We start from the raw sequence: 144,179 nt of genomic DNA, 5'->3' as shown, positions 1-144,179 counted from the left end.
GGATAAATGTAGGACATGGGAAATATCTCGGCTGTAAGGACTTACTTTGAAAGAGAATTCCTAAAAGTATCTTATTAATGTAGGATTTAGTGCTTGGACAGAATCAGTAAGAAATGTAGCTCCATTATGAATTTTATGCAGTCATGCAGTGCACATACGCAGTGCCATGCCATTAATGGTTTGGGTAGGTCTTGCTCTTGCTCGTTTGGTTGCCTTTTTTCCCCACCTTTTGGAAACTATTCTCTTTTTGTCAAGCAGGGTTATATTCTACGTGTACCACCTCTGTCAACATATGAAAGGAAGACGTAGCTATGAAAGTGGTTGGATTAAATGACAGATTCAACTTTTTTCGACATAAAATTTCTGTGGCACCAATTGTATCTACTGTATCTGGGACAGATAGCCTGCCTTAAAACTCACAACTAGAAAAATCAGAATAATTAGTATCATCTGGTAAGCATGTGCAAACTTTTATCTGGAAGTAAAAGGAGAACAAGAAGACCATTTTGGGGATTATGATAACTGAACACGGAAGGATATTCAAGTCTGTAGGGACCCTATCAGTCTTCATGCCTTCTCCTAAAGCTGAAGGTCCACCAGTCTTCCAGTTATCCCCTGATCTAATTTCTCCTGTAGATTAGCCCTTCCCATGCTCAGATTGTTACCCAAGAATTGTTTCAAGGCTGCGCTTTTGCACAGGTGAATTCACTAATGTGGTTTGCCAGATGAATCACAGAAACAGAGAATCACAGAATCGTAGAATGGTTTGGGTTGGAAGGAACCTTAAAGATCACCTAGTTCCAACCCCCTGCCATGGGCAGGGACACCTTCCACTAGACCAGGTTGCTCCAAGCCCCATCCAACCTGGCCTTGAACACTGCCAGGGATGGGGCAGCCACAGCCTCTCTGGGCAACCTGTCCCAGTGCCTCACCACCCTCACAGGGAAGAACTTCTTCCTTACACCTAATCTAAATCTACCCTCTTTCAGTTTAAAGCCATTACCCCTTGTCGTATCACTACATGCCCGTGTAACAAGTCCCTCTCCAGCTTTCTTGTAGCCCCCCTTTAGGTACTGGCAGGCTGCTGGAATGTCTCCCCGGAGCCTTCTCTCCTCCAGGCTGAACAACCCCAACTCTCCCACCTGCCCTCACAGGAGAGGTGCTCCAGCCCCCTGATCATCTTCATGGCTCTCCTCTGGACCCACTCAAGCAGGTCCACGTCTTCCTTATGTTGCCCCCCCCCGAGCTGAAGGCAGCACTGCAGGGGGGGTCTCACCCGAGCGGAGCAGAGGGGCAGAATCCCCTCCCTCGACCTGCTGGTCACGCTGCTCTGGACGCAGCCCAGGGTACAGTTGCCATATGACATTGCTGGGTCACGTTGAGCTTCTCGTCAACCAACATCTCCAAGTCCTTCTCCTTGGGGCTGCTCTCAGTCCACTCATTGCCCAGCCTGTATTTGGGCTTGGGATTGCCCCAACCCCTGTGCAGGACCTTGCACTTGGCTGTGTTGAACTTCATGAGGTTTGCACGGGCCCACCTCTCAAGCCCATCAGGGTCCCTCTGGATGGCATCCCTTCCCTCCAGCGTGTCGACCGCATCACACAGCTTGGTGACATCACCAAACTTGCTGAGGGTGCGCTCAATCCCACTGCCCATGTCACTGACAAACACGTTAAACAGATCATCAACAGATTCATATCTCATTCCCATATCTTAATACCAATAGCTTAAAATGAAAACTTTTTCACTTTCTGAGACCAATTGTAAGTAAACCTCATTTTTGTGGAGACAGGGATTTTCCTAGCAGTGATTCTCTATGTGATTCTAGGAGCTGGTTGCGTTACGCCCAACTTTTCCCCCAGCTGTAAACACAAATAGAGGCATATGATTTCCTCTCAGATGATTTCCAAAATAACTCAGCTATTGAAGGATTAACCTTCAATTTCTATTCCTGTTGTTCTTCCCTCCAAAGCATAATTTGCCAAAAGGTAAGACTGTTGAATTTTCTTTCTGCCTTGAACTGGGGCATGAGAAGACAGCTGGCTTACACATGTGCTTCACTTTGGAGTTTAATTACTAAAATTCTGAAGATCGCTATATATTTGAATTTGCTGAATTATTAAGTAACGCTGCAGGGTAATGCAGTTGTTCATGGTGTGCCCATTTTAAAACGTGATGGCAATTTTATCAACGTTTTTAATAGAAATTCATACCGAGACCCAAGTAGCCAGCTATTAATCTGAACAATTTCTGTCATACTGGGGCAAGAATATCGATGGCTGTGCATTTGTCAGAATGCAGAATAAAATCATATGAAACCATTTTAATAAAAGGCAGTTTGCCCTTCAGCAGGATTTTAGTTGAAGTTTACTTCCATTATTTACCTGAATTGTTTAATAATCTGTTGCAGTCCAATTAAAAAGACAGATTGAACTGAACCCATATTTGGAAGAACAGGGCATATCACTTTCTCCTGATGTCAAAATCGTTTAATTAGCACTGAAATTTGCAGGACCTACCTTTCCACCTAAATTACTGTAGCCAGCTAAAACGCAGTATGTATCCATACCCGTAAAATGTTCAAGACAATTAGGAAGAAGCAAGTTGTGCCTTTTTTTTTCAGATTCTCCTACATACCTGGCTGAATGCACTCACAAATAAAAGCTTTACCAGTATCAAAGAAGCAGATCACAGACCTGGCAATACATTCAGATTTGTTCCAAGACAATGAAGCTATTCAATAATTAAGGCGAGTTGAATCCATTACTATACTGTTCTGAAAGCAAATCTGTTATTTGAATGTTCAGGGTGTTCAGTAGAGCCGGGCCGTGGGATGTGCGTGTATACGTTAAGGAAAAGGAAGCGGAAGAAGCGCTAACTACAGAAACATGAAGGCCCATATGTTCCCGACAGCTGCACAAGCTGGGAAATTGCCAGAAGCTGGGCAATATCGGTCTAACAATGTCACCTGCCTGAGCGCGCAGGGTGCACGGGCTTAATGTCACCGTCAAATTGCTGCATATGCTGCTGTCTCAGTGATAGTTGTGGAGACATAGCCTACTCCACAGGTACTCTTCATCTTCCAGATGATTTTAGTGAAATGAATAGCATCTTTTTGCCCGGGAACTCCTACGGAGTTTCAGTGGGATGACTTCTAGGGCAAGAGCCTGCTCTGCTGAGAAAGGTTGGCAGATGTTGGTATGGAGAAAGAATCAGGAGCAAAAAGGTGAGAAAAACCGAGGGATAAGTTAATCTTCATTTACAAATAATAGCTTGTCTTTTTTGATAATTTGCCATCAGCAGGAGTTAGAATTTCTATCTGGGCACCAGGAATTTTAGTAAGGGGGAGCTGCACTGAAGCAGTTTGCCACCCCAGCACTACGATTTTATATCGGAGACACCCGTCTCCTTGTCTGACCCATCTAGCCACCACCAACTCTCCCTGTTGACCCTACCTCTTCTGAGGTGGCAGCTGCAGGGCATGGGTTTATTTTTCTGGAATACTGCTTGTGGACCGCCCTTGACACAGCTCAGGGACCTCACTGCAAGCAGTACGGTGCCCAGTTTTCAAACACCAGTCTCACGTTGGTCCATAGTAACGGTCAAATTTACATAAGTACAATACGGAACAATATTAATTCCTAATTTGTTGCTAGAATATTATAAAATTGTTTCCATTGAAACACCTAAAGCTTTTGCCCAGGTTTGTCCTTGAGAGGATTGAACTAAGTGTTATGTTTCCACTACGAAACTCCCACCATTTTGATGTGCATTGAAGCGGAGCTCTTCCTGGAGCTGGGTAAAGAGTTCTTCAAGGTGAGTTGAACTGTGCAGCTTTGAAATATGCTTTTGTATTAGGAACCTGACAAGTATCACATTTCTACCTTGTGCATTCATTCTTTGAAATATAACTACAGTCAGATTCTAATATGCCAAACACCTATGCTTCTTTTTCCTGTCATCTATGAAGGAGTATTTTCTTGATATAGAAAACTAGCTGTCTATTTATTTTTTTTTTTTTTGGCCTCCCTGGAAAACAAAAACTATGGATTCTAATTTGAGTGATAACATCACTTCAAAATGATGAATTGTCACCTTACCCGGGAAAATTCAATATTGCTAAGAATAACAGACTCCAATAGAGATGTAACTTGGAGGAAAAAACTTCCATGACAGCAGGTTTCTTCTGTGCTAGAAAGCACGTTAAATAAGACACTGCTAAGGTTAAATTGATCCTCCCATCAGAAATCATAAGCCCTTGTATTTTATTTAAAACATAAAGAAAAGGACTTGATTGTCTTTAATTTTCATTTGTTTAACTTCTGTGTTCACAGCTCTGATCCTGCACTGTAATACATTTCTGCATGAAGTGCCTCAAAGTTAAGGGGGCTGAGCATGCTGGTGAAAAGCAAATAGACCGAACTAACATGTTAGACTTAAATGACAGGTACTGTTTCATACACAGGATGTAGGAGCCTAAACAGGAATTAAGTAGATGTTAAGGAGGAAATCCAGTTGCATGAACTGCACATGGTGAAACTGCCTATATTTACAGGTGGCTAGGGCCATTTGGTGCGCTTAGGATATCTGTGGGACAGGGAGAAAATCATAGAAATAGAGATGCTCAGCTCTCTGGCAAGACTTGCCTTTAAGTTCACCTTAAGTTAGTTCCTCTTAAGGCCACCTTCAATTTAAGCTCACCTGAAAGAAACGGAGGGTTTGATTCAGTGGACTAAACCAGGCATCTAGTGCCATTTAAGATGCCCTGGGGCATTTGACACATGCACATGTGTCTGGCAGATGTGACACAGGACAAAGAGGATGCCTACCCTGTTCTGGAGCAGCCGGATACCACACACTGTGCCCGAGGACATCTCAAACAACACTAAATGCCATTTTTAGACAACTGAATTTGCTGCTTATTGCCCCCCAAAACTTTCAAAACCATTAGCCACAATAGTGCATTGTAATATACCAAAAGAAGGCCACACGTAACCAGGGCATTTTCATGTGAAGTGCTCCAGAGTGAAAACTGGATTTTGTTAACAGATGGATTATTTTCCCGTTGTTATCTTAACGTTGTTCCAAAGCACGTTCAGTACATCCGCAGGGTACTTTACGGTCCTCATCGCCAACGACAACTCGCAAATACCAAGCAAGATGGTTTTGCGTTGCCCAGTTCTGCACAGCAGCGTGTTTCGCGTAGCCAACAGAGTAACACTTGCCCATATGCTACCACTAAGAGCCCAGGTAGGGCTGGAAACAATTTTAGGAGATTCCTTTGAGTTCACTAAACAGAATGTTTTCATTAATTGTTAATTGTATTTTCATTCTCAGCACTGATGTTGTGGAAACTAATGACCCAGATGCAGACAGAGCTGAAGCAAAGGCTAGTGATTGCTGCAAGAGCCTCTGAGCACTTGTGCACTCCTGTCGCAGACAGTCTGTCAGGGGAAAGGGCTAAGCAGTTACATACCAAAAGAGGTCTAGCAGAAAAACCGTTTAACGTGAAGCCTATGAGTCCATGTCTTAACATGGACCACACCCTAGGTAATTCAGTTTGTGTTTTCTTTTGGCTCCTGGTTACGTGATTCATACTTATGGGGATTTTGAAAGTTTATTTCAGACAGATTCTCCCATCAGTTACAATATTATAAATTAAGGATGACTTCCAATGGACTAACTTACTAGTGTAAAATAAGCAAAAACAAGGAAAGAAATCAAATAATTTTAGATTGCCTACGTGCATTCTATCCATTTACCAGTGGGCCACTAACCCCCTTCTGAATCTGTTTTGTTTATTCTTCTAGATAGCATCTTCTCAATTAAAGAATGTAATTTTGCCTTGTTTGTTATTCTTAGACCCCTAGAATCATCTAAAAGAGCTGACTTCAGTATTTTATAAACTAGCTGGTTTATACTCCACTTCCACTGAGCAGTTTTCATTAATGTAAATACTTTAAAGAAATTAAGTGTTCTACCTTGATCGGGTTTGAGGTTTACAGTTCTAAAAGTATTCAGATTTACCCAGCAGGATACTTAATAGTAATACAAGAAGGATGCAAATCAGTGAGTTTACAGAGTTAAAACACGTAAACTAAAGAATCTTGAAGGCTGAGAAAGTCATAGCAAAATATTAAACTGAAAAAGCTCAATAGCTGTGGTGTGACACTTTTGAAGAGAGGTGCTAAACATATGCAAACATTTAAAGGGTAAAATACCCGCTATAGAGAAAGCTGTTTTATAGCAGTGCCAAGCTGAAAAGCACAGGACAAAGCCTGTGAGAGTATGGGGACAAAGCGTTCCTCACGGAAGGGATCCAGTTATGGTAAAAGAAAACAAATTAGAAAATATTATAATCTGAATTACTTTAGGAAACACAGCAAAACCTTAAACAGAAGAGACTCTCCGCTCCACCTAAGAACCATGCTGCTTTGTACCGAGAAACATTAATACTCCCTGCCTCCAACCTGAATTGCAGGAATCTGAAGAAAAAAATCAGTAAACCAAATTATTAGAATCTCAGAAGTTAAAAATCACACAGCCTAAGCAAAGACCTACACTGAAAAAGAAAAATGCCAGAGAAAAGAAAAGGCCAGGGACTCTCTGAATTCCTTTAGGAACTTCTTTGTTGTTATCATTTAGCACAAAAGATGATCAGATACTATGATAATGAATTGGAGTCTAAAACTATATTGGGAATTATTTGCAAGATAGCAGCAGGGAGACTGGGTAAACAAAATGTAAATCTGGTTGTCTGAACTGTCCCAAAGGTTGTTGTTTCTGCCACATCAAAAAGAAAAAAACAAGACAAGCATGCACTAGGAAAGCCTCCTGGAATATCTTGTAGGGGAAAAATCCTTGACAGACTTGAGGACAGAGGGTATGACCTTAAGGGCCAACTTTCAAAGGGCTTTCAGCTTCGGCTGTAAATTGAGTATGCTGCCTGCAGGCACAAACAGGATCTACGCTTGCAGATAAGATTTTACAATGTTCTCAGATCACTGCTGGGTCAGTCACTTACTTGCATGCAGTAGATCTGCAAGAGGCCATTAAGGACTCTTGTAAAGTTGGTATGACAGGTCATTTCCTTCTCTAATTCAAGTGTTTCTGTGACAGCATATGCTAATCTATGAACGGTTTATAGCATTAACATACTCAGGAACGTTCCACGCTCTACATCCAGCAAAACACAGTTTCCATCAGCAAGTGCAGATGCCACTAAGCAAGGGGTTTACTCCATCAGCAGGCTCGTAGCTTTGCGCTACCAGGAAAATGATGCCGTTATTTATTAATAATGCCAACTTTAATTTCATTGTGGCCCTGTCTTCAACTTACCTCTTTCTTTGTAGCTCCCCCAGATCTTTTCCTCTTTTTCTCCTGGTCTATCATGCTGGTCTTCCTCTCTCTTTCTGCCCTCTTACTCCAGCCAAAAGCATCTGTTCTGCAAGAGGCTGCAGGTTTTACTGTGCTTTCTGGCATCCTTAAACCGTGGCTTGATTTTCAAAAATAGTTAAACTGAAAGAATGCAAACTCTTTATTCAGCTTCCTTAAATAGAAATTTCAGCTTTCCATTTCCTGCTGTTATGGACAAGCACCACAGGATATACTGGCACACTCACAGAACAGATGCCATTAGTTGGAGAGGAAGGGTGTACAAACAGAAGTCGGAGTGTTTTGTTCGCGAAGCATGGTTTTTCTCGTGATGCTGCAATGGCTCTTTTAATTAGTTTTGGGAGGCTTCTCTCATCACCTAGAATTGATGCAAGTAGATGGCCTGAGGGTTTCAGCAGTAGGTGGCAGCTGTGTGTGCAAGAGAGACGTGCAGGGAGCTGCAGGGCATGGATACACAGCGCTTCCTAAAAAACAGAGCCCACCGAAGCCTCCTGAAAAACACTTCAGCACCCCAAAAGTCAACTATCTTTTTGGAAAACCCTGGTCTTAGCATTTTATCGTCCTCACACTGTGTCGCTCTGAGGGAGCACTCGGAGGGAGCTCTGAAGGACCATCCCCTTTCTCCTGCTAGTGGAAGCTTCTCCCCTACACGCTGAAGTTAGTCAAGTCACTTGTAAGGTGATCAAAACGAACAGGAGAACCACGGTGAGGCTTGTTGCATTAAAGAAGCCACCGCTGCCACTTTAAATAACCAATTTCAGGTGGTGTTTTATTTCAAGCCACCTGTTTCCTCCAGCAACCACTGCAAAATCCACGTGGCAGAAATGACCTCGCCGTTCACATACGAGCCCAGCCTCCCCGCCTTTCCTCCGTCCTGGATGCAACCACCGCTGTCGTGTCACTCAGGCCATAGATTGTGCTTTCTTTGTATCCGGTCTTGCCATTAAAATGTATTGAGAAATCACTGGGTAGCCATAATTCATTTTTTGTTCTCCCTGTCCTCCAAAGACATTCTTAGCGCGCAGTGAGGGCTGGCTGTTCCTTAAGGGTTACAACTGCACTAAACAATGCCAAAACCCCAAAATCAAGAGGAAATCTTAGCTAGAAGCAAGTGTAGAAAAGACCAACCCATAACTACAGTATCTGCATAGCTTTTTTTTAATTAGCAAAGAAAAAGTAGTTTCTCACATTTCATTTTATTATACATATCTGTATTACACTAGTGCTTTTTAAAAGTGAACACAGAGTCTCATCAATTTTTCATGCTTCCCATTTTTTTATATTATTCCAATGGAAGTTGTACTACAGGACAGAAAAGCATCCCCAACAGACAGAGGAGAGGATGCTGCGGCTTTTGACTAAATTGACTACAGAGACACAGCGCACACAGCAAGGTGTACAGCCAGTGGTTAACAGGCAGCGGTATGCAGCACAGCCGCCTGCTTGTCTTCTTCAACGGACCGTGGTTTTCTATTCTTCATACCAGCTAGGCGCAAGCTGAGTATTTCATGGCAGGGAAGGTTATGCTATTATACATTAATGGTGGAAGCATTATTTCTGATACACATGATGGGAAATTAAAATGTTTGCAGTACACTTGCATAGCGTGTGACTAGGGCTATTGGGCAGTACGGTGCCGTGCTGAAGGAAAAGCAATGGAAACACCTATTTCTTCCTAAGTATTTCTGCCACCATCACGTCATTACACCACTAGACAGAGAAGCTGCTGTTGCTCTCACTGGTAATCTCCTACTCAGCACATCCATAATCAGCGTCGGTCTAACGACTACTGTTTGCACCCAGATCGGCAGCCACAGGCGTTGGCATCAGTATAGATGACTGTATGATGTGTGCTATACTGTGCACATCGTTAGGCAGAGCTCATCGTTACCAAGGGAGAAGGCAGGAATCCTGTCCTGGGTTCCTGGGACCCACTTTCCATTGCAGGCACCTTGTGCCTCGAGAGCACAGTCAGGATTTAGCTTGTGAACGGCTTCATTTCTGTGAATATCCTTCTTTATCCTTTGGGTAAATAATAAAGCTTAGCAGCTCAAGATAGGCTCACATTGCTGACTCTTTGGGTTTTTCTCCACAGAAAAAAAATAGCAAGGAAAGGAAGCTGCAGTGCTCAGAGCTGTCGACTCTACTGAAAGGCAGCTCAGCGATGGCTGCAGCACCATCTCCCCAGGCCCATTAGACTTGCTAAGTGCCACCTGCAGGTCTGCTCAGGAGCACCGAGAGTGGAAGCTTTTGTTACTATCTGGTGCCACTGAAAATAACCGAAAAAGATTTTGCAGCCTAGAAAAAAATTGTAGGAATATGAATGAAATTAACTCTGTCTTGTCCAGTAATCATTTAGTAATTTTTAAGAATAACAATTTCTCTCAGGATTCTCTTTCGCTGTCCCCCCCAAATCTTAATCAAATATTCATTACTGGTTTAGATTTACTGTTTGTCCTGAAAGTCTAGGCAAATTTAGGCTTTGTTGTTCCCACACACACACACTTTGTCCAGCCTGATTCAGTTCCTATGGGGACAATAATACCACCAACCTTATCTTCAAAATATATTAAATGACTGTTAATTCACCACACAGTAAGTTATATTTTCATGTAAAATTAGTTTCATTTTCCTTACTGTTAATGACGCCATTTAAAGCATCCTTCAGTAACACAGTGAAAACAGGTCTATAGAATGACTCTTCCCATAACACAAGTTATCTATTGTCACAGATGCGGAGAGGAAAAAACAATGCAGCAAAGCAAACTGCCTGTTCAGGAGGAGTACATCTATGATTCAACAAGCAGGGAATCACTTTTTGTAAAAGCATGCCCATGCATAATTCTTTAAATGCCTGTAAAGAATTAATAAACTCTTTTTTTTTTTTCTTTTCTGTGCAGTTTCAGCTTTTTAAGAAAGAGTTACAGTCAGTGAGGCACCTTGCCACTATTCTGCAACCCTTTTGCTGCTCAGTGCCTGCAGACACATCTGTCTGGCTGATTTCATGCTTCTCTCTTCTCCCTCACTTCAGCAGACCACCAGACCACAACCACAGGCACAGTGGGGAAATGTTCCTGTGATGCGGTTTCTGAAATTTGGCTCAGTTTTTCTTCGCTTGGCAAAGGTTTATTCATTTCCATGCTCTGAGCCAATCCTGTTCCCAGTCAATGATAGCTGTGTGAATGCATTTGAATGCTGAATTTGGCTTTTTGTGTTCAGCTGGTTTCACAATGACTTTTTCTGACTCAGCACTCATTCTGGCAAATAAATTCAATTTTTAGTAAGCTGAGTTGCCACTTAGCAGGTTTATTTATTAGTAAGTAGATCTATTCCTACTCCACTTTGATTTTGGTTTCTTTTCCTCTTCAATTAAAAATCAAACCCTCATTTCTAAGAACTGTTTAGAGTCCACATTAGATTAAATTTTCAGGTGTATGTAACATATTGTTCAGCCTTCATAGCTCTCAGTGATGCCTGGTGCAGTTTAAAAGTTACTTACGTTCTAAGAACAGGCTTTCAGAAGCAAAAACCTAGCGTCGTTTCTAAACAGGTGCTTTCCAGAATGCAGGCATTGACAGTTGTACAAAGGCTACACCACAAAAATGCTTGGGAGGTCCCTGGTCCAGCTCCTCCGCAGCAGGCTCAGGGCTGACTGAGGGCAGAGCGGGCTGCTCCGGTGATGTTACACAGAACGGGTCCCACGGCACAACCCTGGGGTACTCCACCGTCACCAGCCTTCAGGTAAATAAAATCCATTCATCACTGTCCTTTGAACCCAACCATCCAACCGCTTCTCAACCAACTCGCTGACCAGCCGTCCACGCTGTAACGTCCAGCTTAGTTACAAGAATATTGTAGGAGACGCTGTTGGCAGCCTTGCTAAAGTCAAGGTAAATGAGATCCGCTGCTCTCCCCGGTCCACAAAACCAGTCATTTTAACATAAAAGTCAGGCAGGTTGGTCAGGCATGATTACTCCCTGGAAAATCCATGCCGGCTGTTGCCAATCACTTCCTTCTCCTTCACGTGCCCAGAAACGTCTACCAAGAAGACTTGCTCCATGGTTTTCCCAGGGATTGGAGAGTCCTGGAGACTACTCTGTTGCTAGAAATTGTTCCAACTTCCATGTAAAATAAATTGTATCACATTTCATTCTATGCTACTAGACAGATTTGAAGTCTTCAGAGTGGATACAACATTTGCTTAATTGCTCAACTTCATTTTAAGTTGGTGTCTTCAGGAACCCCATTCATTAAATTCCACTTCTTTCACGAGATCTTTTGTCCATTGCTTGGCAGTGGAATTTGAGGCTTGGGCTGTAAAAATCCCACCAAAGCTGCTGAAATCTGTGAATATAGCTGAGGGCAGCTTTTTTCCCCAGAAAACAAATGGTGACCATAATTCATTAATTCATTACCAAAACAATGCGTTTAGTTTCATTTATTATTAGAATTGTATCTATACATTTATTTGCATATTTTAAACTATGTTGAACAAACCTGAGCTATGGTTTGAAATGTTAAACATGAAAAAGTTAGGAAATACTACCTTTTACATTGCTTTGTGTATTAAACTTGTGTTTGGGGTATATGCCCAATCCTAGTATACATAAGTGCCTACTGAGGTGTTTGAAAGACAGTTTTGCAGGAGAACTTCACCTGACATTTCCAAATTTCAACTCAGAAAATGCATAAATTTTTGTTTTAAGCATATGGCTTCTTGCTTGCTCCTGTTATTTTTATGCTGTGATTGTAAACTGTGACAGGGACTGTCCTTCTGTTCTGTGTTTATTTAGCACCTGGGGCAACGCAGCCCTGGTGACCGACTGAGGCTCCTAGCAATAGTGAAAGGGAAGGATAAGAAACGGCTAAACACAGCTGCTAAGTTCTGAGACACTTCTAGGTTATGTGTCACTGCCCAACATCCCGCCATAACTTCCTTTTCTTCCTTCCCTTCTCCATGCCCACTTACCTTCATATGAGGAAATGGGGATTGTAATTACCCAGTCTGCTCGTACAAGGGCCTGGGAGATAGTTAAGAAGAACGTGGATTTTCTTCTCTCCTTCTCCCTCTCTATATCATACTGCAGGGAAATACTTGGATTTGGGAGGGGGTCCTGCAGCAGACGGGGAGGTAGATCTCACTCCACTGTTTTAACAGTGTATTTTGGCATCACACATGGATTGCGTTAGAAAGAAAACTTTTCTGCTTTGGCTTCTGAATCAGCCCAGCCACAGAGTTTCACGGTTTGTGAATATTTCAGCTTGCTGTCATAGTTTTTTCTTGTGGTGCATGGGTGAAAGAAGGGAAATGGCAATATCAAGAATTTACATCTCAGCAGCAGTTCACCAGAATTTAACAGAACATAGAAATACTTCATTAACTGTAAGTCCTCCTCACAATCCTCCTGCAAACAGCATGAAAAGAAAAATATCTTATAGCAAATCTTAAATCTTTAATTCTGAAGGCTATCCGCAACTGTGCCATTAGCCAACACAAATAAGGATGTGCTTCAGCAATATTCAACATTGCATTCATTAAAGAACAGCCTTTATTTGGCTTAAATTACCACAGGAATTTGATAAAACAGAGTTTATGAGCCAACAGGTTAAATTGAATGCCTGGAATAATCTTATTGAATCAAATTCAATGGTGTGGTCTCCAAAGATGCATTTGCTCAAACACTTTTGAAACAAAATGGACAAAACTGCAAAAGATGCTGTTTTACAGAGTTTTATTTAAAATCAATAGTGACTTCTATGAACACAGCCTCTGGAGCACCAAGTAAGGAGTTCAACCAACAAACATCTCCACAGAAAATATTTATTTTTTTAACTCCAGACAATAATGTTTTTATTTTCCATTCAGTTCATATCTCCATCCCTCCATTTTTTTCCCCATATAATCTGTTCATTATTTTTCAAGAAGATGGTTTTAAACAGGACACAGACAAAAAATCCTGCATATCCCTTTACCTTCTGCCTATGGGTAACTTCCTGGTCTGATCATTCAGGTTATTTAGCTTTTTAATATTTCCTGGCTTTCATAGCCTTGAAAAATTTTTTATCATCTGCCTTGCATATTTCAGTGGTGTCACCTTTTCTCCCTTATAAAAACTGCTGCAGGCCACTACACACATATTGTCAGAACACTTGGACTCCCAGAAGATGGCAATTTAGCTTCCCAGCTTTAAAGCCTTATGTTTAGTAAGGACCTTTTCTCCAAATGTTGGTTCTCAGAGCCATGTCCAAACCCAAGGCAACTACTGAAAAGATATCCGGCAGGGATCTTGATAAGTAGATTAAACAAACAAACAAATAAAACTCCTCACTAAAGTAACGAGAGACTGCTAAGTAGGCTCCTTACTCTCCAACGAATTTCATAAATGAAGGTGCCCTAAGATAAGGAAAGCAAATTGTTGACGAGGAAAAGACAGAAGGAACCTTCCTCCACGTTCTTAAGGCAAGATCTAGCATTTTGTGTTCTACCCACTGTTCTTATGAAGCTATCACAGAAAGCTTGGGGACACAGCAAAAAGATATATCAAAGAAAAATCAGAGGTGTTAATTGCTAAAAATTTTAAACCAGTAATAGGGTAGAGTGACAGAGAAAGATTTTAGGGAATCTGTTCTTACCCTGATAATCTGATGATCGATGAATCATTTGGTGATCAACCGTTTTTACTCAGGCTGGCAGCCTGTCAGAAGTGGTGTCCCCCAGGGATCAATACTGGGTCTCACGCTGTTCAACACCTTCATAAATGGGATTGAAAACACCCTCACCAAGTTTTCTGATGACACTAAACAGAGTGGAGAGGTGAACATTTCAGAAGGGCGAGCCATCTTACAGAGAGAGCTGGACAGGCTGGAAGAGTGGACAAGCAAGAACAGTATGGAGTTTAACAAAGACAAGTGCAAGGTCCTGCACCCGGGACAAAATAACCCAAGAGCCCAGTACAGGTTAGGATCCCTGTGGCTGGGGAGCAGCCCTGCTGAAAGGGACCTGGGGGTCCTGCGGGACGACAAGCTGGACATAAGTCAGCAGTACGTTGCTGCAACAACAAAGGCAAATCGGATCCGGGGCTGCATCCACAAGGACGTTACTAGCAGAGATAAAGGTGTGAGCATCCCACTCTACTCAGCACTTGCCAGGCCACACCTGGAGTACTGTGTCCAGTTTTGCTCTCCATAATTCAAAAAAGACACGCACAGACTGGAGAGGGTCCAAAGGAAGGCCACGAAGATGATTAAGGGCTGGAGAACCTGCCCTATGAGGAAAGACTGAAGGAGTTAGGTCTTTTCTCCCTGGAGAAGAGAAGGCTCAGATATGAACTCATCACAGTTTTCCAGTACTTAAAGGGTGGCTACAAAGAGGATGGAGGCTCTTTTCACCAGGGGCCACATGGAGAGATCAAGGGGCAACAGGTACAAGTTGTACTGGGAAAGGTTTCATCTTTGTATAAGAAAGACATTTTTTACAGTAAGAACAATCCTTCACTGGAACAACCTCCCCAGGGAACTGGTGGAGTACCCACCACTGGAGGTTTTCAAGACGTGACTGGAGAGGGTGCTAGATAACCTCATCTAAGCTCCCTTTTCTATGAAAGGTTGGACCAGACGATCTTTGGGGGTGTCTTCCAACTTGGGCTGATCTATTATTCTATGATCCAAACTACACTAAGGTTTTTGCCAACATTTGGACATGCATTTTTGATTAAGAAAATGTCCACACAATCTTGCTGTTAACACACAGCATCCTCCAGAGAGCATCACACTAGCAGCTTCTCCTCATGAGAATAAGAAAAGAGGTCAAATTCATCCCCAGACAACCCAAGATGGAATTGGTGGGCCAAGTGTTCCCCTTTCTATTAGGCTCCATAGTGTCGCTTTCTTACCCAGTGTAAGGCAAAAATGGCAGAGGTTGGTTGGTGTCATTTCTCAACTTCCAATGATACAGGTCTCAGCATGTCTTAAAGAAAGATAGGTGGGGGTTTTTTTGTTTGTGCTTTTGTGGTTTGTTTTTTTTTTTAAATGTAAGACCTACAGGAATCCCATCCAAGCCTGAAACTGAGAAGCAGACGGTACAGTTCACCATTTCCTTGCCTGAATGAGATAACATCAGAGATCTCTCCAAAATGTTTGATTATCTCCTTTGTCTCATCCTCTTTACAATTCTCTTGGACTCTAAATCAGATATGATAAATTATTTGAGGATTTGGGTTTGACATGAATGATTGTGTCTTCTGTCCTGGCTCCAATTCACAGTCAGTGCTGAACAAATGGCTTATCTGCCACACATTGCCATTCTTTGACTGTGTGACTTCTGGCTGTCTAAAATAGCAAAATTACCATTGTTGCAGCCACGCCTTTTCTCCTTGATGAAAGATCATGCTGATTTTTTTGCTAAACTAAATTACTTTGAACATATAAGTTAGCAGAGATACAGAACAAGAAAAATTCCACAGTTGAGAAATCATAATAAAATGAGAGGAAAGGATTATAAATATCAACCAACAAAACACAATTTGTGGGTCGACTTGCATAGATTTTGCACTATTTTCATTAGACATAACTTTAAAGCACAGATCCAGCACATGCCACACAAGTATTTAAAACCATACAAGATTCTAGTTATTAGGAAGAAATAAAAGACCCCAGAGGATACTCTAATTTAGTCTTAAAGGATGGAAAAAAATTGCAAAATTGCATCTTGAGCTCAGAAGTAACTGGCAAAAAACTTTTACATAGGAAAGATCTTGTTGTGAAAGTTAAGCCAGGAACTCATGAATACCCACATGTGCATAGTTAGGAGGTATATGCCAAGAAGAAAATTAAGAGCTCCAAGCTTTGCAAAGTCAATTCTTCAATAGTTCATTAAAAACGTTAATGTAAGATGCCCACCTTGTTGCACCAATTTACCAGTCAAATGTTGAAATTTGAATGGGACAACTTAGCTAACAGGTTGAGAGTTTAAAAATTAATTTCAATAAGCAGAAAAACATTACTAAATGAAGAAGAGGTTCAGTGAGAGTAACAGAAATGGTCAGAACACTGGGACTAATTATAAGCTACAAATAAAACTGCTAAATACATCAAACTTAGCAAAGGGTTGACTGAGGGATAATGTAACCATAGTCACAGATATTTTTTTACAAATGTTAACCTCAATATGGTATGGAAAAAATAATGCTGGAAAAATTTGGCTAAATATCAGCAAAAAGTGAGAATGAGTGTTTTCTGGTTTTCTCGATGAAAAATAAAGGAAGTTGCACAGCCTGGGAATATTTGGTACATGAGGCATCATTGTAAAAGTGCAGATGGGTTGCATGAATCAGTTGGCCACTGCCTTTATGAAAAAAAAAAAAAAAAAGGGTGGTGGTGGTGAAAAGGGAGCAAAAATTCTTAATATTACCATCACAGAGAAGTAATTACATTTCAGATAGCTCAAGACACAGGTCAAGAAAGAGCTCCTTACTGTTGCTGTAGTTACCGCTGACTATAAGAGCAAGCAAGTGTTCTGGGGAATTAGGGTGAGCCATGGCATTCCTCTGGCTTGCTGGGTAGGACTGCTACAGAAAGAAATTCTGTCGAACACAACCCATCCTGTGGTCTCACAGCCATTACCCAAACCTCTCCGAAATCATCAGGAGTCTTTCCACTGACTTAAATAGACTCTGACGTTCTCTCATAGTGAAATGAACTTATGGCTAGCGCCCAAAGTTCAGGAAAGCTCAGAGGACAAGGGCCTGACCTTTCTAAGCCTAACAAGGGGAAAAAAAAATTAAATAAAATAGTAAGAGAGGAGGCCAGGCAGGCCTTGTAAAGAAGAATAGCAACTTTGGGGCTTTCTAGCCTGGGGCATGTCTAAGGTCATGATACATGATGGGGGTCTGCTCCAAACTGATAGGGAAGGGAAGAGGGACTGTAGGAAGCTGGACTGAAGAAAAGGGAGGAAGAAGAGCCTGGCACAGCAGAGGGGAATGAAGAGTGCAGCTGGCAGCCCTTCCACAGAGCTCTGAGAAGAGCTGCGGGGATTTGAGATCCTCCAAGTACCTTAGGAATCTGTCCCAGTTTCCTATTTCCATTACAAATTCAAGCAAAACAGAAAGCAAAAAAGCAGAGGAGACAAAGAGGAAAGGCTTTGCTTTGGTGGCAAGAGAAAGGAAGTAGGCTGATGATAAGGAAAAAAAATAAAGCAAATCCCAGACATATAAATGCAATGTCTTTTATCCTGCTACTATAGTGGCGTATACTATAATACTGTGAACTTCAATGCTGGTAGGACCCCAAAGCTTCTCTGAGCTACATAGAGACTGGAAAGATTGGGAAGTGTATATGACATAAGAAATGAGGGGGAGGAAAGATATGTTCTCATGTTTGATCTTTTTCAATAGATAATGACATTTGGTTCTTTTTCTCATCCAAGCACTGAAAGCAGTAACCGCTTGGTGTCAGAGAGAGATGTAGTCCTAAATCTGATGTAATCAGACGTAATACTGCATCAGAAGGTGGAGAATGAGAGATGGTGTGGTGGCAAGCGGTGTGTCAAAAGGAGGACAGTCCCTTCCCTCCCTTTGCCGCTCTCTCGGCTGACACGCGCTCAGCAGCGCACAGCCAGCCCACCCAGGAGGGTCCCACCTCAGACCGGCCGCTTTGTTTGCCCCCAACACACACCACCGACTTCAGGTGGTGGAAATGAAAATTTGGAGCACGTCACACATTCTGTCCTGCTCTTCAGTTGTAGGGATTTTAACGTCGTTCCCTGTCACAGGGCTTGTGCCTCACAGAGGTGGGGATACAAACCTGCAACCGATTCTGCCGCTGAAAAATCACGTATGACATGCCACAGGCACAGAGCAAACCGCAGACTACAAGCATTCCAGTTAGTTCAGTAAAATTTATTCTTCCTCTTCAGTGGGATACAGATGCTTAAGTTAAATTTCTTACTCCCAGATGTAACTACCTACCTATCTATTATATTTGATGAGTGACAAAGCTAAACAGAGGGACCTTTTCCACTCATAAAACAAGCAAATAAATCAAAGAAAGTGAAAAGCAAAAAGTGACCTGAGTTATTAATAAAGGCCAATTTTGTTAATTTGATGAAGTCAGGGAATATTGATATAATTATGAATAGCTATTCGACACAGCCATAAGTACACCTGTATATATTGATAAGTTAATACCAAAGAGAAGGTTTTTGCCCAGAAAAAATCTTTCTGGTTGAAGTGAAGGATCCATAATCAGAAAAGATGATTAAACGTGGGCATGAAATAAATGGCCCTATTTTACTGAGGAGATTCCACCTGCACGGATGAAGCAGAATGGGTGGCCTTAAAAAGGCATTATGAGAAGAGAAGGGAAGAAACAGAACATCCACATCAGAAAGCTGGTGACTTCCATAATAATAATAAGCTTGCACTAACAATGTTTTAACCCAAGACTGCACAGAGGAGAGCCTTAATATTTGTCTTCCCGGGCGGTGGCGAGCCTCGGCAGTCACAGACCAACTCTGTGACTACCGCCGAGGGGACAGTCCCTCACCTGGGCACGTGCCATGTTCCACGTGGCAGGTGCTGCTCAGGGCTTTCGCCATCAGTTGACGTCAGTGGAAGGGTTTTGCCTGCCTCCCTCCCCCTGTCCGCCAGTCCAAGCACAAATATTTATTCAAATGGGATAAACAGCAGAAACAGTCTTTGGAAGAAGTAGAAATTCAGTTTATCAGGACTGTGGAAACAGAGTGCTAGACATTTAAAAGTATAATCAAGCCACTTACGACCAGCCATAACATTTAGAATCTATTTAATCCTAATATATTTTTGTAACTGATTTTTGATGAATCGGTCTTTTAAAAATCTTTACATAAACTGTTCTTTGGATTTATATGCAAATACTACTCTTTGTAAACCTAAATGTTGGCATATATTCTTACCGCAGTTTACAACTATGTACCTTTCAGATTATTCCTAGAGCTTTTGATGGTAAATAGCATCCAAAGAAAGGAAAGTGCTACCTTTTGGTACATCACTAAAATAAACAAGCTTGGGGACCACAAAAGTCCCTTCGCTAACATGCTGGCAAGAAGGCTAATCTGAACAAGATGGGTTAGCTCGATTTTGTTCAGATTATTTGCTTAGCATATGCAATAAGAACAGTTTGGAAAATTATCTGCATTATAAATGAGCTACTTCAAAGACTGCTAGAGTGTGTCAAAAGTCATTTCACCTTTTGATGTACCTAGTTGACTAAAATGGTACTCCTGACTGGAGCAGAAGTGAGATACCTGAATAGCACCAAATTCAGAACAAGCAACAAAAGCAATCTTGTAAAGACCTGCTAAGCTTCCCTACCATGTCAAGTACATTCAGGAAGAGGTAAGAGTGGGAAGGGCACTGCAGACACCCTTCTGCTTAGGAGAGAAGCATTTCCTATTCCCTTCTATGAAAAGGGAAGGGACCTTTCATCTTCTTATGTGCCATGTGTTGCTCCTACAGTAATGGATGCTTCTTAAACTTCTTAAGAGAAGTTTTGCTTCTACTCACTCTCATGGAAGTTTCTACACTTACACATAATTTCCCTTGTGCTATAGATATCTTCATCCCTGTCCAGTATCCTGGAATGGTCAAAAAAGTCAGTAAGACTACAGAATACAAAAAACCCAGTCTGAGTTAACAGAATGAGCACTAAGACAAAGATAGGTATAGCCTTACACATAGTAAAGGGCCCAGAGATGGCCAGTTAGAACGAAAAGTCCTTGACTTCAGCTTTTAAGAGGAACAGAGAGATTCAAACTTCATCTCATGTCACCTCAGATTTCCAAGAGAATTTCTTATACCCTATATTGCAGCTGACAGACAAAGCTATCATTTCACTGAAATGTCTGTAATATTCATGCTGCATTTATGGTGCAGTCTATAATTAAGTGCTCCTACAGAGGCTGTGAGGTCCACTCAACCTCATTTATGTATTTCTCATTGTAAAGATTCACAAAACACTCTGAGTAAAACCTGCTTAACGTACAGAAACATTTAAGATCCCTCTAACAGCACGCTGCTACATTATACTGCAGCCTTAACATCAACTCACACCATTTTCAGTTAGTACATCCTATATAAACAATGCATTTGAAATGCAAACATACAGGACAAGACAAAATGAAATAATATACTATATATCTATATAGTATAATATAACATAAAGACAAAGCACTTGTTTCTCTTTCTCATCAGCTAATTAAGTCTTGTTTAAACAGGCACTAAAAATATTTAGGATTTAAGGAGTCAGACATCTTGAAGAGTTAAGAGAAAGCTCTATACGAGACTAAAAAAGCTATCAAATGTAACAAGGTTTACCTGGGGAGACTTCTAGCTCATTCCCACATATGTTCTTTAAATCTACTTTGTCCCTTGGTGGTGCAGAAGCAAATTAGCAACACGGGAAAAGTACTAGGGAAAACAGAAGGTGTACATTAATTTCACACCTAATTATTAATTAATTTTCTCAGGCTCTGCTGGAATAATCAGCACTTGAACAGCTTCACTTGTTCCCAATGAGCCGCTGCAGTGTCTCTGTTTAAAATTCCAGGGGGGTCGCAGTTGCTGCAGGCTGAATAGTGATGACTGCAGAGAGCCGGAGCCTCCAGCCTCTTTCCATGGGACCTGCACCACATGCTTTTACTGCACCAAGCATGACTAGGTCACTAATGCTAGGGTAGATAGGTGTGATTTCTTTCTGATAGTTGAGTTACACCAGTACAAAAGTGAAGAGAAGGAGGATTCAGGTGAATTAGCTCCACTGATCTTGTGTTGCTGTGTGAGAGACGAGATGGAGTTAATGCCTCAAACACCCATCCTGATGGACAGAGACCAGGGCCTGGCTTTTCGGTTGAGGGAAGGAATGGAACTTGCTTGCAAGGCTGCAGAGCAACACCGTGTGTGAGGGACCGAAAGAGTGACCGGCTCAAACATTGTACGCAGGCTTAACAACGAACCTCCATAACAATGAATTGCAGGTGAAGAAGCTGGTCAGCAACAGGAGGTCGTGCCGGAGGATTCGCAGTTCCCTGTTCGTGTACGTGGAGCAGGGCAGCTCACCACGCATGGCGAAAGATCAAACAATGGTCATGCCTGCAGGGAGGGAGAAGTTACTCCCCAAACAGCCCCCAAGCCCACCGACCCATTTCCCGAAGGTTCTGGAAGAACAAACCAGGCATGACACCTAATTAGCCCAATGAGTTTGAGTGCCCACCTGAAGAAGGGGCAAGGAGATGATAAAAGGACAGGACTTGAAGCCCCATGTGTGCGCACCCTCCAGAACTGGACCCCTCGGCTGGCTGGACCAACGCTGGACCCAGGGCTGGTGAAATCTTTCTCTTTTTTCTCTCTCTCTTTTTGCCCATAATCCCTACACCTCATCCCTTTAGACATAAACTGTTGACCAAGTCTGGGACTAGGACTGGATCCAGCCATCCCTAGGCTGTTCTCCGAGGAGGAGTCTGGAAAGCAAGGGGGTCTGCTCTGAACCTCCTGACCCAACAGGAGGGCTCGCCTTATTTTCTTCCCTGAATTGATATATATGTGGTTACGGTTTACTGAGGTAGTTTCATGCCAATTCTTGTTGTGAGAAACCACACCACCTACTGCTACCCATTCCAAGTTCAAGTTGCTTCTGCCATAAACAAAATGTTGAACTGATCGTTTGGTTGCTGCTTCACCTTAATTTAGCCTGAGGGAATTCCGAACTCACCACGATCCCTTCCTGGTCTGTCCAGCGCGGGTTGTGACATGCTGTTAAATAGTTCAGAGTGTTAAGACAGAGCTAGTGTTACTGACATTGGAAAAATTATCCAGGACAAATTTATCTGCATAACGTATTATGACTCAAGGCTTTGGTGCTCTGATACAAGCAATATGTAGTGTTGGGAGATGACAGGTTCTGCTAACTTATTAAATAACACACAAATCATCTTTGACAGACAGATGATGTGACAGGCTGGCTGAAATTTTCCTACAGGTTGCCTCTCTTTTAGATAAACTTCTGAATACAGTATTTATAAGCAGTTCCTTGTACATTTGATCGAAATTGCCTTTCACTCCCTTCTGTAGCCATGTAGGTTGTAATTTGCTATAACATCTGTCTGATAAAAAGCCTTTCATTTATACAAAATAAGTGACAATTTGAAAAAGAGCATTATGCTTATACAATGATATGAGACATCTTCTACATCCTATCCATATTATTTTACCCTAGGTATCAGAATTTGGAATAAGAACTGTCATTGACCCAGAGAGAATTGAGTAGAGAAAGAGGCCCATGTGAAAAATGGAAAATATTTAGGACCAGATTCAGAAGGAACTCTGGTATAAACAGGACTTGGTAAACTTTATACCCCAAACCGAAAATTAGGATGCAACCTCCTGTTTGGCTCTGAAGATCCCCAATGCCTGCACACCTCTTCCCGCTTCAGTCTCACAGTGCCCACTGATGCTATCTAGCTCAGCTGTAGAAACTGGGAATTCAACACAAACCCGCTCCGAGGAGAGTTTTATCGTTGGTGAGGAGTAGGCTATGCTGAGTAGGACCGTCCTCTTCTCCTGCTTGGGACTGGTGAAGGAGGTCAGGATCTGCCAAAGAGGGAGGGAAAGCCAAGGAGGGGGAGGTTGGCTCTGCAGAGCCACTGGGACACTTAAGTAGGAGTGAAACGATGAGCCCGTCTCTACTGTCAGGACTGATCATGCATTCTATATTAAACAGTCACTGGACTTGAGCAATAAAAGGAAAAGTACCGACACACATCGGTACTTAACCACAATGCTACAGTCAAGCTCCATCCCTGTATGTGCTTTTCAGCTACAGGAATTTAGGATTGCTTTGGGAACCTTCCTTCCCCTCCCTGCGGCTCTCATGTTCCAGACTGCTGATAGGGACTGATAAGGAAGGTTTGGGGTCCCTCAGCTGGAGGATGCCTAATATGCAGATCCACCACTGCTAATCTCTCCTCAGACAGAGTGAGGGCACGCTCGGAAAAGACACCAGGAGCTTTGCCTAGATTATTCAAGTCGTTTTGATGGGCACTTACCCTCTGGAGAGAGTATGGACTCTGGATACCAAAAGTAAAGGGGCATTTACCTGCAGCCCTGAATAAGGCACCTAAGCTCCAGAGCAGGATTTGAGGGACAGTCCCTCATTTTGTATTTTCTGCCCGCATCTTCCTTGTTCAGTATGTTGGGGGAAGGCAAAAAAAAAAACCCAAAACAGTAAGAATGAGCTGAGGGCCTTGGGCCACTGAACTTTCCCACGTACTGCCTAAAATATGCTATTTCAACAGTCCCTTTTGGATATCGGGTCCCATTCTGGAAACAAGACCACAAAATGAGAGCCATGCAGTATATATCTGTAAGTAATTACTGTCATCTGCAGAGGACAGCTCATCGCAGTAAGCTTAGCTAAGTATTTCAGTCTCTGATGGATAGGAATTGGAGTGTCCTGGTTAAAATGCAAAAAATTCTCCATATGGGTAAATAACAGAAAGAATAAATGGTTCAGTTCTGCAAAGTGTGATTCTTGGCATCCGTTGCCTTCAGAAACAACTGAGAATGTGCAATAACCCTCAGGACTGATCTTCAAGTAACCTCTGAGGCAAAGCATTACAAACATAAGCTAATTTTAAAAATCAGGTGTAAAACCCATAAAATTCTAGCAGAGCTTATTTACTGTTTTACACCAAGATCTATGTTTGTATAAAATTTCATGAAAATTGCACCTAATTTAGCATGGGTTATTTCTTGAATAAAAAGTAGGAAGAAAGGGAACAATAATTTCCCTATATTTTTATATTATTTTCATCACAGTAGGTAACCTACCTGTAATAAAAAAAAAATGCAGCAACTCTTTTTTGTAATGCTATGTTTATTGTATTGAGTTATATGCAATATAATACACATCAATACCATATGGTGCATAAGCAGTAAAATAAAGAATATAAAAACACAATGGCATTACAGTTATTTAGTGCTATAAACACCATAAAGCATCAGAGTAGCTAGCAAAATTATGCTGAAAACTAAGCAGGAATGTATTTTTAAAGTTTTTTGAGAACTTTGCCAAGAACTACTCAGCTGTGAGTAGTTCAACCCCTTAAAACTGGGGTTGAATCCTCCACTGCTGTAATTTAAGAAAGATCCATCAACATAAATCAAGTTAATCAATATACACCAGCTTAGAGTCTACACCCACAAGGATTCTTCCCTTCAGCTATTGCATTATTCTTCAGTGCAAGCCCAGGAACCTAGTTAAGCAGAAAGAGTGCGCCAAAAGGGAAACAGACTTTAAAATAGCAATTATCACATTATTAGCATACTTTGCATTGCTATGGGAGTGCTTCAAGGATTCCAAGCAGAATAATCAGTCTTCAATCAAGTCATTACAAGTTCACAAAACCCATTTTACAGATGAGATATTCATGTGAAAGGACTGAAGATGACACTATGCCTTATCAAAACAGGATATGCTCACATTTTCTTTGACCGTAAAGCCAGGTTATGAAGTTCCAACCCCCAGCAGTAGCTGACTTCTCCCACCCCAGAACCACAGCTCTCTGCCCGCTCAGCAGCACGGACTTGTACGCTGTAGGTCTGGTGCAGTAAACAAGACTATTCACAAGTCTGGAAAAAAGGTTCCTCCTGAATCAAGGACCCGAGTCCACCTTGTGGATTTAAATAAACTGCTGACTCGGGAGAACAGGGACTCGATGTATGGTTTTTTCCGGTAGTTGCCCCAAATGGGTATGTGTAAGTACAATTGCCTGGAGGGAGGAGGTGGTTCCCCTAAAAAAGAATTGAAGAGATGAGTTTTCTGAACTGAAGAAGAGGGGGGATAGACTTTTTTGCAGGCTGTTCAATTTTTTTCTGAGTTTACAGATGGAGATTAAAAAACACCAGGACATTTCCCGTCAAACAGACTGTAACATTCAAAGTCCTGATCCGTGGGAGGCAAGACCTGTCCAGCTGAATGTAGCTTTGCACTTTTGCATCCTAAAGCACTGGCAGAGAGCCCTAGTAATTTCTGTTATGCCTGCTCTGTGGATAGATTTCTTCATTTTGCTGCAAGCCATATGGCTTTCATGAAATTACTTTTTTTTCTCAAAATACTGAAATAAAGTAATATATGGCTAATATTTTATTTACTTGCCAATATATTTTGGGGACAATGATTTAGTCTGGGATAAAATATGCATTACAAAATTTGTAACAGTTACTGCAGAGGTGTGTCAAGATAAAGAAGTATTTGTCTTACTCCTCACTGAAATGAGTTTGACTGATAAAACCATGTCTCTATTGGAATTTTACTCACGCCATGAGAGCACTAAAATAAATATCAATGAAAATATTCGGTATTCAGGTTGTTACTTTGAGGTTATTATTCATGTCAGAGAAATGTATTTGCAGACTTACTGAATCAAATTCATCCTTACCACTAAAATTCACTGGAATTATACCAGTGATGAGGGTGGCATATTGACTTCAATAATACAAAACTACAACACATTTTTTCACTTTTCCAAAGAAATGAGATTCATTATCTTAAGGGATTTCTGTGTGTTACCAGTGAGATTCCATTGCATAACAGATTCTGTTACACAACAATCTTAAAATCAGTTTTCAAGAAAACATCATTTTTTTGTGTGTGAAGACATTTGGGACTGGTGTTTTTCTTCACCCATCTTTTTTTACTTCAGACATGCTATTTGCTTAGAGGAGCTCCAAAAACTTTTCTCAGATGTAAAATTATGTTAGGATCCCAGACATTATCTAAGTGAAATAAAAGAAAAAAGTAAAAAAAGTGATTTCTGGAATTTAAATAAACAGCATTGTTACCAAGCAATGCTCTTACTATTTCCTTAAAACATCACTTTGATGTTTGAGGAGGTCACAGTTTGCTAGGACACAAAATATTTGACAAACAAAGCATACAGCTCATGTTGCTGTAAGTACACAGAGGAATAAAGCATGGCAAAGCACAGGCCAAATTCTGTCCTCCTGGGCAAGTCTTACAAAAGAGTATAGCTTCAAATGAACAGCAAAGAGCATGATTTGCTTACTTTTCAAGCATTTTATAGCATTCCAAAAATGAAGAGAACAAAGTTTTCTGTGCGTCACATCTGGCTAGGTTAATTTGTACTTCTAGAAGAAACTGTTAAAAACAAGACTATAACTTATATTAACAAAAGAATATAAAACAACAGCTTACGTAGCAAATGTTTCAAGTACTTGACTCCCTGCAAATATTAGGATTACAGAAAGCACTTGATGTGACGGTGCAGGAAGGAAATTGTATTGTGCCTGATAGTGGGATTCAGAACTAGAGAAGGATAAGCCATTGGGTAAGGAGAGCTATAGTTTATCCGGACGAATATGATTTTCAGCATACAGATGGAAAAAGAGGATAGAGAAGGTGCAGTGGCTCAACAGAAAAACACTTATGCAGGCTTTATAGTACAGATGGTGTAATAAAGGAAGTGATAGCAATGACACGTTTTAGGGAAATCTAAGACAGATAGAAATCCAAAAGGAATAGCAGTCGGTGTCTGCAACAGAATACCACATCAGCAGCTCAGAAGAGCTGATGAATGGATTCTGAAATGCCAGTGTGACGGGTGCAGGAACTAATGCTAATCTTGGGAGGAAATCTGAAGGAAGTTACTTCAGCAATACTGTACAAAAGATGAGCATAAAACCAAGCAATTATAAAAATATTCAGCTTCAGGATATCAAAGTAGTGGTTTGCGAGTTAGCACAGACAGTAATTGGGGAGGATAAGAAGAAAGACTGGCAATTCTAAGGCACAGGAATATTCATGTACCACTACAGAAAAGGCCACCAGGTTTGCTGAGCAGACTCCTTAGGAAGCACATTACACTAAACTCCGTTAGCATAATTTAAAACTGTAGCTTTTGTGTTCCGTGCACATTTAGGAGGGGAGATTACATTTAAAACAAAGGCAGTTTCCTCCTTCCTTTTCTCTCAGAATGAGGCATTCAGCTCCGAAAGCATGAGAGGATTTGGGAAGTCCATTTGAACCAGTGAAGACCCGCAGGGAAGCTTCTGCCTCCGTTTTGCACCTCCTTTGGCAGCACGGCCATCAGCAGCCATGCAATTCCTTTCCTCAAAAGGGGCCTTTCTGGGACAGCAGTACCAGAACTTGGGCCCCTGTCCTGGATGGGTTGTGAGAGCAGACCTGGAGCGAAGAGAAGACTTGCAGGCATGAGAATCACCTAACATTATGCAGTCCTGGGGTGAAAGATGAAGGGGAGGAGAGCCCTGCAGAAGAGATGTCTTTGCTGGCTTCCATGATTCTCCATTCGGACCGCAGCTGGGATCTGCAAGTCCCTGACCAGGCAACTGCTAGCAAAATGAAAGGAGAAGAGAGTTCTCTAAATTGTTTCCTATTTCTAATGGTGATGTAATTGCCTCGCCTCGGTAGCAAAACCATTTCACAGTAATGCAAAGTGTATTGAGTCTAGGGCAAAAGGAGAAGTGTTAAAGATTCTTTTTGAATTAAAACCCTGGTGTGAAATACAGTTGGCCTGAGTAGCTCCAGCAGCGACTATAAACGATTAAGATCAAATGGAGGAATGGAACTGAAAGGAACCCTGTAGACAGGCTGTAATCTTCCTTCAGTGATCACAGATAATATTTGTAGTGTTTTGAAGTGCTAATGTAGTGCCCACAAATGAACTGAGAGTTCCCTTCAGAAATGTACATGATCCAGACTTCACTGAAGCCAATGAAATAGATAACTTTAACTACAAGGAACAGTAAAATGTTAATTAAATATATTTAATACTTTAGGAATATTCCTTTAGCTTCTGAATTTTTACCAGAGGAAAGAGTAAGCAATCACCATCACCCCAGGTCAACATATTTTCTTCATATTCTGTGGTGATATTGTACATCATATGTCCACAACTACAATATCTATGCCATCAAAGTTTGATTTTAGCATATTATAAGTAGCCACAAATACAAATAAATTTACATTGAAAGAAATGCTGTATTACAGGTCAATAGGTTCAAAAGTCAGACATCCACGCAACTCTTGAATATTGCTGCCACCTTCAGGAAACACATGATAAAAAAAGACCAAAATACTAATTAGAAAAGAAATGGCAAATAAATCAGAGATTTATGGTGCCACTTGGTTATTATATTGTACTTCTGTGACATTAATTTTCATAATGGCATATAAAGATAATTTTATTATCCTCAATTTCCAATAAAGACGTAAGTCCAATGTTAAGAGATTTGCCTAAGGCCAATCAGAACCAGTGACACATATATCCTCAGCTCCTTGAAGTTTCACCAAGAAAGATTTGTGGATCAGAAAATCATTTTATTGGCATTTGGATATTTATATTATCATTGAAGCTTATTTTATCTTTAATTCATTGAGGCAGTTACTTAGCATTGCAGTGTAGATTTTATCACCTGGAACTTCAGTTCCAGTAGTTATTTTTACAACCACATGCAGAGTATCTATTGAAAACTGCTTCATAAAATACAGATGGAAAAATCAGTGTCTATATATTCACTAAGTTAAATTTTTAATCAATAACATTCCTGATTGTTATTGGGCAGGATGGTTCTGTGTTGGTGCTTTACAATGTTATGTGAGAGTCCTATCGATCCCCTGCCAGTTTCTCACTTCTTTTTGTCATACAAAAGAAATTAGGAATAGCAATATTAGTTCTCCAGTCTTTATGAAATGTCAGCATAACTGAAGTTTAATTACCAAATAAGTAAACTGACCCAACTTTATTTTTTGATTCCTGTAAGAGCTTACATGCATCTCATATCGGCTTAGCTCTCAGTGGTAAGGTACAAACTCATCTGATGTAACTTTAGCCTAAAGTCATGATACTTTATGGTTTTTTGTAATGGAACCAATGTAAATTCTGTATGGATGTGTTTTAACACAAGCCTTCCAAGTGCAGCTGATTGATAGTATGAAGTGATCCAGCCTGTGACCCTCATGCCCATTTACCCACCAATTCCTTATTGTTTGTTTTAATGGAAACATCTAGTAAGGGGTTAGTATTTCCCCCGAGTGCGCAGGGAGGAAAGGACAGATGGTCTCCAAAATAGAAAATTTCCTTTGGAGATTATTTAAAAAGACTTTCCCATCAGCAGTAATATTTTAAGCAGTTTCCTTTTTGATATTTATGATTAGATTATGATCTAATGAAGTTTCAAAACATGCTCATTGTTCCTCCAAATTTGGGAAACTCCCATGAATAGGGATGCAAGAGGGCAACAAATACCACAGTGGTCATAAAAGGGTGGATGAAGTGTCTTCATCTTTTATTTGGTGGCTCCAGAACTGCTTAGAGGGATGTCAGGGTACTCAGAAAGCTGGGGTAGGCTTCTTGTGTTATCTCCAGAGCCAGATTTCACACTCTACTTCTCCTAGTCTGACATCTCTCTTAGTCCTAGTTTGGGAAACTCTAAAATGGGGTTATCCTGGCTCCTCCGGGCCTTGATTTAGCTCTGGAATGGAGTATAGAAAGTTGGTTTTCTTTTGGTTTTTTTTGTCAAGTGTAGTTTGCCCTCCCCTTAAGTTCTTCTTTGGTATATACTCCTTTGAAAACCATATCAGCCAAGGAAAAGCATAGAGTGGGATTTCAATACATACTGCTTTGGGTAACTTATTCTATCAGATACTAAAAACCTATCCCTTTTAGTTTGCTAAATTAAAGGTCCTACTGAGTTGCTGAAAGTCTTAAACATTCTTGGAGACACTAACGGCTGTGCATCAACTACATAAAATCACAATCTCTGTAGGCCTTTGTGAGCCATCCACAAAAGGGTGGTCTTGTGGGCAGTTACAATGAAGGAAAAGAGAAAAGGCAGGGCAGAACAGAGCAGAAAGAGAGGAGAGGAGAGAAATTATGTCCCTGGTGTAATGACATTAGCACTATGACCAGCTGTTCCCACTGCTACCATTAGCTGTAAAGAAGATTTCTTTGTTGTCCACAGTTTCCTCCTTTCTGAACTGCCACATTGGAGACACTGCAAGAATATTTTAAATTTACAGAAATTTGGAATAAACTGGTAATTCAAATTTTGGGACATATTCAAGGTATGGGGAGAGAATCTTCTTATTAATCATCAGGTATGGAAATTAAACTGCTCTGTAATACTTAAATGACTCACATCCCTATAATGTTTCACAGTTTGAAACTTTGCTTACCTTATATGCTACACACTCTAAGAACTGGTGCATTTGCTGTTTCCTCTAAGTTTCTGAAATTATAGAAGTCATCACTGTGACTTTCTATGAACATTGAAATCATAAGAAGACTTGTTTGTAACTCATGTCTCCCTGGGCTAGGGTTAGGAGCCAGGGGTTTTCCTGTTTGTACACCTGGGAGAGAACATCTGGAATATTTTTGCCAATGAGAAGGATGCCTTGGTGTAAGAGACAGTGGAATTTCACCAGTGTGAAATCCGCATGAGCAATTTCACAGTGATTGCACCCTCTCTCATGTGACTGACATCCACCCATGTAAACATAATGTACTTCGGAATAGTGTTGCTCACCCTGGAGTATCACCCTCAAGAAGGTATCTGCCTGGATGCACGCTAATGATCATGCCAAATGGCAGCTGAGATCTGCCAGCTCGGCTCAGGAGAAAGGGCTCCAGGTTCCAATTGCTGCAAAACATGTGGCAAAAGAAGCTGGATGAAATACAGAAGGTGGAAGAGAGTAGAAAGGAATGGAAGGATTTCAGAAACACCACAGGTATCATGACAACATCTTTCCATGATGCCACTACAACTCCAATTTATCTTACAAGGTGGTTTATAAGATAGGAAAGGCATGCTAAAATGGAGGCTCCTTCAGTAAGGACCAGGAATGCTGAATGTTATATATACTGTTTCTTTATTCCACACCAGCCATGAAATTTTGGCGCTGTCACTTGAATCAGCGCTTGCGAAGTGATAGAGGAATTAGAAATGTTGTAACACAGCACAGCACTTCCCATTTGGTATGGGGACAGAAAAGAAGCAAAATGCTCTGTTGCATATGAAAGAAGACCCTGGCAGGGACAAAGAATAAGCTGCTGTCACCTGTAGCCCATTCCAAACAGTGCACTTAGAAGACGTGATGAGTGCGTGGCTGAGCTGAGGACTCTGGTGAGTTTACTCAAGATCCTTTGGAAGCAGCAGTCAGCAGACAATTGTTCCATTTTTTTGTTTTGTGGGTACCTGAGGGCACTGGCCACTTCAAAGCGCTGAAGAGAACAGCGTTAAAAGTACTGCAGAGACTCCATTGCAACTGATCAAAACCTTCTTTCTGAGGAACGAGCAGTAAGATGGGTTTATGTTTCAATTCCTGAATCATCACTTTTCAATACAAATACTGCACTTTACATGCTGGGACCCAATGTGCTAGTAGTTCTACTGTGAGAGACTGGATCCCCACACTTAGGTAGAGCTCTGTTACCTGAAGGGTCTACAGATACAGCAGCATGTTGTCATGGAAGATTAGCATTACTGACATTACCAAAATCGTTAGAAAAAAGTAGTAGTAAAGGATAAAAATGTACAATTTTTCATGTCACCTTACATGCAAGCACTGTCAAACATCATTATGAGTGTTTATTATAACTCATTTCCAGCTTGTTATAGCTACGCTAATGGAAAATGATTTCAAATCTAAATGCTTTCACTGTTCTGTGTTACGCCTTTATTTGTCGAACAGAAAAAAAAACCAACCAACTATTTTCTCTTTTTGTAGTATTTCCTCCATCCCAGAAAGGGACGGAGAGTTAAAAAGCACTGGAAAATACCTTGCCATTCACATTTTTATTTATTGAGACAACCTGCTCCCCTGCTGATGTAAATTCCTTTGATTTCAGGGGAAAAAACCGACACCACACTGAAGGCTGGGGGCCACCACAGGCCGGGCAAGGGTGAGCCCTGACCACCAGCCTAGAGACAGGGAAAGCCGAGTTATCAGCAGCTGAATGTTTAATTAAGAGTTTTGCTGGGGGACGACGACCCCTTACTGATTAACCTGTCCCAGTTACCCAAGCCATGGGCTTTCCCTTGAAAAAGACGGGAGAGAGCAGATTTATCTCCTAGGTCAGCGCTGTTCCTCAGCACCTTCGCTCTGCGTAATTTGGCCGACAACACAGGCGGGCTGAGGCGGGCTGGTCTTCCTGCCTCCCGCCGGCCCTCTCGCGATGTTGCTAAGGTGCCTGCGAGACTGGGCGGCGGGCGCCGCCGCCGGTTGCTAAGGGCCGCCGCCCGGGGAAACTGCGCGGCCGCCGCCGCCTCAAGGTGATTCCCGCCGGCCCGGGGTGCTGGGGGGGGAAAGGCTGGGGGCAGAGGGCCGCGCACGGCGAACGCCGCTTTCCGCGGGGCCCGGCCGGAGCCTGGGGCTGGGCGGAACCGGGAGTGTGGGCCGCTGGGGCCGGGCCGGGCGGCGGGACGCCTCGGAGAACGCCCCGCGGGGTGAGGGGAGGGCAGCCGCGGTGCTGAGGCGGGCTCGCCCCTCCGCGCTTTTAGCGATGGCCTGAGGGAAGGGGCTGGTGAGGGCGTTAGCTTCTTCGCCTGGCGCTTCTGAAAGGACAAGCCGCTCTCTTAGGCGAGTTGCCACTAGAAATCTGTTCAGTGCCAAAAAACTGGTAGGGGGTTGAATGACTGACGGTACAAATCGGGAAGGGGTAGGAATTCTCGCGCTACTCGTATTTCTGGTAACTGCTGCCGTGTGGTCTGTTGCTAAAATTATCGGTTTTTCTGTGCAAAGCCTTGCTCAGGGAAAGGCTTGTGAAAGGATAAACGCTGGCAACGACAGGCCGCTTCTGAATCATCCCGTGGGTTTTGGGGCAGAATTTGCCGTTGTGGGATGGTGCCGGGAAAATGAATTTGAACTTGAAAAGTCTGCACAAAGTGGGCTTGGCGTAGAGGTCTTTTAGGGAGAAAATGGTCCTTTAAATTTTACCCAGAAACTGAATGGGGGATATACCTGCTGAGGAAAAAAAAAACCCAAACAAACACCACCAAAACCCAAACGCAACAAACCACAAGCCTTTACAAATTAAAGATATCCATCTCTGTTAGTACATAAATCAAGTAAGAGTTTTCAAAGCAAACTGGAGGTGAAACTGCAACACTCATGATTTGCAATTATGAATAGTTTGAGTGGGGCTTTGCACTGATTGCCAACCGGTATCCAGATACTTGCACTTCTAAAAATGCCTCATCGGACCAAAATACTGAGTGAAGTTTTTTTGCAGGGGATTAGGATATTGTTCAATGCTGAGGTCAAAATGTAAGACTTATGAGAGTGGTTTATACGGACCTAAAAATGCATTGACTTTGATTAAATATCTTGAGGTGCTAATTTATAAGAAAGAGGACTGCAAATTGTGGAGTTAAGTTTATTACAAGGGTTTTGTGTGTTTTCTTGTGGCTTTGTTTTTAACTTTATTTTAATGCTATTTCTGGTAAGATGATTGAGTTAATGCTGAATTATGTTTGATCGAAGTAAAAAGTTGAGCAACTGTGGTCCTTACCACAGAGAGCTACTAACTTGAGGGACTGTTACCTCTCATAAAGGGTAACTCCTCCAGCTGGTGCTGTATGGCTTCGATTTTTTTATTTTTGTTAGTTAATAGTGTTTAAGTCTGTAGAAGTGATTTATTATATAGTCTCTTCTAAGTGTGCGTATTTTTATTCACAGGTGCTTATAGAGTCATTGATTGACTTTTTTTTTTTAAATTAAAAAAAGTCAAAGGTCTCTACATCATTCTTCCTCAAATAGACTAGAAATATATGAGGTAGAACTGCCACTGGGGGTTGGAAGTATTCCTTGGCATATAAAGAACTTTAAGCCATGAATTTAGGTTAATTAATTAATCAAGATAGAAATGGAGCTTTTGGGTTTCTTTGCAACCCTTGAAAATAAAAGTGATAAGATGCTGTCTTCTGGACTTGACAGATGTTTCCAGTTTCTCACTGCTTCTGCTTCTCCCAGTTTTTCCCAGCAGCTGTAGGGTTAAATTGACAGGAATTTGTCAGGTAACTGCAGGTGATTACCACAGGGAAATTAAATGGTTCTGATAACTCCACCTGGCCCTTGCAAAAGCTGCCAGCACTTTCCGCTGCCAGCACTTTCCATCGCCAGCACAGCGACAGCTCTGAGTAGAGGGATCCAAATGTCAGAACTGCTTAGTAATAGTGAATGAGGAGCAGCTGAGAGACTTGTAGAGGTTTCTCATCAAGATAACAGTCATTACAGCTGTAACCCCCCCCTTTTTTAAATTAGACTGTAGTCTTGTGCCTATTTGATGGGCAAGTCCTCAAGCAACTATGAACAGGAATACTCAAGGCTTAATGTAATATCTCATTTAAGAGCATTGTACTAAGATAACTGTTATTAAAACTGATTTGATTATTTTGTTTCCAGTTTGTCTGAAGATAAGCTCTATCAAATGTTTCCTGTCTGTGCTCATGTCTTTTGATAGAAAATCTCATGTTGTTGATAACAGGAAAAAAGTAGCAATTTAAGGTATTGATACTTTTCTTACCATCTTGAAGGGTAGAAAAAAACCCAAACTGAGAGCTTGTTATTCTTATATTTGCTTTATACAGATGTCTCACTTTACAAGTGAAGATGAAGCTCTGTTACAGTCTATGCTTAGACAGTTGCTGCAGAGTGTGAAGGAAAAAATCACTGGAGCCCCATCAGTAGAATGCGCAGAAGAGATTCTCTTGCATTTGGAGGAAACAGATGAGAATTTTCACAAGTAAAAATATTTTTGCTATTTTTAATACTTTAAAGAAGGTGAAATGTGTTACTATATTATTCCTGGTAAATGTTTACAATTTATATTGCTGTGTGAATGTGTATGCATTTATATGTATAGATTTTCCTGTCACTAATCAACTCTCAAAAGATGCTAATTTAGAGAATAAAATTAATTTTGCCATTTTTCTCAGGGTTTTTTTTTTTTCATTCTTGGTGATATATTTTTACTGTAATAGTAATTGATGAGCTGTTTGTGAGAGAGGAACTTAAAAAAACTGCCTAACTTAGCCAGCTCGGATGCGTGTGTACGTGTAATGTACTAAATGCACATGCAAACAGAAGCCAGAAGAAATTCTCACTGAAGGCTGTCAGGCAGTATTTTTGACACCTGCCAGACAATATAGTTTTGTTCTTTAAAATAAGGCAAATATTCAGAAGGTTACGTGGCTTCCATTTTTGATCTATCTGGCTTATATTACTGAACCCTTGTGTATCTTATCAGGTAGTCATTCTTTTAATTTATGTTTTGAATAAAGCAGAAATGCATCCCCATCACACTTCTGTTAAATTTTGATTTGACAGTGTGACCTCACTTACATGCGATCTACATTTCTGGAGCCCACACTCCTTTCCCTTCCATGGTATTCTAACTTGTTTATTTGCTACATAGGGAGATTTTTAGTATGCATTTATGACAAGTCAAGAGAGTATCAAGCTGAAATAACCCTGAAGACCTTTTAATAAGGACCAGAGTTCTGTGACCTGACTTCTGAGAAAGCTGGTTCCCTGCCAGTTTTTTCAGAAGTGGCACTATCTACATTCTCTTAAATTTGTCTGGGTTTTAGCATTGCTTTGCCAGTGGTAGAAGTTAGGTAAAAGTAAATAAGTGAAATAGAACCAGGGTTTATCTAAAATTTCACTGTGATTTTAAAACTTTAATGCTCTTGTGTCTTCTGAAGATGGTAAATCCTTTAAAATGTATTTTAGCTCAAGTTTAATTTGTATTACAAATTGTATCAGGTAACACTTTTGTTGACAGTCTTGTGAATTTTGAGCACCGTGTTACCGGGTGACAAGTAGGAGCGTAAAAAAAATTGGTTATAAACATATCAAAGTTGAAAATTACTTGTAGTTTTGAAAGAAAAACATTTTTATTTAAAGGAAGGTATATACAGTAAAAAAAGCTCGAACAAGCAAAACCCTATGAAATTACTTCCGTCAGTATTTCTTCTGAGGACTTATTAGGAGAATACTCGGGATGAAGGAGTAAATTCTACAGCTGCTGGAAATAATGCATACATAGCTTTCCCCTTTAGAACAGTGAAACCATGGCATCTGTTACTCTTTCTGTTATGTTAAAAAATTGGTGATCCTGAAGATACTTTTATTTCATGAGAAGTTTTAACTTAGATTTAATGGAAAATCAAGTAGGCTTTGAATGCAGAATGTGAGCATTACTCTCTGGTGCTGGAATATTTCTGGAGGTATTCTAGTCTTGTTCATGACCCACAGCAGTATAGGTTGGTTTTCATGGAAGGTCAGGGAGGTCATATGGCCATTTATTAGTGAGACCATTAAGAAACTTTCTCCTTGACCCTTACCCCATCCATCCAGACTGCAAGCTCCTTTATTAGTAGTGTGTGCTTTTGAATTGTCCAACATGCTACTTAAGCTCAGTATTTTGATCAGCACTGTTTCTGCCTCATGGTTGTTTTGCCTCAGTAATTGTATCAGATTTTGAGGCCTTACTTTATCCTTTGTTCCCACTTTGACATAGAAAAGACAGAAACACAGGATCCTCAGAAAGCTAATAAAAAGGAAAATTGAATCAAGTTCAAAATTTTTGTGCAGTAGTAGAAATCAGGATTTTTAACTATATAAGTAGTGTGTTTTCTGTTGTATTTTTTTTCCTTAAAGTCCTAGAGTTTTTTTTAACACTCCCCCCCCCCCCCCCCCCCCCCGTGCTTCCTTTGTAAGCTCAACCAGATCAGTCTGACTTGATTCTGCATGTGAAGTAGTAGTTCTGTCCTTGCTGAAACACTTGTTTGTTACAAAACATTTTTAAGGTGGAAGAATGATGCAGAAGATCAAGGCTAGGACATCAAGCAGACATAAACTTAGTGGCATGAATAATGATGTGATTGCTGTGTATTTCAGAGCCATGCAGTCACTGCAAAAATGTATACCCTGGAAATGTTACTGTCATAAAACAAATGGGAGAAAGTTTTATGAAAGCTTTCATTCAGTGGAGAGTCATGTGCAATTTCATTATTGCAGAAGTAAAAAGCCAGCCTTGAAGACAAATGAAAATGCAAATAAACATGTTTGCATCTTCCTTGAGATGTATTTCTGTTACTTTCATTGAGAACAAAAGTGATGTAGGAATGGAAATAAGTGTTAAATGACAGAAAAAAAAAAAAAAAAGAACAGAACTTTATATCTGATGGAACTTGAAGTAGGCAATCTAGCAGTGAGGAAGTATGTATGATTGATACAAGACACAATTTTCTGTGCTTTTTTTTTTTCTTTTTATGTATCTTGAATGTAGTCTGATATTTTTTTCTTTTTTTTAATACCCAAGAAAGGCAAAAGCTGCTGCCTGTTGTAACAGCTGCTTTTATTTACATTTGCATTTTATAGCTTTGGACTCTGTACCTACACGGTGAACTGACTTTTTTATTTGAATTTTTCTCACTCTGTATTTATCCAAATTAACAGAAAGTAGTTGCACATCTGCATTTGATATGATGAAAATATGATACATCTACTGTTTATGTATGATAACTTTTTTCTGTGTTTGTTTGCCTTGTCCTTTATACAAATCAGAAGACTAACAAAAAAAAAAAAGTTTATATATTCTGAGCACTACTTTTTAGCAATTTCTATAGCTAATACAGAAAGGACCCAGTGAGTGTTTCATTTGGAAATCTCCCTCTGATCATTCTTTTGTTTAAAAAAGTTTCTGTATCTAATAATAAGAGCGTAAAGTGCTGATTTCCTTATGTTTAACACGTACATGTAATCACAGACACCTAGTTTGTCGTTTTGACTGAGATCTTCCTCAGACTGTCCTGACATACAGACTTTCATAAGCCTTAGACGTGCTTATATGCTAGAATTTATAAATTGTGTTTTCTGTGTTTCTTCTCATTTTGCGTGTATACTGCATAAATAATAATACCAGATGGATCTACCCTAAGACAGTTCTATGTTCAGAATGCTCCAAGTAATGTTTCTTCTGGAATTTTAAATTTGAGTTTTCTTGATATTCTATTTTTGTCTACACAACCTTAAACTTTTGTCTGAGTAGGTTTTTACATTTAGAAGAAGAACAAAAAGAAATTAGAAAGTATTTGTTATTGTTTCTTCCTGGAATAGGCTGATAATGACCATATTGAAGAAAATCAAACTTTATTGTGTTTTTTTACACCGTTGAAGTTTATTTTTCTGCAGGTCATAAACCCTTACCTTAAAGTAACAGGTCTGCTGTTGCAGGTAGCGAATGTTGATATAAAGTTGAAAATGTCTAATGGTGAGCTCAAGGAAATTTGTTACATTTTAATTTTGTATATTTGTTGCAGCTATGAGTTTGTGAAATACCTTAGACAATATATAAATAATACTGTGGGATCTGTGATTGAAGAAGAAACAGAAAAATGTACTTCTGCTCAATATCAGGGTGAAGTATCTGGCTATGACACGCTTGTCCAACATGTTACTAAAAAGACCCGTGAATCAAAAGAGTGAGTATATAAATGTAATTCACATTTTTGTTTCTTCTAGGTCTTTGCCTTCCTTTCTCCTTTCCGGAACTTGTCTTGAAAAAACAAATTCTGAACCAATGGGTAACAAAAGTGATTCTTTGCTTTCAAAAATCAGTGCTAAGCAATTCAGATATTCCCACCCTACATTGCAATTTCTCATGCTTCATCTCACTCTGGAATTAAGATTATGAACTATTGTGTAAAAAGATTGGTAGCAAATGTATGAAGTTCTTGAGGTATCTAGGACTGGAGTTGGGCAGGGATAAGATCTGAGAGAAGAATCACTACGTCATGCTATTTCACTAGCTGCAAATCAAGTTCAGTTGTGATATGGAAGTTGGTCTAAAGGAAAAATTGTTTTTTTCAGGTATTAAAGTTTGATAATTTCCTTGGATATAAATGGAGACTCTGCATGACAATGTTGTTTTCTAAATAAAGAAATAAGAATATGTGTGTGTTTTGTTGTGTGTGTTTTTTTTTTTTTTTTTTTTAAGATTGCTTCCTTGGGATCTAACCAGGTGTTCTGTGAGAGTAGTATGTTTAGTCAGATCTGCTTTCATTGAGTAGTTTAAAAATTGAATTTTGAGCTATCTTGCTTTGTATTTTAGTGTACATGCAAAGATACTTCCACAGTGCTGTCTGTATAATGTAGAATTGGTATGTGAACCAACTGTGTATAATTATCCAAGATCTTTTTGACTCAGACTGTCAGATGGCCAGAAATCAGTAGGTGTGCAAAAACGCATATCAGCATATTATAGGGACTATGGACGAGATGAATTGGTTTTGAACACTGTATTTAGTAAAGAAGCCTTAAATAGAAAAACCTCTGTGACTACCAGTTAAATTCTTGTCTTAGTTATCTCTTCCCTACTAACTCTATTCACCTTCCTATGACCATTAAAATAACTTTTCCTTGGAATACAGAGGCTGGTAGCTCTCTTACTGAATTTTCATGCTTTGGATTTCAAATTTGCATAGGCAGATAATAGCCATGATTCTGTAAAGCAGTAGTTAGTGGTACATATAACATGAATTTTAGTATATACAGCTGTTTTTTCTAGAAAATATGTAAAACTTCAAAAGTTTAGTCTATGCATCACATGGGTTTTGGAATTCCTGTACAAAATCTAGCTACATAATGCTTAAAGCAGTTTTAAAAGTATTGTTTCTCTAATTAAAATAGACAGTATACTTTTGTCATCACAGTGAATCAGGTCCTTGCCTCTTTATTTTTAGTTGTCACAGAGAGTCATGATGAGAGCTTTGCTTTCGAGCCATTACAATGCATAAACAATGAAATTAAATTGAGCACCTGGAATGGTGAATGTTGAAAAATGAAAAACAACCAACCAACCCTCCACTATTTTGGCATCGGTGGTCATTTTTGTGTTGCAGAGGAAGAAAACAAAGAAGGCAATTTTTGACTCATATATTTTAGCCACTAAAATGATTTTGTACTCTACTTAAGCCGAACTATTTTTTTTCACTCTTTTTTACACAATCTTAACTTCATCTCCATCTCTGTTTTTAGTGAAACTAGGATTTTATTGTGATACCTATTCTTTCCTATGTGTCCTTAGTAAGAAAGGAATTAAAAAATACTGTATGTTTCTGTTCTAGGAGATTTTATTTTCTGTTCGTTTTCAGAAGGTTTCTTATCTAGAAGTACACAGAAATATGTTTTATGAACCATGCTTTTATAGGGTTCTTTTCTTGTCACCTGTCTGCAAGCATTCTGAACTCTGAGCATTATTGGGTCTCACTGTGATGGTCTTGATACCATTTAATGATCATTCAAAGTTCCAGTTTTGTTCATTACAATTACTCATTTTCTGTAGTAGGTAGGATGCTTAAAAGTATTTATGGAGAAAAATGTGTTAAGGAATTTAACTCCTTAGTGATACATTCTGAATTTTCATAGTACAGTCATTTATGTTAGAAAGCAGTTCTTAATCATCTACACTTATTTTCACCTAGAAAATAGATGTTAAGATGACCATTTTTCATGTTACGCTCTTTGTGTCTTTTTGTTTCGAGGATCAGGACCTTAAGGTTCTTGTGCTCGTTAAAGTTGGTAGAAGAATCTCCAATGAACTAAATAAGTCTGTATCTTATATTTTTAATTTGAGAGGTAGGACGATACACAATATGGTAATTTATATATTTGGTGATTGTAAAATAAGTAATAGCCTTAAAGTAAAAAATACTTGGAAATAAAATATCAACATTTTACAATAGGAGGTTTTTCTGAAGCAGCTTTTATTTTGAATTGTTTCCTTGTGGATATTATTATTCAATTTATGTAACTTAGAAAAACCCTGGTTTTGGTTTTGTTGAAAGAAAATTTTGTGTGCATGACCTGTACTCAAGATCTTGAATCAGGATAATGTGTTCTCTTCGATTGGTTCTGCTTGAGGCTTATAGCAGAAGAAAAATTGGATGTTGAACTTGAAGAAACATAAACAGTAACAAGGATGAGAACTGGCCTGTTTTCTCAGGGACAGATTCTCCCTTTTGGTGGATTCACATTGTTCTTTCTTAAGAACCTACCAGAACAAGATTATGTTAGTTATTTAATTGAATGCTTTTAGAAGGGCAAAAAGGAATTTTATTATAATTTCAACATATAGTTATCTGAAACATTTAAGATACATACATATTTTGATGCTCATTTTGGATTTACATTTTTTTCATTAATTTCTGTAAATTCAGTGAGTTTGTGTCTAAGTAGCATTATGCCATATTCAGTTACTCAAGATTTAATGATTTTGTTTTAATTAATGATTTTGATGCTCTTTAATATTAAAATCATTTTTACTTCTCAGATACAGAGAAATGATGCATGCCTTGAAGAATGTCACGATGGTTGTGGTAGAATCTTTGATTAACAAGTTTGAAGAAGATCGGATGTGTAATAAGGAGCTGGATGGTAAAACAAAGAACGAACGTCAGAGTGGCTATTATACAGACAACTGTTCTGACAGTGACTCCTCATTCAACCAAGTACAATGTGTTTTTTCTCTGTGTTATGAAATAAGCATGGTACTGCAAAATTGTGAAGTTTCTGTCAGTGGAGATTGAGAACAGCCCTAAAAAAAGATTCATCCTTCCTATCTTTGATCTATCCTAAAATGAATTAATTACCTTTCTTTACTAGCTATCTAACCTTTAGACAGCATATCCTAGATGACATTAATATGATGCCCATGTGCCCTAAAGTACTTACGCAAGTACTGCATAGAAAAAGGTAAAATAATGGTAAAAGCTAATCTAACTTTTTGTGATTTTACTTTAGGAGCCAAGTAGTGTGCAGTTCATTTCCAGGCAACTGCACTATGCTATATTATTTACTGAATGAACTATTATAAGGGATTTTATGAAGATACAGGAAACTTAAGTAAAGCAAAGTAAAATATGTAACGGTAATTTTGTTGCTGTAAATTTAGCTTTGGGCAAATGGCAGAAAACATTTAGAATGTTGACTTTAACGTTAAATTAGTGTAAATGTTGAAGTCCTAATTATTAAAAGTAAATTAGCTATCAGAAAGACTGATGATTTTAATCTTTTGCTATTCAGTGTAATAAAATATACTAATGATCGTTTTGTAATGTGTATTACAGAGTTACGCGTTCATGAGTCAAGAACAATTGCAGCTGCTTGCAGAAAGGCTTGACCCTGTTCAGCCTAAGGAAGTAAGTTTAAAAGAAGAAAAAAAATGTTAATGCAGATGAATGTTTATGGTATATTGGAAAACAGACTGGTTGTACATGAGAGTTCATATGTACCTGGGTGGAATCTTGTCTTTGTTGGTTCATGTATCTTGGCTTCAGTGCAGCAACGACTCTGCAGGGCAGTATTTCATTGTTCATAACCATCTGGTTCAAAAACTAGCGTTGCAGCAAATATCTTTTGTGTTTCAGCAAGTATCTTTTTTTTTTTTTTCTCCTTAGGAGTTTATGTGCTATAGATGGTCATTTTTGGTTTGAAAAAAGTTGTTCTGTGAGAAGTAAAGTTATTGAAGCTTATCTTCCTGTATACGTGCCCCTTGCCCTTCTTGGTAACTTCTATATTGTCCTTTGTGTTACCCCTATCAGAAGAGAGAGATGCTTGATGATTTGCCAACAAGCTGCTGCCAGATGGAATATATAAAGTCCAAGTTAGGTTTGCCTTCCTGTCAGTGGCAGTACTAATTTGGGTCTCTAACCACCAATCAGCACCAGCTGCTGATATTTTTGAAGCTTGGAGAAGCATCATTTTGAGAGTGCTGTCTCAGTAAGATTTGTTTGGGATTGTCTGGCAGTTGAAAAAGGCACAGTAGGTGGGAACTGGTATGAACATTGTGACTTGAGTTTTATTAGAAAACCAAGTAAAAAGTCTGATGCTCTTAAATATAGTTAAAATTTCCTGCAGTTTGTTTCAGTAATATGAAATAAATTACTAGAGATTACAGTTGTCTATGAATAGAACAACAAAAAAAAAGTTATTTGAAATTTAGATTATAATGCTGATGAAAATTCAGCAGTAAAACATAGTGTCTGGTAACTCTGTTTCCATTTTCCTTTACTGACTTTTTATAGAGCTGCTAGGCACATTTGTAGTATTTGATGATAGTTTCCTGTATTCCCTGGTAACAAAATATTTGATTACAAGCAGAAAGTAGAACATAATCCTTGCATTCATTATTGAAAACCTATATAAAATGGTTTGTTGCTTCTTCAAATATGTAGTGACGTAGTGTTTGGTCTAAATTACCATACAAAATATAGCAGAAGGTAAGTATTCTGGAATTCCTTATCTGTTCTGCACCCAGGTCCTGTTCCTTCCTTCCTTCCTCCAAATTAATTGTGAATTACATATTTGAGAGGTTGCTGTGAACACATTTGTGGTGTTTATCTTTTTGACCACTTCAGGTTCGCCAGGAAGCATTGCAGACACTGTGCCTTGCCCCTCCCTCTGATATACTGAACTCTGAGAGTTGGCCAAATCTGCGTAAGCATCTAACGATGTCACTGTCAGATCCTGATGCAACATTCAGTGTAAGCTAATGTTCTGTATTTAGTTATCAGATGTGTAGCCTTACTAAAGAGTACTGAAGAGGAATAAGAAGTTACATATGTATTATGAGTAGTCCAGCAGGGTTCCAAGACATTTTATTATTTGTGTATATATCAGATAAACTCATTTTGAAGTAAAAGAACTATATGATTCCAGTAGGTCTTGATTTAAAGGATTACAACAGGATTTCAATAGGATTTTTAGATACTGGAGTATTCATTTACATATCTTTTAATGGGAATGAAAAGGTTAGAATGTCTTTCAGCAAACATATATAAAAAAAATTGACAAAACTCTTCTGTAAAATATGTCACGTTAATATTTCCTATATAAGTCAGGTATATCCTCCATGATCATGAGAAGATGATGCATAGTAATATTACACAGGCACTGATGAAAAAAAAAGGCAGCTGCTTAAACTGCGTTTAGATTATTTATTATGCCAATTAAACCTTTTTTCTTTTTCTTTGAATTTTAAAGTGATTATCATATACATATGAAAGTTGTCCCAGCTGCTGTCATTTATTCCTCCTTCAGCTTAGAAGGTCTACAGGTTTTTTTGAAACAGTGCTATTTACAAGTCATCAGTACATTTAATAACATGAAGGCATTAATGTTAATGGAAAAGTACAACAATATTCCCTGATCTGCTTCTTTGTATCTCAGTAAGGCTTTGCATTAGTGCTGTCATTTGAAGTGTTTGAATAAAATTTCCTTTGGACTGTAGGTTTCTGTGGTCCCAAACTGTATATTTTTATAAAATATGCTTCACATCTTTAGAGATATCTCAGCAATATGTAATGTTAAGAATAATGCCACTACATATTGATTATTTTGCAATGCACAGTTACGTGACTGTTTCATACATTGGTTACTTTTTCTCTCTTAGGAGAAAATTCTTAGGTTCTATGCAAAAACATTTTCTTCTTCTCCATTTAATATGACAAGAGAAGCCTATACAAGTTTAGGTACGTGCCTTTAATTACATTTAAGACTTCATGAGCCATGTACTTCCTGAAAATCAGTTAACTTTTGTAATGAAGCTGTATAATACAGTCTGTTTTGCCACTGTTGTCACAGAGGTGAGGTTGGTCTTGGTCTTTTTTCCTTCTTTTTTAGCAAGACACTTGGAGTTGTACTTTCTTTCTGGAGAATATTCTCTTCGTATTTCAGCTGGTCTGGATGTATCTAACACAGACATAAATCGTTTACTTAAAAAGGTATAAATGAACTTTCCATACCTTTTTTGTCATTACTGAAAGTTCATGCATTCTTTATTTTTTTAATTTTAATAATTATGTTTTCAGGTCCGTCTTTTAAATGAGTACCAAAAGGAAGCTCCATCTTCCTGGATACGTCATCCAGAAAAGTATGTCACCTTAAAAAACCTGTCACTGTTTCTTAATTTAATGATTTTCAACATATAGGTGCATATAATTTTAGCAGAAGTTTGATTACAGGATGCACAGATGACTGGTCAGTGATAAGGGGACGGAAATATGAATAGAGGGTGGGAAAAGTGGAATAGGCAAGTTGCATAGAAGTAGTCATGGGTCATATTAAGCTGCTTACTTAGCTTTTGAAGGGCTTTTTAACAAAAATAATTTGGATGTATTATGAAGTAACAAGTGTAGTAAAATATGTTATCATGTAGCAGAATACACATGTATGTTATTAATTTTATTCATTGTAATACAAAGAATTAATGCCCTGACAAGATTAAGTTAAAGATAATGTCGATATTTATGATTTCTCTGAACAATGAGGTTTTACCAAAAATTTGTTCATGAGTATTACTGGTGGAAAGATTTAAGTGATTTTTGTTTTCTGTTCATTTTTTTCCTATTTGCGTCATAAGGTACATGGAAGAAGTAGTGGAGAGTACGTTGTCACTTTTGTCAGTAAAACACGAGCCTAACCATCCTGCCTCTCCAGATTTTCTGAGTCCAGTCTACTTCTTGGCTCTGCTAGATATCAAAGCAGTATGGTTTAAAAAGTGGACGGTAAGCAAAAAAATCCCAACCCAACAACCCCGTAACTTGTTCATGTCTAACATATATTTTGAAAAGTTTGATTTATGACTGTTGTTATCACAGACCTATTGTGACCTGATAACAACCTATAATGAGCACTGTCATTAAGGAAGTCTGGGTTGGTTTTTTTTACTCATTTATGTCCTTTGCCCTTTAGCACTACTCTCTCCCTCCATTTCTATTCAGTTACTAGTTTTCATAAAATTTCTGAGAACTTACTGTGCTTTGGTACTTCAGTCCCTTTGTCATAATTGACTGACAGCTATCAAAAGATAGAAATAGTTTTCTGGAAGAAGTGATGAGCGTGAAAGTGCAGTTACATATATGATATGCTGCACCCGACTTGCGAACCTCCAGTGGACATTAGAGCTTTTTGCAGCCTACCATATATAAATTTATAATTTAGGATTTACATGGCAATGTCGGAACACATAGTCTTACATTTCAGTGTAGTTATTTTTCTGTTTATTGCATGTTCTGCTACACATTTTTCGAATGACTTAGGTTTTTTTGTCATCTTAGATGTAGTGCAAACAAAAGGCTCTGTTGAGTTTAATACTGGTTTATACAAGCTGGAGTTCAATACATTGAATATATACTGTGCACAGGATCCCTAATAGAACAGAATCAGAGATGATTTCTACTTAATTAGAAAATAAAACTTACATGTTTGAAGTTGACATTAAGTCTTCTTTGTCATTTTAGCATGCGTATTACAGCAGAACAGTGGTATTTAGGCTTTTGGAAAAGAAGTATAAATCTTTGGTAAGTATACCCAAGGCAAATTTACTTGGAACTTGTTCTTGCTTTGCACATTGTGGTTTGAGCGGGGTTTTTTTTTTTTCCTTTTCCCCTTTTGTCAGAGCTGTTCAATGTTGTTTAGCTAGATGAACCTTATTGATTTTAATTTTTTTAACTTTCTCTTTGCTTAAATGAATCATTGTTAAATGCAAAGAAGGGAATGTGACAGCTCTGAGTAAGGGGAAATTTGGGTGTTTTGTAGAAGGTGTTTAATTAGGATTATTATTTATTAATTCCTTATGTTGCATTCATATTTAGAATTATTTCTGACAATGTATAAAAATAGCAAATGGTGCATGAAAAATATCACAAAAATTCTATGCTGAATTTGGATTTTTGGTGTAAAGAGACTAAAAAACCACCATTGTGTTCTTTAAGTTAGGATATGAAGCATTAAGGATTCAAAATGTCAGCAAAATAAATCAAACTAGGAAAACATCTTCAGTGATGTAGGCGTTAATCCTATCACATATTCTGTGTGGGCAGATCTCTTCACCGGGGTGGAAGTTTCATTGTTTTCAGTAAGACCAATATAGATGTGAGATCCACTGATATAGACAGGACTTTAGCTATGTTTTGTAAAATCTTGTAATACAAATGGAATATAATGTAAAATATATGTAACTGATAAAACCTTGAGATGGGAGACAAGGATACAGACAGCTATAAAAGATGTTTGTCTTGTTTATCTGTATGCATAGAACAGAGCATGGAGTAAAGCATGTTCCATGCAACAAAAAGTTTATAATAGGAAGTCCGTGAGCAGGGTAGTCTAATCAAATTTATAAGCATAAAGTAAACATTCAATTAAGTATTTTTTTTTTATTCGTTATGTCTGTATATTTCACTTACACTTGTGAATATATCTTAGCACCTCCAAACTAATAAATCTAAATGTACTTTGTTTATGTGCTGTATTTGTGATTAATTTCTAAATTCATGCTGATAATTTTTAAACTTTTATATACATTGATTAGATGATAATGATACAACTCTTCTGCAAAGAAATTAAAAGCACTGACAGCACCCAACAACCAAACTTACCGTTTAGTAAGTGTATTCAAGTCAAAGTTTTTCACGTGTGGAAGATGAAAATCTTCCATGGTAAAAACAATGTGGCAATCACAGATTGCTATTAACTTCTCAAAATACTTGCATGTTTTCTGTACTCTCTTTTATAGATTGTCTTAATGCTTATAGACCTGGTAGTGTTATAATGTAATAGTAGTGGCAGTGAGTTTTAATAGCCCTGTAAAATTTGGCCTTCTGTTGGTTAGCCTATCTAAAGCACTGAAACATGAGGTAATTGCAGTGAAGTGGATATTTAGGTTCTTGTGTTAAAGGACAGTCCTTGGATACAAGGGAGAATGACTTAAATTGTAAAATACCAGGTATTTTATTATTTTGTGCTTTTTTCCCACAGATTAATGCAGCTGTCCAGCAATGTCTTGATTATTTCGAATTTTGCAAGGCAGCAGTTAATAAAAATTCCAGAGTCAATGATTTCTCCCAGCAGCATTGTAGTGAGTATCTTTGCATGTCTTGCATTATATGCACATATATCCACATTCTCTAGGTCTTTGAGCATGCTACCTCAAGAGGAAGACGTTCTATCTGTTCTTTTTCTTCCCAAAATATTGTATATCCATCTTTTGAGAGAACACTAATAGCAGTGGTTAATTACTTAAACTGTCTGTCTTTATAAGCAATGTTCTGTGTACATTTCAGGTGTTAGCTAGATACTGTAAAGTAAACTAAAAGAGTCAAGTACTGATTTTTTTGTTTTGTTGTTAAAGGTGATAACCAGAACTTTTCTTACACTGGACCAGAATTGCAGTACGTCTATTTTGTTCATTCACTGTGCCTTCTAGGAAGATTGTTGATCTATAAGCAAGGCCGAAATCTCTTTCCAGTACAGCTGAAAAATAAAAAAGGTAAGAGGAGGTCTGATGAAAATGGAACCTGTTGAGCAACGCTTTGTCCATACTTGATACATGTTTCCACTGCAATATTGTGGACATTATAGGACAATACTCTGTTCAGCGATTTTGAGCTTGGAAGCCTTTCTTAAAAGATGGTGTAGGTAATTTTGAGCATCAACAGTTTTTTAATCTTTGATGGATGTGGTTGAATAAATTGCTTTTATCCTTACGTTTACTATATTAATTTCATGTTGAAGAAGAGTTGGATCAGTGTGTAAGTGATTCAGTCTTTCTAGGTATGAGTAATACCTTTTGTCAAACCGATTGATAAAATTGGCTGGAAGAGAGACACGTCCAGGGACCAAAACTGTTTGTCAGGTGTGAAACAAAATCAGTATTTCAAGCTAATTGCAAATTGAAGACAATTGCTCTGAGCTTAACCTATTAATATAATTAAGGTAAAACAATGGTGCAGGAAAAGTTCGATACCTGTGGCACAGAGGTATTAATAAGGATACAATATATGCGATGGAAAAGCCCTTGGACATTCAGAGAAATCTGCATATGGTGATATGTTGTGCAGGTTGGCAAATGCAGCTGTGTGAGAACAATTGTAGTGTTCCATTACATTAATATCTCTATTAATTCAGTGTAGAATTCAAAACATCACTGGATACTAATTCTGAGACTTGGTTTTTGAAGGTATTTTGTCCCTCTGGTTTGAGGATCAGGACTTAATAGATCCAATGTAGAACAGTTGTGAGGAAGAAACATCTACTAATCGAGTGCTTTTGTCATTTATGGATTATCTGTATAACACCATTCAAGCAGTGATCCATTGGTGACGGTTGCTTTTCTCTCTCCCCTACAAAAGTAACAATAACACCATCTGTCTTCCTAATAGTCTCCTTCTCAGCTTCATAGATAGCAACCCTTTCCTCACAAATTGTCTGATTTATTAACTTAATTACATTAAACTTGGAGCAATAGTTCCCAACCTGCATTTAGCTACATGTTTGTTGTTTTTGTTTCAGGCCTGAGGAAGAGTTGTCTCTTTTCCAGTTGTTTCACTTAATCTAATAGCAAGGTAATGCTTTTTCCTACAGCCGTATATATTTGGCATTCTCAAACTTTGGTGGCCATTTGTTTCAGTGGAAGACATGGTAAAATTGCAAATGGCTAAACTGGGAGCAAGATCAAACCTTTTAAGTTGATTGTGAAATACCTTCAGAGTCCCAGGGACATGCATGTCCTTTGCTTTGAGTTGTACATATGTTGTTTTCCTCAATAAAGCAAAGCATTGTTTACGTATATTTACAAAATCCATTTTATTTGTGAAATTAAAGTTGCACTTCAATGTGCACAGTACTTCCCTTTTTTTTTCTTTTTCTTTTTTAAATAGATGGTGTATCCATTACCGATCTGTTGGTATTATTTACTCAGCTTATTTATTACTCTCCAAGTCACCCAAAGACAGCGTTGGCAGTGCATACAGGTAAATGCTTGTTTTTAATATATGCTAATATATATATAATTATAATGAGGCATGTGGTAACTTCTTTTGCAGTTTTTAATTTGGGTCTGTTATTTGTGCAGATTCTTCTCTTCCCTTCCTCCCTTACCTTTCCTTCTTCCCTCTAACTGTGTTAAATCAGTGCTTAACAAAGTTATAATTCAGAAGCATCTACATAAGCCATATAGGTATGTTTGTGTAAGTTCAAATATAAACAAATGCTTTTTATGTTCACCAGACAACTATTCTCCAGCAAGTCTTGTTATGGAGATTCTGCAAGTTTTTTGTGATCAAACAGGATGTGCTGCTGAATGTTTATATACGGATGCAGTGATAGATGCCTTACTTCATCCTGTTCAAAGTTTACTCAGTGGCACAGAGGTTTGTAGTAATCTTTGAAATAATTCTTAAATCTATAGAATATTATCATTTTTATGTATTTACTGTGTAGAAGACTTAGTCACATGGTAACTTCTGTAGTATTGTCTACATTAGCTATTATAGTATGCCTTACATAGTGTAGGCTGTCGTTATTGTTGGCCTGGCAAACTTGGTTTTCTTGAAATCTTGTGAATATTAGCAAAAATTGTGCTGTAGTGAGACCGTTCTCTTCACATTGCTTAATTTTTTTTTTTTCTTGCAATGTTTCTGTGTGTCTTTTGGATATTTCATGGGTACTTATTTGGTCTACCTGCCATTTAAAAGGTAACCTACTGTTATTTCTTTTTAAATTCTGCTGGCAACTTGAAGTTAAATGTTCTCAATAATTAGTATAGGTAAAACATGCAATTCTTCATAGAAAAAGTATTATTTTCTGAAATGGTAAAAGGAAGAGGTGTCTGTGGGCTCTTTTGTTTTTTGTTGGTTTTTTTTTTGTTTGTTTTTTTGTTGTTTTTTTTTATTTTTTAAACATTTTTATAAGAACTGTGAAAATCTTGGGAAAAGTTATCTACCTCTAGGTACTTGAAAGTCTAGTTATAGTTTCTGCCTGTTCTATTGCTTTTGTTTTGACTGAGATGACTTAATTGATTTATGTGACTGTAAGTCTCAAGACAGAGGCTGAGGGTCTGAAATGCCCATAGAAGAGCCTGAGCTGTCTTACATAGACTTTGACAGAAACTAATCATAGAATGGTTTGGGTTGGAAGGGACCTTAGAGATCACCTAGTTCCAACCCCCTGCCATGGGCAGGGACACCTTCCACTAGACCAGGTTGCTCCAAGCCCCATCCAACCTGGCCTTGAACACTGCCAGAGATGGGGCAGCCACAACCACTCAGGGCAACCTGTTCCAGTGCCTCACCACCCTCACAGGGAAGAACTTCTTCCTTCCATCTAATATAAATCTACCCTCTTTCAGTTTAAAGCCATTACCCCTTGTCCTATCACTACATGCCCGTGTAACAAGTCCCTCTCCAGCTTTCTTGTCATCCCCCTTTAGGTACTGGAAGGCTACTGTAAGGTCTCCCCAGAGCCTTCTCTTATCCAGGCTGAACAACCCCATCTCTCTCAACTTGTCTTTGTAGGAGAGGTGCTCCAGCCCTCTGATCATCTTTGTGGCCCTCCTCTGGACCCACTCAAGCAGGTCCATGTCCTTCTAATGCTGGGGGTCCCAGAGCTGAACGCAGTAATGCAGGTGGGGTTTCAGAATAGCAGAGTAGAGGGGCAGAATCCCCTCCCTTGACCTGCTGGTCATGCTTCTTTTGATGCAGCCCAGGATATAGTTGGCTTTCTGGGCTGTAAGCACACATTGCTGCATCACGTTGAGTTTCTCGTCAACCAACACCTCCAAGTCCTTCTCCTTGGGGCTGCTCTCAGTCCACTCATTGCCCAGCCTGTATTTGGGCTTGGGATTGCCCCAACCCCTGTGCAGGACCTTGCACTTGGCCTTGTTGAACTTCATGAGTTTTGCACGGGCCCACCTCTCGAGCCTGTCAAAGCCCCTCTGGATGGCATCCCTTCCCTGCAGTGAGTTGACTGCACCAGACAGCTTGCTGTTGTCAGCAAACTTGCTGAGGGTGCGCTCAATCCCACTGTCCGTGTCACTGACAAAGATGTTAAACAGTGGTGGTCCCAAGACCAACCCCTGAGGAACACCACCTGTCACTGGTCTCCACTTTGACATCAAACCGTTGACCGCAACTCTTTGAGTGTGACCATCTAGCCAATTTCTTATCCACCGAGTGGTCTATCCATCAAACCCATGTCTTTCCAATTTAGAGACAAGGGTGTTGTGTGGGACAGCATCAAATGCTTTACACAAGTCCAGGTAGATGACATCTGTTGCTCTTCCCTTATCCACTGATGCTGTAACCTTGTAGAAGGCCAGAATATTTGTGAATCACAATTTGCCCTTAGTGAAGCCATGTTGGCTGCCATAACAGCTGAGAAGTTTTGAATTTACTTTCTGAAACTCATGCTTGTGAAGGCAGTCTGGGTTCCTAACTTAAAGACCTCATCTAGGTTCTTAAAGTTGAATTTTGTAAGTATCCTTCTGATTATTTTTTCAGTGCAGTTTGTTTTTTTTTCAGAAAAGACTCTTTGTATTAATTCCTGAATATATTTTTACCTATACAAAAATATTCCAGTGCTATTTCAAAAGTGTAAACAATCAGTTTCCAAGTAAATATTTTAAAGTATGTATGTAAAGCTTAAAACCATAATCCTGCAAAAATTTGATCATGTCAATAATTTAGCTCTTCTGTGGGTATCTGTACCGAGTACAGTAGCATTACTTACACGTTTAAGTATACATAAGTATACATTTACTTATACGTTATAAGGCTATGTGTATGCTTTTGCAAGATTAACGCTTTTTTTTACTGTACATTGGAAAAAATTAGCGTAAATTCTTACAAGTACAAAAAAATGACTGAGCCTGCATATGCTTTGAACACTGACAGTCAAATTTAAGAAGAGTACTAAGGCAATACTTCATTGATTTGCTGTGATGGAGGCCTGTGTAATCCCGTAGGCAATCTCTATGGTCACATGGTATTCTAAAGCATGTACAACTGTCTCTCTTCTTTATTTTACATTAGTAGTTAAAAAAGAAATTATCTCAAAGTTTAGGAGTTCTTCCCTTACTTTTGTTTATGCCATGCTCAGCTGTCTCTTGTAGGTAGCTGAACTCTTAAATTATAAGCCCTCCTGTGACTTAGTAACTGGTCTGTTTAAAAAATTCAGGTCATGTTCAGGAATATTTAATGCACAGTAGCTGTAGTGTGTTGTGAATCTGGAATATGTCATATCTGTTCTAACAAAGGTGCCAATTGTTTTGTATTGTATCTGGCAAACCAATTGGCGTTTCTTAGACACCCAAGAATCCTAATGCTGGACTCTAGTAGTGGACCATGCCTGTCTCAAAAGGAAGGCTATGGCCATGCATACATCTTCCTTCAGCTGGGATTGGGAGGCAGGTAGCACGGAGCTGCATATGGGGCTCCTTGGTTGTACGGTGGGCCTAATGAGCAAACACAATGCTGTTATTTTACATTTGAGCTCTGAATTCTCTCAGGTAAGTACAAGCTTTACTTGCCTTTTAAGCAGAGTGCTATTGTGTATCTGTAGTAGAGGGGGGAGGAGAAACTCAGTGCCTATGAGCAGGAGTTGTCAGAAAGATCAGTTTGTGGGCAGCAGTATTGACCTTTTGGGCTCTGTAGCCTCTGAGTTGCTGCTGAAGCATAGCTGATGCAGAACATTGCATCCCCATTTTAAATAAAGTACCTTTTTTTTTTCCTGTGTTGCACAGGGAAAACAAAATAATAACATTCTTGAAGAAACAGTGACAGCACAGAATGTTCCTTTCTTAGAATCCTGAACAATGATACCCAGTAACCTAAAAATAAAAGGTCAGGGAGATTTTTAACTCTCATCACTGAAAATTTTAACTAAAAAAACCAAAGTTGAATTTGTATTTTTCTCTTGGCTTACTTTGACCACTGGCATTAAAAGTAAATTCTTTAAATTTTAAGGTAGGAAGACTATTTTTTCTCTGTGCACTATATAAATTGTAGAGCTACCTGTAAAGAGAAGAAGCGGGAGCTGGATTGCATAGCATTTAAAAAATAATTTCTCTTGTGAGTCTAGCTGTTCTTGATGAGCAATAGAAGAGGGGAAAATATTTAAGCAGTGGACTTCAGGAGAGTGGTGCTTTATTCCCCATTCTGACATACTAGATATTTAACAAGTGTTACTGGGAACAGTACTCCCCCCAGCTCATCCTTGCCTAAAAGTCATCTCACTGGTGACTCCACTGAGCTGTGCTGGGTGTGGATAGGGGGAAGTTACCAAAGGGGACTTCTCACTTTGAAAACTGTTCTCCTTCTTTGTAAGTATGTTTATGCATAAATCCTAGGAATTGGGAGTGTTTCTCAGTCCCTGGGTGAGAAGGTACACTCTGGCTATCTCATGACTGCATTATTGAGGCATATGGACAGGAGCAGAGTTTTGTTGACCACCTTTAGGACACTGTGTAAATCCTGCAGAATTGCAGCTACTGTCTACTGTCAGGCCCTCAGCACATCTGCCCCCTAGTTCCCCTGCCCTGGGCCTGGAAGCCTGGGCTCAGGGCCAGCATGGGTAATGGTGTGGATGTCAAGCCTTGAAGAGAGCTTTTTGAGAAAGCTCTGCTAGGAAGCCTCGGCAGAGATCCCCCCAGCAATGACTCTGCCAATAAGCCTCAGTGTGGACTTGCTCTACCTTCCTCTTACTGTTTTTTAAAATGACGTTCTTGTCCTCATTCTCTGCCTGTACTATGTTATAGCAGTATTGAAGCCTACTGCCCCATTGATCTGAACCTTGACCCACAGACTTGATTTCTTGGTTTGCTTCACCTCAGACCTGCCTTGTCGCTATAAATCCAGTTGTGTGGTGATCATTGGGCCGTGTCTGACTGTGGTTACTATGTCTGCAGCTGACCCCAACTCACTGACTTGGCTTCCTGGCTTAACCTTGGACCTCCCTCATCACTGTGGAGGGGATCTGGACGGTTGGGTGAACCTGCTTACTATCACTGGACCTCATCTGCTCACTTTGCTTGGGTATAGTGGGAGTGCCTGCCCATTTGATAGTGAAACATTGGCTCTGCCTGCCTCCTTATCAAGCTCAGCTCCTGGCTTCTTGTCCTCGCAGAGCATCCTGCCCTTGCTGCTCCCTGACAGGTTCTTCATGGAACACCTATGTTCTACTTGTCCACCATTGGAATATTGACTTCACTTATTGATAAGCAATGGCCAATTTAACATTAATTTGGGTAGTACGTTCACTAGTCACGGTGCTGTACTGAACATTCTGAATCCCAGTGTTAAATGTTCAAGTCTGCTTGATTACAGCCTAGTTGTGGGCTATAGAGTGCTCTGCAGTAAGAAACTGGTAGAGGACTTTTGCTTTGCTCCAGTGGAGAAGACTTTCCTCATGATTCCAAAACAAATGGTCCTCCTGCAGCCTAGAAGTGAGATGGGCACCAAAGATCTTAGGAACTGGAATTCTATTTCTAGCCAAAGAGTTGCCAATACGTATGCAGCAATGAGGGAATTAGCATGTTTCTCCCCTTGATTCAGGTATTGTTCTTATACCCCTAGATGGCCTGTCAAGAGCCTTTCCACATTCATGGTGGGAAAAGAGAAAAAAGAGTTTAAAAATGTCTGTTCTCTAGATCTGTTCAGTCGTTGGATTTATGCCATCATCATTAGAAGTGGCAATTGCTGCCTTTTGTGATGAAGATTTCTATGTGTTGTTTGAACATAGGTTGTTTACTTGTTTTGTATAAGCCATTAAGCAATCATTGGAAAGGTGACCTTCAAGTTCTGTATACATAAGCCAGACTTGAATAAACAGCTTTCACATAAAGCATTGAATTTAAAACTACTTTTTTTTTCTTCTTTTTTTCTTCCAAATAGATGTATATAAATTGTCTTGAAACCACTTTAATTGATGTAGCTGATATTTTGGCAAGGATTGCTGCTGTAGAAGATGGTCTTTCTCTTCTTCTTTATGGAGAAAATGAAAAAACTGCCAAAGATGATAGGTAAGAATGCATTAATGAATGGCATTATTGAGTACTTCAACGAATTACATTAATCTTATGAGACTAATTTGCTCTTTTTTCATTTATCTATGTTGTATGTTTTGTTGATGTTTGGAGTAAAATATCTGATTATCAAGTAAAGTAATAAGTGTTTTAGACAGTGTATTAGGGAGACACTTATGGGTATAATCAGGTGAAATGACATTTTAAAGAAATACTTTTTATTAAGGGGGATTTCCATGGTTTACTTGTTTTTCTTATTTTGGAGAGCTTTTGTTTATCTGAATGTAGTTCCATTATATTCATAGTGCTACTATTAAGGCCAAAGGCCTCTCTTCTCTGTTTTTTGGGTTTTTTTTTAAGAATAAATATTAAAAAAATCAATGTGACTTACTGGAAGAATAGATTTAATGTAGCATTCATTCACTTTTCAATACATGTGGTAGAGACAGATCTTATATCAGAAGCTGACATTCCAAACACTGTACCTAACTTTGGATCTGTGTGATCCTATAGGTTGTATATTGTTAGCTGATGTAAAACTTGAAACAGGGCAGTAAAATTGACACTGGTCTTTAAAAATATCTAAGCTGCAGTTGTGAAAATGTTTGGAATGTATGTCTTCTAAGTGGAGGAATCTCAGAAATTGCATATGTTTTAAGGGGGGGTTGGAAGTAAAAGATAATATTTTGGAGAAAGAGTTGTCCTTTGCATTGCAAACCCAGAAGACTTCAGAGGGAGATCTCGGATAGGAAAAAGGAAGAACAAGGACAAATTTTTCCTTGTAGTGATATCCTTAGCACTGATTAAGCAGAAGCTAAAATGATTGTCTTGTTACTCCTTCCAGTTGGACTCCTATAAAACACAGCCTGTGTAGTTCATAGCCATGCGGGCTGGATGGAAGACAATGGATGCGTTTTTGCTTTATGTAGCCAAAGTAAAATCACTTGCTGTACATTTCTCTTCTTCTGACTGGTGTTACAAGTTATAATATAGTTGACCCCTCCATAGTGGGTCGTAGATTCTTTCCATAGTTTCTTTTCCCCTAGAAAAATTTAAATAAGTTTAGTTAGAGGATTTGTTACAAGGTTTATTGATAACTACAAACCAAAATTTTAAAAGTGTTATTTTATTTCTAGTCCTACAGCTGTTCATGTAATTGTTCAGTTCACAAAGAAACTTCTTCATGACGACATTTCTCTCTTATCTGGATCCGAGCATTTGCCAGTTGTTAAAGGAGCTTTCATTTTTGTATGTCGTCAGATGTATAGAACTTGTGAAGGCCTGCAGATGCTGATTCCTTATGGCTTGCATGGATCTATTGGAGAGGCCTGGAAAAAGGTAAATCTTGTATTGGATTAGGAAGATTGGAAAAAAAATCTTACTGTAAGAGGTTCAGTTTATGTAACAGTTGTTCTTTGCTTCAGGTTGCTTATATTTAACTGGTGAGATAATGCTTGGAATTGTTCTAAAAGTGAAGCTCTACTTTTCAAATTTCCCTTCTGTATGTGAACCTAGCAGAAGCTTAGTTTGAGACTTCTATGCCTTAAGATTAAACCAGGAACTCTCAAGATGCTTTGATAGACCTATCTATCGTTCATTGTCCTTGATGCTAGAAGTTATTTGATGTCACGGTAGCCAGTGTCACCACAGATCTTGTCTTCACTCTCGGTTTGAGATATTTTGAAAGGAAAAACTCCTGAGATGTGCTTTTAGTAATTTTTAGGTTAAACTAGTTCATTTTGGTGAGAGATATGGAGTTAAAAAAGGAGATTCCAAATATTTGACTTAAATAGCTGGATGCCATTGAAATATTTTCGAGAAACCATAATGAGAAGTGCCAGACAGGAGTTCTTGTCTTACCTGTGTGCTTGGATATCTTATGAAGTGTAGACTCTGTACTTCAACTTCAGTTTGATTGTGAGTCTAATGCTTTTTCTGCATAAAAGAACTTGGGTCCAACTGTTCTTTGTGTTCTGCTTTCTGTTATAAATTTACTGAACAAGGTATATGGATCTCTGCTTTTTTCACTAAACTTTTCCATTTTCATTGTTCTGATAGCCATATGCAATGTGAAAATTCTTAACTATTATAAAATTATAGTTAAGATGGACAAATGACAGCAGATGCTGCAAGAACAGTTTTGAAAAAGTTCGCAGTGAAGTAAAATTCAAACAGGCGTTTGATTTATTAAAGTGACATTGGCAGCATTTAGGTAAGGGTAGCATACTAAGCTTCAACTTTGACTTCCAGCTATCTTGAAAGCATGTTTAAACTACAGGTATTAGAACTCTTAGTAGAAACCCAAAATTTAGCTGTGTTGTTTCACTTTATACTGAGAAATGGAACCATCTCTTTTTTTCCTCCAGTGATTGTCAAATATTTTCTTAGAGAAGGATCAGACCAAGCTGGAAGAAAAAATTGGCTAAAAGACTAACGATTTTTTTTTTTTTTTTTTTAGGTGAGGAAGCAGGAGAGAGATTGAATGCAAGGGAAAGAGAATGAATAGCTATTCTTTCTGTCAAATGCTGTATGCTTTTAGTATAATTAGAAATTTTAAAAATACAGTCATAATGTAAACTGAGGCAGAAAATACCAGAAAGACAGAACACGTATAGAAGAGAGACTTAAATCAGCAGCTTGTGGGTATTTCTCACTGCTTTTATGTATGAATATTATCATGAAAGCATACATTTTGATTGAAAACAAAATATATTATTACTTAAAATCCTAATTATATCACAGTAAACTCTGATTCTCATCAAAGAATGTTGGTTTTGAAACTTAAGGTCTTCCTTGCATTGAGAACTGTAGGATTTTATTGTATTAAGGAGTTTAGTTCACTTGAATCTTGCTGTAATTTACATAACTCAACAATGTGTCTTTTTGTGCTTTCCTATTGTGTAACTAGTCAGTCTGGAACTAGCCTGTTATTCTATTTAATGTTTATCACAGGCAGACTGTTACATGCTTTTGATGGGCACTTCCAGTTATTTGCTGTAAAACACCATAGCATTTACACATGCACAAAAGACTACTTTGCACATTAAAATCCTTTATTATAGTATAGAACATCATTTAGAAAAATTGTTTTGACACATAAAAGATAAGTAGGTTGAATGTGTTGAATTTAAAAAAAAACACCATGAAACATTTATCTGACAAAATGCTATTTCTTCACATCACTTTGGAGGTCAGATTGAGACTGAAGTGGAATGTACATGTTAAAGGCTTCAGGAATCGACAAGTTAGTACAGGAAAGCCACATTTTCAACTCTGCCGTCTCGATTAATTTTAAAATTATTTTCTGTCACTGTTCAATTTTAAAACATCTGCAGTTTAAGTATTCTACCATTTATAGTGTGGCAAAAATGGTGGACTTTGGACTCTATCCAAGCAGTAGTGACAATTTTTTTAATGGATAGACTGGTAATTTGTTTCCTCCTATTTTACATGTGTCTTGGAATTTTAAGACTGATGGAGAAACAGTTGTTTTTTTTCTTGGCAGATTCTGCTGGAATTCTGGGACAGAATTTGTACAGATGATAATGAAAGGGGAACTTAAACTAGTTAGTTGTCCTGGATCTGTTAATAGAGGAATCTTTTGTGGATTTATTAGATCACATTTATAAGAGAGTAAATTAATGATTACTCACTTTCATTTGAATTGTGAATTTGCTTTTTATGCCTAGAAACATAAAACAACTTAAATCATTTATCTTCAATATACAATGTTTTTCACACCAATTATTTTCAAATATCATTTAAATTGGAAACTCCATCAAATATAAAAATATCTATATCTATTTATCTATGTAGCTCTAATTATATCCTTACCAGTATAGATAAATTTATATAGTTTATAAATAAATAAAATAAAAATTGGCAGAATTACTTAATAAATTTGGTATTGAGTCGTTGACTGCAGAGGCTGTTGTTTCTGTTACCTGTGGCAGAAGTAAAGGGTTGCTTTCTGATTTTTTTCATATATTTTTTTAATGCTGATTTTTGCTTTTGGGAGTCTCCAGTTAAAAACTATAAAGATTTTTTTATTTTAAGAATTCTAATAAAAATTTAAAAGAATGTACTAGCTTTAAAATGGTTTCTATCCAGGGAAGAAATAAAAAAATAAGCTTTTCTGGAATAAAAAATGTAGTGGAATAGTCTATTCTGTGCCAAAGGCTAGACTACAACCTGATCACTGGTTGGTTTTGTTTGTTTTTTTTAAATATATGACAAGAGAACAAGCAAGATCTAGAGTTTGAAAATGGTGTAAATAAACAGTAAGGAGGTATTTATTTATTTTTTATTTCACAGACAAGTTTGCTTTCAGAAAGAGTACCCACTCCTGTAACTGGTGCGGACTCAACTTCATCAATAAGTCTAGAGTCAAAAAACATGTAAGTTGATGCTTAATTTATGCATGTGCACAAGTATGAACACACACTGCTACTTTATCTGTGATTGAGGCACCTTACAAACCTGTGCCTTTTTGCCAAAAGCATAGTGGTAGGTAGAGGGAGTGAAATCATCCTAGCATAGGTCTCAGTAGAGTTACAAAATTGTTCTTGACCTTTCAGGACTTTTTTGGCTTACAGAGTTGTCTAATCTATGTAAAATTGACTTAGAGTTGATTCTTTCTGACTACAGAAATTGGTTTGAGGAAAATGTGAATTAGAAAGCATAAAACAAAATAGCTGTCAGAGTTTATCTTATGGCTTTGATGCAGTGTTAATTTAAAATGCTGTTCTGCTGAATGGTATCTACACCTTCAGAATATTATGTAGCAAGATTGGCAGCATTCTAGCTGAAAGCCTGATACATATTAAGTGAAAGGCATCCTTCCTTTTATACTCAAACTGAATGTCCCTTTATAGAAGTTTGTATGCGTTAAGACAAGAATTACACAAATATTTGTGGGCCTGAAAATTCAGGGTGATATTGGTGTTAGTGCAGAACCTAGTTAGTTAAGTAGATTCTTGTTTATACTTTACCTTAGATTTCATGTATAATTTGCAAAGATACCTCAACAGTTATTACTTTGGTCTGTGGTGGTGGCATGTGAACTGGTTATAGCAATTCAAATCTAGTGGTAAAAAGAAATCTAGGGATACCGAGCTCTGACTGAGGAGGCTGTTACTAATCACTACTATTGATGTAAGCTACAATTTCCTCCTAGCATCTAGTTTTTTCATTTAACTATGGAACAAGGCATGCTGATGTATTTCTGGGTGAAACTTTTGTCTCTGAACAGGACATGGCAGGGATTCTGCAGAAGTGATTAAAGTTTGGGGTAATGGTTGACTGCTACAGGGAAAGCTGCATGCTGCTTGCTGATGATAGGAGTCAAAAATGAGAAATGAGAACTAGAGATGAGAATCCAGTAAGCAAATGCTTTTAGAGAAGCAGAATGACAAGAGTCTAGTGATACCTGCAGGGATGGTACCTAGTTAAAGGTGATATAATTGCTTCACTTTTCTTTTTAGGGCATAGAATATTTTGTAGGGCAGAGAGTATAATCATACTTCATTCTTGCAACTGCTGTTCTTCCTGCCATGTCTGTAGAAAATATTTTCCATTTAATGCTGTTAGTATATAAAGCTATTGTATATATATAGCAACTTATTTTCATAATTCTGTACTAATATCTAGCAGGACCCTTTATCTCCTCAAATGTGAGGTTTTTACTAGTTCCTCATAGTGTTTTTACATTGGTGAGAAATGCTGTGCCTGCTTTGCCAATTTGTAACTGCCACATTAATACCTTAAGACTTGTCTAGAGTCAGGTAGTAAGTGATAAGTATGTTTAAGGATGGCATGGGTCTTTTGGGTTCCCCATTATATCATCTTTCTGTTCTGTGTTCTTATCTGACCCTAGTTTTGCCAGAGTGAGTTTGAATGTTTGTACAAAATACAGTCATATACATACTATGACATATACATATAACTTTCCCAAATATTTTTTTAACTAATGTAAAGTAAACATATAGAGTAAAGAGTCCGGTGAATGAAGTTGTGTTGTTTTTCAAAGTTAGAAATTGTAGTTTTTCTTTTTCCCCATGCTTTTTTACATAACTTTTTTAATTATCATTTTGCTACTCTTGCAGTTTGTTATGGGAAGAGACTTTGTTAGATGCCTTGCTAAATTTTTCTGTCACACCCAAAGGACTATTTCTGCTTCATAGTACAGGTGCTATGAATGACTGTGTGAACTTTATGTTCAGCAGTTTATCAAAAAAACTCCAGGTAAGCATTACAGAGTCTGTACAGTTTTTCTTTCTTTTAATGATTATAATAAAATAAAGAAGAAAGATAATAATAAGAAAATAAATTCAGAAACCATTTTTTTCACTTAATTTTTGCAAAAATGAATTTAAAAATGTAGCTTATCATCTTTGATATTGGTGCCACACTGATTTAAGTTTGTTGGATGTTACTCATCTTCAGAATGTCAGGCATATATTTAGTTTTTCTGACTTTATAGTAAAAAGTTTGAAATGCTGGGAAAAATATTTTTTTTTCATCTAAGTACCAGTTTTTGTAGTCTATGTTGGCAGGTGGTATTGAAATCTAGATACGCTAGAAAATACTTGACATGTAACCAAAAATTGTATAATGTGCATTTTAGGAGAAAAAACATAATGTTACACACATCCTACTGAATATGTGCAAAAACCATTATAATACTAACGTTTTTGTTCTTTGGTGATCTTGCATGTCTCAACCATAGTATTTTGCCTTTAAATTTTTATAAGATACTCAGTAAAGATGTTTGGTTTGGAATTTGACCCTGGTTAAGTCTTTAGAGAATAATATCTATGAACTGTTTAAGACTAACCATACAGTGCATTAAATTCTGTAAACAAGTGTAGGAAAGATTAATATTTAAGAGATCATTTGATAGTGTCATGGCCTCCAAATAACTAACACTGTGCTTTTATGTTTATTACTAACAGACAAATGAATATGAAGAGTTTGGTAATAGAGTGATTGTTACACAAATGGCAACAACACCAACAGGTGCAGTAGCTCTACAGAGTTCAGGTAAATTGAAGAATGATGTTATGAATAGTTACATGCTATAGTCTTGCATATTAGAAAAAGTCTGTGAGAAAGCTGTTAAAAATGATCAACTGAGTGGAATAACTGCACAGTATTAGCAAAGACTGCTTAAATGTCTGTTGATTTCTTCTTCATGTAAATTTATTGTTTCCAACTTTCAAGTCATTCACTTATCTTGATGCAGGATTTTGTTTTGGGGTGGCTTTTTATTTTCACCTTAAATTATGCAAAATCTTTACTTCATTGGATTGGATTTCCAGAAATTTCCTGTGCATGAAGACATTTATATCTGTTAAAAAAAAAAAAAAGAAAAAAAAAAGTTGCTAACAATTTGCAAGTGCTTCTTATTCATCTACAGATCAGAATTAATAACTGTTGATTTCTGTAATTTGTATGTACTTTTCTGTGGTTACTGACTGCTCAAAGAGTGAGAAACTTCAAAGGTCTGAATGTCGTTGGCACTTTTATACAACAGTGAGATGGAATTGAGATTGTCTGAATGGACAATTTTTCTCATGTGTCAACCCATACCACAAAGTCACTTCAGATTCATTCCCAGATAACTCAACTGTTGCCATACCACCGAGCAGTCTAGGTAGTTGTTATGTTAAAACTAGAATGTTACCAGTAAAGTAAAGCTACTGTCTTAAGTTGCTAAGGAACTCCATGAGGTACAAAACTTGCAAATATTCTAAGTATCTAGGAGTGGCTGGTGTGTAATTAAAATGACTTAACTGTGAAAGACTGTCAGAAGGCAGGCAAATTCTGCCAGTCAAAGAAGCTAATTGTTGGTTGCTTATTATTTATGCCTCTGGGATCTTTCAGAAAGCAGGGAGCAGATCTGCTTAAGGAGTAACTCATCTGTCCTGTCTAAGGTTCTCAGCCAAGTTGCTTCTTATGGCCCTTGGCGTCAAAGACAAATGGTAGATCAAAAATAATCAGCATTGGTCTTCAACCCTGAGAGGAAGTTGTGTAGTGTACATAAAGTTTGTATTAAGGCTATAATTTACATTTGGAGATTTCAGAGTTAAATGGCTATCCTTCCTGTTCTATTTTAATATTTAACATTTTAATTTCAGCTAGCAGTACTTCTCTTAAAAAGATTTTTTTGAGTCCTTAACTTTTCATTGTGATGTGTTTTCATTTATTAATGAGTTATAGTAAATCTGCATTTTTAAAACCACAGAGCCAATAGCAGCTAAGCCTTGATCTGTAGCAGTTAACTTCTTAAAGATGGTCAGCAGCTCCTTTACATGGAAGATATTTATATATCATCCTACTCTTGCTGTAGATTGAATATAAAGGTAGTTTGACTAAAGGATTAAGAATAGCAGGGAGAGTAACCCTCAGGCAGTCTGGTGAAACTTTAGTCCACAGTGTAGAGAATTTTGAGAATCTGAATTAGAATTGTGGTGTAAAATGTTTTTTAATATCAAAATGGTTTTTTGGGTTTTCTTGTAATTCTCATGATTAGAACAAAAATTTGTTTTAGGCTTTATAAAGGCACTTGTAACTGAATTGTGGGCTCTTTTGGAGTGTGGAAAAGATGATTTGAGGATAACCCAACCCAAATCTACTCCAGTTGACCCTATTGACCAAAACTGTCAGAAGGTGAGAAATTACTTAATCTTCTGTATTGGCATGGGAAAAACAGTGCTGTATTTCAGATAGGGTGATACTACCTTTCTGTAAATTTTTATGGCAACTATACCTGCTTCTTGGCATGTGGGGCAAAATTAGTATAATAAACTAGTCAAATGATGACTGATTGAAAGGATTCTTGTGTTGCATGGCAGGTCACAATGCCAAGGATCCATTACAGTCAATATAAAATAATAAATAACAGTCATGAAAAAAGTGAAAGTCTTAAAATACTGGCCATCAGTTCATGTCTCTGATTACTGTAGTAAGATGAGGGAGAGCGGTGTGTTTTAGAGTGTGCTGTGTCTCTAGATTTTAGAATTATGTGGTAATGAAAATATTGTAATTTTCAAAATTGCTTGTACAATTTGATAGATAATACATATTTCACAGATGCTGCTGCCCTTTTAGATTATATAGACACCTGCCAGGGTTTGCAGTTCTGTTTTGGGCAGCTCTATTTATGTCAAGTTCAGCCTACAAAGAATAAGAACAAAGTTAAAGTAAATGGCAAATATTTTTTAATGTTTACTTGGTTATGCTTAACTGATTAACATTCCCTTTTGTCCCCCCTTTTTTCTTTCTCTAGTCTTTTCTGTCTCTGATAAACTTGCTCACTTACCCTGCAGTTTTTGAGTTCCTGAGTAGAAAAGAGATACCAAACAAACCAATGTATTCACTTCGCGAAGTACCTACAGATATTATTGTAAGTATAGTTTTTATTTTGAAAGAAAAAGAAATACTTCTGTGAACATATTTTTTCCTGAGAAAATGTTACTGTAATAATAGAATAAGTTTTTTCTTCTTACTGAAAGATTTTGAAATTTTCTGCATTTTGTATTATATACAGCATGAGGGCAGTATATGCACATATCACTTCATGTTAACCTAAATTTTCATTTTGAAGTCCTAAAGATAAAATTTGATGCCTAATTTAAGGATCATCTTTCCTGGCTTGTGTTAGGATTGTGTTTTTCCATGGAAAGAAAAGTGACATACATAAACACCTCTTTATGTGCATGCAGTTACATACTGGAAAATGCTGGAAAATATCTGTACTTGTATTTTATATAATATTGCTCCATCACACTATCTGTGGATTTAAACAAAACAAAAAAAAAAAAAAAGGAGAAAATAAAAAAACCTCAGGCTTTCTTAATAGCACAGATGACTCACAGAAAAAATTGCTAATTGCAAAGTTACTGATTAAGACATGTTTCAGTCCTAAGAAAAGTAGTATCACCATTTCTGTATTTAGTAGTATTTTGTATTAGTTCATCTAACTGTAATCCATTAGGTTTTTTTCTCATCTACAAAGCATAGGCAAATTTAATCAGTGACCTTGAATGGCAGTTAAAATCAGTTTGTTTTTTCTAATGAGCTAGTACTTTGAATTGCTGTTGTGCTAAAGTGTCTGTTTAGCACAAGCTCTGGATTGGTGATAGTGTAAGTTGTGTAGACAGAGTACATCATAATAGTGTATGTTATGTTTGGAAGGGATTTTTGTAGTTCTCTTTTGTAATACTTCTTTAATGATTTCAGGAGGAAATGGAATAATAAATTTCACTTTTCCAATCCACTTAGTGTTGGTGTGTCCATCGATAGATAGTTCTGTTCAGTCATCAAGTTTTCTGAGGCACTGGGAGCAGTGGAGATAGATGTATGTTGAAGGTGATACATATTTGAGAGCTTTCAGATAGGAGTAGATCTTAAGTAATGATTTTTGTGACTTTTGAAAGCCTATGTCGTTTTTGCTTTTGAGGCATTTCAGCATTTTGATAGAATTCTGTAGGTTTCCAGAAATAGCAATACTGGTACAATTGTTCAAAGTTCCCTGAACAGCTACAGATGTTTTGGATGGGGTTTGTCTCACTTAACTACTGTGCAGCTGTGAGTTTTTTAAGCATAAGCTAGACATCCAAGATTATGTAGTTAACAGAATGGAAATAGTTCATCTGAGGTTAATTTAACATATAATGGCTAAGTCTAAGTACTCGGAAAACTTCTGAGGTTAAGCACACATATAGATTTGTTACTACCATGTTTTTGGGCAGTGATTGCAGAAAGCTAAAGATAAAAGATTTGACCAGATGTAACTATGGTTAGAAAGCAAAGTAAAAGCAATTTCAGTGCCACTAGAAGATTGGGTTAGAAGACCTAATTGCTTTGTGTGCTTTTTTTCCTATATTTCTGAATCATGTCGCATTGCCAAAGAATCTGACTTGTAATATTTATGCTGAACTATATTTGATAATGTACAGAACTTAATCATCTTTGTATGCTCTTTAATTCTTAAACACACTGGATTTAAACATTTTTTTTCCTCTGTATTTTTGGCTAACTAGTTGTGTGATTGACTGAACAGATTATAATTTGGGCTATTTTACTACTTTTAACTGTTGACTAATCAGGTTTTCAGGTTTTTATTTTGTGTCCTTAGGAAAATTTTTCTTAATATATGCCAGATTTTTTTTTTTTACTCTGTTTGCCATGTAAAAATATTTTAGAAAGTGGAGCAGGTGAATCAGCATCCTTCTGCCTGCCTCCACTCTTCCTTTGAGAGGTTTTACAGTACACATATGCAAGGGATGCAAGGTAATCTAGCTTGGTAGGTACCCTCCAGATCTGTAGCTTTGAAAGACATGTTAAAGCAGGTGAAATGCTTCTTTTTTTTTTTCTCCTACCCCCCCCCCCCCTCCAGTGACTATGGAGAATCTTATATTTAGATGGTGCATCTTAGGTATTCAAAGTAGATGACATCCTACCTGTAATATTTAAGCTATGCTCTGTAGTCGAGCAGTGCAGATCTATCTGCACGTTTTTCTGATCAAACCTTGTGTTGCACCTAGTTCATTATCTTCCTTCGTAATATCCCAAATCAGAGCTTGGTCTGCTTTCTCAATAGTCCTCTCTCTGTGCCTGCTCTTTCTACTCTTTTGCATGCTCCAAGCTTTGATGTATAGATGAGAGAATAAGGTTGTTGCTGGAGAAATATCCCTTGGCATTTAACTCTTTGTACATGTAAATATCTAAAAAGCCTTAAACCTCAAACAAATCAATTCCTTGCATAACTGATTTTATGAACAGCGTTGAGGTCTGAGTTGAATTGTTTTATTGTGAATTTTATTGTGAACATACTATGTGGAAAAGGTACATTCTTCACAGCTGTCTCCCCTACTGCCCAGAAAAATGTAACAGGAAAAACATCGTTTCACTGTATTTTAAATAAGAATGCATTTTATGAAGACAGTTTACTTTTGACAAGTTCTAGATTTTTTTTTTCTACTACTAGGAGTTTTATTTGTGGTGTTTACTTTTCTGTCTGTTGAAAACCAGATTTTTGGTTGATTCATGAAAGTAGGAATCCTAAGTTCTCTCATATCATATTGAAATGACTCATTGATCTAACCAGTTGAATAATAACTCCCTCTGCTGTCTCTGAAACTATACTTCTTAAACATGGAGAAAATAAAAGTTTGGATTTAATCCAGATTAAATAAAGCCCATAAGGATTTTGTAGTTTGTTTCTTCTGACCATAGCACAGCAATCTGTCTCCGAGATAACATCAGTGAATGTTTTTATGCATTTCTTAGTCTTTTAATGAAATTATTTCTTCAGAAGCAGTTTGGATATGCAGTGAACCAGAGGGGAAGATTATTAGGTTGGATTTGTGGAAGAAGTGGGAAGCAGCCATAGCTCATTGTCTATTACATGAGATGCTGTAGGATGAAAGATGTAAGCCTCAACATCCAAGCCAAGCCTTGCTACACTGAGAATAAATGGCCTTGTTTTGAAGCATGTAGTACTAACCAGTGTTAGAAGGGGTAATACACTAAAGGGTTTGCTGTTCTTTTCATTAAAAAAGATGTATACACATTTCAAACATATAAAGAACCAGTTTAACGTTTTTGTTGTGGTTTAATACTAAATAAGAAGTAGGATACTTGATATGCCAAGTTCTTTTTGTATGTTTAGTGATATTTTTTTTTGCGTCCCACCCACCCCCCACCCCCCCCGTATGGTTTCTTTTTACCATTGACTTTTATGGTGGAAACCACCTCTTACAGAAATAATTTCAATGTGTGTTTTAATAATAGGTTTGATTTTATAGTAAACATTCCAATGAAATCATTATGTGCATAAAATATAAAATAATACATGAGGTTTTTTACATTTGTCTTCCTTTGGCAGGATATCATTGACAGGCTTATAATTTTGAATTCAGATGCTAAAATTCATTCCTTATTCAGTTATGAACAATCACATATCTTTGGTCTCAGGTAAGATGCTTGTTTTTTATTCTCTGGTCACATTAACTAAATAGGATGTAACATGCTTGGATGTGCTGCTTCTGATAAGATAACATTGTTTGGTTTTTGTTATGCACGAAGGTGAAATTCCCCCCCTTTATTTAAACATAAGAAGATTAAATGAAAAATGGCCTACAAAATGAGAATAGTGATGAACTAATCTTATTACCTGTAAGTGGATATATTGTAATCTGATAAGCAGTAATAGAAATTGCATGTTGTTATTTTGCCTAGTTGATTGAAAAGTACATGTGGTACATCCATTGTAGTGCATAAACCAAAAATTGTACCAAAATAGTAAAATAAACAAAGTATTTTTTTACCATGTTTATATCAGAGTTTGGTTTATCTAGTCTGCCTGTACTTAAAATTATTTTTTAATGTATTAGTTTAATTATCACCAATTCTACCAAAACTTATTTTGCAAAGGAGAGTACCATTTGATCCCAAATATTTTTAGAACCTGATGGAACACTTACAATATGCTCATACCATCATGCTCATGTTTTGTAATATTAAGTGCTTTATAATATTTTAACACAGAAGTTAGTCTCTGTATTTTTTCTGTTTTCCAAAGTTAAGTATATAAATCCTTGAATTCACATTTCTGTTATTGACATATTTTGTGCAATTGAAATAAAAGATTTTCTGGATTGTATGTACTTCATAGTATGGAAAATTTTGATAACCTTGCTTAGGCAAGATATAACCCAATTGATTAAGTACTGCAATGTTAGCTTTCTGCGCAGTATTGGTAGTTTGATATCACGGTAAAATTATTTCATACTATGTATGAATAACCATAAGATACAGTATAATTTGCTGATGAGGCTGAGCGTGGAAGAGATGAACAGTGACAGAATTTGGAGTTGGAAGATACATGATTTTGTTGTATAAATCAGAAGTTGTAAATGCTGCTTTGGAGAAAAACAGTAGTTGGATAGGAATGAGAAGTCCTAAGATGATATTTGAAAAAGAAGGTATTATTCTTCGTTTAGGTTATATTGACTCCATAAAAAGCTTGACAGAAGTCCCACTGATTTAATTAAGTATAAGGGAAAGTGAGATGTTTTACAGCTTGAAATAATTTTTTTTTAGATTGTGTTCTACCTTTATAAAGTAAATAAGACAGGTTTCTCCTACAATGACATTAGGAACCCTTGTAAGGTATAGGCAAAAATGAGTTATTTAATCTGACTGTGTAAGTGGTTGACTCCCATGCTGTAAGACAGACAGGTACACAAATACATGAATCGTGTTGGAAGTTGTGTTGAATGCTTACAATATTTTTAACAAGGCCCATACCCTGTGAAGCAACAGAACTACCACTAAGTACATGTATGAGAAATGTAAAAAGCTCATCTGTTTTCATGTAAAAGAAGCTACATTGTTACACAGATAAGATGAGCTTTATTGTTCACTGTGGTAATCATGTTTTCTGCTGGACAGTGAAAGTCAAAAACCAAGTGAAAATCCAATCAAACTGCCAGATTTCAAGAAAACATTGAGTAGTATTTTCAGTTTAGAAACCTACTCATAAAAGTGGTAGATATTGTAATAATTAAGTAGTAATCAGGTAAAGGAAAGATTTTTAAAACATTCAAGTGTCATTTTCAGTAGAGGCTTTGTGTTCTGCAGGGACTTTTGGAATCTTGGTGATACCTAGGATCTCATATTTAACTTAATTTTTAACAGATTCAGTCTTCTTTTTTGTTTGTTTGTGGTTTGTTTGGTTTTTTTTGTTCAAAACCCCTGTTCCCTTCCCCCCCTTCTTTCTTTGCCTTTCCTGTAAAAGAAAGGAAGATACAGCTTGAGGGATTTTAATGTGGGCCTGTGTATACCACAGATAATGTAAAAGTATGTTTTCTTATTGATTAAATTGCTTTTCATGAGCATGTGGGGCTTGCAGTACAAATGTTTTTTGGAAATAATGGAGAATTGGCACATATAAACCTTTTATTAGGACTAATTCAACTGCCTGTACAAAGAGAATTTTTATTCTTACATAGTTATTCAAAGTTGCCTATTAAAATGATGCCAGAATTCCAGATGATTCTGGAATTTGTCATGCCTACTGTATTGTTTATAGGATTGACTTGCAAGAAACCCTGGGCTATATTATCTGAATATGAGAGGTATACAGTTCATTTTAAATACCTTTTGAAACCAAGTTCCACAAGCTTTTCTGTGAGCGCTGCTGACTGCAGACATCTGTGTTCTGTAAAGTGAACCTTGCCTTGTGTAGCTGATTTGCTTCTTGACCAAATTCCATCAAGAATACCAAATTCAGCAGCAGTTAGATCAAATAATATCAGATGCTTAACAGATGTGAAAATTCAGCAAGTAAATTAGAAAGAGCAAAAGATCTACATTTCTCTTTGCTGCTATGTAAAAATAAAATATTAAATGTTTATGATAACTGCAACACTGAAAATCAAAGAGTTTTGTGACCTAATGATTTTGGTGACATATTTGTCTAGAAACATTTCTTTCCGCTAGACCGAATACCAATAGCACAGCCAGACCCACATTCTTTTAATCATTCACAGATCTACACAGCCATATACTTTGTTGTTTGTACATGTGGCTCACCCAAAGCTGAGTGCTGAACTTCAGATCTGTTAACTTATAGGTTATACTCTGAGGTCCTGTAACCTGCTTTTATTCTTCAAAAGAGTTACAAATTTGCTTACTTGGATGTTAAGCAACTTCTGCAATTTAGATGTACATTTTTCTTCACGTGTATACTGTGCTTCAGTGACTGAAATTTATTTTGGCTACTAGCTGTGTAACTACATATAGAACTTATAATATATAGGTATTTCCGCAGTCTGTTTAATCCAAAACCCATAGGTGTATCTATTTATGTTTTTAATGTTAACATTGCATTTTCTGGTGGATGATTGTCTTCATTTTGAATAAGTATGAATTCTGAATTATTATTTTGAAGGACAGTCCTGCAGAGACTTTGCTGTCAACTTTCCTTTTCAAGCTTGCCCGCTCTGAAAAGTGGTGTTTATGCAGTAGAAATCAAAGGAAAATGTAAGGAAGCTAGATACGGTTTTACATAGCCAATATTTCTCAGTCTATAAAGAATGGTCCCTGGAGTGCATTCATACAGACTAGGTCCTCTGTGATCAAGGTAAAATACTCAGTTCCACGGCAAGCTATAGCTTAGTGCGAATGTATTTTTTTGTAATTCTTAACTTGGAAGTATCTTGGCCTAGGATTCTTCTTTAGTAGTTTCACAGGCACTAATCTGGCATTCCTTTAATTGCAGCTATTGCATGCTTCAAAGACAAGATTTATTCACATGAAGGTCCTTTTAAACTAATTTAAAAAAAATTACTATTACTATTAATTATTAAAGAGAAACTTTAGGCAAGAAGTTGGAGATAAGAACAGAAAAGTGAAAGTATATAGACAATTACTAATTTGTGTATAGAAAGATTTTCAAAGTGTCAGTTCAACTTTCAACTTCAAAGCAGATTTGCACCTATTTAGAATCAGGAAGTCTCTCCATCAGCCAATATTGGTTGATAAAAGAACACTGAAGGCTGACTCAGCCACTCTTTTGTGCAGACTGAAAATCTGGATGCACAGGTACTAATGCAAAAATTCTCAATAGTCTTTCTGGTTTAGAAGATTCTGAACTTAAATTGCCATCAAAGCACAAATCCTAGAGAAAGGAAATTCACAGCAGTAATTAAAGTAATAAATTTTTAACATACTAAACAGAGAATTTTCTTAATTTAATGGTCAGCTTTATTTCTCTGATACAAGTGTACCTGTTGATCTTATAAGTTACTGGATGTGAGAAAGAACAATTTTCATAAAGGTGTGACACTAGAGATCTTAATGACATCCCTTTCAAGGCCAAGCTCTTTGAATCTGTGTAACTTATATTAACAAAGGAATTAAGTAAACAGCAGGAACATGCTTTTTCTTTCAGACTGATGAATTATATGGTATCACAGCAACTTATCTAATATTTCAGTACAGTGAATATATCCATGAATTGTGAGCTTTTACAGCCTGCCAAGAAAATATATGCATAATATATATTTTCAAAGTCTCTGCCTAAAGCATTATTCAGGCATTTACATATTGCTGTTCTCTCTATTCAGAAACTGACTTTTCTGTGAATATTAGTGACACTGTGTTTGTTAGCTGGATTACAATGTAGCAAAGTACCAAATATTTACTCTCAATAACCAACCCCCTGTCCCTAAAAAGTATCAATACTCCAAAAAAACCTAATCAAAGATACTCCATTAGTATTGGCTTGCATATAAAACAGGAGAAACAGCATTACTGGGAATAGGCATAGACTGTGGGCAGTGGGAGGGCATCAGAGTTCGTCTACAGGCAACTTTGCAAAAATTCCAGTCGTTTAACAGAGTACTTTTATAACATATATTGTCCTGGAATTTATTTATTTAAAATGGATATATACTTATATGGTAGTAATAGGCATCCAAACAGCTTAGTCACACACACACCCTTCTTTCTTTGGTTATTTTAAACATATGCCACTATAGAGGTTTGGGGGTTTTTTTTGGTTTTGGGGGTTTTTTTCTTATTATGAGGTCCAAAGATCTTTTGTATCTACATACATACATCCCCCTCTACTCCGCTCTGGTGAGACCCCACATGCAGTACTGTGTTCAGCTCTGGTGCCCCAGCATTAGAAGGACACGGACCTGCTTGAGTGGGTCCAGAGGAGGGCCACAAAGATGATCAGAGGGCAGGAGCACTTCTGCCACAAAGACAAGCTGAGAGAGTTGGGGCTGTTCAGCCTGGGGAAGAGAAGGCTCTGGGGAGACATTACAGCAGCCTGCCAGTACCTAAAGGGGGCTGACAAGAAAGCTGGAGAGGGACTTGTTACAAGGGCATGTAGTGATAGGACAAGGGGTAATGGCTTTAAACTGAAAGAGGGTAGATTTAGATTAGGTGTAAGGAAGAAGTTCTTCCCTGTGAGGGTGGTGAGGCACTGGGACAGGTTGCCCAGAGAGGCTGTGGCTGCCCCATCCCTGGCAGTGTTCAAGGCCAGGTTGGATGGGGCTTGGAGCAACCTGGTCTGGTGGAAGGTGTCCCTGCCCATGGCCGGGGGGTGGAACTAGGTGATCTTTAAGGTCCCTTCCAGCCCAAACCATTCTATGATTCTGTGATTTTACATTCTGAATCAGAAAAATCTTTGTTAGTCCCACACTAGTTCACTGAAACACCTCACGCTAATGGGAATCAAGCAACAAGGACAGCACTCTGTTCAAGAGTTTGACTTTCTGCAGGAAAATACCTGGAAAACACTGAGAGTAAATCCTTTTCCTTTAGATATGCAAATTGGGACACAGTGTGCTTGCTTAGCATTAGAGATAATCTGAAGATAACCTATTTTGTAGAATCATATTTTGAACTACAGTCAAAAATAGCTTTATTTTAGGCCTGTGTAAGGTAAAGCTGAAAAAAGAGTATTTATTACAGTGCTCTGTGAATCATCTAAATGCATTTATGTTTCTCTGAAATTATAGAAAATTGTAAATATTAGTCCAAGTCGCATGTTCATCAATATCAGCCCCCAGACTGTAGAGCTACAGAGCCTCCTACAGATAGAAAAAGAATATTGGCTTTTTATTTTCAAATTTAGATAATAAATATTTTGACATTGTTAAGTGACTTTTTTTTGTCATCTAAAATATCATGGTGAATATGTTTTTTCTTATAATACTCATTTTCTTGCTTGCCGAATGGGTGCAGATGATAAAAATGCATTCTATCTATTTCTGTTGGTCTACAAAACTAGTAAGACAGATTTAGGAAAAAGAATTTAAATGGCTTATTCTATACTGACATCAAAATCAATCAATGTCTTGAAATTTACCTCAAAGCAGTATGTATTAGTCAAAGTTTTGTCTAGTGCACTCCTGTGAAATCCAGGTGAATGAATTAAATCCTACAGGAGCTGGGAGATGAAGCAGCATGTGATAGACAAGAGAGAACTTTGTGGGTTTAGGAAAGAGAGGTAACAAACACCCCTGCATTCTTTTCCATTGTGTTTTCATCTGCATTGTAAACACACCCTCTTATATAAAATTGTCTTTTAATAATGAGGTAGCTTCAGCATATGAAATAATTTGTTCCCTTAATTGTACTTACATTATGTCTATCATTAATTAAGAGAATGTGTGATTTTAATGATTGCAACACAATGGAAGGACCATTAATTACTGTATTTTCTAAAGGTAGAAGATACGAATCCTGATCATTCTTTTTCCTCAGGTCAACATGCTGTTTTAGATTTGTCCCCTCTTTATTAAAAAGCATTATGAGTAGCAGAAGCTTTTTGAAAATGTTTGTATATAATTTTTTAAAATCTCATTCATTATAAGTTGAAGCAAGACTTTATTTATATTTAACACTGGTTTTAAACAAATTCAGCTTCCCCTCTAGAAAACATGGCTTTTTGGTGTTTGGGTTTTTTTTTACTATTTTCATGCTTTCTTTTCCATCTTCCTTGCAGAGCCAGAAACAAGGCTGTACCTCTTGCTTTTCACATATCTTTGTCTTAAATATATTGTTATGGCCCGTGAAAACTAATGTAACTGATGAATCTTTTTGATCACTAACATTTGAATGACTGGCTGGTACATTTGCAATAAGATTAATGGTGCTATTGGCTGGATGTACTGACGAAATCCTTCTCATGCCACGTCCTGTGGCACTCAACACCCTTATGTCTTTGTGAATGGAAGAAAGCCATGTTTTTAGAGTTCCTCCTCTTGAAGGGAGGGAGGAGTATGGCGAGAGAGGGGAGGAATTGAGCCTAGCAGTATTTCTTTCTTTCTCCGAATCTGCCAGATTTGAATTATCTTATGTTAGAAGCATGAAGACTATGTAGTCCTCCAGTTATTTTCTACCAAACCTTTTTCAACTAAATAAGGAGACTTGATTGAGTTAATTAATGCCACATTTTCTATTCTTTTAAGTGTGTTTTGTGTTTAGTAAGTGACGTACAGTTCTTTGGAAATGAACCTCTTCCTTGCAAGTGTGCATGCTGGATGGGTGCGAGGGAAAAGACTTGTGCGGTAGTGATTGCTGGAGAGTGCATGTGTCCTGTAGATCTTTGACCCCTGTTTAACAATGGGAAGGTAAAAGAGGACAGAGTCTACATTAGTAGTGATGGGGATTTGCAACAGGATTATGTTGGCATGCTTCCACATTATATAGTTATACAGTTAGTTCAGTTTTTTCTTAGTTTATATGTTAATAGAAGTTTTTGAGGTTTATTAATTTAAAATAATTTATAATTAATAAAATAGCAACAGCAGGTTCTGTGATAGGATTATTACACTTATTTGTTGATTTTTTTTTTTTTTCCTTTACTTCATTGAGGGAAATTAAAATGCTTCATTTCCTGCAATTTAAAATCTGCTTCACTTCTGAGTCCTCTAGGCTTGCAAGTGATGCTCATGAAAAGCATTTTTGTTTAGCTAGGGAAACTCTTTTACCATTAGCAATCACATTACATGTGATTTGTAAGTACATTGGGTAGCTAAAGCGCTGTAGGTGCTCTTTTGAAAATCTTTTTATGTAGAGAACATCGTAAGGACCACATCGGCCCTTGAGTTTTCTTATTGGGAGAAACATGACTGCCCTGAGGTAGTAGGTTCCAGTGCCCCAGGCATCAGAGGTGTGCTTGGGGTATTGATAAATACTCTGTATCCATAAGATCTCATATTTTTCAAAGCCACTACGAGCATTGCCTTCAGTGGGACAGCTAAAAGCCTTGATTCTTTAGCAAGACCACATGCAGAGGCATGTTCTCTGTGCTGATTACTAATACCCTTTGTTCAGTCTGCAAAGGCAGCATGTAAAGCTTTGCATGGCTGAAACTTCCAAGTGCCCTTTGTGTTCTAATGCTGACCAGGTAGCTTTTGGCTTCTTTTTTTTTTTTTTGGGGGGGGGGAGGGCGGAGTGGGGTGTGTGTTTGTTTGTTTTTCCCTAGCTATTTGCCTTTGTCTACTGGTCTGGCACACTTGATAGTAATTGCCACTTGCTGTTTGGATCAGTGTTCTCATTGGAGCTTAGGCTGCTACTCAAAGCATAATAAAGAATAAGTCAAATTGGTAACAGAGGCTCTGATGTTAAATGTTTTGAGGCTGGCCCCCATGTTGATGACACTGGAATTATTTAATGAAAATTTTGCTTTGGGTTTCTCTGTTTTTATACATAAGCATTTAGCAAGAAGGAGGTCCTGCTACTGTAAAGAGGTTCCAGTCCTTGTTTCTTTCCACTTATGTTTTTAATATTAATTCCTGGGAGAAGAAGAAAGACCTTACCTTGTCCCATAGCTGAGCTCTCTACAAATGTCATGCTGTATGTTTTGCACTGGCCTGAATCCACCATGCTTGTATCTATAGAAGGCAGCAACTGCAAGGCAAAAGAAAACCTTTTACTAAAGACCTGTTTAGTCCTCAATTTCAGGGTCACATCACTGCAACACCTTATAGACAGCATAGACGCAAGCAGTTCAGGTTTCGTTAGCCATTGCACACTGCCTGAACACATATGTTACTGAGATTGCAGTATAGTTTACTTTGGATCTGCCAGTTCCATTCTTCCCTATGGTGGATGGACTTCTGCTATAGCATGAAATTTTCTCTTTTGCTGAGACTATGTACTGCTGGGATGGAGTTAATTTTCTTCATAGCAGCCCATGTGGTGCTGTATTTTGGATGTGTGACTAACACAGTATTGATAACACACCTGTGTTTAGGCCGACACTGCAAGCACTGCTCAGCAACAGGGCTCTCTTTTTTTTTTTTTTTTTTTTTTTTTCTATTTTTTTTTTTCCCCCTCTCTACCCCACTGCCCAGCAAGCAGACCAGGGGTGTGCAAGAGGTTGGGAGTGAACGCAGCTTGGGACAGCTGACCTGAATTGACCAGAGGGATGTTCCATGCTGCATAACATCGCACTCGGCAATAAAAACTGGGTGGGGGGTTGGTCTTGCAGGTAGCCATTGCTCAGAGACCGGCTGGGCACTGGTCTGCTCGTGGGAAGTGGGGAGTGAGTGAGCAACTGGGTGGGTGCTTAGTTGCTGGCTGGTGTCAGCCCACCACAGACTACTACAACTGCTGTATCAAAGAACAGTACCTCGCATCCGTCACTGATGCAAGCATTTGCCGGCATCCCTAAAGTGAGGACAGAGATTGGCTTTGGAAAGAATGTTAAGTTACGAAAGTAAGGAAGAATAGTCTATGGGAGTGCAGTGGGAACTACAGAAAACTAGAATTGGCTTTACCATAATAAAGGTGGTGTTTGAGAGAGGTGTGATTTGAAGTTGGGGGGGGCAAGAGAACTGAGAAAATGGGAGTACAGGGAACACCATATTATTTTGTGTTCTTAAAAGGAACTTGTAGAAAAAAATATTGAAAACAATGATAATAAGCTCTCCTCATAATAAGTGGTTTTAGCAACTCAGAGAAATTCATAGGTGGTTCAGTTATTTTCATTTTTTCAATATTTCGTATTTCAAATATATTATTTGTATTATGAAAAAATTTAGAGAGGCAACATAAAAATTAACAAGTGGGTTTTTTTAGCAGCTAGAATTATTTACTAGCTGTTTTATATCCCATGAAGGACCTTCTGTTCTGCCATAATTGCAAAAGTCATTATGATTCTACCTACCAAGACTAAGGAGGTAGTCAGTTTACATAGGTACACAAGTACTAGTTAGCATGCCTTCTTTCAGACTAGATTTTTCTACAGTGAAATATTAGTTGTGAAATTATAGTTGAAGTGGGAGAATCTAGGGAGCACCCTCCAAGAAAGACAGGGATGACATAGGACAGGAAATGCAGAATTCAAACAAAATTACTTACTACTACCATATTTTCACAACTATGATATGTATTTTGATTTTTCTGAATTTGTTTAAAATTCTTGTTCTATAAAAACTGCCTTCAGCTAACCTTTTATTTTACATGTGTTGCAGTTTGTTCCTGGGAATATGATATATCTTAGTAGTAGTTTTCACAGAATTATAGAGTTGGCGTTGAAAGGGAGATTGAAGATTGTGTATTTCAACTGCTCTGCTCAAAGTGGGTTCTACTAGACAGCATTACTCAGGGCTGTGTCCGTTCTGGTTTAGAACATCTACAAGGCCGGCAATGCTGCAACATCTCTGGGCAACTTGTTGCACTTTCACCACCGTCACAGTATGTTAAAATTGAATTTCCAGTGTTTCAATTCATGCCCATTGCCTCTTGTCCTTTCACTGGGTGTCACTGAGAAGAGTCTGGCTCTGTCTTCAAACCCTCCTGGTCGCTATTTATACACATTGACGAGATTGCCCCTGAGCCTTCTTTTCTCCAGGCTGAGGAGTCCCAGCTCTCTCAGCCTCTTTCCCTATGTCAGATGGCCCAAGCCCTTCATCATCTTCATGGCCTTTTGCTGGACCTGCTCCAGTGCATCCATGTCATGCTTTTACTGGGGAGCCCAGAACTGGACCCAGCACTCTGGGGATGACCCCACCAGTACTGATAAGAGGGCAAGGGCCACCTCTCTCTTACTTCCACAGCCCAGGATGCTGTTGGCCTTCAAAGCACTTTGCTGTCTCATGTTCAACCTATTGTTCAGCAGGACCCCCACATCCTTGTCTGAAAAAGCTGCTTTAACTGGTCAGTCCCCAGCCTGTACTGTTGCATGGGGTTATTACTTCCAAGGTACAAGACCTTAGGTCAAAGCATATATGCTTTGATTTTCTTGTGTTACGTCTGTCGCCATTTTATGGCTTTTCATAAGCATGCACTCCTTAGGATACTGAGCTGGGCAGTCTGATCCAATTCTTATGTTCCCAATGCAATTAAAAACAAACAAAAAAGGAAAAACTCCATAGCCATATTCAAGCATGCTCACAAATATACACACCAGAAAATATCTTTTTTTTTTTTTCTTTTTTCTTTTAGTTTCAAACTTTAGTCTATACGTTTATGACTTTGGAGGTAAAGCAATGGAGTATTACCTTTAACCAAATATCTGTACTTCAGTGACAGTATTTTAAAATGGATTTTTCCATGTAGATGAAGATTTCACTTGAATGCCCCCGCAGAGTCTGCTTGTGTTGGATCTTGTATATTTTGTCATTTCTCCTGCCACTATCCCTTCCACATAATTTTATTTGCTCATGGTTTGTTTTATTTTTTTGCTCTGCCTCGTGTACCAGAGGAGACATTATAAGCATTCTCATCTATCAGTCTTCTCCCAAGTGGTTTTTAACTGCTGGAAACAGGTTCTTTGACGTTTAAAGTCATCATACTTAACAGAAGAAATGGTCCATCTTCATAATGGTTTCAGTGCTCTTTTTGTGGATCTTTCTTCTATATAATCATAAAAAAAATTATAGTTGAACTGTCATTTCTTCTTCTGTGATTAAGAAAAGTACTGAGAACAAATCAATGTCAGGAAACAGTTAATGCAAAATAAATAAAACTTGAAGAGGACTGAAACTGAACAGATCAAGTTATATTAAAAAATCAACAGAAAAAAAAAAAGACATATTATCATCTTAACTATTTAATCCTTGGCCACAATTGTGTGAATTTGTGTTATATTATCCAGAGAATGGCTTGTAAATTTTTGCTGTTGTCAGTAGAAGCGTATTGGGAATCGCATGGAAAAAAATAAACATTGACTAATAGACTACAAACTTCAAACAATATGTATTCTCTAGTTCATATCAAGTCTTACGTGAATGCAAAATATAATGGTGATCAGACTTAATTAATATTGTGTTTTATGACTGTGATAGATAATATAAAAATAGCAACAAGAATGTTTAGGCATATTATTTTCCATGAACAGGAAGCCTTCAATGACATTACTCTGTTGCTGTGTTAGAGTGAATAGATTATTTAAAAAAATAAAAAAGAAAAGATTTGGATTGCCCTACATCAGATTTACATGAAATATATTGGAGTACTTTTACTGTTAATTTGCCCTGAAGCTGTAAAAGAAAATTGTATGTAATGTGCTGTACTACGCTCTTGTGATTATTAATTTCATTTACCATTGTTTTGTGTCTCTCTCAAATAAAAAATACAGCATGTTTTTGTTACATGTTAAATCTTTTATTGCTTTTGAACTGTGTTAGATTTGATTATACAGAAGTGCTCTAAAAGCCTGTTTTCTAAAGGAAAGATGCATTTTTGTCTCCCTCCCTTTCCCCTTGCTTTGGACAACCTCATCCTGAGTTGCTTTACCAGCCTATTATTGTATAATTTCTTCACATTGTCGTATTAAGTCAGTGTCACTTTTGTTCTTCCGTGATATGAACTCAAAAGCAGACTGCGCTGGCCAGTGAATATTTTCTCTGCCTGTTCAGTGCATATGAAAAATCTGTTGGGAACTATTCCCTGTTTGCTCAAGGCTGTGCCACATGAGTGGCTAAAAAGGATATAAAGGAGTGTTCCTGACCCAGTTCTGTCTGGGTATTTTTCAGATACTTTAATTTTGGGGGGTTTTGTTTGTTTTGGGTTTTTTTTTTTTCCATTTTGAGATCTCATAAACATGTTCACCTTTGTCTTACTCTGCATTACTGGACTCCTGACTGATGTACTATCATGTCAATGTGTCCTTCTGCAGGTTGTTAAACGTGCTATGCTGTGAGCTCGATACCCTTTTACTCTTGGAGGCTCAGTATAAAGTGTCACAAGTTTTACTAACTGCTCAGGAGGAAAACGTCACAGAAACTTTGGAAGGACGAGGGTAAGAAGTGACTGATGTAAATGTTATTTTAACTATCAAACTTTTCTCCTGGGAACAAACACATGCATACCGTAGTGGCTTTAAACATACAAATACTCTCACTTGGCTTCTAATGTGCATAAGTTTACTTACATGCAGGTTTGTCATCAATCTTAAATTATGAAAAGAGACAACACTTGTTCTTTTTCCCACATCCACCTCAAAAGTGTAAGAAATAAAAAAGGAAATATTTTTCTTATTTTTATTTCTATTAATCTCAAGTTGTTTCTTAAAAACAAAGTGCAAAATTTATAGATGTAAATATGCCTTTTAATTTTTATTTTATATTATTCTTTTATCTATATAATATATAATTAGAGTATTCTTTTAACGTTCATGCAGTAAAGGCATCATCAGTACTTTGGTTTAGGGGGTTTTGGTTTTTTTAATTAATTTATAACTTAGTCAACACTCCAACTTCTGTGACTTTCCATTGCTAAATAAAATTGCACAATGCATCCTTTCAAAAAGAAAAGTGTATTTTTGGGACAGAAGCGGACAGTCATTTAGTCACAGACATTTTGTCCTTTCTTTCAGCATGCTGAATTTTAAGAACTTTCCTCTTACTGTTTGCTGTATGGCACCAGTACAGATTTTAAATCAAACAGTATGGGTGAAATCTCAGCAGATACAGTTGATTGTTATTTACCATTTAAGGATGAAACCTACTATTTCCTTACTAAGGGAAAAGTTGTAAGAAACTTGGTATATAAAATCAGATTCTTGTTCCTTTTAAGAAATTTTGTACCTTGGGCTACACAGTGAATTCAGACAGCAAGTTGACTGTGTGCTAAGTTATGAATAACTCTATTTGAGACAGCAGAAATTTGGTGGTAGGCCAAATAAGGAGCAAATTGTGATGGTCCATTAACTGTCTCTGCCCTAATTACTGAGCATGTGGGCATAACAAAGCTTGCAAAGTTTTCTACTCCTTTGTGTTCAGTAATTGCTCAGATGTTTCCAATCAGCAGTAGGTAGGGAAGTACAAAGTTAGGATAATGCTTGGATGGAGACATCTCAAAATACTTCATGTTTCTGTTTATTTCTTTATGCCTATGTGTTTTCCAGGTTGTGTTTTAACTCCAGTATGTCTCTCAAGGTATTCTTGCTCGTTAAAGTTTTCTGAATTAAACAGTTGGTAAATCAAAGTGGTTCTGATTTTTGGAGGGTTTTGGGTTTTGTTTGTTGTTTTTTTTTCCCCAGAGATTTTATAATTGATGGTCTATCAGTGGAGAGAAACCATGTTCTTGTGAGGATAAATCTGATTGGAGGACCACAGGAAAGGATTTTGCCTTTGAGAGTACTAAATAAGGTTAGAATCTAGAGTTCAACACTTTCTCTTTCCATAACTTCTGCCTTCATTAATTGAACATTTTTGCTGATAACTCAGCATGTGGAAAATTATTTGGCATTAAGAAATACCAGTCCACCTTTAGCTTTATAAAGGACTAAAATTTTTAAGAAGTGGTACACTGAAAAAATACATTGTTCCCACTGTCTGGGGATTGGCATGTGTCTAGGACATAACGTATTCAGATGAAATGTTTATTTCGCTCCATTTTAATGTTACTTTTCCTACTACAGAAGTGAATGCAATTTGTCTTCTTTTTTTACTTTTATATTTCTGTGGGGTTTTTATTAGCTTTCCATTTGTTGTGTCTTCCTTTTATTTGGTATTTTTTTCCGTGCTTGGGCTTTCATCTGCAGTATCTAATACCTGGAGCTTTCATTGATCTTCTAACAATACAGTGTTTGTTAAGCAGCTCCTTTAAATGTTCTGCTTCTCACTAGCTGTCAGTCTCATAAAGATGAAATGCAAATTACTGTCAGCACAGCAAAGACAGCTAGATCAATGTATAAAATTGGAAATAGAATTGGGGGAGGGGGAGGTGTTTGTTTTTATAAAAACTGCAATTTCCTTTTTGGTTGAAAAAATAACTGTAAAATCAAAACTGTCAGTGGCATATACTGGAAAAAAATCTGGCTCAAATGCTTTTTGAATTTTGTATCCTTCAACTGTTTTTTTTTAGTTATGGAATATCTCATTGCAAATTGTACTATCAAGCATAATTTTGGTGCATAGGCAATAATTCTGGGAACTTTACCTGTGTGTTAATCGAGCAAGTGCTATTAATTCTTCTAAATTAATTTTTTTCTGGTCCTGTTTCTAGGGGAGTGATCCATATCCTTGGCCAATGTTTTCATCGTTCCCTTTGCCAAAGTGCTATCTTGCAGAAATTCCTAGGAAAGCTGAATTCAGACAAGGTACATACAAAGCATGCAAGCAGTGTAGATGTCAAACAAGCATCTCTGTTGATTTTTTTAAATTTTTTTCTTCCTTCCTCCCTGTCCCCCATCCCCCAGATTATAATCTCCTAAATATTTAAGGATTTTTTTATTGTTGGCTGCATTTGTAGCTAAATAAGTTGGTTTGGTTTTGCTTGTCTGGCTTTCTGCAACTGTCAATCTGCAAAGCTCTGTTTAGTAATCTAATTCTTATGCAAACTTCAAGATTAACCTTTTGGCTCATCTCAGGTGGGTGACTCATGAGATACATTTATATCATCTCTCTAGTAACTGAAGCAAGACAGTATGGTTAAGCTACAAATTTTTTGTACACTATTTCCCTGATTCAGATCCCTCTGTTTACAAAGCTTGGTGGAGTGTGAAATAGACAGCGTTTAGGATAGTTGGTTTCCACATTGAACATCAATTTGGAATGTGGGCAGACTAAAGAATTCTTTGAAGAACTATCTAGGCAAAGCAGTATAATTCATACAGAGAAACCGTTTTAAGGTTTTAATTTGCATAGACAATGCAAAAGAATCTGATGAATGGTTTATAGTAAATAAATCATTGTTTCTATTTGTTCATGTTTACTGTATCCTTGAGATGTACTTACTAGAAATTATTTGTGAATTTCCTTAGCAGATACAGATTTTCAAAAGTGATAGAAATTCTACATTAACTGTAGCATACAAAATAGTCTGTTTAAAAATATCTAGGGAAAAAAAAAAAGGTGATTCCTTTCTCTGACAAGAGGAAAGGCCATGTAGTTATAAAAGAAGGGAGTTTTCTGTATCTTAATTTTAGTAATACCATTCCAGGCTTCCTAAGGCAATTTTTGTAAGACAACAATCAAATTGGTATAAAGTGGATGCTCAGTTGTTTCAAATATGTATTCAAGGAAGCAGGTAGTATTGCTCTTAGATTGGCAAAGCATACCTTATTATATGCCACGGAATCTCTCTGTTCTCTTGTTCAGAGCAATTCTGTCGCTCATCATTAACCAGTGGGATAATGGAATAGACATTGTAGTTATCATTTTTGTGGATGACAACCAGCTAGGAAAGCCTGGGTAAAACTTCTTGATAAACAGTGAGTTTGCTGAAATGCAGTTTCAAAGGTTTGCAAATGTTTGATGGAGCATTGAAATATTTTAATTTGAAATGGCATTCTTTATATTAACAGTAACTGAAGTAAAAAACTATATAACTGAAAAATGAACAGAACATTTAGTTTCATAGTCAAAATATTTTTTTTGCTGTTTGAAAAAAAAAAAAAAAAAAAGAACACTTTCAATGTTTTGTTTTCCTTTTCAGTTGTCATTAAAAAAAAAAAAATAATAATAATTCTTCCACCAAACTGTGAATATCTGTTTTGTCAGACTGCAGCTTTCAGGAAGTCTAAATTATTTTGAAAGAAAGTATCAGAATAAGTAGATCAAAAATGAAATTCATAAATTGCTATTTCCAGTGCTTGGGAAAAAAAATAAATCAAGAGCATGAGTAGAAGATGGGGAATATCTGAACTGTATTCTTCGGCACTACAGCATGGCAGTGATAGGAGTGCTCCTTCAGAAAAGAGGTTAAAAATGTGTTTACAAGGAAGATCTGTGAGTTACATTTATACAAGACAGAAGATGATATTTGTCAGCTGAAGGTGTTGAGTCCTTGGGTGGAGTACTTCTAGCATGGACACTGCAGTCTAAGGAAAATAGATACATTTGAGGGATTCTGAAGCGCAGCTACAGATCGTGACTTTGAAATGCAATACGCAAGTATAGATTGAAATAATTGGAACTGGCTGATGCTGAAAAGACAGGTCATGCAAGTCTCTTAGTATGTTGAAAGCAGTTATAGGGAGGGCAGACTGATTGTTTTCTATGTCCCTGTGCAGAAAAAGGAATAGTTGGCTTACTTGGCAATAAAGTTTTGTTACAACTTAAAAAAAAAATTCTAGTAGGCTACATCTGGAAGTCATGAAATCATCATTGGAGGTTTTAAGAACAACTTCTTTGACGTTGTGAATATTCAGAATTTATGTTGTGTGTTACTTACACAACTTGCCCGGAGGTTTTAAAAATAGTTCAGACAAATACTTGTTAAGTTTTAATTCTGCTTCAGTGCAAGGAGATGTGACAGGGTTGACACAGTTGTCTTCTGAGTGGCAAGAGTTCTGCAACCACACAAACACCTGTACATCCTATGAGTGGGAATGCATGACTGCTTTGTTGTATCTGTCAGCAAGGGTCAAAGGCCAGCACAATGTTTCTGCGATTCCCTGAAGCTGTCTGTGTTCAGATGTCATGCTGCGTTGTTTCATTATGTAACCTGTGCGGTATCATTCCTGTCCTCTTTTTGGGGCGTTTATATTACATGAATAATTGAGACTACTAGATTCTTAGTACTGTTAAAGAACGTAGTTGCATTGCCTGAAAAGGCTGTAACTGTAGGTTTTATTCTGTCTGTCCTGATATCTTACCTCCTCTCTTATTACCCGGGTGACATGGACACCTGAAGAGACGCATACCTTTTCTTTCTCCTTTGAAAATTGGTCCTGTGACAATCACGTAATCATGATGTCAGCTGTAAAACCATAACCGGAGTTGATTTTTTTTTTTTTAAATATGTCTATAGAACAGATACTGGAGATGGCTGTGGGGGAGGGAAAAAAAAGTTACAGGTATGCACTCAGATATGATATTGCTGTCTCTGAACATGTTTCTCTTCTGACCCTCCCTTCAGATGGGATTGAAAGACAGATGCAGTAAGAGAACCTTTGTTCCCCACGGATATCTCTCAACTAATGGAAGTTGCCTTTCTGAGTGCAAGCTGACGTTACTCACTGAATGTTTTGGAATTAGTGTGGCTGTTGCTTGCTGAAAAGTTTATGTACTACTGAGGTCAGGGAGCAGGAAGCTTCATTTCCAGAGCCCTAGACCTCCTGTAGCCTGTGACTGTATCTAGTACAATGGAAACCAGAGACAAAGCTTAAAGTAGCACATGACGGGTGGTCACTGAAAAGAACTTATTCTCACTGAGTTTTCTATGAAGAAAACCCAAGAAATAGATTTTTTTTTTTCTTCCCTCTCTAAATTCTGTTGAAGGACAGTGGTAAGCATGCATCACTGGCACCTTTTTGGTTCAGTTTAGGGGGGAAAGAGAGGAGGTTACTAATAAGCTGTAACAAAAAGAAGGGCAGTGCTAACTCTGCAGTCTGGAACATGTTTCCCAGCACCAAGGCTTGAAGGCTGCATCTTGGAGAACTTTTTTTTGCTCACAGACACTGGCAACTGGATATTTTGCTTCACTAGATCGAAAATGAAGCTATCATAATTTATGCTGGTAAAATTAGTAACTACATTGGAGTAGTGGAGTAATTCCTCCATTTCACAATGACACTTTGAATGGGTAGACTCACCCCAAAAGTATATTTGTATTTGAGGAAAATCTATAGTGCTTCACTCTTTACAAATATCTGCCCTGTTTTTGCAGATGTTAGGCATTTGCCGGTATGGTATATGGGTCTGTAGAAAAGGATATATGGAAAAATAAACTTGCCTCATTGTGTGTTAATATGCATTAATTATTTCAGCCAGTATTTAGAGTTGGAAAACTATTGGATAGCAGTATATTAATGGTTCACTTCTGTCAAAGATAATTTATAGTGAAGCTTCAAGTGATTTATGCGGATCATTATTTACATGTGGAAATTAATTATGCCATTACCACCTGTTTACACTGCAGCAAGATACCCTGTTGCTTTTCTTTTGTCTTAATTGTTCAATTATTATTTCAGTAAGATAATTTAAGGAAGAAATATTAAGTGGTTTTCAAAGAGTGATAGAGTCTTTTGTTATTCAGGATGCAACTATTAAAAATAATGATTTTTTTACTTGTAATATTAGCTACACTGTAGGTTATTAAAAGTTAAACTTTTTAGAACCATATTAAACTGTAATATTCGCTCTCATATTTGCACAGATCTGTTTTCCTTTTCCTAGCCCTGCAGTTACAACAGTTGATGATGAGTGTGACTGAAGAATAGCGTCCATAATTGTCCTGCAATGATGCAGTCACTGCTTACCATTTCCACATACATAGGCACCCCATCATTCATTAATCTCACTCTCTTCCTGGCTTGTACAGTCCAGAATTACTACCAAATAAGTGATAATGTTTTTAAACACATTTGATTTTTTTGTCTCAGCCACTATTCTGAGTTCTTTGCTTTATACTCTTAACTTGAATGGGAACATGCTGCCATGTTTCTGTTTTGGTTTTTTGTTGTTGTTGTTTTTTAGTTGAATTTCTTTTCAGCCATGTTTTGGTTTTGAGGTTTCTTTTATATCTGCCTAAAACTAGCAGTCTCTCTTTCTAAATTTTTTTTAAACTTTCTCTGCCAAAGAACCAGCTATATTAGCTTTCCTGTTATCCCTTAGAACTTCACATAAATGTCTTCATCACATGTACTTCTTTGACTTGTCCTCCTTTTTATATTTGGCTCAGGATTCATGTATAAGCCTGTTGTCTTCTACTCTTTAAGAAGTCCACTCAGTTAATGAAAAATGAAAGAGAAGTAAGTGGACAGGTCTATCAGAAATGTACATGGACTTTGCTAAAATCTATATATCCTTACCTGGATTTGTTTTCATGTAGCAGTCAAATATAATATAGTCAGGTTATTCACTACCTCTAAATTTAGATTTTGAGTAAGATACACAAGGATTTACAGATCTTACTTTCTTATCCACAGAAAAACACTTTTATCACAAAACAAAATCAGATGAGAAACGGCTTGTGGCATTTCTGACGTTTTCTAAAACATTTATGAATTTTCCTAGGTCTTAGCTGCTTTAGACATAAAAGCTAGCTGAAGAATTATTTGAAGAATTATAAAGCAGCATCTTTTAGGGAATGAGTTCGGTTTAAACTTGCAGAAAGTTATGGTGTGGTGGTTCAGATCTCATATGTGCAGGTAACTGTAGGATATTTACAGTGCAGTTCCATAGCTTCATAAACTAGTAAACGTGGTTTGTGTTTTTTTTGTTGGTTTGGGGTTTTTTGGTTTGTGGTTGTTTTTTTTTTGTTTTTTTTTTTTTTTGACAAGGTTACACAGAGCAACCAGTGCTAGCACAAAGGAAGGGATGGGATGGCAAAATGTAACCACATATGAGGAAGAAGGCAGGACTGCAGCAGATTAATTAAATTGACATAAGCTTCTCTTCAATCACACTGTTAGGGTTGAGCATATTTAAAAGCTCACTATCATCAGAAGAGGAAGATCTTACTCGTATCCTTCCTCACTTTTTTTTTTAATTACTATTGCTGGGGTTTTTTTTTGTTTTTTTGTTTGTTTTTTTTTTTCTTCCTCTGGTCCCTCACCTTCTGTCCTTCAGCAGTTCTGGTATTTCTTCCAGAAAAATAAAAATAAAAATTCAAGTCATTATTGTAGGATAATTAATGAACCCACTTAGTGACGTACCAGGAAAGAGAGGAAAGAAGAGCAGGACTTCTCTCTTTTGGCATCGGCATGCGTTTAGAACACCTCCAGCAACAGTGTGAAAGCCCACCCTCAGTAACAAGCAAAGTGCATAGCCCAGGACTGTGTGGTAGTTGTAGTTCCAGCTGCATAGTAATACCATTGGGTAAGTTGTAGTTGCCTACTAACTTGTGAAAGTGAGCTGGCATTTATTTGGTATCATGAGTTTTTTGGAAGCATTTTTCATTCAACACACCCTCCGCAAGGTTCTCCCTCTCCCTCTCCCTCTCCCTCTCCCTCTCCCTCCCTCTCTCTCTCTCTCTCTCTGGTGACCTGCTGGAGAAAGTTATAGTCCATGGTTAATGACAAGCTGTTAGAGAAGCAAGTGGTTTAGCTGGAAGAAAATAAGATTGCTGTAAGTTGCCACAATATGATACCAGTTACAGTATGTAATGGATGTATTAAATACATGGTTATGCTATAGTATCTTGGTTGCATGGATCTTAAGCTTGTTTCTCTGTCATTTGAGTTTGAACATTCCTGTGCACTCTCTGAGAATCCCAAGTCTTGTGTCCTCCCTGGGGGGGGTGAATCCACTGGTTAGATAAAAATTAGTTCTTGTTTTCAGTAGGTTGCTTGCCTGTCACTATTCTGATGACAGAACACTTATCTGCATTAGTTACATTTGGCACATATTTGAAGTTGTTTAAGTTCCTTTTTTATTAAATACTACCTTCCCAGAGGAACCTTAAGACAAATACAGTGGTCCGTGGTCTTTAGCAAAATTTCAGAAAAGACTGTAGTACTGTAATCTTTGTTTCCTTATCCTATTGTTGGAGCGTAAATTAACATTGTGAAAGGTCATATGTTTAAACAGTACAATTTTGGATGCATTGACACTGCTAGATACTAGCATGTGCGCATTTCAGCAATCACAAACCAAAGATTTAAATTTGTAAAAGCTGCAAGAGAGGAAAAATATTAGAGAGACAAACTGTGCAAAGAAAAATAGGGCTCGGGTCAAATCAAGAAGTCAGAAGGAGGCAGCAGAGATAGACGGGCCATGATCTTGAAATCCTGCATTCTTGAAATTATTGGGGGTTTTTTTTCAGTAGTTTTATTTCCTTCAGAGGGATCAAAGTTTCACCCTGGTTTCTGTTTGGTAAGCTGGCTGATTAAATCTCAGCTTGTAGTTGCTGATCCTTGTCTGCCAAACTGAATTACTTCAATCCTTTAGGAAGTAAAATAACTATTTAACTTGTAGAGGAATGTTGCTTTGCAGTTCTAAGATTTTCTTCAATCTTCACTGGTTATAGAAATAGCAGAAAAGGGCAGAGAAGCAACTAGAAATCCTACTGATAATACTATAAGAGTAAATCCTTCTTCTCATTAAGTTTTCATACTCATGTAAGCAGTTCTAAGCATCAGTGCATGTTATTTGGAAAGATACTAACTGAGAATTTAGTTATTTGAGGATAACAAAGGAATTTCAGGTTAATTAATTTCGAATAATTATTAATGATAATAATTAAGTTACTATAATAAGCTTCTTTTGAAATACTATGTATTGTATAATAAATTCCGATGACAGGGAGAGAATTTACTGATTATAAATCATTAAGGTCTTTAGATCAGCTTGGAATAAATGATATGCAATATTGTAATTCTGTTGAAAATATTATAATAAACTTAAAGGCATAAGAGAATTTTAAAATAGTATTTTGTTTGTGGAAACAAGTTTTATTGGAAAACTGAAATACTATAAAGAAGTAAAAGTAACAGCAAATATCCTAAATAGCCATAGGCTGGCTCAAACAATTGTTGAATCTTTAATCAGAAGTCACCTTTCGTGACAGAATTCATTTCTATAGTGTCCAAAATGTAGAAACAGAACAAAGGAGGGCTTGCAAGGTATGACGAACCTCTATCACCTTAGTGAATAGTTAGTATTAGTGAAGGCTACAATCCTTTTGTAATGATGGGAACTGCACGGTCCTACAGCACAGGGATTGGGCACAGCTGGAGTGCATGTGCATTTACCTTATTACAGATACCACCTTTTATTGTTCCCCTCGAGTTGACTAGAAAATATTTCATAGCAGGATCAAGTACTCTGGGAAGCACGTTGCCTGAGGAGAGGCAGTCTAATTGATTGTTTCCATTTTGTAGGGGGTCAGTATTTTCTGTTAGAAAACTGAATTTGATCAGTTTTATCTTACACAAAATTGCTTTATAAAATGACTTGGCCTTTGAACTTGAAATTTGTTCTGCCTTCAGATAGAATTTGAATAGTCAGCCCCTCCCAATATATTAGCATTTTTTAACAAATGTTGCATATGGGAAGAAATTATTTCTCTCTGATTTGCCAAAGCATATGTATGCATTATTTTTACCACTACCTTGTATATATTATTCAGTGTGCTGTGTCATCATGTGTCATGGTAGCTTGCTAGTATTTATTATTCAGCATGAATTCCAAGATAGACATTTTGATTGTTGAAAGCCAACTTAACATTTTCATTTATGATTACACATGCTGGTTCTACATTTGTCGCTATGGTTCCTCTGTTTTCAAACCTCTGAGACACAGCTAGTTGTGAAATTTACTGTCTCAGCCTGTGATATTTTATTCTAGAAAATTGGTAGAGTATGTGTAATTTCCTCTACCTTAGCAGAAAATAGAGAGAAAAAAAAAATCACTCTTAGCCAAGAGAGAGAACATACTTACTGTCCTTTTGTCATTGCATCAACGACAATTTTAATTTTGAAGGCATGTCTCCCTATTATAAAGAGAGAATGTGTCTTTAATAACAAGGTCAGAGTAGCAGTAAGGAGCAATCTTTGAAATCCTTTCTTTGCATTTAAAAGGAATCTTTCATAAAGATCTTTTTGTAAACTGTTCCACAAATTTGTTTTATAAGGAAGCTGAACATATAATGTGAAACATTATCTGATATATTTTTGCCTTATATATAGCAATTGTACCAAAAGACTGTGTTTTAATAGTGCTCAGGTAAAAAGTCAAGCATTCTGAAGTTAGAAAATGCCTGAATTAACATTGTTGCAGCCTCTGACAGTACTAACAAAGAACCTGTGGCCCTGGAGTGGAGCATGTTGTGTGCACCTCAATTCTTCAGAAAACTCGATTTAAAATTCTGAGTTTCTCTAAATATTAACACAAACCTTACAAGGTGACATTTCAGCAACAGCAAAAGCATACCTTTGGTGTAACCTTTTGTCCCAATTTTGAATCCTTGTGCTAAAGTTGGGAAATGCTGGCGATTATCAGCAAAGCTATTATAAGAATTCTCATAGCATGGGCAGCCCAATGTATTTTTGCAAATTTTACTTGATAGGTATGCCTAGCAACCTGAAGACATACACATATATGCCATAAGATCTGTCCATATTGGAAGCATCTGAAGGAAACCTACTTATAGAAAGAAACGGAATTTTTCTATGGAAAACTGTTATGTTGCATGTTTCATTTCATGTTCTATAATAGTGTTGCCACCTCACAGTTTTATTATTAAACCAATGATATTTGGTGGAGGATCTTTGCCTGTCTTCTATTTTAGATTCTCAGAGTGGTGAAATTTCATGAAAATAGCAAACTACTTTCTTTAAGTAGTAGTAATTCTTTAAAATGTCTTTCCAATTCTTACCATTTCAGGAGAGGAGTAATAACTTTAGGGCAGTTACAAAATGTGCCTCAGTAATATCTTAAATATTCAAAACCCAGCAGTAAGTAGAATGAATATTTCTATTCTGTGTAAAGTAGAATGTCATCAGCTTTTAGGACTGCTTTTCCAGTTTAATTGTCATAGGATAAGGGGTATTTTTTTAGTCTCTTCTTCCTAAGGTATGAGGTCTGCCAAAAATACCAGAAAACAAGAGAGCTCTCAGCTGCATCTGACTTTACTGTTCTTCATTAAAATGGTTTCTAGTTTCTGAACGCATCTACTTGTTTCTGTGGTACTCTGTAACTAATAGCTTCTTATTACTTACATAGTAAGTTGAAAAGAAAGAGGAAAAAAAAAAAAAAGAAAAAAAGAGCCAAGATTATTATTACAGAATAACACTCATTTTTAATTTCTTCTAGATAAAGGTCTTGACAAGCTCTTATCACTCTTTAAAAGTCCAGAGAAGCAAACCGGGTGGACAGAAATTTGTAGAAAACAGTTCTGCAAAGTCATGAAAGCCAGACCAGATATCATCAGTGGAACAAGTGAGTATGACTTACTGAGTTTAACAAAGCAAGCAAACAGAAGGCCGCTAGTAAGCAACTGTTCTTAAAGTTTCATTGAGGATTACATTATCTATACAAGTAGTCAATAATTTTGTGTTGATTGCAAAAACTATTCCAATGGGATTTTCCTGAGAAAACAAGGTTTGTGCCTCACATCCTATTTTTCTCTCTTTATGGCCATCATCCCTCTCTGTTGGCTGTTTCCAGTGAAATTTGACACGGAAAGAGGGCTCAAATATAAATCTTTGTTTCAGATCTCTAAAGGCTCCATTACTGAGATGCTGAGAAAATGGAAAAGAGAGCCTGAGAGAAAACAGACATTTCCCAGAGATCAGTGAATGACTTTAAGACGGGTTGGGAAATAACATTAATGGCCAATTTCAGTAAACATTTTCAGAATTAAGCCATACTAAACATCAAAGAACCCACTCATTCAGCTTTATCTTCATTTTCTTATGTATTTTCTACTTAAGAGTGCACTCATGCAGGAGCATTGGTATAGATCAGTTAAAACAACGGCCAAAACAAAAACAGTGATCACCCATATGACATAAATCATCACAAATCAGATGCAATAATTAATTTGTAATATCATATGACCTTGTGTAGCAATAAAGAAGCTAGGTGTTTTCAGAAATTACTGGCTTCCACTTCTGTAAGAGTTCTGATTATGGTCAGATGGTCAGTACATAGTCAAACTTTTTGTTTACAGATGCCAAAAGCTTCCCTTTAAATTCTTCAGGTAAGCTATTAATACAACTGATAGTGAAGACAGGTGAAGTATCTTCTATATGAGATCAAAGTAACCCAGCATTTGTGTTTTATAGAGACCTGAATTTTATGAGAAATTATATAGCAATATAAAAGTTATAGGGTGGTTTCAGAAGCCTTAAGGAAGTCATTTATACAGGAACTGATTTAGTATTAAAATAGTTAGTAAGAAATTTGTAATTTGTATAATGTGGGTAAAATCAGTATTTATTGAATGTTTCTAAACTCTGAGCTTTTTGTTCTTATTGCTTGTTTGAAACAAGCTTGAGTCTATAGTCTTAGGTGATGGTAAACTAGTCGGAACTTTCACCTTCTGTTTGGAAGAATGTGTGCGTAGACAGAATACATATATATTTGTATATAATGCATATATCTACTTATAATATACGTTATATCGTACATGTCCACAAATGTATGTATTCAGACATCTGTGTGAAACAGGTGAACGAGTAGAGACTCATAACCATTCAGGAACAACTGAATGTATTTTATATGAGCTTCTGCTGGTGTAAGAAAAATAAATTGAATAGCAGCAATTAAAAAACCCTAGATTTTTCTGGAAAACTTGTATGTTTACTTTTCTTGCATGACTCTGATCTAGTAGTTCAGTGAGGGGTTTTTTTGGTGTTATATATTGTGAAGCACAAAATATTTAGTCTTTGTAAAATCAGTTTTGTTTGAATGCAGCATATTTTCTAGACTATTCTCTTCTTGGATTATATGAAAATTTTGTTGAAAATCGTTAGCCTGTCTTCCTGCATCTAAAAGGAATTATTTGTTGAAAAAACATATTTTTACAGAAAAACGGAACATACATTTAAAGTAGATGGCTTACAAAGAAAAAGAAGTGTTTCCTTTTGTGCTTTGTAGTATCCATACACAGCCTCAAAACCTGTGTAGGTTGTTTTTCTGTAACTTTGTTGGAGGTACCACAAGGTAGAATGAGGATTAAAGAGAGTCATTAAGATTTGTTAACCCAAAGCAAAAACACTATGCTTGCTTCTGGATAACCGTTTCCAGCTGAGATGGAATTGGGAGTAAAAGTCAGCAGGAAAGTATCCGTGGAATTGTTGTTAAGCCTCACAGGGACTTCTGCAAGTGCTTTCACAAACCACACAAAAAAGTAAGAGTATGAAAACAGAAACAGAATAGCATAATGACACACTAAATAAATAAATAAAAACACCCTACAAAAGGGTAGTAATATTATAAGTTCAGTCTAAGTAATGGTAATTTAAGGTGGATGCAAAGCTGTTCAAATGTTGCATATTTGCTTGGAGATATTTCAGAAACAGCAAAATATCTGCTAGCTGTGTGGTTTGAGACAACATCATTGAAACTATTTTATGACACACAGCTGTGCTGCTCTGTATCTTTTGCAGCATGTGAAGCTCTCCCAAATTTCAGAGGACTGAGAGGCTTCAGTCCAGATTCCAAGAAATCAAAACTTTCTCTTTAGGTACAGATGGAACAAACTCCAAGGATTACAGGACAAAGATGCATACTTACGCTTCACGTACTGGACCCTTTCTAAAGAAGACTAACATTAACAGCCGTTGATCCAGAACATAATCAGCAAAGATGACGTTAGATTCAGTGACTGTATAGTGCAACATGTATTGATTTTTAAAATATTTTCTGATCTGGTGTCAGGATTGCCAGATACTGAATCTATAGAACCTGCCCGAACTCCATCAGAAAATTCTTGAGCAAACCATATAGTATCAATATCTTTAACTCACTCTTCTGGTGTTGATTACCATCACATTGTGTTTTTGTGCAAAATGCTATGGTATCGCATTACTTTTGGGAATGTCCATCTTCATCCCTAGATTGGTGTTTTCTCTGCTAAAGCATCACCTCCGACTGTAGCTTTTAAGTAATTTCTGTGGTCAAACGTCAAGATCCAGTTTTGAATAGCTTTATTGAACTGCTAAGAGGGGATACAAACCTTTCTTAGGCTTGTATGTCTTTTAGTGTGGCAGGACTGAAAGTGTGGGTTTTTCCTTGGTCATCTAAAAGCAAATCGTATGGTAGACAATCAGCTTCTACATTCTATGGTTTTAAGCACAATAAGCTAAGACAAAGGCATTCTTCCAGTCATTCCTTCTGTTAAGGTGCCACAGGTTTAGCTGCTTGGTGTTGAGTGGCTTTGCCTATGTCTTTGGGTCACTTAGATCAGCTAGAGAACTGTGGAATAGAGCCCTCGGTCAGGTTAAGTCTTGGCCTCTTTTGGACTACTCTGCGATACTTGTGGCCTCCCTGAAGCATCTTTAGTACATCTAGCTAAGAGCTTTCTATGTATTGGCATTTAAGCTTTGGCAGAAATAGAAATGGGCAAATCAACTCGTCTGAGCAATAGCTTAGATTTATGTAGAAGATTATTAGTCTGTGTGTATCTAGGCTTAGTATATTGTATGTTCAAATTGTTCACGTGACTGGGAGGTATTTTTTTTGAACCAGTATCTCAGCTTGACTATTTCATCCATGCCTTTTTCAGTCATCTCTCCCTTCTTGTCATTCAGGCACGGCAGAAGGCATTTCTGTTGTTTTCAACCCCAGCAACTGGGTTTTTTTCTGTTCCCAGTTAGTGTTGTATGAGCAGCTGACCGCTTTCCGGTCTTGGCAGATTCAACATCCATAATCCTCTCTTCTCTTAGGAGACTTTGAACCCCAAGTAAGAGAAATTAAGGGTGTTGCAGGGATCCTATAATTAATTATATGCTAACATTCTTCCCTTCATAACAAGAGATACTGAGTCCCCAAATCATAATCATTCTCCTCAAGCTTTATGTCTATATGTGGGTATGGATAGGGTTCATAAACTCAGCTGAAATGACTTCCTCCATGGTGTCATTCAGATTCTGCCTGTGGTCTGCTCTCATTTTTCAGTATGAACAATTTAAAAATACTGTGTTCACCAAAGAGATTTTTAGAATAATACAAAAAAGATGTTTACCTTTTTATGTCCTTACTTGATTTTTCAAGGAGGCTTGTTTCAGAACTAGAGTGGAACAGTGGGTCTTTTATGTTACGCAGCAAGAACGATTGCAAATAAAGACTTTTGTCTTCTGTCTCCCAAACCAGTTTGGAGCAATTTCCAAAGGAATATCCCACAAGCAGTGTAAGCGCACGTGAACGTGCATGTATGTATGTGAAGATTACAACATTTGAATAAGATTTGAAAGGCTGTTTTTTCCATTAATAGAGAAGATACTTGTATATAAGATATGCAACATTCATCTCTAATGGAAGCACTGTCAGAATTTTTATGATCTTGTTTTCTTCTTTTCAAAGAAAATGCAGGTTGTTCCTTTGCCATTTCAATGTACAATAATTTAAAGTCTCTCCCATCATCTTAGGAATTCAAAAAAGTCCTCCTTATTGTTGCCATTAAGAGTGTAATTGCCAGCTGTGTTTTTCGTAGATTTATTAAACTGAAGTATTGTTGATGGAGTTGAAATTTTCTGACGCCACTCTTACAAAGAAGTCAGCTGACCAAGGTTTTCACTCTTGAATTTTTAACCTCTAGCACAAGTCAAGCAAGACTACTGTTAACTCTTAAGATTAAGGTTTTTTTCTTTTAAACTCCTCTGAAGCATCTCTGCGCTGGTATAGAATATGATACAGTAACACTAGTTACATTAGAGGATCTAAAAAAATTGTATGCTTTTTGCAGTTTTTGACCTTTATGGCTTAAACCTTTAAGAGTAGGAATTAGATAACCTCATGGTAGTTACATACTAAAACAGTTTTAATCACATGAATTTTTTTAATCAGTGTTCTTATGCAGTTTAGAGGCCATTTTGATTACCTTCCTTTTGTACATTAGTTCCTCAAGGAAAAAAAAAATCCTGCAGTAATTCAGGTGTTTTATGAGCATACTGCAATCATTTAGGGAATTTTAAAACTCTCTCATTTATTTTGTATATGATTACACACTCCTAAATTAAAATTTTGTGGATTAAATTTGCATGAGGTAATTGCCAGTCTCTCAAAAACTTCATTGTTAATACAGCCAAGCTACCATAATTTAAGAAAATCAACATTTTCACCGAGTTGGTAGGCCACAGCCCTAATCTCTATCTCTGAATATAACCTCTGCATGAGAATGTGGGGTTTTACAATACTGACTGTACTATGCAATGAACTTTCCTAAATTTCTTTTGAATACTTTTCCCATTAAATGACAATCACTGAGCCAATTTCCACCTTTATAAAGATTTTCAGGGAGTGTTCAAATGGCAGCTAAATGATTTAGTATTAAAAGACAAAAATTAAAATAACTACTTGTCATTTCACATGGACTTTCTTTTGGAAGAGACAATGTCCTGTGAAAACCCTCTATTTATGTATTAACCACATTTGTTTTGATAAATTCTTATGTGTGTCTTCCTCTCTCAAACTTGATTAAAAGCTTTTCAAAGATCCTGATAGGCACTTAGATAAACATTTTCAAATGGTGGAAATCAATTTAGTGCTTGAGTTTTAAAAAATTGCTTAGCAGTTGAGCTGTCACTTCTCCCATTAACTCAAGCACTGAACTGAAATACTCGACTGCTAGGTCAAGCGTGTGGATGCCTTCCAACAAAAAGGGAAGAAATGTACAATGTTCTGACTTGGTTTTAATTTTTCTGAACTATGTGGTATTTTAGTCTTTTTAACACAGTTCCTGTTTGTTATTATAGTATGGCATGTTTCAGTAATCACATTACTAATAGTCATACAGTAAACATCTAGCTAGTTACAAATTTTAAGTTTAATTTCTGCTTTTTGCAATCTACAGCTCCAGGTATAGACACCTTTTCTCATTTTACACAAATATTTGTTATATTCTTTGTGGACCAAATTCTCCTAAGCATATTAGTGAAGATTAGTGAGGTTGTTTATTCTGTTTATTCTCACAAAACTAATAAACTGTTACTCTTCTATAAAATAAATTGCTTTTTGCTAGCCCCATGTAGTTTATTAACCATGATTAAAAATAGCTATATTATATTTAAATAGCAGTTTCTTGTCTCCATAAAAATGCATAAGAATATAAATTACATATGTAATTTTTTTGTTTGGATTTAGTAGTCCTTTGCAATGCAAAATTAATTTTGCTACTGTTGGAGTTGGCTCCTCTAACTGTAAATCCGTGTCTAGCTGTTGCAGTGACACTTCTTTTCTCCTTTGCCCTACCCATCAACATAGTATTACCAAAACTCAACCTTTTAAAAACTTTTTCTGGACTCACTCAGTGTAAATTAATTTCTGTAAATGTTTTAGACAACTAATTGAGGAAAAAAAATACCATGATTTAATACCAGTATGTTAGCTTAAAATGGTTGGAAGAAGAGTTAGTTGTCTTTATGATATCTTTTTCTTCATTATTTTTGTGGCGTAAGAAGCATCAGACTGAGTGGAGGTTCTGTCATCTTCCTCTTCCTCCTCATGCACGAAAGAGCTTGCACTGCAATCTCCTGTGTTAGTTTTTCTGTCAGTAAGGCTAGTTCAAGAGTTTTCTAGCTTTCCCCATTGCCACCTCCACCACAGATTGTTATGCTTTCTGCTGATACAGCTGCTCGTACAGCTATCCACTAAAATGGTTAAGTGGAATTATTCGGTATAAAACCAGCAAAACCACATGTAGGTGCGTGGAGTAAATGTGCAGGAGCGGGTGACTACGGGCTGAAGCTTCAGTGCAATTAAATTGAGCTGCTGCCAAGGAAATGGTAACGTGCCAGCTGAAAACAGGGAATCCCACGGGGAGCAGCACTCGTTACTCTCCACGTACACTTCCTTGCTATGCATTACTGTGAAAAGAATGTTATATCACTATTCTATAAATTCTATTTATCATTACAACAGCAGCTGTTTTGGGATAGTATTTACGTACAAAACATGTTTGTTGTTGCTCTCTTAAATTCTTAATGTGGCTCATCTCAATATAGGCTTCCTCCATGCAGTATGTGTAAAGGCTTCCTTGTATCCTTTGTTTAAATCTGTAAGGTGGTAGCATGCTCAGTTGCAGTAGTCTCAAACTTGCAGAATTGAGGAATCGGCAACAGTTTTTGCTAATGATTTGTCACTGAGAGTTCTCACTAACTTCCTGGCTAACATGCTGTTAAGGTGGGAGATATGATTTCCTACCTAGTGACCAGATGTCAGCATTTGACTTACTCTATGCAATATCTGCAGACTCAGAGTTCCGTGGCAAGAACTGAATAAGAACATTATGGTCATCACAAAATACGGACTATCCCAAGGGAAATGCTCCTAGTCATAAAATACAGAATCTTCCAAAGGAGATGCTCCTATTGCTTAATTTTAAGTGAATAATTTTTATCTTGTGATGGCATAGGTGGTTTTATATCGTGTTTTAAAACAGCACTTAAAACTTCATTTGCTTTTGTTAGCATCATTTTGGGGTGGTGTGGGTTTTTTGTTGTGTGGGGGTTGTTGTGGGTTTTTTTTTTCTTTCCTGTCTACATACACAGGCAAATATGGTAAGATACTGTAGTTTAATTATAGTTAATTTTCATTTCATATTGAAACTGTGTAACAATTTCTGAAGTAATCCTTAGGGGATATAAATGGGTTTCTCTTTCTGTTTACACTGAATATATTCTCAGTAAAGCCATTAAAATTTAATTTAATTTGGAATGGTGTTAGGAATGCAAAAACTCAATGCATGCTTTGAATTGTTCCCCCATAAAAACATGAATAAACATGCAGGTAGTTTCTCACATATTGTCATTTTGTTAGGTAATGTAGTTCCACATTTTGTTCATTGCCTCTAATGTTTTAATGTTTTAACTTCTTGCAGTTTTGGCAGAATTAATTGAAAAGTTCGTGTCACATCTTTCTGAAAGCCGATCAGATTGTTATTTCAGCACAGGAAACTATGAAGGTCAGTTTTCTAATAACTTATTGCTGTGCAGCCTCTTCATACTTAAATTGCTTTCCTTTTAAATGTATCTGTAGTGTTTTGGGGGTTGTTTAATATGTTATTTAACAATTCAGAAATTCATTACTTAACTGGTGGGAAGTACCTCACTTTGGAGCAAAAGAGGATGTGCTTGAGTAAACAGTACAGATATAATTATTAGTGATGGGCTCTCATATTTCTGTATGTGTAATGGAAAGATGGAGATGCAGACCAGGTGAAGGTATGATTCAAAGTATTTGTTGACACCTATTATAGAATGATTTGCAAACCTGGTGGCATAAACATTTAAGATGGTGTAAGCAATCTGCCTCACTTTTTGAAAGCCCCGTAACATATAATCAACCCAAAGGTATGCAATTTATATTGCATTAAAGGATATGTATTAAAGAACTGCTATTGTTGGCAGAGTAATCCGAGTGTTAGTTTTGTACAGATGTTGTGCTTAGAGCCAAGAATAAAGGATGAATGATAAAGTTAATTTATTCTGAGTGTAAAGTAATACATTTTAATATTTTGAAGCACATACAAAATCAGAAGATTTAGAAGTATTGTTAATACCTGCCAGAAAATGCACTTTCCTTCTTTACTGTCTGTCCAGGACTTTCCTCTGAGGTTGTAGTTCAGTCATTTAGAGTACTTATTCTGCCACTAACTCTGGAGAACCAAGCCTGCTTTGGGGAGAGTTTGTTATTTATACTGATATTTTATTCTCACATCCATAGGATGCAAATATAGTGTCCTTGGAGACTTCACAGACTTGCCTTTGAAGTTTCAAAGCATAAAACCCCTTTAGTAATTTAGTGGATCTCTCTCTTTTAACTAGTGGCCTTTACCTTCTGAAAGCTTGCTAACAGAATACTCTTAATTGTATTTGAGAATCTCTCTCTTTGCGTAATAAAGAGAGTTGCTGAAGTAACAGTTTTTTCTGTCACTATTTTATGTTTCCTTAAAAGATTCTTAAAGAGGTTTTTTTTGTTGTCCTGCATTAGTTTGTCATTTACTTTTCAACTTCTCTGGAGGCATAATGAGCAACAAAAATCTTTTCATGGACTCATAATACTTGCTATTTGCATAGTTCTGACATTTCCCAATTCAAATGATGATTTTGATGGTTCCTTTAAAAGCCCACGTAATGTCTTCATGATGTAAATGATTTATTTGAAACCTAGACTGCCCCTCTTTACATCTCTCTTTTTAAGTCACAGTTCAAAGTATCACGTATTCTCCAATGATACAGAAGGCCTGGGTGTAGTTTTCTTTTCTGTCTAGGGGAATGCCTATGTTGCATTTCTTTGGAGAACAGTATAGCCCACAGACCTAACTGTTCAAGGTTATCTTAGTGTTTCCTGTTAGAAAAACAGGAAAACCTGCTTGATTTGAATAAGGCAAAAACTAAGTAGAGGAGGAACGGAAGTCTAACTGTGCAACCTCCAAGTGGATGCCTTGCCCAGAAAAGACAGCATCCTGCTTTTTCTTAATCACAACAGCTAAGTGCTTCCATCCCGTGTGGAAGAACTCTAACAAAGGGAAGCAGTTGTCCATACTCTGTTTGCTCAGATGTCGAGTACCTTAGTTTCAATCCACTCTTCTCAACCTTTTGGTCAAAGCTAGGATTTAAAACATGTTCAGGAAGGTTGAACTTGGATCTTCCACTTCACTGATGTGTGATTTCACCATGAACCATTGGTTAGGTGGAGGTGGCAACAACACTACATTATTTATCTAAAATGTAATGCCAACTCTGAAGAAACACTAGGTTCGAAAATCCTGTGACAATTGTATGCATTAATTTTTTAGAATGGAAAATCCCAAAGAATAGGTACAGAAACAAAACAAAGATAACATAATAAAAGCCTCAATTCTTGATTTTTTTGAGCTTGACAGATTTTTCTTTCCATGATAAAATAACCCAGTCTGTATGATACTCCTTTTTGTATTTTCTGAATATTTTTTTCATTCAGTCTTATACAGGCACTATTGGACATTAATTCTGGATAAATTTGCCTGTTCGGTTCTCAAATAAAAGTTCCAAAATTGAAGGGTTGGCTGATAAGCAATTTTCATTTACAAATGCTTTTGATATTCCATATGCTTTAATGAAGACAAGCTTGGAAATGGGAGAGTGAGAAGCCTTCTCAAGGATAGTCAGTAGTCTGGTGGTAAGAAACTTATGTGAAATGTAGCCAAAGGGCTGGTGTTGTCTTAAGTGCTTTCTTTCCTTGCCAGCAACACCGTGATCACAGACGCTTTTTGTGAAGTTCTCCAGTCCAGGAAAGAGTGTTGCTCAGGCAAACGGCATGTTTCATCAAGGGTTTCTTTAAGTTTTATAGGAAAATAGTTACTAAAATTTCATAGCACCTTTTTCAGACAGGTGTAGCAATGAGTGTTGTCCAGGGAAACTAGTTTAGACCAATAAATTCATGCTGATTGACAGGAAAGTGAAACAAAAATCTGGCTCTAAAATTGAATATATGACCATACTCCTCTGTGGCTTGATTGTAAGAATCAGTTGTATAGCTAAATTAACACTCACTTCAGGTTCTTTTTTACATCACATAACATGCAGCGTGGCATTCCTATGAAGACAGGGAATGCACTTCGAGAACCCAAGTCTGTATTATGCTTCCTATGTTTGTACAGAAGGGACAAACAAAACATGCTCAAATCTTTAGACCTTACTTGCTTAAAATTAGGTTTCTCACTGATTGAATAATGATTGATCAAATTTGTATACATTTCCTGGGTTTTTCTGCTGATGTGTATGAAGGGTTGGAATTTCTCCAAGGAGAGCAATTAATTATTGAATGCCGTGGTATCTCACAGTATCTTTTCCACATATGTATGTGTAAGCACTATCTAAGCTAAATCCTAAAACTGCTGTTACAGTAGAGACATTTTTCTGAATTAGGTAAAGCTAATGAGTTGTTAGAAGTTAAACTATATTCCAGATGCATTTTTCTAGCTGCACATCTAAGTAAGCCAAAAACGCACTTGGCAATTGTGTGTGTCCACCATTCTCTTGAATAAATTTGGGTCTGAGGAACTGAAAAACAGTTTCTAATAGTTGCTTAATTTTAATGAAGAGAAGCCACAATTTTCATGAAAGTGGATTCAGCACAATGCATAGATATTCAGTGTTTATCATGTCTCTTGAAATGAGAAATTGATTATCTTAAAAAATGACAGCTTTCTAAACCCATCGGTAGTTGTAATTAGAATAACACAGTCATCCATCTGCTGTGGAATCCCTCAGGATTTCAGTCTATTATAAAATTTGCAAATATGGAAAAATCAAATTAGTTTGGGTTGTTATCATTTTCGAGATGAGAGAAGGAAAGATATCTGATAAACGACTATGCAGTTGCAGTGTTTAATTATAAACGGTAACACAAATCTTACTCAAAGTTTACTTTCTGCTAGCAGCAATGATACTGCTGTGATGTGGATTCAGATGAGTGAAATAACATACAATATGTATGTTAAATGTTAATGAACTCTGGCTATCCCCTTTCCCAGAATTAATACTTACTAGGTTGCTTTTATTTTTCTTTCTTCTTAAAAAAACAAACAAAAAACCAAAACAAAACAGAAACCATTGAAAACCAAATCATTGATGTCTAGCTGTAATAGGCGACAGGATGGCAAAAAACTGAAATTTGCTATAGTGGTAAAATAAATATGATGCACTGGGGATATGAAGTTGCTAAAATAGCCACTTGCTCTTCCTGTTAGCAAATTCCAGTTCATTGCAACATAAATGCTTTGCAGAAATGTATTAGTTTTCTCAAGGTTCCAACAAACCCATTTCTCAAAGAATTCCACTTGCAGAGTCATCTAATGTGGTGGTGTCTGGACTTCTTAATTGATCTCCACGTTGTGTTGCAGACTGCCCAAACTTGGAAATGCTACGACCCTTCAGGATCAACTGGGTTTTTTCGTAGCTCTGGTTGCGCAGATGACTTTGCATTTGAGTTCTCTATTTCCACTGGACTTTGAAACAGCTCTGCTATGTACTGCCAACGGGACAGAACCTCAGGGATTTTGGGTCTTGGCCGTAAAACTCAAAAGTCACGGTGTGTTCCCTCTCTAGATGAGGCTTAGTTCTCTGACTGAACAAACTCTCATAGGAACTTTCTACCGTTTAATGAGCTCTTAATCTTCTAAGGGTCAGGTGGGTTGGGTAATGAACTGAGAAATTTTTAAAACACCAATGGGAAGTTATCAGTATAGAGCTGATCAGAAGGAGTAGCAAATGAGAAATACAGGACTACAACCCCAAATTGGGCTGAAAGGGAAGGAGAAAGAAGGGCATTCTTCCCTTCTTCCTGCATCATTTGGTGAATGGAATTCTTTACAGATGGCTGCCCACTCTAAAGATGCTGTTAGCAAAAAGCATTTTGCCCTTTGCCAGTTTATATGTAACTGGACTGAAAAAGTGGTTCATTCTTGATGATGATGCCGCCAAAAATACCCTGGATTTTTCTGATGACCAATACATAAAGAAGAAGTTCTAGATATGAATATTTTGATCTTGTATTGTTATGACAAGCGTTCTGACGACATAACAGATACTTTAAATAGTCGAGGTGGAATTGCACATAAGATTATCTAGCTCTGATTAGAAGCCAACAACATTCTCCAGCAATTATTCTTGGATCTCATTTACGTTGTCTCCATTCACTCCATTTGGAGTTCAAATCCAACAATAATAATACTTGTCTTTGAAATAGGATTTTTTTATAGACAATTCTAACAATGAATATGAGATTCAGACTGTCAGAAGTGCTCTAGATGACTAGCCTGGTGGAGGAGATGATACCATTAAAAAATGGTAGCAAAATGGCAGAAGAGAATATAGTGAGAAACATATGACTTCTGCCTCAAGTCCAAGTAATGTTTTAAAATGGAAAACTTTCATAAGGATATCAGAAGGAGAGAGGATAGGTACTGACAAAATATAAAAGTTCCATACTGACTGCTTGGGCACCTGCCCACTGACAGTTAGGTACCTGCTGAAGAGTAAGTAAAAAAACCTGCTTCTTTAGTAAAAATAAAAGTTGCGAGTTCCACAAATTCAGTTGATATGGGCAAAGCCAAGGACTAGAGATCGGATAGCGAATGTAACTACATGCTTTAAAGCTTTTTGAAGCATCTGCAGGAATTACGCAAGTAGCTCTGGACATCATGGGATTTTCAGGTGTTTGCAGTATTGTTACTTGCGTGGTTCCTTTGAATCAAAAGTATTTTCCATCCATACAAAGAAAACTAATCTTTCTTACCATCACTGAAGTTAAAATTTAACATTTTGGAAAGATTATTTATATAGCCGTAAAAACATGTAGCCTGGGCACTGGGAAGTGAAAAAGCTAAATAAATAATGTAAGCAACAGCTTTAGTAATTTTCTTCACTTAACACAAAAGGGAAGCCAGTAGTTTCTTTGGGGTAACAGCAGTTAAACAGGGAAATAAATTAATTATTACCTAAAGAACATACTAGTTGATGAAATATGCTCGAAAGCTGTTTCAGCTTGGCATCCTGTCATTTCAGCAAAAATGCAATGTAGCCCATTTTCTGACTTAAACACATAAAAGCTTCTTTGTGGTAAGAGGGAAAAACGAATAAGAAAGCAATCTTTCATACGAGTTGTAAAGTTGATTGAAGTCTAGTCTGATCAGAAAGAATACTACTGGACCGTGCGTGCCAGTTAACTTACTATGAAGTGTCTGTAGCTATAGATTGAGTTTAATAATAATACGTAATTGCCTTTGCAAATCATGCCTTATGGGACCGTGCTTTTGCATGAATGCTACAAAACATTTTGAGAAGTTCTGCCCATTGAGATGCTTGAAGTGGGCATGATCAGAGTTAGTACGAATGATCAGTCATGACCCTGAAGCAAGGAAACACTAAGATTGCTTAAAGAGCTGCTCCCCATTTTCCCTTCATCCTGTTCTTCCCATTCCCCCTAATCGCTTTTGAGATTTACGATTGCACAGAGTTTTGCAGGGAGACCTAGAAGATAAAAACCAGAGGACAATCAGCCCATCTTTTTCTTACTGACACAAGATGAAAACCTTCTGATTCCTCTCCATCACTAGGTTTTGTTCTGCAATAAATAAATAAGGAAAGAGCATAAATAATAAATAAGGAAAGAGCTTGTTTGAAAGCCAAAGTTAATCCTCACCTCTCCCTAGGATCCCCTGATTTGCGTCTGGAACTATCCAGGACGCACAGGATTGCTTCTCCTTAAAAATGAAGACTAGACAGACAATGGCAGTGAAGCATGCCTTACCTAGGAATCCCAGATTTAGGCTAACTGAACCAGGTGGGACAAGTTGCTCAGTGAGCCCTCTTTGCTATCTTTGACCTGCTCCCGACCCTCACTGCTTCCCCACTCAAGCAGCAGAGGTCCTAATTCTCTCTTTTTGGTTCTTTGTGGAACACCGAATTTGATTTAGTGGTAGAAGGGTTGGAAACCAGAGGGAGATGATTACCAAGTCAGAAGAAGAAATACTTCTTTCTTGTAGATAAAGATAATATTCTACAATTCTTCACTTGTAGTGTACTTTGTTGTTGTTGTTGTTTAAAGTTATCACTGATAATTAATAGTTTACAGTCCTCGGTGTTTCAAAGGAAGCATTTTCTCTTTTGAATGAACAAGATTGTGTTAAATAGTGGATTTAAAAAAAGATTTGAGAGCAAGCATACCAATTTTTCTTATGATTAGCTTATCTGAAGTGTGTATGTTAGATTGCTAATATGAAGAGCAGTTGCATGGCTAAAAAAGGCCAAAAAAAAGTATGTATGTATGTCGTTTATACTTTAAAATGGTCCATACTTACTGCTGTGGGTTTTTTAATGCATTTTACAATGAGATGAGAGATAAAGTCAACTTTCTATTATAATAATTTTTTTTAATTGTAAATCAGCTTCTGGAGAATTCTGATATCCTTCAAGTCACTAGTTTAATTTTGGCTTAATTTCTATTTTACAGTGTTTCACATTTTTAAAGAAAGAAGTGTAAAATACCTGTTCAACATAGAATTTTTTTGTTTTATTAGATAAATGAAAAGCAAGCTGCCAAAGCATGTTGCTCATTTCATTTAATAATAGCCACGGTGCTGTATCATGTTGTTATCTAATTCACAGTTCAGAGAGGTGTTCTGTCCTTTGTTTGAGGATAAACAGCATTCTTATTTAGAAAATTGATCTGTCGATGCCTTTTGTTATGAAACCCATTGTGTTTCAAGACAGTTATATCAGGTGTATTGATGAATATCTGTCAAATGAGTTTTGTAGAAAATTAAATTCAGTGTATTAAATCAGAGGTATGAGCATAATTACAATAGTACAATCACAACATACTCCTGCAAGCTTACTAGTCAACTTTTTATCCATGGATTGCAATATGCAGTATTTCAATATTCCACTTAATAATAATTTTCTAGGCTTAGTAGAACATTTATGGTTTCTAGGTCCAGTTTTTAATCAGTGGGAAGTTGTCCTTTGTGTATTCTTAATTACTTTATAGTTTTCTAAAGCCTAGTCTTCCCAGTGTATTAATTGGTAAACAAAATGGAAAATCAAAACTTTTGACCCAGGACAAAGAACCACAGTTTGCATGTTCTTATTGTGAGTTGTGGATTGGCAGCAAATTGACTGCCTAGTATGCGGAGCTATGATTATATCAAATACACTGGTGTACTTGCCAGTTTTTGCCTTGATGAGGTACTGTATAATATAGAATTATTAGTCAATCCAAACTCTGTTAATTTTATCTTCTTTCACAATACAGGGGAAAATATCAAAAGGAAAACTGATAAGGAGAAAACTCTTTTCAGCAACTAAGAAATTGTTACAACAGAGAAGAAAAGGCAATGAGAATCAATGAAATCAGTCATGTTCTTTTAATGTTAATGGGAAATAAGCATTCAGTCCTCGCTGTAAACTGTTACAGAATGGAAACTGGGGTCAGATTGTGGGTTGTGATACAGCTGTTCCTCATTACACCCTTGCTAGACTGGGATACCAGTTCCTGCATTGCAACCCACAGGAGGAGCCACCTAAAAATGGGCACAGGGCTTCTGTGTGGCTTAGAGGTTGTTACACTGCTTGCCTCTCTCCTGCCATTAAATATGGTCAGGACTGAATTAGCCATCAGTCATAGCCCACTCATTAAAATTCCCCCTGGTTTCTAGGATATAAGTATGCCTTTTGTCTTCACAGTTGCACACAGGAACCTGAAAATGAATTGACTTAGTATGATAATTGCAGCCTGAGTAAACAAGTAACTTGGAGGAAGAGCTGTAAAAAGATATGAACTGTGTCACTCATCTCTGTGGGTTTTTAACTGAAATGCCCTGTGATTTTTGTATGTATTCCTCCAAATATTGTGTTGCTGGTATGCCATGCAGAAGATACTTGAACTTCTGTTCTTTGGGTAAAAAAGCCTCTCTGATGTGAGTTTGCTATTTCAAACCCATCAGATTATTGAATAAATTTGTTTTACTCAAAGACCAGTTGATTTTTCTTATGTATAAATGTATTTGTCAAAATACAGGGTTAATTTCTCATGACCCTAACACTTAGATCATTATCCAGAATTGAAAACAACTAAAACTTGTGGGTTGAGTTAGGAACAGTTTAAGAATTGAAATAAATAATAATAATAGCAGCAATGAAAGGGAAGATAACAGAAAGAGAGGGAAATATAACCCAAGACAGACAAGTGATGCACAATGCAATTGTTCACCACCCGCTGACTGATGCTCAGCCAGTCCCTGAACAGCAACCTGCACCTCCCAGCCAGCTCTCCCCAGTTTATATACTGGGAATGACATCACATGGCCGGGAAATACCCCTTTGGCCAGTTTGGGTCAGCTGTCCTGGCTGTGTCCCCTCCCAGCTTCTTGTGCCCCTCCAGCCTTCTTGCTGGCTGGGCATCAGAAGCTGAAAAATCCTTGACTTAGTGTAAACACTGCTTAGCAACAACTGAAAACATCAGTGTGTTATCAACATTATCCTCATCCGAAATCCAAACCACAACATTATAGCAGCTACTAGGAAGAAAATTAACTCTGTCCCAGCTGAAACCAGGACACCAGGGAATCCTTCAGTTTGATTTCTCTATCTATCTATCTGAGAAGGACATAGAAAAAATACATATTAAGTTACTGTGTGTCTGTTTAATGAGATTTTTACGTTTATCACTTACGTGAATATATCTTAACTTCTGCTGCCATATCTGTTATTTGCATTTTTAACAAATTATGTCTGTTGTTGGGGGTTTTTTTTGTTTCATTTGTTATTGGTTTTTAAGTAGCACTTTGAAAGAATTATATTAAAGTCTTAAGCCCTCAGCGTTTTAATACGTGATATCATGGGACTGTAATTTTTTTCCTGGGGTATATGATATATGTACACGAGAGAAACAATGCCCCATTTTTAATTGCATTTAGAATTTAAAATTTTGAGGAAAATATTACAATAGAGGTTGCTTTAATTCATGATTTATTAATTTGTCTAACCTGGATTTTTAATTTAAACAAATGCAGAAAATGGGATATATATTACTGTGTGAAAGAACAATGCACAGAAATAAAGGATTTTTTAGATCCGTCAGTTATAAAGTTTCTTTTCTGTGATTCGTATCAAAATAGAATTTTTGTTAAGAAAGTTGGTTTTAGAGCTAGGAGACTTTAAGGCCACTGGAATGGAAGAAAGTAGATCAGAAATTGTTGCGTTGTGTGATTTCTTGGCCAGAAAGGACAAAGCTTTACTAAGAAGTGGGACTGAAAAAGATGTTGTTTGTTTACATCATGCTGTAAAGCTACTGATAACCATACTAACAGAGAAGGCTTCCTTATAAAGAAGGTGATTTTAATTAAAAAAAAAAACAAAAAACCAAAAACAAAACAAAACAAAAAAAAAAACCAAACCCAAAAAAAACCCAAACCCAAAAACCTGTACACGAAGAATGCAGGTTCTTGACGTATCCTTTGCAAACACTGCTAAACTTATTTCAAATAAGAAACAGTTCTCCAGATTTGGTATTCATACATAAAAGCAGCTTTACATTACTATTCAGTTAAAATCATATTTATCATAATACTTTATTATATTTTTTTCTTCTGTTTTAGCCATGGATGCAGATGTGAAGAGTGAAAGCCTTTCATCTGTGCAGCAGCTTGGTGTTGAAATGACAGTCAGGTACATGGTATTAAAATATTTCCCTAGTGTATTTCTAGGATTTGTTTGATTTTCATGGAGTGACTTTAATGATATTTAATCCGTCAACTCAATGCTTTGTACTGTTTAAATCTAAAGATCTTCTTTAAGAAAATGAATTCTAACTTTGAAAATGAAAAAGGTATTAGTGCATAATTAAATTATCTTTACAGATTATATAGGTTATTATCCTTTATTGTTGTAAAGGCTAATTGTAACTTGTTAGTGAGATTTACCATAAAATCACATTATCCTGAGTTATATGTCTTTTTTTCCTCACATCACTTCTCTAAATGGTTCTGTTTAGCTAAGCTTAGTTATATGCCATTTAAACAACATTTTATTTGGCTGGTAATTTTCAGAGCCATGGTGAAGGAAAAGCTAATGCATCTGTACTTCCACAGATTGTTATCTTTAGCATTAATATTTGAATTCTGATGCTAATAATTACACATACAATATACTTTGATGGAATTCTAAATAAGGTACATGAAGAAAATGTGTAGTCTCTATTAGAGTACTTTGTCCTTACCACCACAGTCTCTTAAACTGACTAAAAGTAATTTAGGTGAGGAATTGTAACACTTGAGTAGCAGGTGTTTGGTGCATTATGACAGCTTAACTTTCACAGGCCTATTAAATATGAGCTCTTGCTTTTTAGGAATTAAATATTTAACCTTTAAACAGTTTTGGTTTTTAACTTTTTGTGCTAGATATGGAAAATACCTAAACTTGCTAAAAGAACATGCTGAAAATGGGCTATGCTTTGTGTTAATGAACTGTGAGAAATTTCTGAAAAAACAGCAAAGAACTGTGGTATCCTCGCTTTGTATCCTTCCTTGGTGGCATAAATTATATTGCCTAAAAATGCCAGTGGAATTTGAACTCTCAGTTTGGGCTTTTGATGGTGGTGTAAATGTGTAAAACATACTGAAAGAAAAAAAAAGCATTTTTACTTTGAAATTTTGGTAATTTAAAACACACACCCCACACATTCAAAATCTTCACCCTTTTGTTCCCATACTTTGTTAAAATTGTAAGTCTCATTCATTTTTGTCATAAACTGTCTTGGAATAGGATCGCATCTTTCTGTGTGTGATAAAGAGTCTGCAGCAATGTACTTTTGAGCATTAATGGTACTCCCACAATACCAACATTGTTAATGGTATTGCCCGCGTAATGATATGTGGCTGTAATCTGATCAACAGGAGTGGTTTTGACTTCTGACTCTTTTAAATCTACTGTGGAACTTTTTTTAAAAATAAAAGATACCCCTTTCCAACAAGCTTTGCTATATTCTTCAGGTGTTAGACTGGCATATCACTATTGAAATACACTTCAGGTATATTAGTCAGAATATGCTTTATCTCTTTTTTAAAGCTTTTCTTTTACCTCTTTTTTTTTTTTTTCCCCCCCTAATCTTTCTTCACAACTCCCGTTTTCCTCTTCCACCATTCTCCTTTCTGGTACTATAAGCACGCTTGTTTTGGTGTGGGGATTTTTTGCATTTACTTGGTTTTTGTTTACTTTTGTTGATTTGGCTTGACTACTTATGGACTGGGAAAAAAGTAGTGTATAGGGAAAATAGCTTAAACCGTTTCTCTTAATTCAGTTTGAGAGGCAGTCGTACCTCAAGAACCTGCCTTCTGTGCAGCTATATTCCCCTTGTGTCATCCCTAACAAACCAGCTCTTGCCTCTGTGTGAATGGGCCCGGGGAGGAGGAGGAGGGCTGCAGTTCCTGCAGGGCAGCAAGGAGATCTTGGCCGAGTTCCTTAACCTTTTCACACAGGCTGCTTGAGGGAGCGCTATGCTGGCTACGACTGGTTTGCATCTTCTATCTTCCTCATAATGTCAGGGGATGGGGAGAAGACACTGATGTTTCTTCAGCAATTTTCATGTCTTCTTGTTTCGGCATTTCTCTGGCCACCAAGACTGCATAAATCTGTAAGGATTTAAAAACTGTTTCTTTCTAACTGAATACGTGACCCTGAAGAATACTCTTGGAAAAATATAGATTTGACATTTGCTCAAATGGTTGTTTAAAAGTAGGGGGATAACAGGTGAGCTGATAGTAAAGGCAATGTTATTGAATTTTAAAGCTGGCAGTAGACTTTGTTAGTGGCATTAAATTCTGTATGAAGGCTGCGATACTGTTGAATGACCTTTTTTTTTATTACTACAGTCAGTGTGCAAGTCCATCCTTTTGATTTTTTTAGTAAAACTATCAGTTTTAAAATTTACTAAATACACTAGAATGTATTTAGTGAATTTTAAAAATTATTACAGCCCAAATACTGAATGCTTGACAATGTTAAATTATTAGTATTCTCAATACCTAAATGATTTCTGTTTCATAATGTACCTTGAAAACACAAAGACAAAATTCAATAATTAACCTATTTGCATAACTACCAGAATTTAAACTAAAATAAAATGTCAAAACATGAATGAGGAATTACCCAGCCAGTGGATTGTGATGCTGCCTACTGCAGGAAGGAGGAAAATTCCAAAGGATGTACCTTGGCCTTCTAGCATCAAGCCAAGGATTCATGACCTAGAAACCAGGCACCGACATCCAGAACTTGCCATACTGATAAAACCTCTGTTCCTCCTTTTGCTGCACAAAATAGTGAAATTCTACCAGCCATGCATACTGCAAAGAAATGTGCACACAGAAAACAACTTTAAATACCATAGAAGTTCTGTTCTATCCATCAGTAGATGGGGAAAAAACCAATCCAACAGAAAGTAGTCTTTTTTTCCTTTCTGTTCTTTTGTTTAAAATACAACGGTTTCTCCATTCCTGCTTTGACAAAGCTTACATGCAATAAAGAACTAGACTGCTAATGCAAATAAATAGTCAGGATCTATTTAATAACAGTTTCTAACTTTTAATTGTCTTTAGTTTAATAACTACATGTTTTTCCTGATGGTAGGTAGCACCAGCTTCTTTGGTTATTCTAGTTCCTGTCTCTAAAATAACTGGGATGACTTATATAAAAATATAGACATTTACTTGTAAGATATTGTTCTCAGCAAGGTATTTTAAAATAACACTTTTTTGTAGTCTGTAATCCTTTTCCTCAATTTTGTTGTTGTTGATGATGTTATTGTTGTTAATCAGATGCATCTGCCTATTACCACAGTGGAATCTGGCATCCATCCAGTCTATTTTTGCAGTGCTCACCACATTGAAATGTTGCTGAAAGCTGAGTTGCCACTTGTCTTTTCAGCCTTCCACATGTCTGGTTTCACTCCATCCCAGGTAACTGATGAAAACATATCAAAATACCATCAACTTTTTGACTGAAATCCACAAAATCAAGGACATTCAGGAACTACTGTGGTTTTTCTATACAGCACTTGTGTGGTGGTTATGAAACTTGGGGTAAGAGGTAGTATAGAATGCACAGTGACTTATAGCATCTGAAAATAGAAAGCAACTGACTTTGGTAGAATAATGACAGTGTACTGCAGCTGATGACCTTCCATTATATGTTCATGCAGAAAACTCAATACTAAAACTTCAGATTTATCACTAAAAATAAATAAAATATCTTATTCCCTGGATTAATTTTCTAAATTTTCCATAGGAGGGAAATGAGTAATTTGATATAGGTGTATAATAGGAAGCAGTTCAGGTGATACTAGAGCAAAATTAATTTTATATGAGCTACCATAACTATTACAATCAGAGAACACACTATTCTTCTATATTAAAGAGATGTTACTAAAGAAGAATATTTACCCATAATGTTAGCTTTCATTTTACCTACTTACTACAATTCTTTGGTAATATGGAATGCTGTGTATGGAGCATTACTTGTGAAGACTACAGTCATGATGAAGCATAACAGCTTCATGCCATAATAGGTTAGATTGCCAATGCAAAGGACCTCTCGCTACAGTAAGAAAGCTTATTGCTGTTCCAAGGCAAGAAAAATATTTTTTATCTTATGCCTTCAAAATTCCTTTTTGCCAACAAGATTTGCAGCTTAAGAGACTTCTTAATGGGGCCAGATGCCAGTTGGTACAGATACTGTTTAAAACGGTCAGCTTGGTCTTTGAGGAGAGGAGATAGGAGTGAGGTGCTTATAATAAGCTTCCCATTTTGGCATGGGAAAACACACAGGGACAGTCGCTCCTTCCTCAGCTATTCTTGCGCGAGTTATACAGTATGCTTTTCTTTATTGTTTGCAGTCAGTTAATAATAGACTAGTTATTGTTCTAGACCGCTGAAAGATTTTTTGTTTGAGGATTTTATTATTTTTTTTTTATTTAATGTGCTACTGAAATGCCACTGGTGGGTGCCACTGTGTCTTCTGTGTGATTTTTGCAGTTCTACTGCAGGATTAAAACCAAACAAACCCTGAACTGGGAAAACACCTCTGATGTATTTAAGTGCTTGTGTGCATCAATAAATACCTGAAAACAGATTTAATGCCAGAGTATGGCTGCTGTCATCTAATTAGAATCTTGGTACTTCTGCTGCTGCATATTTTTAAACACTTTAAGGACTGATTAGCAGAAGATTTGTGGTCTAGAATTAAATGGAATCTGCTGCACACATCTTAATACATTGTGATTTAGAACTGGAAAAAGGAGTCGCTATGTGTGTTCCATACCCACTTCATTAAAAGAAAACGTGTCATAGGGAAGGGCCTAACTAACATTCATTTGTAAGGCAAAGAACTACTGTAATTTAAAGGAAAATCCACATTCAACACACCTTCATCACTCTCATTACCCTTCAGGCCATATTTTAAAAAAATCTTGAAAAAAATCACCTTCGCTTTCATTGGACTTTGAGTTTTATGTCTCAACCTCAGGATTTGCCAGAATATACTCAGCTAAGTGAGATGCATGGATGCAGGGTGTTAATGTTTAGCAGAACTCACTGAAAGTCTATTAAGAGTCTGTGATTTAAAAAATGGTGATTCTTAGCTGCTTTTGTACCTTACCCCTTTTATTTTCATAAGTAGGGTAATGTTGTAGGAGAAAGGATCTGTAGTATAGAAAAGGCATAAAGCTGATCAATTATGACTGAATGTCTACAGCAATTTAATTATATATAATTTCATTCTCATCTAGATTTGTCTGCAATGGATAACTCAGTGTTTCTGGAATTACATGGACTGGAGCGAGATCTGTCACTACATTGCTATATGTATCTTCCTTGGTCCTGATTATCAAATATATATGTGTATTTCCGTGTTCAGACACCTACAGCAAGACATCTTGAAGCACACTGAAGACCAAGATCTCCAGGTTTTTCTTAAAGTAAGTGTTTCTTTTTTAATTTTTCAATTGCTGAAGGGAAGCAAAGCTCTTGATACTGAAGATAGGTATATTACTTAATCCGAAGCTCTTACTGAATTTCACTTACTGATTTTGAGTGAGTGAAATAATACTTTAATTTTATTTACTTCCTGGCAGGAAATCATGGTATAGGATTTTCCAGAGAAGAGCTTTCCTGCATTTTGTCCCAATCAGTTCCCTTTGTAAGCAAAGTAAATAGCCACATTAAGTCATGAGGGCATTTGATTCAATTCTGTGTGGCTTCAGTCTCATTAAACTAGATGTTCTCCTGAAAGGTGGGTTTACAAAGTGGTCTCCTACTGAAGTTTGAAGAGATGTGGCACAAAGCTCAGTGAGCTGTTATTTTGAACAGAGGCCAATTACTGTACAACCACCAACCTGACAATTTCACATTCTTTGGCATATTATAAAGTACATTTGGTTATTGGATTCTTTTTGCAGGGTACTGCTTAGCTATAGATGCAGTCATGAATAGATAAAAATATTTGACTCTTCTTCCCAGAGATGTTTCTGGTTTTTTTCTCTGGTCTTTTTTTTTTTTTTTCCTCCAGTCAAAATTCTTTTGAGAGCTATATATCTGCATCTTAGTCTGTCCAACGACAATAGTTTTCTGACTAGTTTGCATCCAACTTAGATATTCTTAAATATGAATAATATGCCAACTCAGTCATTTTCCTTGAAAATATTTGGTACACAGTCTAATGAGTGAATTGTTTTGTTTGACCTGGTTTTGGTCACTGTGGCTTACAAACTACTTCATCTTGATGGGACAGTTTATGTAAATTATAGAAGAGAGAATTTGTATGTTGTCACCTACAGTATAAACAGGCCAAAAATTTGACATGGTACTGTTAAATTAGTGAGAAATACTGTATATTAATGCACTACTGGAGTATTTACAATTCATTGAGTGACTACTGCAGATAAAGAGGAGTTAATACCATACTTGAACTGTACTCTTTGTTTTGATAGCTCTTAATTCAGCTAAAGAAAAAAAAAATATTCTGTCATTGTATTCATTCAATTTCAGCTATATTATGGGCTTCATATGAGGTTACTTGGGTTTAATACTTGCAAAGGCATTAGTCATCTGCCCTTTTATTGAAATAACCAAATTCAGTTTCAAGTTTAGCCTGTTTCGTAGCACAACATTCACAAATTTGGATTACTCTAGTGGAGCAATTCTCTTAAAAGTGGAAGTAGAAACTATTCTGAGAACATAATCAAAGCTAAGAAAAAAAACCAATACACCTACAACCTTTGAATACTAATTACATATTTTTTTAATGTAATGTCACATCTCGAACTTCATACTAGCAGTGGTCATTTGCTGTATGAACAAGTCCTGCTTCCTATTTTCCTTCCAAGAACCAATAGTACTTTCTATTTTTAAGCTTCTAAAATGCTTTATATCTGTAATGAAAAGATGATGGTTTGATAGCAGTACACCTTTGTTGCTATTATCTGATAAGTAGTTCCAGCTAGCTATTAAAATTAAAAATATTTTCTTAAAATATAAACATACTTTCATTTGCACATGAAAAAAGAAGTTGGAGAGACAACTTTTCTGTCAATTCAGATGACATTATGCCTAGCACTTCAAATAAGTAAAACATTCACCCTTTCAATGTGTCCTTCTAGTGATAGAAAACAGATGACCACCTGTGAAAGAGATCATCTATTAGTCTATAATTTGCCTTTCCTCTGTGCAAAGACAAAAGTAGAAGTAACGAATTGTCCATGAATGTTTTTCCCTTTTTCTGGTTCTTTCTATTAGCTAAGATGGGTTACTAACAGTTACGATCCCTTTGAGATATCTTGAAGTTTCAGCATTAACTGAATTTTAAATTTATTACTTGGTCTTTTATTAATCCTTTCATGGAAGGATGAATGTGCATAGCTTTGTAATTTCCATATGTGAACTAAGAATACTGTAACCTGCCACCTCAGTATACCCGTCTTGACTATCTTGGTTTCACTGGTTTCATTCGGATAAAATAGAGAAACTGGGGCTACAGGGTTTGTGACTTGTTGTAATAGCACATGTAGGCCAGTAAGTAATTTAGCTACTCTTCACTATATTTTCTGTAAGTATAGGCCATATTATTGACAACTAAGTTGCTGACCAATGCTTTAATATATGTGCACATTTAATCAATATAGAATTTGACTGCTTAAAAAAAAAAAAAATTAAATACCTGCTACAGTTCTCTATTGGAGTCAGTTTTCTTTTCTACTGTAGTCAACCTTCTCAGTGCAGAGCATGAAGAGCAGCTTGGAAGGTAAAATCATGCCTTTGCTTTCCCTGGTGAGTAGGGGAGGAGAAGTATAAAGACCATCTTAAATTCCTGTTCAGATGCCAAAGTGCAGCCTTCCAAGCCCGAGTGGATGTTCTCAGGAGAATTCTAGGTAGCAGAGATTACAGTCAATACACCAGCAGATACCACATGTGTCTACACAGACAGACTGGCTCCAGAGAGCTGCTTGCAGCACATGCTGCCAACAGTGGTAATACTGCTTAGTACGTGGTGGGCACACAAGTTGTTCCATTTCAAAGCAACCGTACATTCACCCATTTTACCTAGACTGTTCTTCAGGACCCTGCTTTCTGCGGTGCATCCTCCCTCTCCCTCTAAAATAGTAGTCACGAGAAGGAACATGGCCCGTTGGCTTCTTTTTCCTGAGGGCACCTTCTTTTACTCCTAAGTTTTGGAATAGGTAAGAATTAATCGTTTGTGGTGATGCAGAAGCGTTTATTCTGTTTTTAAGCACTTCATAAAGATCTTTATCATTGATTTTAAAAACAAGTATCTACTGTTACTCTCCTGGTTTTATTGAGAATCTAGTTTGATATAAAAGCCACATTAACAAACTTCTTGCATGCCATGCGTCAGTATCCACTTGAAAGATTTGTTACCAAGACTGTGATTAGAAAGAACTGTATGGAAGCAGTTATTACCAATTCTTTATTTCTAAATGAAATGTAATAAAGTGTGTGTATTTTAAACACCCAGGCCGTAACAAGCAGAACAAGATGAGCTATCTTTAGAAATTTGGAATTCATTAAATTTGAGTTGTGCATCTTTTTTTTCCTACCTAATACATGTTTTCTGTGTGTATTTGTGCAGGAAGAAGCACTCCATGGATTTCGAGTGAGCGATTATTTAGAATACATGGAAAGCTTGGAGGCAATCTACAGACCTATGCTGCTGAAAGACATGAGGAGCATAAGAGTGCAGAATACATAGATGAAGCAAACAAGCACTTTATTTTTCTAGTTTTGGTTACATCTTTTAAAAGGATAATGATTGATTGATATGTCAATCTCACCTAAAAAGTCATGCCATGTAAATAGACATATTGTAAAATAAGGAGGGTTTTCAGAATACAGTTTTTGCAAAAGGACTTAATCTAAGTTTGATGACCTAAAATACCACATTTTTCCAGACAGGCTATACGTACAGCCTCATTTTCCGTTAGCAACTTCAGAACCCACTTGTAGGATGTGCTGAAGTGTCTTCCTTAGAACATAAGTCTTCCTTATAAAGCCTTGAACCTGTTCCCAACTCATTGCATTATTGTCATCTCCTTGTAGCACAGTCCTAAAACCTGCATATTTTGATAGGGTCTGACAAAGTGATTTTTCTTAGAAACAACTCCTAGTGTACATTCATATGCATGAAAAGTCGGCAAATGAAAAACAAATTCCCTCTATGCAGCTGTTCTGACTTTGTGGATAAAGTTGAGAAAATGGGGTGTTCAAATACATGCAATGAAGAAAGACTGATATTCTTGTCTTTTTATTTTAAATAAATAATTTTATGTCATAAAACATCTATTTGTAACATACAGTCTCTCTCTGCATAAGTGAATGATAAGTCCTTGAGTGGCCTAGTTTCCATATCTCTGGAAAATGATCGTTTTTAAAGATTCTGGTTTCATTCAGACAGGAAAACTAATAAGAAGCTTCATCTGTGCTTGCCTTTCATCATCAATGAAAAGCAAGAATTAAGGCTGCTAGATATTTTCTAACACCAGTGCAGTGTAAGTAAAACTTCAACATTGTTGAAGTAAGTTGACTGAAATTCCCAATTTCAAAAGAAATGTGGTTTTCTTGAGGAGTGCTGCATCCCATTTGCTGTAAGGATAGGTTTTAGGTAACAGTCAGTGGGCAGATAAGGAAATATTCCAGGAGCTTTCTTTTCTATATAATATTATGTATTGTTAAATATCATTTAAAAAAAATCAATATATATTTGTGCACCAGTTAATAGTTGTTTTTTGAATCCAAATTTCAAAACACTGGGCATGATTTTGGGTCAATAAATAATACTCAAGTAGATGACAACATCGTCCTAAAATGAATACTACAGTTGGCTTGTCAAAAATTAATAAATGCATTTCTATTTGATTGAAATTATGGCTGATAAAATGATAGTTACTGGCAAGCAGGAGGCCTTCCCCCAGTAGTTGAAAGTAATCAAAGGATGTAAATGGCAAATGACAAGGTATTATCCTGTAGCCATTTAATATTTTTCATAGTCAGTCAGATCTGCATCAAAATTTCCAAAAAAAGAAAATATCATGTAGAAATGTAACCTTTACAATGCCCCCATGAGGTTAGATGAAAAGTAGACATTCATGATGATAGCCTACTAACTGCAGAAATTCATAGTCACATGGAAAGAAAATCTGAAATTAGAACAGTTATTAAAATTCGTTATACTAATGTCTTGAAATGGAAGAGTATCTTTTTATTAGGATATCTATTCTCTCTTAGGATTTCAGTTTCATTTCAGCCAAAGTAATAGTTGTACCACTTCAATTTAGAGTGACATGCCCTGCTCCTGCAATTACCTTTAAAGAGATTTTTGGTCTTGATAATTATTTTGCATAGGAAGTTAGTAAATTGCCCTGTGCATTGTAATACCAGACTCTTAGTACCTTGATGATTCCAATGACATTGCTGCTTTATCAAATTAAACAAGATTCAGCTTCTCTAGAAGAAAAATTACTTATCTGTATTCTTACAGGAAGAAGTCTTTATACTGTGAAGTGTAGGTAGCCAGCATAATTGGTCAAGTCCCTGCTGTAGCTAGTTTAGTAACTAAGCAGTATAAATTCCACAAATGCATCTTATGTATGTAGGCAATATTACCAGATGATTTTACATAGTGAAAGTTAAGCATTGAGTAGTTCTTTATTTGGTTAAAGTAGTAGGGAAAATACTATGTTTTATCAACACCTGCAATAACATTTTCTCTACAGCATGTCTGGAATCTCAAAATATTTTAATTAGAATTTGTGATACAATAAATGTTTTATAAGTCCAACAGAAACCACAAATGTTGAATTTAGACTTATCCAATATCATTGCCGCATTCCTGTGAGACAAATTAAGCATTTACTGCAAAGTTCTTGAAAAACAACTTCACTAAATAAAATGAATGTGTGAGCACACACACAAATTCAAATTATAAAATGTTAGAAGCTGCAGTGAAATTTCTGTAATTATATGCAACCTAAGAGTGAACACTGACAAAGGTTTTACCACTAATTTCTATCTTCCTGACTGTGCATTTCATAAGTTCATAGGTTTAGCTTTTTTTCCTGTCTAGAAAAAAATGTTTTAAATATTTTTGGACTTTTGTGAACTGTGTTGGCTCACCTACATTAATAAAAGAGGCTGGCATGTATGAGGAAAGAATTATGACAACTGATGGAACCAAGTATTTGCCTGACACCAGGGTCAAAGAATGCTAAGACTCCCATAAAGTCTGTTATTTTAACCTTAATAGCAGTGTCCTATTTTTAAAATAATGTTTTTGGCATATACCTCAAAATAACCAAGTGACAAACATCCAGATGGTGAATAGAACACTAATATATATGTGTTTCTAGAAATTCTTTACATTTTCAAAGAGACCATAGTTTATTAAGCTACCAATTACGAAGTCATTAGTTCCTTTATCAGCAGCAGGTATTTTTTCCTATGTCAGGAAAATTAGCTCTTGTGCTAAGGCATGTGAATAACCCAGGGACTCTTGCCATCAAAATACCTGCCACTTTGTATTCCTCATCCCCAACAAAGACGAGAGAGGTACTGCAGGCTAACCCTTAATGTCATAGACTCGTAAAGTCATAGAATGGTTTGGGCTGGAAGGGACCTTAAAGATCACCCAGTTCCAACCCCCTGCCATGGGCAGGGACACCTTCCACTAGACCAGGTTGCTCCAAGCCCCATCCAGCCTGGCCTTGAACACTGCCAGGGATGGGGCAGCCACAGCCTCTCTGGGCAACCTGTTCCAGTGTCTCACCACCCTCACAGGGAAGAATTCATTCCTAATATCTAATCTAAATCTACCCTCTTTCAGTTTAAAGCCATTACCCCTTGTCCTATCACTACATGCCCTTGTAACAAGTCCCTCTCCAGCTTTCTTGTCATCCCCCTTTAGGTACTGGCAGGCTGCTATAAGGTCTCCCCAGAGCCTTCTCTCCTCCAGGCTGAACAACCCCAACTCTCTCAGCCTGTCCTCACAGGAGAGGTGCTCCAGCCCCCGATCATCTTCATGGCCCTCCTCTGGACACACTCCAACAGGTCCATCTATGTGACCAGCCAGCCAATTCCTTATCCACCAAGTGGTCCATCCGTCAAACCCAGGTCTCTAATTTAGCAACAAGGATGTTTTTCATCAATATTGCATCAAATCAATGCAAAGAGGTACAGTACACAATAATCAGGAAGATGAGTCAAATACAAATATAAACCAAACAGCCCGAGTACCAAGTGCTGCTACTGACAAAAGCACTTTTCACATTGCTTCCAGCAATTCAGTCAGCTGCAGTTTCCCTATCTGCAAAACAGCAACACTTTCACACAGTCCATAGGTGCCGAGATGATTAATTAGAGAATATTTGTAAAACATTTACTGCATGAAAATTCTTTGTAAATGCTAAATCTCAATACCTGGTTATAATATAAAATTCCATTGTGCCCTATGACAGAAACAGGACAGCAACACATGTTACAAGTAGACTGAAACAGAGCCTGAAGTGATGGCAGTCAGGGAAACCAATGCCATCTGCTTTGGATCAACAACTGTCTAAAAACAAATGACCATTTTAGCAACGGATACCTGAAGACACGCTCACATTCTGTATTACTTCTGGTTTGAAGACTCCATCTAGTATTGCTGGCTTATATGTAAATTTCTCCCTTCATTCAGCTCCCCATTTGCTTTCGGGGAACTGGATTCTACTGAGATGTAGACATTTTCTATCTCTAAATCTATCTGTATTTTTCTGGTTGCTTCTTTTTCCCTACTTTCCATCTTCATTGTATTTATCTCTTGCAGGCTTTTTCTCTCTGTTGTTTTTAGCTGTCTCATTGTTCCCAATCCCCAGTGACAGTCCAAGCACTAAAGGATAACAAGCGATTCCTTGCTTGTACCTAAAATGTGTAAATAAACATGATTTAAAATACACATAATGGGGGAAAAAAACCAAACCAAACCAGAAACCCAAACACTAAATAAAATCCCAAATTAGAAGAATTGAGAAGCCAGTTGTGGGAAGACATCACCCCCCAAATAAGCTGTCAGCAGTCCTGACTGTCCTGCTTTCAGCTGGGACAGCGTCAGTTTTCCTGGTAGCTGGTTTAGCGCTGTGTTTTGGATTTAGCACGAGAACAAGGTTTGTGATAACACACTGATGTTTTAGTTGTTAGTTGTTGCTAAGCAGTGCCTAAGTCACGGATTTTTCAGTTTCCCATGCTCTGCCACCAAGCAGGAACACAAGAAGCTGGGAGGGAGCGTGGCCAGGACCGCTGACCTGAACTAGCCAAAGGGATATTCCATACCATAGAACGTCACGCTCCGTATATAAACTGGGGGGAGTTGGCGGGGGGGGGGGGGCAGATCGCTGCTCAGGCATCGGTCTGCGGGTGGTGAGCAATTGCATTGTGCATCACTTGTCTTTTCTTGGGTTTTATTTCTCTCTTTTTGTTATCTTCCTTTTCATCATCATTATTAACTTTTCATTTCAATAATTAAACTGTTCTTATCTCAATCCACAAGTTTTACTTCTTTCTTTCAATTCTCCTCCTCATCCCATGAGGGGGGGGGAGGAGACATGCAGATTCCAGACTGCCTCTTTCAGCAGTCTCTGCAGCATGACTCAGCCTTTTGGGATAAAATTTATAATCTATCAAAATATTTTTTTCACCTATTCGTGTCTTCCATGTTGCCTTTTGCCAAGTTATTTTACTTTTGAAAACTTTGACTACCGATCTAAAAAATACAAGTAACACCTACATGCTTTTGTAAAAAAAAAAAAAAAAAAAAAAAAAAGATAGTTCTGCAGGTGGAAACAGTTTCCCCATTACCATATATAGTGTTCATGCAGCAAGAGAAATACTAGCAGTGGAAGCATCTGGAAGGTTAGAAAAAAAAAAAAAAAAAACAAAAAACAAACCACTCCTGTAGATCTGGTAGGAAAAAAATTGATCAACGTTAAATAGTTACACCCTAAACTCTGTTTTCCACTGTTTTAAGATGTCCAACTCAAGCAATCACTAAGTCAACAGATAAATATTCTCAGCTTCTTTAAACTATTTTGCGTTGTCTTAAAGTAACTTCTAGCTGATCCATAACAACGTTCCATAGATTTCGAAAGGAGCTAAGCCCGAGTAACATTAAAAGATCCTGGTAAATGGGCTGAATTTCAGTATAGTGTTAGCATTAATGACAAGAGATCACAACACAGAGTAAAAGCAGCAGCACTGCTGTGTTGACATTCAGATGGAAGTTACAAAATGCCGGACTACAGGCAAAGCTGGGGTGTTTATAACGCCCAGAGGTGACACAGTGCTTCGTTGCCAATCTGCATTTCATCACCTCTGGCACAAAAGAATTATCCTTTACTGCTTGTCCAGGTAGTAGCAGTGAACAGGTACTCGGTTCAGTCATTTGCAATCTTGATACAGGGATGATGCTTCAAGAAGTTTGGCAAGAAGACTGGAGTTAGCACCAGCAGAGTTTCAGGATACGCGTGTTCTCTGTCCCTTCCAAGAGCAACGCTCACATTACAGCAGGTCCCTCGCTCACCAGTGAGTTACAGCAGCAGCTTCCCAAGGAAGGAAACTGGGAGTCTGTCAATGTTTGAGAAAAAAGGTCCGTTACTGGCCATCGTTACTGAACCCCAACCACTGAAAGCAATTACTTTAGGCTGCATTTCCTAAGGAAACGGGCAGGTTCATCAGGCTTATCCACACACCGGGGCAAGGCCATGTAACAGGAATTGCACGAGCAGAAACCGCAACAAAACCGGTGATGTGGGAGAAATTATAACACTCTCTCTCAGAACACGTCCAGATGATTGCAAAACTGGTGGAGAGGTAAATAAAGACTGAGGTAAGTAAGTGAGGGAGATTGATTGGGTCAGTTGATGAAGCAGGCTAATTAGAATGCATAGTTTTAATACAGCCAACTGCCAGGTCATCTCTCTCAACAGGGGCCAAACATCATGTTTACAACATGAAGGACTTTGTTTTGAATGGACAGTGACAAAGACAAGTAAGTTTGCTATTGAAAAGAATCCCATACTGTCCCAACAGAGAAATTTATGAGTTGTGGCTAAGAAATCCTAATTTGTAAATGAAGGGACAATTTTCCTTTCTTTATAACATAAGGGACTACTAAATAATGTCCTGTTCCATTCCCAACACTTCCAGGAAGCATGTGTAAAAATTAGAAGGCTGAGAAAAGAGCTACAATATCATACTAAATAACTGTCATACAGTTAAGGACCTATGGCGCATAGTCTAATAAGTCCATTCAAGAGAATATTATTAGGTGAGATGGTTAGAGGATGATTTGCTCACTGTCTGTGGTTACCTATGTGGAGAAGAGATTTCTGATAACATCTTTTTAGTCTAGCCAAATGTCTCCCCCCCCCAAGAAATGCACATTGCCAACAAGAATGTGCAAGATCTAGGAATAAGGAGCTGTGGAAACAGACTGGAAGAGGTTGTCATTTTACAATGAAGATAACTATCCAGTAGAATAAAGTTACTTTTAAGATAATAAGTCATCAGCTCAATATTTTCAGTCATGATCTGATTTTTTGAGATACATGCTATTCTAGATCATGTGCCATACTAAAGGATATAATTTATTCTAAGTTCCACAGCCTGTTATACAGTAAGATAAAGCTGTGATATCTGACTTTTCTATCCCTAAAATATATTACAAAAAAAAAATCCAGTTAATATCAATGGGATATGATCTCTTCCAGTTCCCTTTGTTGCATTTTAGGCAAATCATAACAAAAAAACCCCAAACAAAATCAACACAAGGAGTTAAAGACAGTCAAATCCAAGGTAGAACAGCAAAAAAATTTATATAAAGAATTTAAGAATAGATGTTAGTGACAGCACACATTTTCCCTTTCAAATTATAATATATACCTATATGCCACATTGGACTAGAACTGAAGATACAATTTTAACTAGTTTGAGCAGATAGAAAATCAAAACTTATTTGAAACATAACATTATATTTGTGTCAGAAGAAGTAACTAGCATTTATTTCCTGTAAGGAAGTAATTTGGAGAGATGTAATGTTTGTACCGTTTCTGCAAATCAGTGGAGTATATTTGCGACACCTCTTCTGGCATTTTGTTTATTAACTGATCACACATAAGTAGACAGAGGTATGACTCTTACTTCAAGGCTAGATTATTCAGCCCACTTTCCAATCATTTAAAATGCTATTTCCAGATACACAGACCACGGCTTTTCAGATTTCACTTTTGTTCGAAATCTAAGCTAAAGCAGAAAAAATCTTTTCATTGCAGATCATGAACGAGGAACTAGTTTTAGTGCTTCACCTAACAAGAACTGGTTCAAGAAGTTTTGTGTACTCAGGAGAGGATCAGGGAAAAAACACTTTCCCTGTTCCTCTGATACCAAAACGCCAGTAAATTAAAAAAGCCCCGCAGCTCCAGAGCATAATACTGTTTGATTCTGTTTCATCACAAAAAAAAAAAAAAAAAAAGGTCTTAAAGCTTAACATACAAATGCAGTGGTGCATAGGGAGGTATCAACATGGTTTGAAAAATTAGTTTAGATGGGGTTAAACTGGGAACTGACACTTGACTAATATTTCATCAGGTAGTTTCCTGCTCAGAAATAGAATGAGACAAGGAGAATACCTGAAATTTGCTTAGAATGATGAATGGGGAAAGGAGGCTTTTTTGTGGTAGATTTTTAAAGAAACAAACAGAACAAAAATAAAAACTCCAAGGGAAATGAACCATTTGAAGGAAATCAGTGTTTACTCTCTCAGAAGATTTCATCTGTTCTTGGTATTTCCTGTGCTCTAACTCAAAGCCTCTCGTGGTATCAGATTCATCCACGATGTTGGAATTAGCTGCTTTGAAAATGGACTTAGCTTTGAAAATGTTGCTTTAAATTAATACAGACATTCATAAGCTGACACAACAATCCATTTATATTGCAGCATTTTTTTTGCACCATGGCTGCAGGTAAGGTCACTGCTGAAAGAAAGCAATATTCCTAACAAAAAGAGGAGGCCGAGGGTTTCACCTTGTTGATAAAATGAACATTAATAGAAAGGGGAAAGAGCCCAATAACAAAATCCATGTGTCAGCTGTTCTGCAGAGTAGGAGATGAAATTTCAAGCAAAGCAGTAAGAGTGATGGAAAAAAATCACTATGCCCATTTCATCATATTTGCATTCATCGATTTGAACTTCCCTCTCCTCCAAATTCTTGATGGTTTAGGTAAGGTGCATTTTCTGGAGTTATCAAGACTACCTCCTGCAGCACAATTTTCACTTAGAAGGCAAATTACAAGTGTTGTTTTCAGATCAACCTCTTCTTGGTTTGTAAGCTCACTGTTGTGAACACCGCATTATACTGTCACGATTTGTGTCACGGACCTTCTACGTAAGGCCTTCAGGTCCAAAAGAACTTATTCCCCATTTTGGTTCAAGATGGTGTTTAGTTATAATGTTATTTTTCTCCAGCTCTAAATCAACAAAGAAAAGCCTCCTGCTAGAAAATAGGAAATCAAGGTTTGGAACAAATACGATTTTGGCAAGGAATTCCTTCTGAGGGAAATTATAGACCCATGAAGCCAGTTAGACCATCTGTCTAAATCACTTTGGAGTCATTCAGATACTCGTAGGAAATTCATTTTGTACAGATCCTGGAGGTGAGGGGAAACCATGGCCTTTAGATACCCCAACCCTTTCAGATTCCCATGAAAATTAAATGTAATGAATTTTCAGCCAAATCACTTGGAGCCAAACAGCTTTCCCCCTTACAGAAACTAATTTTATATGCTGAATAATTGCCTTCACCTTCACCACGCAGTAGACTTGAAGCTTCCAAAACATCCTGAACTGCAGGAGTGGGAGAATCTCAGTGTAGCACTTAATAACCACTGTTCTGGATTTATTCTGCAATGCTGCTGCAGACTACCGCTATGGCTATTCTTAGTGCCAGCTGCTTTTCTTCTCTGAGGCTAGAGTTTCAAACAGCTATTGACAACATCATGCAATACCAACACACTATGCTGAGGAAAACAGTATCATCTTCCACCTGCAAGCTGCTAGCTCATTCTCCATTGTGAATTATAATGGAATTGTTTGTCACAATAAAATTTTGACATCAGAGTTCATCAAATATTTTCCAAAAGCACAGTGATTCTTTTCAGAGAGGGAAGCCCTCTTAAATGTCTCCCATAAAATTAAACCCCCCTCTTCATCAGTACAAAATAACAAGGAATTATTTCAAATATAACACTCCTTGGAGAAAGGCAGCAATAAGGAACTCCCAGGACATGCTCTTACACGCAGCTAAAACAACCTAACAACCTGCTACCTTCTATAATCCCAGCTCCTGTGTTAAATACTCCCACTGCTTGCGCCACTCTGATTCTCACCAGATCCTTCCACTAGGTGGTTTATATCACTAAAACAGCAGAAGGACACCTTCTTATTTTGTGAAGGTTGTTTTCTAGATGCTCGGATGGGGAGTGGGAACCCCATTAGGGTTGCAAACTGAACCTGTAGCATGAGTAATAGTGCACACATGGAAAAATCTCTCCTCCGCTTATGCCGTGCACAGTTAAACTATCATTTGTTACAGTAGAGGAGATGAAACTGTCAAAAGTCCAATGTAAGAATAGTTTGTTCCCCTCCCTCCCCCACATGAACGTATTCCTACTATAAATTTCAGCTATTGAAGAAGAAGTTTGAGAGATTTAAAGAAATACATTAACATACTTTATGGTATAGCATGGTCTGGATTGTAAACAGACAGTTTGACTTGACTTTAAAGAACAGAGGAGGTAAGTGCCAGAACCTGGTCTTCCAAATGAGCCTTTCAGAAGATATGAATAGGCAGTAAACTAGAAAAAGCTAAATGTTCTCTCCTATTCTAACCAAGAAAACAAGCTCAGCACCTACAGCACAGTAAATGTTTTCCTTTGGGAAAATCCTGGCTGAGACCCACAGTAAATTTTCTTTGGCACATCGCTTTTACTTCACCTTGCTGATAGAACTGTCCTTTTCCTCCACTATCTACCACAGTTGCCAGTGTCTATCTCAGGTCCTCATATACCCACCACTTACACTTTTCAAGAAACCAATAGCAAAGTTATACAATGACTGCAATAGCATAAGATCAGGAATTCATTTTAAAGGGGTTGTGATCTTCAGGCAGAAGGGTTCACTCAAACCAGTAACTGTAAAGGGGTACTTCAACCACTACTTGCAAATTCCAGGTTGGTGACAACACAGTCAACTCCTGATGGTTTGGGGGTCTTGCAATGTGTTGTGGATCAGCCAGGTTTAGCCTTTCTCCAGCTTCCCTGACTGCAGCCACAAGCTCCTTGCAAAACGCTTTCTTTGCTCAGCCTGCTACTGCTTAAAAGTTGTCACAGCCTCTAACAGAAATCTGTCTGGAAGCTTGCCCCGAAGTGAACGGTCTACATATAGCCTCTAACTGAGTGTTAGCTACTTAGAAGTATGAGCAATGTGGGAAACACTACATACGCATCTTCAAAGGTCTTTTGCCAACAGACACGCAAGACAAAGAGTTGCATTTAGTTCCTGACTCAGCATCCCTCCTCATGGGCAATGGTATGCAGATCTCAAGTTCTCCGTGCTGCAGATCCACAGCTGTACAACATGGGGAATAACACTTGGTCCCTCTCCACCTTAGCTTCTGCAAGATCTTCAGGAAAGAGGCTCCTCCCTCGTATTTGTATTAGCAATTTCTATTGCAATTTCAAAACATTTCAGGACATGGAACAGGAAGGTATGAACTACAGTAACAGCCTCATAGATTGTTTTTATGAGAAAGCCAAAATCACAAAAAGAACATGCTGCTCACAAAGGCCAAGGGACCTAGCTGCACTTTATCACTTTAAAAAAACATGCCACTCTGCTATGTAGTAGAGGCCAACAGTGACATATCTTTGTTTTGTTTAGTCTCAGTGATAACGTTAAATTTGGCTATTTGTAAATTCAACTTCAAAAGTTTCATCTGTGAATACAGAAAGCCATGCTAAGACTTGCTAAATCTTTTCTGCAAAAAGGTAGATCGAGGAATTCAGGCTAGATGTGATGGTTAAGTTAATAACTTTAGAGTTATTTAATCTAGCCAAAGAAGTTAAAGCTTTAGGTGTTTTGCTTGCAAAGAAAATCTTAGAATTATAAGCTCAGTGAAGAACAAGGCAGGGCAGTCAATTTAAAACAGTAGCTTGGAAAAGTAGATACTTTTCTCTGTTAGCCTCAAACTAACATTATATTAAGATACATCATTACCTTTAGCAAAGAACAGGGTTTTTTTTTTAGAAATCTCTTGCTTTTATTAATTCCAGAGCAACTGACCTGTTAAGATCCCAGGCTTTCTTCTGATAGAGCTGAATGTTAGGTAGAGTTTTGTTGTGGTTTAACCCAGCAGGCAGCTGAACACCACACAAGTGGGGCAGTGGAGAGAATCAGAGAAAAGGTAAAACTCGGGTTGAAATAAAGACAGTTGAGCAGGACAGAAAAGGAAGGGAAAATAATAATAACAATAAAAGAACATACAAAACAGGTGATGCACAATGCAATTGCTCACCACCCGCTGACTGATGCCCAGCCAGTCCCTGAGCAGCAGGCTGGCCCCCTCCTCCCCCCCACAAACTCCCCCCAGTTTTGCTGTTCAGCATGACATCCTATGGTCTGGGATATCCCTTGGGTCAGTTGGGGTCGGCTGTACCCGCTGTGTCCCCTCCCAGCTTCTTGTTCACCCCCAGCCTGCTTGCTGGTGGGGTGGGGTGGGGTGAGAAGCTGAAAAGTCCTTGACTTGATGTAAGCACTGCTCAGCAACAACTAAATCATCAGTGTTATCAACATTATTCTCATCCTAAATCCAAAACACAGCACTATACCAGCTACTAGAAAGAAAATAAACTCCATCCCAGCTGAAACCAGAACAAGTTTCTTGTCAGGTGTCAATGTGGAGAGTGAGAGCTCATGAAATTCAGCAGAAGTGTTAGCAAACATACTGTGATCATTTGTGAGGTGACTGTGCAGTTTGATAGATTGCAATTATTATCAGTTAAATGTTCAATTCTTTCCACAAAGTAATCAGCCAACAAAGATTAGTTCATTATGCAAATGCAGACAGTGAACACTGTGTGCACAGTGGTATAGCAAAGATACTGCACTGGCAGCAAGCTACTTAAGGTACAGAGAGAAACCAGAATTTAAAACAGTAAACGTAATAATAAAAAACAATTAGAGGGAGTGTAAACACTAGGTCTGAGACTAAGAAATTAGAAAAGAAATAACTATCAAATTAGTATGCCAGCATGGAGTTGGAAAGCAAAACCCTTCATAAAATAATCAGAGCACAACAGAGACCATCTGAATTTAAAATTGCAGTTCCAATGGATATGGAAGTATCATCCGCTTGCAACAGAAGTCAGCCCCAAGGGGTATATAAAATCAACAGAGCTCTCACCCTACTGTAGAACGCTGTCTTCTGTGCAATGCTGTCCTGTGTTTACACAGCTGACAATTTCTTGACAGAACCATTTTGTTAAAACTGCCAGTGTATTGGCCTCAGGCAGCTCTTTTGAAACGACTTACAGCGAAGAGTTTTCCATAAACCCACTGCAAGTGTTTTAAAAACCCTGCTTGGCTTACCAGAGGTCACCTTTTAATGCATATGTGCATTAAATGAATGCACATGTGCCCACGCTATGTCCACTGTGGCTCTCCACGTCAGCCTAGCCAGTTCCAATCTCGCTGAGAAACCGCAAGCTCTAAACACCTTCTTAGTATATGGAAGTGCTTAAATAGCTCCAGGTTTTTGAATCAAAAACAATTAAAAAATAGCAACTGCAAGTCCCAGCTCTACACATTTGTTTAGGTAAAGGTATTCCAACAGCACTATAACAGATAACAAATCCTGGAAACTAGCTTAAAGAAACTTACCCCCAAAGAAAGTTCGGGGCGCTTAATACTTGGCATCCAATTCTTTGTACGGCATTCAGATTGCCGTATGTACTTAGATCCTTCTAAAGATGCTTTTTTTATCTTTAGAGGGATCTAAGGCTTTAAAATTGGTGGTTAGATGTTCCTCTGCCAACTATGGGTGTGTGTCCTAAGAAGTTGCTCAGTTTCTTTCAAATATTTTGATCATTTGCAGTCAGTCTCAGATATACATCACTGATACATTACCATCCGATACCTAGCTGCACATAGTTCACTGCTTTTCAATATGATCTTCAGGCTTTATCCACAAACCACCAATAATCTATCTCAACTGCTTTTTTGCAAAGCAGAAAGCAGTAATGGATTTTAATTAGCCGCATAGAGTAGGAAAGCATTCATTCAGGAGACTGCTTTCTTCCTGACTATTTTCAAATTGTGACTAACCCCATCTCCCCAATCTGCTGTGACTCTGCAAAAGCCATTTATTTCATTGTGAACAGGGAACACTGTTAGAGAAGATCTGTTCTGAAATGCAGCATTGCAGCACTCCACCTGGTCTAGAGATGAAAGGTACAAAAGCTCTTAAGCAGCGTAGGCCATTCATCAAAGAGAAGGATTTCAGACTAGAAAAAAAATTAACCCCCTTCACCCGCAAAAAAGTAGGGATTAAGCCCATGCCCAGTTTGATAGAGAACATTTTCCTTCCTGTAGGTTAGGCTGAAAGCAAAACACCAGTTTTGGAACCCAATATAGATTAAATGTTTGCAAAAGAAGAATTACAGAGGATTTAATAACAAATTTTCTTGGTTTCTCAAATTTCCAAGTAAATGCCAAAATTTAAATGGAGAGGGAAGGAGTGAGACAAAACAAACAAAAAAGCCTTCAGACCACCATGAATAAATAAAAATGTGGATAGATAGTGATTTTTTTCTTCAGTCTTTTCTGAAAAAACTTTAACTTTCTTTTCTACAACTCAGTCTAATGCCAATAGGAGAAAGATATTTATACTTTATGATTGCGATGATATTATAATACAGGCTATTTCCCACAATACCAAAAGAATTAGGATGCAACTACCTATGAATCTTTTGGCTAATCTGCCTTTGATGTTGTAAAAATCACTGCTAATCTCTGATCTAACCCTACAGATGCTTCTGCCTCTGAAATGTCAGATAAGGAGGTCTCCAAACCGAATCCAACCCTTTTAGATTTACTAAAACTCTAAAATCTACATCTAGCTCTTCCATAATTCCTAAATCTGTACTACATAATACCTAACTCTCAGGTGTAAACTCAGCCTGCCTGCCTGTACACAAAAGAGAGCAGTAAAAGAAATTTATACCAGCTACTACCACAACATGTATAACATTTATAAAGAAGCTCTAAGAAGCTGTTTTTTCACAACCTAAGGCCACCGATAACAGTCTTCCTATATTTACTATGATTACTTTTCTTACTTTACCTCTTTTTCCATACTGCTTGTGCATGGGACACCGATCCTCATTTGTATTGCTTCAGTTTCCCCTCAAGCTCAGTTTACGCATAACATCAGGGCTGCAGCAGGCTCATGAATACTTAAATTAATTTAAAGCAGTAGAGATTAATTCATTACAGGTGATCTGGGTTTGTGTGGCGGGGTTTAGTAGCAGGGCAGGGGCTGCAGGGCTGGCTTCTGTGAGAAGCTGCTCGAAGCTTCCCTGGCTCCACGCTGGACCTGACTCTGGCCTAGGCCGAGCCCGTCAGCGATGATGGTAGCGCCTCTGGGAGAACAGATTTAAGAAGGGGAACCTGCAGTGAGTGAGGGGAGTGGGATGTGAGAGGAACCCCTCTGCAGACAGTGAGGTCAGGGAGGAATGAGGAGAGGAGGGGATGTCCCCACAGCCCATGGAGGGGAGCAGATTCCCGCCCGCAGGAAGGACTCACATCAGAGAAGTTCATGGAGGGCTGTCTCCTGTGGGAAGGACCCCACGGCGGAGCAGGGGCTGAGTGTGGAGTCTTCCCCCTGAGGATGAAGGAGCGGCAGAGACAGCGTGTGAGGAACCGACCCCAGCCCCCGTCCCCTGTTCCCCTAAAAATGGGGAGTGGAGTTGAGGTGGGAAGGCGGGAGGGGTGGGGGGAAGGTGTTTTAAAATTTGGTTTTGTTTCTCAGTAACCTTGTTTTGATTTGACTTGTAGTAAATTAAATTGATTTTGTTTCTTCCCCAAGTTGAGCCTGTCTTTTGCCCACGACCAAAAGTGGTGAGTGATCCCTCCCTGTCCTTATCTCGACCCACGAGTGTTTCTTTATATTTTCTCCTCATCCCACTGTGGCCAGGGTGGGGGGAGCGAGTGCCTGCTTGATGCTTTGTTACCGGCTGGGCTTGAACCATGACAACAGGCCAGAGTTCTCTGACATCAGCTTTATAACTAATGACCCACCCAAAATTACATTAACACTTGGATAAACACTTATTTGAGTAGCATTTCTGCTCATCCTTTTTCTGCTTAATCTCCAGGAGCCAAGGTGGAGTGTGCAGAGCTGCAGGCTATGTGAGGCTCCAATTTGTAAGGGGCTCCATGATGGCATATGCTGCTTCCAACATGGGTTCAGCCCTGCTGAGTTTCCAGCAGATCATTTGAAACATAAAGGTCCTTAGTTTTTGTATAAAATGTCTTTCTGAACCTTTGCCAAAACCGAACTCAGCATTTTGCATTCAAAGTTAATATTTTAAAAATTGGAAAGCAGCAAGGAAGGCACTCCAGCAGCCTGCCATGGAAACTGCACCAAGAACAAAGCAGTGAGAATATTTTGGCCATCCCTTCCAGATGTCTGCAGAAATGAATACACTACAGCTTCTGCCTGCCTGCTTTTTCTTCCCCTCTTTTACAGTGTATGCTAAAAGTTCTTGTTTTAATTTCTTTTGTTCCTTCCAACATCCCTTCTGTGTGTGTGCGTAGCGGGTGCAGGTGCCAAGGTTTTGGTAGTGGGGGGCTGGAGGGGACCTCTGTGAGGAGACGCCAGGGCTGCCCCAGGCTGGACACGGCCGGTTCCAGCCGGTTCCATCCACAGGGCACAGCTGAGGCCCGCAGCCAAGATGGCGGCACCTCAGGGAATCCATGTGAGAGGAAGGGCAGAACACAGCCCAGTAGTGAGGGAAAACTCATCACTCATGGTGTGGGGAGGTGGAGGAGTCGGGAACGAGGGACTGAGGTTGAGCTGGGGAAGGAGGGGGGCAGGGGGGAGGTGTCTTAGTTTTGTGTTTTTCTCATGATCCTACTCCATGTTTAACTGACAAAAAATTAAATTCATTTTCCTCAGGTTGAGTCTGCTTTGCCCATGATGGTAACTGGTGAGTGATCTCCCTGCCTTTACCTCCATCCCTGAGCTTTTTCTCCCCATCCTGTTGAGGAGCAGGAGCGAGAGAGCGGCTTTGGTGGGCACCTGGCACCCAACAAGGGTCAACCCACAACACTGGTCTGGAAAACACAGAACTATCTTACAAATGGTATCTTACTGGATACCTTTAAAACAGAATATCTGGTATCTCAGTGGTACAAACTCTTCTGTCTTAAGCAAAGCAATACTGGGTACACCACAGCAGACCTTGGTGGTGTCTACAAACACAGCCCCAGGGGAGTCATTCCCACCATCCGTTGCCATAGCCGGTGATTATGGTTCAGGAGGATTCCTTCCCTGTTGATGCGTTATGTCAGGTATTGAAATAACACTGAGTGGCAGCAAATTGTGCTATATGCCAGCATGGTGGGGACTTTAATGGGAACAGAAGGTCCTTTGTGTTAGCAATAGTCCTAGCACTTTTTTCTCTTTTCCTATGGATATCAGAGCAGTGGGAAAACTTCCCCATTTCTATTCTTGACTAGAAACAGATAGGCTCTTCTGTTAGACCCCATAAGGAGTCTACCATCACCTATATACCTTCTTCCCCCTTCAAAAAAGAAAATTCAGAAGAAGGTCTTGATTCCTCCTTTTTTTTTTTTCCCCCTGTTTTCCCTTCCCCACTGTCCCCACACAAAGCAAGTGAGGGGGATATACCCCCTCTGAAGCAGATCCTATCCAAGCTCATTATCCTACCACTATAGTTATCTAAGCTGTGACTGCAAAAGTTACAGGCAAGTGAAGGGCACTAGTGAGAGGCTGAGGTGTATCAGCCAGCCAGCTGTGCTTTCAGTATCTACTGCCAGAACTGAAACCTTCAGCCATTTAGAGTTCATTCTGAGTTCACACTGGCCTCTGATAAAGTCAGGGTAGTTTTCCCATCAACTTCAACAGCATTGATAATTCACTTTTTGTTTTTCCACCTTTATTTGTATGCAAAGGGTAAGATTTAATGGCATATCATTCACATGCTCAACAATAAAGTGGAACAAATAAAGATGCTTTTGGTTTCCCTTTGTCTTTTTTTTTTTTTTTTTTAATACTACTAGCAGTATTTGCTGTAGGGAAAGCACTGAGAAAATTAACAAAAAGGCATAATCATCTTACTGTTATCAGTATCCTATTTTAGCAGCCTACTAAGAGTTACACATGTAAAAAGATTACAAAAAAACCCCCAACATTTCAAAGCTCTAACATTATATTTTGCTTCAAACTATCCAAGCAACCTTCACTAATTGCATTGATTGTTACAAAAATGCAATCCTTAATTAGCAATGGATCATTATCAACATTTTTTCACCTTTCCAAGGAAAGCAAAGCACTTATTCCAATAGATTTAATTAAAGGTGCATTAAGCCTGAATCATCAGAAAGAAATACTTGGGTTATTACCATTCCACTTTCACTTTAATGCTACTAGGCTTAGCAATAGGTCAGTAACAAAACCAAATTTTTCTTTACAAAAAAAATAATAATAAAAAAGAGCCACTCATTCAATCCTGCCTTATTCAGCACAAATTTCTTTTGCTTTATTTGAATGTCACCATTTGTTCTCTCTGCCTTGCAATGCTGCCTGCAATGATTAGCTCTGATTCAGTCATAAGCTCTGAATCAGACATTAACACGCCATACCTGCACCCAGACCAAGGTCTGCTCTGTCAAGGGTTGGGTTTTTGAAGGTCCCAGAGGGTTAGTTCATCCCAGGCTTTTTAATGTCATCCTGCCTGAGTTTACTACACAGCATGATGTGGAATAAAATGGTCTACTCTACTGTGAGTTTGCCTGGAAATCTAATAGCAGCAGTGAGAAGGAAAAGGGACTTCCTGAGCAATAAATCAATATTGGATGTGCAGTGTGTCAGGGAAAATTGACATTTGGTTCCTGTTGATTACAAGAATTGATCATTCTTCAACTGATAGAGAGTGACTTCGTACTTCAGCCTCTTTGAGCTACTTAGGATGATTCTCTGTGCTCTCAGAAATATCTGAAACATAATCCCTTTTAAGAAAGTAACAGTCATCATCAGAAACTCAGCCTTTGAGATAGGAGTAAGATAGAATATGTCCATTTTGCCTGACACTGTGGTCTTGAACGATAGTTTTTTTAGTGCATGACTGTTAGGCAGTGAGACACTTCTTACAGAATGTCACTGCTGATGAATTGGTTTGGTATTGCAAAACTAACACAGACAGCTAAAAAGGCAGATGAGGAAAATAAGGAACTCTTCATATTGCTTTCCCAGTCCTTGTAAGAACTGATGCTACTCTCCAGGGAGCTTTCATTTACAAGTTGTCTATTATTTACTGTGAACATAAATGACACCCATTAGATCAACCCTCCTTATCGTCACTCAGAATCAAACTGGTTTTACCAAACATACAGAAAGGTTACTTTTCTGCAAATAAAAGCTACAATTCTGAACATCGTCAGTGCATGTGGAAACCTTTACAATACTTGCATAAAAATCTAAAAGTTTTAAAATTCCCCTCCTCCTCAATTCTAACAGAAGTTAGAAGTGAAAATTTCTACACACTTTTAGCATCTTAGGAAGAATAACATATCATGCCTTTTTCCATTATTGTTAAGTAAGTTCTGATTTATTTTTGTAATAACAATGAAGCTAAATTATGGCTCCACGTTCATCTCATTATAAGAACTGATTCCATGCAAAACTAGGACTTCCAGGCATTTAAAAATCTTTCTGAATCACCATTGGATCCAAATTTCATAGCTGAGACCTTTCCCATCTTTCACCTGTGAGCAATGCTCACCTCAGTCTATACATCACCTATGCAAAAGGAATATTCCACAGTAGCACAGCATTATGAGGCCACTGTGGGTTTCAAATGCTAGACTGTTGTACTCTTAAAAGCTAGTCAGGGGTAAAAACAGACCTAATGAAATAGGCTTCTGGCCTATGCTTCTCTTTCCAAGAAACTGTGCAGATTTCTACATGCCTCACATAATGCTGTAACTTTCATGATTCTCAACTAAACTACAGAAAACTGTTTCTCTCTCACGTTTTGTTACTTATTTCTACATGCATCACAACTGACAGTGTTGATCCCCTCGCTATTCATTCAGCAGAGACTGGAGAGTAAGACACTTATAAGGTCAACTCAGAAAGACCTTTGCTGGGAAAATATTTCCTTTCATTCTTTTCTTTCTTTAACTTCAATCAAGGGCAAGCCTCAAATGAGAGCCTATTGGGTATCTTGGAACCCATTTAAAAGCCTTCCCTGAGGCTGTTTAAGTTGTTGCTTCCTGCTCTAGGCATTACAGTATGCTGAAACCTTCAACAACTCCTGTTAGCAGATATTGCTATACTAAAACTTCTCCCACTTCCTCAGATAGGTATGAAAAAAAAAAAAAGAAACGAAAAGAAACTTTTGGTTCAGCAATCTCCAAGTATCACAACTTTTTATAAAGCACAAAGCACAGATATGAAGTTCTATTTCAATACAGCCTTTCGGGACAATGTAATTTCTATTCTACAGCAGCAGACAAGGAATGATTCGCCTATGCTGTCTCCTGGCAGCGGTGGTTATACTACATCTTTTAAACCTGTTATCAGCTCATACTGAATACTGATGCATTTCTGTTCAGGCTAAGCACCCTTTCCTGACTTTAATTCAGCTTGTTGGCATTTTCTAGTGCATTGAACTCCCACTGTCCTCCCGGAGCCAAATTTGTGGGCAGAATACAGGCAAGCGTGTAGGGCTAAGTGCAGTTCCTCCCCACAGTTTCCTCACCCACTGCAGCACGTGCAGGCTGGACACGTTGCAAACCTGTATAGATGCTTCCTTTGTGTGAGAAAGATCTTTCCTGAAAGGAGGAGTATATGGTACCGCACTGCAATGAATTCCTATTTTGTCTGCCTATTATGGCCAGATATCTCAACTTTTATAAACCATTATACCTTTGTCTCCCCATCTCCTCCTGCCTCCAAAATCAATCCTACAATGATTTACAGTTACGGAGGATATTGTCTCTTTTCTATAACTACATTTTTCCTTCAAGAAGAGATGAGAAAACTCCCAGCAAGATGGATGGAACGTTAAATCTGAGCAAAGACAATGCTCTGTTGACATAAAGTGGTCAGTGCTTCGTCAAACTTTCTGGCAACGACAAAAATTAACCCATACGAGGATCTGCTCCTAGGACAGCAATGAGGATTAAACTTGAACACTGGCTTTAGCAATAAGCAATGTGAATATACATAAGCAAGTAAACGCCTTGGTATTCTAATAAAAGATATGAAGCCTTAGGTAAAAAACAAAACAAACCAAAAATTCCATCTGCCTTCTCCTGAAACACAGATATATAATGCAGACAGTCTCTGGCTGTCACAATGAGAGTTAGTGTGGAGTAAAGGTAGAAGTGCTGGATAAAAGCTGAAATAGTCTACAATTTGAAAAACACTCAGAACAGGATTTTTAAAAGCCCATTAAGAAGAATAGGCTATTCAAGAAATCCTAAAGTGCTGTTCTGCACCTTTGCAAAAGTTCAGACTTCACATTTCAGTCCAAGAAACGAGTAGCAAAAAGAGCAAAGGGCTTATCTTTTCTGTTCTTAGCCTCACTACAAGCTTTATTAGTAAAAGCCTAGTCTCCATTCTAGAATCACAAATTGAATTCAGCTGAAAAGATGTAGCGCATTTGGCATCTGTTTCCCTTACACTCAATAAATACAGGAGATTTTAACCACTATGAAAATTGTTTCAGGTCACATCAAGAAAGCATAGCCCATGTGGCAAATCATATTTCATTATAAAAGCAAGTGATTTCCTCCTGTTTTTAAGGGAAGAGGTGTCACAGCTTCGGACTTATGTGGCATTTCTGATTTAGCTAACGAGGGCACAATAAACCTAAATGATGCTGGCATTGTAAAGAAATAAAGCTGACTTACTCATTGCTTCTGGTTTCCTTTGGAACTAATACTCAGCCTCTGGATGTGTACTGCATAGATCTGCAAGAAATTAATCTTACTAGGGTGAGTAAAGATGGAACAGACTGTTTTGTTCTTACCATTTCAAAAATTATTCTTCCCTGCTGTGTTTTCTGTCAGAAACAAAGCGAGTAGCTTTCTTCTATTTGAAATGCAGTTAAAAGATTTGCATCTTGGAATGAAAGGAAAACTGGCCAAATCTCATCAATCAGGAGCTAAATGAAATGATGATAGAGACCATGTCTTTTAGCTGTCACTTAATCTGTGAACTGCCAAGCTCCCACTGACTCCGCTGATGGACAGACACATGCTGGCTGCATATAGAAATGTGGCAATGTCCTTGCAAAGATGAAATCCTAGATACTGAGTAAGACACAAACCCACTTCAACAGAAAAGTTTCTGTCTGCAGTCACCTTGTCTCCATTTTTATTGTTGCAGTTGAATAATAAATACATCAATCAAAGGATAAGGTCTTGTCCTGTTTCGTCACTGATGAATAGACATGTATCCATATCTGTATGGACAAAATGTGGAACATGAGGACCACAGCTCCTGTGTTAGCATCGCTTGTCAGTCTGTATGCTCTGCCTAGTGATTACACACAGTGTTCCCATTCTATTCTACGGTGATAGCAAAAAGCTGGACTATGATACATTTACTTTCACATCTGGCCAACAAAAGTTAATATGCACACTAAGAAAAGACCTGCTTACTGCTACCCAAGATCAAAGCAGTAGGTGTGACATCAAATACCCTGACTGCAGACATCTGGTCAGGGAAAATACACTGGTTCTGGACATTTAGGCAACTGTTTACTTGTCTCTTTACTGCTCTGTGGGGGGGCCTTTCCTTATCTCTGCCTCAAAAAGAAACTGCTGCATAGTCAGAGCCATGAAACTTGATCCCCAATCCATCCCAAATCCATCTGTTGATACACAGAACACACTCCTACCTTCAAAAGTGCTAATGAGATGGACATGATTTTGAGGCAATTAGGATGTAAGTGTTCAATCAAGAGCATTCCAAAAAGGACAATATAAATGCTCTGAACAAACCTAGCTGTAGGTAAATTAAGGATTAAAGGGAAAAGCTGTTTTCCTTGGAAATATGGATTAAAGCACTAATAAGAAAACTGCTTTTACAGAAAAGTCACAAATCTTCAGGCCAAACAAATCATTTATGGTCAAGTACTGACTTCCTCCATAATGTAGGCCACACACCTCACCCAACCAATAACTTCTATTTGATCTATATCTACGTCTTGACATAATGCTCAAGTATTAAAGGATTATCATGCTGCTTGATGACCATATTTAATTGCCATCCTTAAGAAAAATGAAAAATAGAAGTATATTCCTTCTTATGGAAACATATCTGGTTGAACTCAGCCATTCTTTAGTGGTTTGCATTTTTCTGCTACTTTAATAAGCTCCTCACTGTCAGAAATCCCAATAGCTAGGTACCTCTGTACTGTAATCAATTCACCTTTTAAGTTGCTTTAAATTAAAGTAAACACTAAATTGACTGCGTTTCTTAGATCTCTAACTAAAGTGGAGTCTTTAGTGTTTTTTTGTGTCTGGGTTTTTTTCTTTTCCCTCTTTTTTTTTTTTTCCTTTTTTCTTTCTCCAAGAGCTAAAATTACCTGATTTCTTTATTAAACCCTTTCCAAGTTTTCAGTGTGCTCAGCTGTGGACATCTCACTATCTTCATTGATAGATTCCTTCTCTTTCATCCACGGACCATGCCTGTTCTAGCACAGGAGGGAACCACTAGGTGAATGAATGGAAAACCTACCATCAATCGTTCTCATTCCCAGATGAACTTTGCAGACATAACCTGTTTCTTTAAATTTTTTTATAGATACACGAAGCTGCAAGAGGAGAGCTTCAACATTCAACTCTTAAATGTAATAGCATAAAATGGAA

At 37.6% G+C, this 144,179-nt stretch overlaps 1 protein-coding gene across 4 annotated transcripts; it reads left to right on the top strand.

The window, feature by feature from the left end:
* Positions 1-32,595: 32,595 nt before the first annotated feature.
* On the top strand, positions 32,596-123,214 carry TBC1D32 (TBC1 domain family member 32). Of its 4 annotated transcripts, none has more exons than XM_049818160.1 (34): positions 32,596-32,735; positions 35,052-35,206; positions 38,790-38,951; positions 41,801-41,978; positions 42,597-42,668; positions 43,887-44,012; positions 44,921-44,999; positions 45,151-45,251; positions 45,339-45,400; positions 45,890-46,034; positions 46,770-46,829; positions 48,289-48,388; positions 48,662-48,799; positions 50,190-50,282; positions 50,539-50,681; positions 56,199-56,326; positions 57,466-57,667; positions 60,644-60,726; positions 62,434-62,572; positions 63,283-63,370; positions 64,881-64,999; positions 65,619-65,735; positions 69,222-69,310; positions 81,987-82,109; positions 83,352-83,460; positions 84,320-84,413; positions 94,015-94,140; positions 101,744-101,827; positions 112,007-112,076; positions 112,808-112,923; positions 113,885-114,039; positions 115,220-115,360; positions 117,187-117,375; positions 120,543-123,214. In XM_049818160.1, the coding sequence occupies exons 2-34, from the start codon at positions 35,052-35,054 to the stop codon at positions 120,660-120,662; spliced, it is 3,906 nt and encodes a 1,301-aa protein (XP_049674117.1). In that variant the 5' UTR covers positions 32,596-32,735; the 3' UTR covers positions 120,663-123,214. The 4 variants fall into 4 exon arrangements, with proteins under 4 accessions (XP_049674117.1, XP_049674118.1, XP_049674120.1 ...); XM_049818161.1 differs by lacking the exon at positions 120,543-123,214 and adding an exon at positions 120,000-120,305; XM_049818163.1 differs by lacking the exon at positions 32,596-32,735 and adding an exon at positions 38,992-39,053 and having other exon boundaries at positions 35,193-35,206; positions 38,790-38,887; positions 41,801-41,904.
* Positions 123,215-144,179: the final 20,965 nt, after the last annotated feature.

This window comes from Accipiter gentilis, chromosome 15 (assembly GCF_929443795.1).
Source record: "Accipiter gentilis chromosome 15, bAccGen1.1, whole genome shotgun sequence".
Lineage (NCBI taxonomy): Eukaryota > Metazoa > Chordata > Aves > Accipitriformes > Accipitridae > Astur > Astur gentilis.
The sequence above is the reverse complement of the archived record's forward strand: the minus strand, read 5'-3'. Positions and strand labels throughout refer to the sequence as shown.

What these genes read in the sequence shown, in the direction of transcription:
- TBC1D32 (XM_049818160.1), top strand. Translation starts at nt 35,052, where the DNA reads ATGTCTCACTTTACAAGTGAAGATGAAGCTCTGTTACAGTCTATGCTT. An exon ending in AGCGTTGGCAGTGCATACAG is followed by an intron (nt 50,283 to 50,538) that starts GTAAATGCTTGT and finishes TATGTTCACCAG; the next exon opens with ACAACTATTCTCCAGCAAGT. An exon ending in ATCTCCAGGTTTTTCTTAAA is followed by an intron (nt 117,376 to 120,542) that starts GTAAGTGTTTCT and finishes GTATTTGTGCAG; the next exon opens with GAAGAAGCACTCCATGGATT.